The following is a 144,179-nucleotide window of genomic DNA, read 5'->3' on the forward strand; positions in this document are numbered from 1 at the left end:
GAACTGATGGACAAATTGTTACCTCCTGGAAAGCACCTTCAACATCCCCTGAAAACTCAAAGGAATTCTGTGAGGAATCTGAGCCCCTGTGTGGAATGACTAATATGCTTTTGCATCAGGGGCTGCCAGGCACAGCGCGGCCTCACGGGGCAGAAACACGGAGCTGTGCTCCTTGCCAACGAATGCCAGGGAGCTGCCTGTACTTGGGCTGAAGGTGTCCCCGCCGCACTTACAAGCTTGCCTTTGGCCTGCTTCAGCCTCGCCAGTCACGGGTTCAGTGTTCCAACACTAGGCGCTGATGGTGGAGGGCAAGGCGAGGGGCGGCAGCCGCCCCTCTCCCTCCCCGTGAGGGCCCGTCGAAGAGGGCGCCTGCTGCCGGCTCAGGGCCGGCACGGCTGCCTCGGACGAGGAGGCGGGAGGCGCGCACCAGCCCCTCAGGTAAGGGAGGGGGCAGCCGTGGCGGCTGGGAGGGCGTTGTGGCGCCACGGAGCCCCTGCCGCAGCCGTTGGGCGGCCGTTGGTCCGCGTGCCGAAGGGCCTAACGGCCGCTGAGCTCGCGCGCACGTCGGGGCTAACGGCTGCCCCGCCCGCCGCCGGCAGCTTCCTGGGGCTCCGGGCGCTTCCCGCCTGCGCCTTCCTGACCTCAAAACTCTTTTTTCTTTTCCTCCCCTTTCCTCCCCCAGCACGGCTACAAAATGGCCAGGGAACATCTGAAAAACTAAGTCGGCTTCCTGTGTAGGGATTTCCCAAATATTTTTCGGTAGGAGCATGTGTGAGGTAAGAAGTTTTGCGCTTCAGATTGTGTTTGCCTCAGCAGATCTTAGACTCCCTAGAATTTTCCCTACCCCATTTTGATGCTACAATTTTAATTAATTCGACCTACTCAAGACATTTAAGGCAATATTAAATAATTACCCTGGCTTCGTACATCTGTCAACTCACGGGGATATGAGAGGGATATGAGAGGGGGTGTGAGGAGGTTTGAGCAGATAGGCATATTTTACTTCTAGTAATTGCTGAGTGCAGCGTTTAATAATGAAAATTTAGTGCCTAAAAAGCTAAAATAACCATTTTAATTGCAGGTACCCTCTTTTCCTAATGGCCAGGATTTTGCCAGTTGCTGGGAATCTAAGCTGTCTCCTTCCTTCCCTCCCGACTTGGGACAATTGTGTCCGCAGTGTCAAACTACCTCTGATACAGCATGATAGGTACTTGGGGAGTTTTGCTGTGGAGTGTGGTAAAAGTTGCTAAAATAATCTAGTATGAACATTAGAAATTTAAGCTGCTTTTTTATTGTGTTAGCTCAGCGTAGTCCTACACAATTTTCTAAGGAAAAAAAGTGAAATAAATTAATGACTAACTCAAAATATTATAGTGGAAAATCTATTGTAAAAGTAACACTCCAATTTAAACAGACTCACACTTTGTGTGCTGTAAAAAAGGCAAAACGAACTATAAGCATTAGGTAGATACTTAAATGCTAAGACTATGCAAAACTGAATTAGCAGTATTCTGGTTCCTCGTACGAAGAGTTTTCTTCTGAAGGGTTCAGCATTCAAGACCATAGCTGTAATTTTGTCTTGTTTCATTTCACTTAATTGCTTCAGCTGTTACTATTCTCTAAATTGATTTTGTTGTATATTTTGTAAACATTGGTTGTATTTATATATTAACTGTAAACTAGTTTTCACTCTCTGTAGCATATCTGAACAGTATTATCCATCCCCTTTATCCCCTGTGTAGTATTAAACTTTTGCTTAAATTTAAGTATGTGCTTCAGCCTCTTAGCTGTTATCTAAATACCTTTGTGAAAAATATCTTTCAAACAAGTCTGATAATGACACTGCCTGTCATAAAACTCATAACATAGCAGGCCTATGATAAAACCAAGGGTTTTATAGCATCACATGGTATCTTTTTCTATGGTATATACTAAGAGTTTATCAATGTAGTTCAGTTAGAACTGTACTTCAGTTTCCATCTGGAAGATGATCTCCATCAGATTAATTTTAGCTGCAAGCCTATAGTGCATATTTTACATGTTTGCATTTGCAGCCAGTCATGTACTCAGATTCCTTTTTAACATGTGAAATGTGTTTGATCTGAGCAGGCACAGACAGTGCTAAAGTTCAATAGCAGACTACAACCTCTGTTTTTATGAAGGGATTAACTTTGAAAAGTGAATATGTCTTTTCAACAGACTGTGAAATGCTGATCTCTAGAGATCTCTTAGTTTTCCTTTTATGATAATATTGCTTTACATTATTTTACCTTTTAAACAGCTATTACATGCTATGTCTTTTGATTATGCCAAATGAATTCCTGTGGTCTGTAGAAAGGCTCTTCCTGCCACCTAAAAACGTAGCTAATGCAAGATAAGTGTAGACAGCTGTGTATTGATGCCAGAAGTCATAGTGCTAAACAAAGACAAATATGTAAGAATGTGATATGCATACGTCTGAAGAGAGGAATTAATACTGAAGGAGGAACGTTAAGAGCGGAAGTAATCAGCTCTTAACGCCAGAAGAACTAAATTAAAAAAAAAAAAAAAAAAAAAAGTAGAACACAGCTGGCAAGTTAGAATGAACTGCTGAGAGATTTGTCAGTCGCTATCTTCTATTAGGGAGACACTTAACTCAGGAGTATTTTTGGAAAGAGTTGCCATGGAGTTGGAGGGACTTCAGGCCTTTTGCTTTTTCCTGATTGGCCAACAGACAGGTGCTGAAAAAGGTGGTAGCAGAAATATCCCAGACCTAATGGGTATCACATAGACAAGCAATGGCAACTTAGTTTTTGTTTTATGGTAGGCTGCATCATGTCAAAATTTAATGGAATTTTTGCTTTCTCTCTTTCCGATAAGAAACAAAAAGTGTTTGAACTAACCACCAGATAACGTCCGCTGAAAATACTTTTCAGCGTATTTTTTTGTTTACAACTTGGGAGTGGTGTATTGCTCAGGAGCACTCACTTGGTAGCTTAAAACTAATACGATATGTTTTTCCCTTCCAGAGTGAAGCGTTCTACGTACTTCTGATTTGCAAATACATCAGCTTTATGTTCTAAAGGCCCATGTCCTTCAAACAGAAACTTATTATTCCATTAAAAATGAATTGAATCACTTGTTTTTAGAGGTAAGTCATGTGACAAGCAAATTATTAAAAAAATAGATGCTTTTAGAAGGAACATAAAGGAGGCCTCCAGAAAAGGGGAAGACAGGACGCTTTCAGAGGCGATGAAGGCTTGTGTCTGAGGGCATTAAGAATCCTTGTATTATTTTTGGAGCCAGTTTGGGGAGTTTAGGGAGTTTGGGCCCCCAGATTAGATCCACTGGATTTCTCAAAAGCAAGAGTTAGAATTTTGACAGGGCATTGATTTTATATGTATAATAAGTACATCCGTTTTCAGGCATTACAGCTTTAGAGTCAACAATTAAACATTATGAAGCATGAAGGTACAGTCTGGATATTGTGGCATTGATGGACTGGAGGAAAGAAGTCCAAGGTTTTTAAGTAACACAAGCTGTTAAATGTGTTTTTCGTTTAGGCAGGATCCAAAAATATAGCTTTATCCTTTTGCTAAACAGTGAAAAATCCTGAGGAAAATCCTAATAAATTGTCTAGACAAATTCTGTGTATATTTAGAAAGCAGTGATGAAAAGCTGGTTAAAAAAATATATTTCAGACATAACGTGGTGTGTTCGACTTGCCACCAAACACGAAAAATGCCTGATAAGGTACGCATGCCTTCCTGACCTGTTTGATAAACTAGTTAGAGTCAATATAAAGATATCAAGTATGCAGTTGCCTGTAGGTGTTTTTTATATGCTTTAAATTCTACAGCATCACACATGCATCTTTGTATTGGATGTTCTCTACCAAAGAAGGACAACTAATTCTATGTTCTTTTTTTTCGTAGTTGTTGAATGAGATTCATTTATTTTCAGTGATATTTTACACTGCAATATTCTGATACTTTTTGAAGCTGGTGGCATTAGCCTAGAAAAGGGAGCAGACTGATTAATGAGCTAATGAACTCTCTTTAGAAGAAGAAACATAACAGATAATCATGTAAAATACTCAGTCAGAGGAGGAATGTGGACCTGGAAGGAAGCAGGCCTGAAGAGCTAAGACAACCACCCTTTAATGAAGACTGTGATGCAGAAGACTGCAGTATATGGGTGGTGAAAGCTATCAATGAGACAAAGCTATGAGCGCGCTACGGAAACAGCAAATCATTCACCCAGATGTAATACTGGAAAGAACACTTTAAAACTGTTCTGAAGACAGTTTCTATCTTTGTTGTCAAAACTTGACAGACTTTAGAGATTTTTATGATGCTTTCACAAAAGGGTCTGAAATTCCAAAATACTCTAAGCAATCAGGTATATTATTTGCTTTAAAATTTGGGCAACAAGAGTAAAACCTGGCTGTAACCAGTAGAAGTTAGATAATAAATCTATTACTGAAATTTTTTTTGCGATAACTTTAATTGTCTTGTTGCAGAGTTACACAGTTGCATATAAAGGCAGGTTTGGCATGCAAAAAGCAGGATCCATCAGAGCCAATCAATCTAGACTTTACTGGTATAATGAGAGAGAGGGTGGGTGGTTCTGTAAACAAACCAAAACCAAACTTCTTTATTGCCTTTGCTGTGCCTTCCTTTTCCCTCCATCCTAAAGTAATCCAAACGATCTAGAGAATTGTTTGTGCTAACATGAACAGTTTCAGAGGAGGAATTAGCTATCCTTTAAACAGAATTAGGGTAATTATATATAATATGTCATTGAATAAATATATGTACACATACTACTACAATTTATAGATACACAGCATTAAGGAATTAGTTAAAATCCACAGAATTTTCATGTCAAAATAACTATTTACTATATGAGACTGTATTGTGCAGTTTTGTAATTGATGGGTGTACAGTTTCTACATAAATAAGCCATTATAGCACATTCTTATCTCTGTCACAACAGATTATTTTGGACTATACCTTCCAAGCAAAACGAAAGTAATCTTAGGAGTTTTTCTTAGGAATCGAAACTTAACTTCCATATCACAGAGTCAGCTCCCTCAGAAGCCTATAAAAGTTATCACCTCTTTCTTGCAAGCGTAATTAGATGGGTTGCTGGTCAACCAGAAACTCTCCTTTTATATTTATTCTGCAAGTTGAATGGTTGATGTTACAATGAAAGCAGTGAAGCAGATGGTTTCCTGTGTAGCCAGTTTTGATGCTCTTCACTTTCATGGGCATTTGTCCCAGAGTGAGAGTGAGTGCCCATTTTGAGGGGTTTGCACAGAAGAAGGAGTGGCAGAGACTGTGCTTAAGGGCACTGTGACTACTTAGTTAAAAGCAGATTCTTTAAGGGCTGATAACACGAAAATAAGGAAGGAAAGAAAGGGCTCATTGTAAAATGTCAGAGGATTTATATGGGTTCCAGCTAGCCTTTGTATGCTTGCTTCTGAAATTATTTTGATTGACAGTTGATTTCTGACAGAACAGAGGAATTGTTTCCAATATTTAATTTTTTCTTGTAACTCATATGATAGATACACATGTTCCATCCCACTTACTGTTTGCTAGATCCTGAAGCTAGTGAGTGGATTTGTTTTGAAAATCTACTCTTCAAAACTGCGAAATATGTGTTTTAATTTCATATCAGCTTTGATTCTTGGTAGTTAATACACAGATAATTAAATTGAAATTTGCTTGAAAAGAAATTCAGCTTATCTCAGATGCTGTCAGGGCCTGGAGTGCACTAATAGGCTTTAACTGCTCTGACCAGCCTCACCTGGTGCCTCTACCTGCAGTCCTGCCAAGGGTCCTGGGGCTCCATTTAAATTCAGACTTGTTATAGTTGACTGGTTTTGGCCTTCTTCCTGACCTACTGTTTTGATTTTCTTGGTTGACCTTGGATTTGGCTTACTGCTTTGCTTGATGATCCCTGTGCTATTGATTGGGCTGGTTGGTGTCACTGTCCTGCCCCACTCACCTGCCTTGGGCAGGGTAACTGCATCCCGTCAGTGAGGGCTTTGCCTGGCCTGGCCTGGCCTGGCCTGTGGCTGCCCTCAGCTCCTGGCTGGCCCTGACCCTAAGGGAGCACCCTGGCTCTTCCTGCCCCTTGGCAGTTGCAGTGATCTGTTGTAGCTGTGTTACAATAAATGTTAATTACAGCATTTAATTTTTCTTCATGTTTTCTTCTTGGCTTCTCAGAAAACTGAAAAGAAATGTAAATCACATTTTCCTTTAAGTAATTCTTCATGGTCTCCCAGAAGATTTTGCTGCTGCATTAAATGAATGCAACAACAAAATAAAGAATTTTAGCCCATTTCCACTGATTGCTTCCAAAATGGCTAATGTGAAACAAGAATGCAAACTTCTTTTGGAAACTGGTAAGTGAATATTCTGTTTTTACGAATAAATGTTTGGGACTGTTTCTCCCCGTTCAGCAGTTGCCGGTACTTTTCAGGGGCAGCAGGAGCAGCTCTTGGACTGAGTTCTGAGCCCTGGCACTGCTGCCAGGGCACCTTGTGAGAGCAGGCAAGAGCTTCCAAGTGTCGCCACCTCGCAAATGAAACTGACCCGCGTGAATCCGGCACACTGGGAACAGAAACCGAAAGCAAGTGGGAGAATGCTGGCTCAGGTGGCCTCGGGAGTGGCCTGGCAGCAGTGCCATAAAGGAGCTGTGGCGACAGGTCAGGCAGCACAGCAGGCAGCGGAGGCAGGTAGGGCCCAGGCCTGGGGCTTGGGTTGGGTTAAGGTTGGGGTTGGATTTTGAGTTGAATTGGGGATTTTGGATAGTAGTGACAGCTGTGTTGGGGTTATGGTTGGCCTGGGGCTTGGATTCAGGCTGGCACCTGGGTTAGGATTGGGGCTGAGGCTGTGGCTAGGACTGAGTTTAGGGTTGGGCTTTGACTGGGGTTAAGGTTAGGGGCTGGGATTAAGGTTAGGTTTGGTGCTGAGGGTGGGATTGGGGTCAAGTTTTGGATTGGGTTTATGTTTGAGACTGGTGTGGGGTTAGGTTTGGATCTGGCACTGGCATTGATGTTAGGGTTATAGTTCGGGTTGCAATTAGGGCTGGCAGAAGCATTGCAATTGCAGCAGGAGTTGAGGTTACAGCTGCACAAAGTGCCTATGGGCCCCTCTAGTGAGCCTGGGATGAGGTGGTCTGTGTGCGTGCAGTGGGTGGGCAGGGACACTGCTGGGGTGCGATGGCTGCTGGCGGGGTGTCCAGCTGCCCCTGTCTATTTCATGGCCCCGGAAATGTGCAGAAAAGCTTTAAGACTTTTTTAACTGGAAATACACATACATGAGTATGGGCAGGTGTAGTTCTGCTTTCTGTTTTGAGAGGACAGCTGTTTCCTACGTGAATGACAATTTTAGCATACAAATACACGCATTCATCTCAGAAAGAATCTCAAGCCTTTGATACAACTTTTTCAATTTAAATAAGAAAACAGAGAAAAGTTTCAAGTTTATTCCTGCCTTGACGTAAAATACATATGTGAATGCATAAAAAGTGAGCTTTATGTGGCTGTATGTATATAGACTGCTTACATTTAATGAAAATACGTATTACAGTTCAACTATAAAGTTATTTTAAGCACACCACTGTAATAGAGCATTCTATGTGTACAGTATTTTACAATGAGATAATACAAGTGTATTTTGTTTCCTTTTTTTACAATTTTGTTTCTTAGGAGTTTAATGCAAGGTGAAAATCAAAATGAGAATTTCAGCTTAGTTTTGGATTGAGTCAATGAAATCTGAAAAATAGAGGCTGTACTTTATTTTCTTTCTTTCCTTAAGAAAATGTGTAAGACTAAAAATTAATTCTAAGGACCTTGAAAAGACATGCAAGTAATTTTTTTTCAGGTTGTAAAGAGTTCTGTATCAATTCCTGTACAGTCTCATCTGAAGATGAAACAGTCCTTTCATGGTCTCCGGAAACTAAAGGATAGCAGTATTAAAGGCATATGAATATTGCAGTGGCAAATATTTCAATGATAAATGCTGCACGAGCCTATTACCTGAATGGAAACTGGAGAAAACAGGGTTCTAAGTCTAGAAGAACTGAGCTGAAGTGGTAGGGAAGAAGCAAGGTTATCCCAAGCTGTTTGTTGTTCTGCTCAAGAGAACACAAAACTATGACTTTGTAAAACAGAGAAGTAGCCTAACCTTTATTCACTCAAGATTTGAGAACCCCACCCTAAAAAAATGAAGATAAAAAACTAAAACTGAATTACAAAGTGGAACTGGTACCAAACCATGACCACATAGTGCTTAGAGTGGTAAGGATGTGGCCAGTCTGCTTGAGAGGTGACTAAAATGAACAGTGCTGATGCAAGTCGCTTGGCCCAGGAAACAGGCCATATTGATATAGCCAAAATAACAAATGATGTCTAAGCCCCCCCCAAGCACCCAACAAATATGTAATGGTCTTGTAAACTTCAACAAAGACAAAAGATGATGTGTTCCTTATACCTCATAAAAGTAATTACTGATTTGAAGATGAAAATATGTCTCGTATATATTCATAAAATGGTTTCTGACTTTTCTTAAAGTTTTATTCCAGTATAGCTGTGAGGTAGATAATCTAGTGGTTCAAGTCTAAGAGGATACCATATTTTCTCCAAATTAGCTTTTGATTACTTAGTTTTCTTTTTTAGATACCAGAAACGAGATCTGTGATGGACTCTGCAGAAGCTGATTTCTGGAAAGTTGATGATGATGATACCAGCAAGAGTGCTAGTAATGATGATGAAGACAACGAGTCTATGGACAGTGGGAAAATAGGTTTAACGCAACAGTTTAAAAGGGAAGACGTAGAGAGTGGGAGCACAAGTGACTACGATGATGAGAATGAGACCAGTGATAAAGAAGAAAAAACTTTTATGCAGATGCTTAAAGAAATGGCAGATAGAGAAAAAAAAACTGAAGACAGAGATTACAGTAACTTTTATAGTACCTCAAACAGTGAAGAAGTAACACAGCAGGCGTCACAAACTGAAGGCAAGGATTTTAGAGTTCTCCAGGATAGATGTGATTCCCAAAGTCCTGGTGAGGAGATACTTTTAGCTTATGCTCATGTCTCTGGCTTTTATTATAGTGTTATATCCTTTGGCTTTTTCATAATTAACTGATGAGTTATGGTTATAGGGTTCTGCAAAAAACTATAACTCATATTTAAAAATTATTCTAAATTATTCTAATTATTTTAGAAAGAGTAAAACATCTTGGATTTCTGGAGAGGTTGAATCTACACATTTGGACATCACTATCACAAGCTGAGTAAGTGTGCTGGGGTTCACTGAAGAAAATAGAAATATAATTTAAAAATTTTTTCTTTGAACTAAGTAGACATTGCAGGGTAGTACCTCTCAGAGCAGCTATATATTTGTCATTTAGGTTTGTTGAAAACCAGAACACATAGCCACATGAAGGAAGCCTTGTAATATCATAGAATGTCTACCCAAAGATTAAGGATTGTTTGCAGGTTTTAGGAGCTAATCTGCAATTTTAACTTCTACTATTTATTATTTTTCAGAATCTCTAGCATGCTTTATAGCATTTTGAGCATGTTTCCTCACCTATTTTAAGGCTACTTGTGTTATGGTATTTACTTCTTTTTTCACAGTTTTCCTTTTCATATGTAGATGCTATGTCCACATCTGTTCTCCTGTATGATCTTCTGTCTCTTCAGATTCTGGTTCCTTTCTGTGCTTGGTATGGAAAAAGATTAGCAGTACTGTCACTAAAAATAAAATGTCTTCTCTGCATTCTGGAGATGACATGCCAGATATTAGTACTAATAAATGGCAGATAATTTAAATGCCTAGAGAGATTTGCATAGTTTTGGTTAATATCAGATTGGGCCTGCTTAAAAAAAAAAAAAAAAAAAAAAAAAGAGAGAGAGAGAGAGAGAGAGAGAGACTGCTTATCCTAGTCAGGAAGAAAAGCTGAGTCTTTCCAGATGTGTATATAAGGTGGTGTGTATCAGACCCTTTTGACAGCCTTGAAGAAAATAAGCACATTCTTACCATTACTACATGGATGTTCGTTTGCTATGTAATAGTATTATTTTTACAGTGGGAGAAATGGCATTTCTTTCAAGCGCTGAATCTGCAGATAAAACTGAAGCAATACCCCACATAATTTTGAAGTCTGCCATGAGTGTGTCTTGGCAATTAGGAATGAGATACCATAGACAAACTAAAAAACAGAGAACCTTCACTGAAAGGACTTGTCTCTTCTTTATCTGGACCTGCTGAAGTTCTTCTCTCTCCTTGTTTTTTCCTGAGCACATCATGCCCCTGGACATTCACAGATATTTAGGCATCTAAAGAGTGTGGTTAATTCCTAGGATATACTCAAAACTACTGAGGGCTGCCTGTTTGTATCTGTCATTTTTCCACTGAAGAGGATTTGCTCCTAAGACTGGGGGGATATGGCCTAAGAGAAGCTTAATGGCAGAGTTTATTAACATTCATAAATAGTTTTCTTAAATGGGAAGGGGATGAAGAAGTCTTTTTATTCTTTGCTGTCTTGAAAAAATGCATCATGATTAGATTGCTTTTGCTGTTAAGGTACTTTTCATGGTAGGGACATTCCTTGGAGGAGGGGGGTAATTGTCACTGTTGTGACAGTTTTTGATATCCCAGTGGCTATATTTGTATGGAAACAGTCAGGAATGCTTTCAAAATCTGTTTTGTGGTTGTCTCCGGAACAGCACCTGTATAAGCAGACATGAGCAAGAGCTGCCACAAAAGTTGCAGAGGCCTCAGATGTTACAAAAGTATCCAAAATTGTAGAGGAGAGAATAGTAATATATTCAATAATTGAAAGGATTACAAGCTATTTATGACTAACTTTAAATACAAGAAAGATGGTTCACTATATATTTTACTTATGCATTTAATGACTTAATTAAGCAAAGCATTTACTTTAAAGTCTATTAGTGAGGAAATTTCTTCTGTCCTATATCCATAACTTTTTTTGGAGTAACACTATGTACTTGCTGTTTTTCTTTCAGTTATGTCAGTCTTTTAAAAGACTTTGTGGAGTCCGAATTTTTTGTGATAGATGGAGATTCCTTACTGCTTAAGTGCTTATGCAAGGAAACAGAATATCTAACCTTCTTTTACCGAGTTGAATGCTTTCTGCATGACTTCACTGAAAAAGGAGCAAAATATGTAATTGTTTTCTTTAAGGTACTGAAAAAGTAACATTATTTGTTTGCTATTTAAACCGCTGCACTTTTTTGAAAGGGATTGTCTGATTCTAATCAAGTTTAGGAAACAATCTGTTTGTTGTATCTGCAATAGAGAGAGATGTGTGACATTCAGTGGGAATAACATTTTCCTACCTCTTCCTTGCGTGAGACTTACTTTAAATTTTACAGTAGATTTTAAGAAATGCAGTAATGTATTATAATTCACATCAATTTTTGCTGCACAACTAACCATTAATGTCCAAATAATGACAGTTCCACATTGTCCTGTATGAGATTTTAATAATACTTTCATTGTATCATACATAGGTTGAATTCTATAAACATATTTAAGATTACTTGAAAATTAATAACTTTGTTGGTCCTGTCATGGAAAATTTATTAGGAAGAATGATAGCTCTATGGAAACAAAAAAGTAGATTAGAAATGATGTATGGGAGGATGCAACTAAAAGGATCTGGAATCACTGCTAGGGATGGCCAAGTATTGCAATTATTCTACAGTGCTTCCTCTTCTATATAATAGCTGTTGAAGTCTTTATTTGTTGATCATTCATTCCTTTCATATACCTTAAAGAGGAAAACAAACCAGAAGGCACAATAGTTTGTGTTTTTCAGAGACAGAAAATGTTTTTCTTGGTTCAGTCTATCTCATGGTTTAGCTACAGAGCTCAGGAGCCCATCTAGTATTGTGTTTGTCAGGCAGTGTTTGCAGGCTTGGGGCATGTGGGGAAGTGGGCAAAGGAGCATGCATCAGCACATAACTAATCTGTGAAAGTGGTTATTCCTTTTCTCTTTGGGCTGTTTTCAATCACAGGGGATACAGATCAAGACTAGTACAGTTGGCACCACTCATACCTGACACATCTCTTTCTTTTTGTTTGAAAATACAAACATATAAACATAGTCATGAAATGAAAATACTGCAGCAGGCATTTACCAAATAGGCTGATTAGATTTTCACAGGAAATCTTAATCTCTCATTTCTCAGCTTCTGAGATCTAATTTTACAACTTGACTGTTCTTTTGACATGGTTTTTGTATGTGTGTATTTATGTGTTTTTTTAATATATGTGTCTATTTATAAAATATGTATAAATATATATCTATATATAGACAGATCTATTTATTTTTCTTTCATTTGTATACCTTAAAAATATTTTTGGTTGAATTTGCTTGATATGAGTGGTGCAAAATTACTAGTAGCGTACAAGGGAACTTCAATGATATGTGAAATATAACAGCATTATGACACATGAACTGTAAATAGAATTTGAATATGAACTTATATACAGTACTTGCAAAAACTGAATTTGAATGTTGTTCACTGAAATATAGCTGAGTAATCACATTGACTTCATTTTCTACAGGATGCAGAACAAATGTACTTTGCATATCCCCATTTTCTTTTCCTGCGTACTGCGTTAATAGAACACCTGAAGCATAACACAGACATCAGTGTTCATACAGAGTTCTCGAATTGTTTATCATCAGAATGGGAGATTTTCCTGAAAAACAGCTATCCTTATTTCATCATTGTATCTGATGTAGGATTGACCTCTCTCCAAACAGACTATTTATGTATCTTTATTGCTCATTCCTTGTCCAAGAAAATCAATGTTGTGCTTACTTCAGGACAGGAATATGATACGCTTAGAGTTTATGGATATCATCTTCAGAGTTTGTGGAAACACAGATTATTCTTTCAAAAGGTAAATTACACAACTTCTTTGTGGTTTTGCAGTCACAGTGTTACAGTTATACAAACCTGATACATTGAAAAGATCTCAATATGGATATTAGATTTTACATATTAAAACTATATAGCAGTGATGCTTGGCTCATTTTATGTATCTTTCATCTAATACTCTTGAAATCTTTAACAGATAACTGTTATGACTTGTGACAAATTCCTGCCCCATTCTCCATAGTGTCATTCTAGCCTATACCGCTCAGCACTGCTGGATCTTAGGGAGAGCTCTCCTAGCAGAGGATGGAAAGTGATGTGACAGGCCCAAAGCATTATTCAATCTGCTTAATGCTAATGTAACTCCTCAGGCTGGACTGAGAATTTGACTATTACATTCAATAATGAGTAGTTCAGTCCTCCCTAAATTTCACTGTGTAATGCCAGTCCTGTAGACAGTCCGACTGAAAGCAGTGGGATCACTCTGTGTTAATGATAGCAGAATTAAACCATAGCATCCTCAAATTTCACATTGTTTTAAAATAGCTAGTACATTTATCTAAGTTTATATTACAAGTTCTTTGTAGGGTCAGAAGTAGGTCACTGACTTGGACTCACAATGTGTTTTGTGTTTTCCATAAACTGCTTTTGATTCTTCCTGAAAATAGTGTTAAATATACATGATAAAATCCTTTAATATTTCATGTTTTATCCACTGGAACATAAGTTACCATGTCTCCTTTTTCTTTTGATGTTCCCATTTGACATCCTTGTTGATAATCATGATATGATAAAAAGCCTGCTAGTCTCAAATACAACCTTTCCCGTAATTTCAGTAGCCCTTGTCTTAGTTGGCTTGCAATATGCCAGGCAAGACTAGAATTAGGCTAGGGATGTGATGCTTGATGAAACTTTATTTAGAGAAATGTTTCTTGTAGGCTGAGGTTTGATATATAGATACATATATTTAGATATATATGTGTATATATATATATATACATAAATTTGTTTTCCATCTGTGTATGGCTAATAGTCCTTCATGCATTTTGTCTGTTGACTTTCACATATAACTTTGACTTCTGCACTTCTTAGCATGAAAAAGATCTGCAATGTGCCTGTGAAACTATAGTCAGGTACACAGCAACATCCCTATGTCTGTATGGACATCTCAAGCTGAGCCTGAAAAGCATACAAAAAGAGGTATTTAATGTTTTGCTGCCCCCTTTCCTCCCCCCCTCCGCCCCCCCGGTGGCTATCTTTCTCCATTCCTATTCCTGAAATTGTCTTCTAGTCAGAATTGGGGGCTGTTTCCCTTATCCTAAAGTGACACCCTGAGGACACTAATGTCCTCTCGTTTTTCAATGTTTTTCACAGCTACTTGAGGTGGTCTGTTAAGTTTTGCTCTTTACGTTCACTGAAGCAGGATGGTTCAACTGGTTGGTGAGATCCATCTTGTGGGGTGCTTCTACCTTGCTGATTCCTTTTGTCTAATGGAAGATGGGGACCAGCCTGTTAGACAGAAAGCTGTATCTGTAGGTGCAGCGCCATATAAGGGGGTCAGAAGCTTGTCCATTGCCTCAGCCTCATGGCAGCAGCTGGCTCTTTGGTTAGGATGATGGAGGGTATGTTCAGCAGCTGCAGATGAAATTAGCAGCAATCTAATCTGTAGGGACATCTCAAAACCTAAATCTAGCTGCTTTAGCTGCCAAGGCTTGCACACACTGTTAGTTAAAGTATTCACAACAATATTGGGGATATTTTTTGAAGAGCTGGGTTATAGTTGCAAAGCTTACTTTAATCAACAATGATTAAAACAATGGATTATTTAATCTGATTTTACAATATTTTTAACTTAAAAATATGATACTTTTATGGTACCATAATCACATTTAGTGATTAACCTGCCCATTCTATTTTCTTAAATGTTATACTGCAATGTTGTGGATCTGCTTCTGCTCCTATTCAGAACAATAACAAGATTTCCTTTGACTTTAGTGGGAATGATACTGATCCATCAAGCTGAATATTTAGTCCAGAAACATTTGTTGTTACTCGCAAAGCGTTTTAAAGTCAGTAGAAACCTGACTGACTGGATGCTAATAATATTTAATTTTATTATGATTACCTTTCCCAAGGCAAGCTCAATAAGTAGGTAAACCACGAGCAGAAAAGCATCAGAGTGCTGCAAGGTTTGTCACTCCCGGAAGCTGGTAGCAGCGAGGATTCCTGGTGGCTGGCAGGGTAGGGCTTCAAAGCCCAGGCCTGCCCCACTGTCCAGTGTGGGAGCATGGCAGCTGGGGGCAATGAGGGGCAGCCCTGGGCATCAGGTAGTGGATGGAGGTGGGCTAAGCGAGCCAGGCCATCAGCCCGTAGCTGGGGTCTGGGTCAGGCCTGGTGGGTGTTACCAAGGTCAGACACAGCTCCATGATGGCCAGGCAGGGCCGTGAGGACAGGGGCGTAGTTTTTGTGTTCATTTTTCTTTTTCTAGTGGAATTATATACAGGACAAGATTGATGCAGCTTTTTGTAATTTTTATTGAAACAGTAATTTGTGCTATTAATACTATTTTGACTACAGATACACCAGACCATTCTTCTCTTGAAACAGCTATGGCCTGAAGGATCTGACATTAGACGTACGGTCTGTGTTCTTGCCTGTGCAGTGGTATTAAAACTGTACAGCAACATGTTGAAAAATGCGGACACTTCTGTGGGAGCAGAGGAAGAACCATCAGAAAGAGTAAATATTTTTAACTGTTCTCTCAGCACAGTCGTCATAACCGTTTTGCTAACAGAAGAGGTGGCTATCCTAGACCCTAGCTTGAAGAGGGGGCCTAGCTGCTTCTTTTGTGATCGCACTCCATAAGCGGTTTTATTCAGAGAGGTACTCTAGGTAACTTCTCCAAAGGAGCGTGGCCTATCTGTGCCTCCTATGGAAATGGCTGTTTCCAAGGAAATTATTTTACCCTAGGAGTGACTACCTCCTAGGGTAAGAAGGAAGGTTTTACCTTAGAAAGTAGTGGTGCTCATTATTTTTCCTTTCCTTACATACAGTAGCATAGTAGTTTTTACAGAAGAATACACTTTTTCTCAAGTCATGACATCATTTTTGTGACCATACTACAAACCTTATATTTTCATTAACATGTATAAGATGCTTTATGAGGAACATATGTGGACTACAGGACATAGATACTTCTTCAGTATGCCTGACCTACTTGTAATTAGCACAGCTTGTTTTCTGTACAGTTTTTTTGCTGTGCAGTTGAAAAAAGAGCATAGGTCTATATCTAAATATTAACTTTCTCTCTTAAAATAATACCATTTCTAGCCTGACATACTGACGGTTGTTTTTAAATTTATCTTGTTTTTAATGTTCTTATTCTGGAATTTCTTTTCTTTAAAAAAAAAAAAAAAAGAAAAAAAAGAAAAGATTTCCATTGTGACTGATCCTTAGCTGTCAGCACTAGAAAAATGAACATTTTGAACTAGGTACATCCAGAAGTAATTATAATGCACAAATCATACAAATAGATAAAAGTTACTAGTTGCTTTAACAAAGTGGGAATCACTGAATTAAATTAAGTAGAGGTGAACCTAAGTAAAGGTGGACGCAATTATTTTAATGAAGGATGTAATTAACTTTTTATCTGTCATCTCTCAACAGGGAGAGAGTAAACCACTATCTCCAGAAGAAGCAGCTGATCTCTGTAGAATGCAGTGTCTTACAGTGATTTTTCTTCTTCATATGCCGCTTTCACGGAGAGTTCAGATTAGGATCATTAAATCCCGCTGGACTGAGCGAGTTTTACCATTAATGAAAATGGTATGTGTAGCACTGACTTACTTTCACTGCCATCAGGTGCAATTGTCATTTCAGTTTTTACTTTTCTTGGTATGGTACTTTAGTCCTCTGATAAGATCAAAGAATGCAGTGTATCTGCTGGAAAGTCTCTTTCTGATCCAGGAAACCATAAATCTCTGAGGCTAGGAGAATGTGAGAATATCCCTGTATATTTTGACCTCTTCTTCTTAGGCATCTACTATTGGCTAGGGTTAGTGATGGGATGCTGGGCTAGATGACCTTTTGGTCTCACCCTTTACAGAAATGCTGATGGCAGGTCTTTGTGTTAAAGTTACTTATTGCAGTAAAGGAGAGCAGTGAAGGCTTTTAGCTAAAAGTATGCTATCGAGCTGTTTCCTAATCAAGAAGTTGCATAAGAGCATGCTGTTTTCCTTGTCTATAAAATCTGGGGTAGTTAACCTTACTTTACAGATACTTTGGTCCCTCCACATGAAAAAGTGCTCTATAAGGATGAATTTTTTGGTTTAACAGTACGAGTTCTGCACACATTTTGTTCTGACAAACCTAAGTGATACCAACGATTGGAAACTGGATTTAACTTATCTGCCTGACTTAAATGATGACTCATTACTCAGAAACCTGGCACATTACTATGAGATGGAATACTGTGAAGGTATTTACCTTTGTTGAACAAATTGCTTTCTTATTTCAAACTTTATTAAGCTGCAAAATGAAAATAAAAATGTTTGTGCAAGCATATATCAGCATAATTTTCTAATTACTGGGCATAATAACAGATCAATTCTATGGAATAATAGGGGAACTTTTTGTTCAGAAATGAGTGTAGAAAGTCACAAATTCAAGTGTGTCTCATCAGTATTTATGCAGGATACTTTCCCACGTCATATTTCTGATATGTCACTTATAGTTCTGCAAAGGCAGCGTGGTACAGCATAGGTGATAAGAGCTCTGTATCACTGTTACTAGGTAGTCTCAGCTTGTTCAGCTTGTTTGTTTGTTTGTTTTAGCCAGCTTCCCATCTATTTTATTTTATCTTAGTGCAGCACAGTCAGAGTGGGGACTAGATTCTATCCTTAATATAACTATGACATCAGATTTTGTTTTCTTAGTTTCAGATAAGACTGATTCAAAATTTGATATTATCTTGTAAATACATGAATTTGGGAGCTGGAGCTTTAAAAACACTCTCAGATGTCTTAAGACTACAAGAAAGTTACAGAAGCTGACGAAGTAACAGGATATGGATAAATATTCTTTCAGGCTAATTCTGTTTACTTGCCAGCCTGTGCTCCGAGCACAGGCAGTCTGTCTGAAAGTCAAATAGAATTTTCTCTTTATGAATCAAGTGACAAAATCTCCTGTATGTACCTCAATAAAGCAAGTGTAGAGGAATTTTTACGGGAAATATAAATCAGGAATATTGAAAACTTTGTGATAGTTTCTATCATTTTGGGGCTCTAAAAATAAATTTCTGATCCTACCTTGCAGAAGAGGAATGTGAGAGAAATACTTCTTTTTCATGAGGAGCTTGTGTACTTCCGTAGACAGTCCAAGTCTGGTGCTCTTTGCAAATTATGTTTTGCATATCTAGTTATATGTACTCTGGCCTATTAAAAGCTTTGAATGTGTGACATCCTGTCCTAGCTTGCTCTAATGCCCAAAGGCCTTAAATAGGTTTGACCTCTTCATGCCTGATGCTATACAGGTGAATAGGTAGGTTTTATCTGAGGAAAATTTATTTGTAGAGCTCCTAATTTTCTTTTTTTCTTTTCCTCTATGCAGGATTTAAGTTCCAAAAGGAGTTGGGGAAAGAAATGGAGAATGAATATCAATTTTTATGGGATACTATAACCAAGTTGGCTGTGAAATACGATTTCGGAGATGCTTTCCCAGTACGAAATACCTCCCAACTATTTCTTGAACAGAAACAGCCATTTTTTAGAGGTATTAACAACTCCACAAAATAGAGAGTTAGCAGCATGATCTTCATTATTATCACTAGAATTTTGGGAGTAGTGGTCTGATTTATCCTGATTCACAAATCTAATCTGTGCTTCATGGCTCCTCTCTTGCTTCCTTTAAATTCACTAGCAAAATTGGTAACTGATGCTAAAATAAGTCTGGCCAGGCCTTATGGGAGAAATCCTGACTCCGCTGTAGACAATACAAACATTGCCATTGCCTTGAATAGGAGCTGGGTTAAATTGCATGATTGCTAGCCCAGATCTATCGTGTGTATTGTAAAAAAAATACCGTGATTACTATAGTACATTTATTATTAAAAGACATAATAATGGTAATGAAAGTGGCACTTAATTGTTCTGCAGTAAGACTGTTTCCAGGGAACTTCTCTGAACACTTTAAGGTAAGATTTTGCAGATATTGGGCATGACAACAAAAAATCAAGTGAAACATGGAGCTAAGGCCCTCAGATGGTGGAGACTGGACACTTCACTGAAGCTCATGTTGCAATCCTCCGTTTGTAGCAATGTGACATGCCCACAAATGTTTTAAATTATACCATCATGCTCTTCAGTAGACCATAAGTGGAGAGGTGCATAGCTGGCTTAGAGATGATTTGTTTCCTTTCTTGACTTGCAGTACCTGTCCTCAGTATTTGAAAGGAATAGGCAGAGATTTTTACCTGATATTTGGCATTTCTTGAGAATCAGTTTTGGCTACACCCTTTGAATGTTTGTTTAAAACGTATCAGAATATATAAATCTTAAGAAGAGACAGTTTGCAAGAAATTCATTAGACTGGAATAAAATTCTATTGAAGTTTATGGGTGTTTTTTAGCTGGTTGCAGTGGATTTTAGGTGAAGCTCAAGTAGGCAAAAAGACAGTTTCTTCATTAGCTGTGGGCTATGAAGGCATCTTCTGGCAGAGCGTATGTGCTGCTTATTCCTGTAGGTCTTCTAGGAAGACTCCAAATTCTGAAGCTGTGACTAGACTCCAAATGTGGAAAAGATACACAATGTGACGTATCATCTCTTTTACCGTACCGCTTTTATCATATCACCTTTAGTCATCTAACATTAAGAGCAGTTGAAAGTGCATGTTTAAGGGACTACAGTGGAATCAGGGCAGGAAAACAAATGCCTTTGAGGTGAGGTGGGAGATTTTACATCTCCGCAGAAGTAAAAAATGTCTGGTTTTGTTATGCTCCCAAGCATGGCTGTGAGCCCATGTTGGGGGACTGGTGAGTCACCACTTACTCTTAGCATGTTTTACTTAATCGAATTTCATTTGAAATTTCACTTGACAGAAATTTCAAAATATGATACGCAATTATATATATTTTTAATTAAGCAGAATTAATGACTTTTTTTGTGGTGTAAAGGCTGTGAAGAAGAAATTCCTGACATAGGTCTAATTCCAATGAAGTCTGATCTTGTTGAAGCATATGCTGGAGATGTTTTGAAAGTTCTACCTGTTTTAGAAAGGTACATACATGTCTTCTATAATAATCGAATATGATTAAATTGACTTACTTTCTACTCTCCTGGATGTCTTTACATCCATATTATGCTCAATTTATAGATATGTGGAAGTCGTATTGTTATAGCTTGGTCAGATTTCACATTTATATGTACTGGTATAAATATTAACAGACAGTTCAGAACAAGAATAAGTAAGAGTCAATGTATCCGTATTTTCTAATATAGTTATTTGAATGCATCACAATCTGACCGTTCTTATTGTGCACACTGAAACTGTTGTTCTTACATACAGTTTGTATTTGAAAGGCCTAGTTTAAATGGACTTTGATAAAAGAAAAATAATAGATAAAAGTACTGAATAAAAATTACAAACAGATTAACCTTTACATTTTCCCTGCCCTGCTTCTTGTGGGGATGGATTCACTGCTGCATAATGAGTACTTTTTAGCCACTGAGGGAAAAGAGATGTGCATCTTTTAAAGGGTATTTATGTGAGTTATGTAGTTATATTACATTCTACAATTAAGTTGAATGACAGTAAATAAAAAAGTATAATTTTACTTTGTTAATGATTCTTTCTGAAAAACTGAAAATATCTTGACATATTGTATTTAGAGTAGAATTAAATCCTGTGTTGGCTTTTGGCTTTAGTAAAATTGTGTTTTGATAAGTACCTGGTTTGCAAAATGTTTTGGTTGTTTTGTTAGAGATGCCAGAACTTAATTTCTGGTGTATTTAATGTTTGTATTTTTCAGCAATGATCCTGCAGTTACTTCACTAATTAAATACAAAGAATTTGATGAGCTTTGTCACTGGCATTCTGGTAGACCTCTGACTGAGGAATATGAGAGAGCACAATGCAGTGCTGATGGTAAGAACTATCAAAGCACACATGTCTATGTTGGCTAGAGAATGTTGTCAACATAATCACAGTTTTGGAGAATGACTTGTCATTTCAGAAAATATTCACGTCTGCATAAATACTTGCCAAACTAGAGCATTTGCAATGGCTCATTTATACTTAAACTGATGAATCTATGCATTATGTGTATGCATTGTGTATTATCTAGAATAGCTCTGGCAAGTGTAACACAATGAGCACTTCTAGTCAGATATTCACAGTAAACTCCCTTGCACTTGCAAAAGGTTTCACAGGCCTCTTATATGTGTGCCTAAACAAGCTGTATGTGTATGTGCAATTTAATGTTCACAGATATGGTTTGGATAATTGCTTATTAAATTACTCAGATGTTTGCACACTGCATGCATAGCCAATCCTATCTTTTGAGAATAGCATTAAAATATGAAGTAAAAGAAGTAAGCAGAAGTTGGTTGTGCCATAGTTCTTGAGTGTTATACTTCATAGTTTCCTGAAAGTTTTTCCAATCTGAGACACTAAAGAAAACAAACCACGGACTTAGTTTTGATCTTTGATTTGCACATTTACATTAAATGAAATATGCAATTTGGTGTGTACCAGCATGTACACAAAACTTTTTCTCAAAGATATTACCATCATCTACTGCATCATACAGTCAATTAAGCTTAGAAAAACCTATCAGGTGATAGGAAGTCATAGATTACTTATTGCTACTTTGGTTCTGCTTATGATTTTCATTCAGTGATGAGAAATGTTGTTTTCTAGGTGGGCATTTGCATCACTTGACCTATGAAGTCAGGGTTCCTTCTAATAATTCTTCTGTCTGCACAGTTTTTTGCATTCTTCCCTGCACTGTGATTTCAGTGGGATATTTGGAGAGCAATTGCTTTCAACTTAATCTGCACACAAGTAGCTAGAGCACTTTTCTGTAATGTTGGAGTTAAAGGTTTATATCTACTCCAGGTGAAGAGTGGTGACTATGTCTACCACATTTGAGTACTCTGAATGTTGGTCTGCACCATCTCCTCGGTTTTCCTTGTTTAAAACAGGAAGGAGTGAGCTCTTCTCAGATGGATATTCACACTGAGGAAGGGACTCAGCATTTTGATTTCTGGGCAGAGAGAAATACCTAGGCTTGAGTACATAAGTATCTGTGTGCTCAATATTTTTCTGTGCTAACATTATGTGTTTTTTCAGCAGTATTATTTTTTTTTATTTTTTTATGTCCTGGTAACAGTCTTTTTGAGGCAAAGGTCTCTTTTTGATAATCCGAGTTGCTTTTTGAGAATATCTGTGTAGTTTGACTGGATAATTCACATTCATATTCAATATGTGGGAAACCCAGCTGTTTTGCTCAGATGCTTCAGTCTCTTTCCAGGGGTCTTGCTTATTAAGTTTTGCAATGCTTTTGGTGTGTGCTTAGGGTGGTGTGAATTTAAGCCTATGTTCCAGATAACAAGTACTGTTGAATTTCGGTGAATCTTCGTAGCCAGTCTCTTTAGAAAGATTTTGCCTTTAAGTGAGGAACTTTTGGGGAAATTTAGCTATTACCTAGGTATCTTTTCTTGGAAAAAGAATGGGCTGGAATTCTACCAGCCTATTTTCTATCAAACATACTTTTTTGCAGCAAAATCCAAAGATCCAAATGAAAGAAGACAAATACAAAAGCTACAGACTTTCTACCGTTTTTATGGAAGCACTTTGGAAGACGGCACTTCAAAGACTATTGTAAACCAAGGGGCTATGCCAGTGAATGCTAATACTGTTGTCAAAAAGACAAGAAAAACACATGTGAGTCTATTCAAGCTGCTCTCTTCAAATTTACTTTCTCTAATCCGGGAAAGAATTTCTACTGTATAATTCCCACAATGGAAATTTTATACTTTTAATGCATTAGTAGTTCTCAGTTGAAGAAATTAAATTAGCTTTATATTTCAAATGTAGTTGCTTAATTTGAAAAATATTTTTGTCACTGGTTTTATTGTTGAATGATTATATTTCAATAAGCACAAGTTAATCAAAAATATAATAGATGTGAAGTCCGTAAAGGCTAATAGGTTGGGCTCATAGCCAGTAATAAAATCTAGAATGAATGAGACTGGATTTAAGCAATTTTATTTTATCTTTACAGAGTACTGAGAAATACTGCAAAATTCACTTTTTTTCCCCCAATTATTTCCATGCAATATTTAGAAACATCAGCTGTGATTGTGAAGGAAAGCTCCTTTAAACATTACAATTAATTCTAGGTAGAATAGTATGTGAACATTTTGTGACTTCACAGGTATGTAACATGTACTTGCATATTAGTGGACAATATGGAGCAAAAATAATTTGAGTAATATTTTATAATAGTATTATTTTTATATTAATATGGATTATAGATTATGGCCTGTTTAACCGCCAGAAGTCTCTTCAGAGCAATTTTTAAACTTCAATTAAGATTGAACTCTTAATTGTCTTTAATTTGTTGAGAAACATCTCAATATATTTAGAATTTCTATTATCTATGGATAAAAATAAAAGCTTCATGTTTAACTTCTAGACATCTGCTATTTTATTTTTCAATCTTTGTGCACTTTTATATTATTTGAGAAGGGGATACTTTTTACTGACATTTGAAATGAGTCTTGGATAGGCTTGTTAAGCCTATCATTCAGAAGTTTTGTCTCCTTCAGAATCCAGAGATCTTAAACAATTTTCAAAACAAAACAACACACAGATGAATTGAAAACTGGAATGTACTTGCAGTGGTTGGATTTATGGACTAGGTGTTTTTTTTATATATATATATATGATGCTTGCAGATGTTGTTGGTTATCTCTGAATATCTTAATTTTTTGGATAGAAAAGTAAAGCAGAAATAATTGCAGAGGAAAACAAGAAGCGACTAAAGATTAAAGAAGAAAAGAAAGAGCAAGAGCAGTGGAAAGCCTTAAGAATGTCAACTGAGAAGGAAATAAAGCAGAATCTGACTGTTGGAATAAATAAATTAGAGAAGTTTCTCAAGACCCTTCAAAGCAGATCTGTAAAGTTCAGCGCAGAAATAGCAGGACTGTCGGCCTGTTCAGAAGTGTGGAAGGAACACTGCAAAAAGCAAGGTGTGATGGCCAAATTCTTGTCAGTATTTACTTTGCACCCCCTGAGCAGCTTTCTTCTTTAACCAAGGAAGTGAGTGATTTTGCACATTCTCAGCTAAAATAAAGGCACATAAATACACGCCTGCTTTGAGAGTACTGAAGGTACTTTTAAATGTTAGCAGACTTTGATCTTCAATTTGAAATCTTAGGTTCCTGTGAGTCAGATATAAACTATCCACTCAAAATTAGATTACCATGTACATCTCTGGCATATGCAAATCATTTATTGTGTATATCTTTAATGAATATGCCTCATGCACACTAAAATACATACATGTTGCAGTGGGGTGTTTAATTTCCTTAGGTGGTTAGCTGAGTCTGAAGAGTGCTGACTTGCATAGCAATGCATGCAAATCATAGTTAATGATGTCCAGTTTCATCAGAATTAATTCATTTATTCCTTACCCTGAGTAGGAAGATCCAGACTGGAGCTGTATGCAGCCTGCAACCTGCCAGGACAGGTTTTTGAATAGTCATCAGCAGTATGACTTCTTTTCTGTAGCTTTTCTTTCAGAGGCAGAATATTTGAGTGTTTGGTCTTTACAAGCACTCTTGTAAAGGTCACATGAATGTGAGTTGTCTTCCTCTAGTTGTCTTTAAATGCTTTTTAAAATTTTCATAAATATGGTTGGCTAGATAAGATCTCTTCTAAAATCACCTGATACTCCCCAGTGATACAGTCAGCTCTCAAATAACATTTTTTTTCCAAAGGTAACAATCCTAAAGATTTAAGCATAGCTGTCCAAGTGATGAGGAGAATTCATATCCTCCTTGAAAAATACCAAGATCTCTTGGAGAAATCACACTTACAAAAGCTGACCAGCTGTCTAAGACTTCTTGGATTTGAGAATTTGGCGTGCTCTCTGTCTGGGCAGGTAACTTCGTAGAATATAGTGATTCTACTGTAATGGCATATCAACTCTATTCTTAAGCATTGAATAGTGTGTGTAAGATCTATACTGAGCTTATTTTATTTGGTATTGTCCATAAGATTTGGAGCTGTCTATTCTTGGTTCGAAAATCAAAATGTAGTCTTTGCTTCCATGGATGTTTCTCTGCTTGATAAAGTGGCTAGCTGGCACAGAAAACCATTTCCGCTGGAGTAAATAAAACTGGCTACAAAGACGACCTTTTGAAACAAGAATAAAGAGTAGGTTGCTCTTACTTATATTTGTCTGAGTCCTTGGACATTTCTGGGAGGAACCTACTGTTCCACTTGTCACAGTCAGCTGAAATCTGCATGTTAAAAATAACTGTTAAAAGCTAAGCAGTGAGGAGCTGTTTTTTAACAGTCCAAATGTGCTACTTGAGAAAAGAAAATATTTTGAGACTGTTGAGGTGGATGGAAGCTATTTTGTTTGTTGTTTGAATATTACTGATCACCTCTGAAGGAAAGGTTTAGCTCAGTTGGTTAGAGCATGGTGCTGCTAATGCCAAGGTCTGTGAAATGGTTTCAGATACTCAATTGCTTGTACTTGCTAGCACAACCAAGACCATCAATTAGATATACTGAATTTGGCTCTGAAGCCAGAAACTGAGATGCACAGCTACTGTCAACATTTTTTTTAATGACTGACCTTATGCTTTTCTGCATGCTAGCAACCTTTCCACTGGCTGATTTAATGTTTAGAGCAGTCTGGTATCTTTGTGTGTGGATGGGATGTTAATGGGGAGAGGGGATGTTGAAATGCCTCTCAAGAAGAAGAGGAGATAACTTGCAGACTGCAGAATGTGAAGTCATTAGCAGAAGAAAGGAGGATTACAATGAACCGTAAAGCCAGTATGACTGGACTGTCTTATTTTTCATATTCAGTAGAGTTAGAAGTTTTTGGAAGTTCATTTTTGGAAAGTGTTTATTGTCCTTCCTTGCGGATCAAGAGTAAGAAATGAGAAAGGAAGTGATTGTTTTGTAAGAAATTTTATTCTGCTGGAGAGTGTAAGTTATTTTTCTCCTTTCTTTGTGTGAATTCTACTGGTGTACGATGGTTGTTTGCTCTTGACTACGTTGTTTTTATATGAGTGTTTTGTGCCCTGAATAAAATATATTACATCTCAGGAAGCAGAGTTGTACAGATCTCAGAAGGTCTATTGTAAAGGATTGTGGTGAAATAGGGTGTATTTTGGCAAGTTTAAAGCATCTTGCTCAGAAATATTCTAGCTCCACTGTACATTTTTGGCCTACGTTTTCTTTTGTAGCTGCTTGTTTCTGGTAATTATTTTTGAAAAGTTGAGGGATTTTTAGGAGAGAGAACTGAAAATATTTCTTTCAAAGTAGAATCAGAGAGGTCGCGGAATCTTCATCTTTGGAGATATTCAAAACTCCATTGGGTATGGTCTGAGTGACCTCATCTGATTGTACCTGGTACTAGCAGGTAGTTGGACCAGTTGGCTCCAGAGAGCCCTGTCAACCTAAGTTATTCTGTGATCTTTTGATGTAAATTTTAAGATGTAATACTTCTCTATATAGTTCTCAGGATTGAGTGGTGTGACTAGACATGACCAGGAACTTTACATTTGGCATGTCTTAGGGTATATAGGCATTGCTTGAAGATACCATGCTTTACAAAAACTTAGGCTTATGCTCTGCACTCAGTCTTTATATTGAGTTTCATTTTGCAACTGTGATTCATTGCACAAGGTTATGTGGCATGGATTTCTAGAAGAAATTATCTGAAAATTGTCAGGCCTTTTGTATTTTTTTTGAAGCTCACACAGAGTTCTAAAGAACAATAACTGTCTGCAGTTTTTTTTGAATCTGTTCCTAGTTGTCAAACTAGCTTGAATTTTAATTTGACCTTATAGGTAAGAGAAAGTGATGATCAGAGTATAAGCAACTATACTACTGAAGTGAGACCAGCTCGTTTTCAGCTACAATACATGGACTATTACTTGCTCAGAGAAGAGAGAAACGATCCAGATCCCAGAGTGCAACATTTCATACCAGACACATGGCAGGTGATTAAACACAAACTGTTTGTGTATAAAGTTATTGGAGATGATGTCTGAATTTTTTTCCCATTTAAAAACAGACATTTTTGCACTACTTGTGAAAAATACTAGTATTCTAAGTTTAATAAGTTTAGTAGATCATTTTGGACTGTGTTCCGCATTTTTGCTACAGTTTTTCCACTGAGACCTCAGCCCAAGGAATTCAATGTAAGAAATGCCAAATTTATGGGATTTCGCTATTCCTCACCATACTTGATGGTGGTAGCACCCCATTTGGGTAATCTCTTGACTCATCCTCTGTGCATGTGATTTTAAGGAATAGCTAGTAGCATGATTTGAGAAATAACTTTTCTTTCTAAAGTACAGTAAATCTAGCTCTAGTCTTTCTATTGCTGGATTGGGGTGACCAGCTGAATTTGCAGCTTTGCATGTGGACATCATATCTGCTTGCTTGACTAGCAACTTGTAAGTTGTCATATATGCTGACAGAGAAAGATAGTGTTAGTACTATTTCTACTTCCTCTTCTGTTTGCCCCATTCTTTCACAGACCTATATAAGGTGAGAGAGCTTGGAGGAAGACAGTAATAGGGAAGAAGACAAAATAATAAACAATGTATACTAGGAACAGAAGAGAGATTTGGGCTGTATTGATATAATATAATGCAAGAAAAAAGTACTGCATTGTGTAAAACAGTGATTTTTTTTTTCTAATACACTGCTCTATTAACTGGTTTTATTTTTTATTTTTAAAATGTCCGCTTTTGGGCTGAGAGGGTTCTGGTATCAGTATCTTGGATCAAATTATTGAAACAGGTAATTCATAATTTGTAGTATAATTTCTTCCACTCACAGTTCAACAAGAGAGAAGAATACAGTAGCGTATCTACTAAGTTACTATGAACTTCTGTAGTCTCAAATCTGTGTATAAAGTCTGTATGCAAACATAAGAGAGGTTTTCATAGAAAGAACTTGTTTACTCAGTGAGAACTTTTAATGAGACATTTCGATGTAAGTAACTCCTTTTCTCTCTTAGCGAGAACTGCTTGATGCTGTAGATAATAATGAGTCTGCAGTAATTGTTGCTCCCACTTCATCAGGAAAAACATACGCATCATACTATTGCATGGAAAAAGTTCTGAAAATGAGCAATGAAGGAGTAGTTGTATATGTTGCTCCCACAAAGGTAAGGCTGCATCTTAATACGTATTCTGCATGTATGACTATGATACTTTTTAGTATGATTCTGAAACCATTTTGAGTAATTTATTACACAAATTTAGATAATAATAGAAAATTTAGATAATATTTAGCTAATACTTTTTATTAGGTACATCTAATCAAGCACGTTTAGAAGTATCTTCTGAGCTCAAGCCCATGTAGAGGTTTTTGTGTGTTAATAACTAGGTAGCTGTTTTAAGGTCATAAACACAACATGTACAAAAGTGCTGGAAGTAATATGTTAGGCAAAAGGTAAGAATATCAGAAGCCTAGGATTATGATGAAAGTAATACTGGAGCAGAACAATAACCAAGCAGGGCTAGCTGTCTCTTTCCGATTGAGTTCACCGTTAGATGCTGCAAGAGAATGGTTAAGAAACTCTAGGCAATTGTGAGATATTTTTTAACGAAGGTTTGTCCTAATAGTTAAAAATTGACTTAGAAGTCATGAAACACAATGTTTTGATTTCTTCCAAAACTTTAACATCAAGTAATACAAGTTTTGGCTGACAGTCAAAGCCCGAGAATGAATATACAATTACATGTGCTGTTATTCAGTAATAATCTCTGTGGATTGTTTTCTATAAGTAAAATCATAATTTGCATGGATATACTCAGGTTGGGCATCAAATTGGTGTTTTAGTTTGAATATCAGAATATATTCAATATATTCAGTTGAATATCTGGGTGCAAAACTCATGTATTTACACCTGCAGTCCTAGGACTTTGAGATCATGAAAGTGTTCATAGATGCAGTAAAATGTTACTTGTTTTTAGCTGTTTTGAGAACAATTGAAATACAGAATTAATATTATATAATCTACCACTTCGCACTACACTAGATTTCTCTGAAAGTGTTTGAGTATGGTTGAAAATCAAGTACCGTGTCTTTTAAATGTTAACATTCTCAACAGGCTAGACTGCTGTAAATTAATATCAGTACCAAAACTGAATGCTTTTATATGTATCAGAATGTCGTATACCTTTAGATATACCCTTCCAGGTTTGTTAATGACCTGCTTTACTTAAGGCTCTTGTAAACCAAGTGGTGGGAATTATATACAGTCGATTCACTAAGAAACTTCCTGATGGATTGGTGGTGTGTGGAGTCTTCACGCGGGATTATCGCCATGATGTCATGAATTGTCAGGTATATGTTTGTGGATGTTTTAGTGCATAATAATGACAACCTTTTGTATTTCATCTGGCTTCTGAAAATTTTACTCATTCTGGCAACATTGCATTGATTACTTGCTCTAGTTAAAAGAAAATGTATTAAAATCCTTTGGACACCAATATACAGCAGATGTGAATCTAGACAAACAAAGATTCTGCAAACAAAGCTCTTTTCCTTCCCTTCTTATCCTAATTCTATGACATCTTTTCTTTCTAGACCTTCCTGACATCAGTCTTTCATTAGGTAGCCCTGCATTGATGCATTTTCTATTTGATCCCACCAGTCTGTTTTCACTGCTGCCATGGATCAAAATCACTTACAAGTTCTAGTGAAATGTTAGAGTTCAAACTCTGAAATGTAGGTAAAACTTAGAAACAAATTAGGTAGACTTTGGCTCAGAGCTGAAAAAGATTGAAAAGTACTGATGATTTGAACTGAAAACCGAGGCAAGGTCTTCATTTTAACCAAGGTGATAATTTGCTACTGCTGTTAGTGTGGAAAGCTTTCAGATGCTCGGTTGATATGGTATAAAATCCTGGGAGTAGACTTAATATGTATTATGGGTATAGTATGATACTTCTGTAGCCGTTAACCTTTTAAAAACTTGATAGTGAAAGATAGAATGCAACTCAACATTTGTTATTCTTTCAGACCTGAAGTTCACGTTTTTTTCTGTTTCGCAAGTTGTTTCTGAAGCCAGTATTCTTTCATTCTTAAATAGAAGTATTTAAAAAGAAAACGGATAAAACAAATACAGCTTTCTTGCTGATAGTAAGACTACTCTAGACACAGTCCTGCTGCCTCTATTAATGCCTAAAGTGAAAATCCATGAGCTATGGGGTACGCTTTGGCTCCTAGCAGCTACTTTTGCTCACTGTTGCAATTATAACCTTGGTTGGAAGGTGATTCTAGTCAGGTTAACCATTTATTCATTCTTGCTTATCTTGAAATCACATATATATATTTTAATTAAGAAGCAATCATCTTATGCTTTATTTGCCAGTTTACTTGAAAATAATGTTTTATGACCATTTTTTTATTAGATACTAGTCACTGTGCCTCAGTGTTTAGAAATTTTGATGCTGTCCCCTCGCTGCCAAGAGTGGACCAAGAGGATACAATATGTTATATTTGATGAGGTATATGTCTTTTAATACTAATCGATTTAACAAATATAAGAAAAATCTTTAGGAAAATTGCCGAAGACTTATCTTCCATTACGTATATTATTACTGGTAAAAGCCGATTTCCAGAAATATTATTTCAGACTTCTTACTTCTCAGATGTATGTATGTTTTACTTTTTCATGGTAGCTAATAGTGTTCATGTATTCTAGGAAAAGACTTTAAAAATGTGATAGTCCTCAGGAGGACGTACAGTTCAGTGAAAGCTACCAGGAACTTTCCTTATTTCTCTCAAGTCAGTGAACTAAAAAACGAAAGACATCCTCCATAGTCTCAGTGATACAAGTAGAATATTCCAGACCTTGATCCTACACATTTGACATCATAAGGTTAATTTTTCCAGGGCAGAAAGTCAGTGATGAACTCTGCTAAATTTCAAGTTCAGACTGCACTCTGTTTCTTCTGCATTAAATTAATTGCTAATGATGCCAGTGAGTATCTAGAGTACAAATAATTATAGAGTGTTTAAATTTAGACTGATTCACATTCCAGTGAAACCTAGGGATGGATTTACTGGACATTTGATTTGGCTTTCACAGATGTTTGATACAATGTAAGAATTATTCGGTAGTGATCTTGCAAAACTTTTTGTTATTGCAAAACACAAAACAGCTCCTGTTATGGGTACACTTTAACAAGAAACATTTCTCTTTTTCTTTTCACCATTTTTCTTTTTCCCAAATACAGGTCCATTGTCTTGGTGGTGAAATTGGAGCAGAAGTTTGGGAGCATCTTCTGGTAACAATTCGGTGTCCGTTTTTGGCGCTGTCTGCTACCATCAGTAATCCAGAACACCTAACTGCGTATGTTTGGAATTTTTTTGCTCGAGGGCATATTGGATGTGAACTTTTGGACAGAGAGGCCAATTACTGTATGGAGACAACATATACAGAGTTGGATTGTTACATATTTTAGGCTACCCTTACCTCCCCACTTGACCCCAAATAATACTGTAAATCTTAACTTTCTGTAGTGAGAACAGAAAGTTCATTCAGGCCCTTTAAGTTAGCAGGAAAAAACAATTTAGGAGGCCCATGCATCTGTTTGAACTGCCAAAGCCTGATATGTGTACTCGTCCCTCACTGATCAAGGAAGACACCCGCACTATATGTAGGTATGATGCAAACATTTTCACACTTAGGCTTACACCCTGAGATATGTTGGAGAAAATTGCACCAAGTACAATGAGCGAGGAGCGGAGGTAGAAATTCTATTGGTGAAATCAAGCAGATAGTAGTAATCCTATCTACTTTAGTTCTAGCAATTTTATTAAAATGTTTTCCATCAGTTTAGTTTCTAACAGTTAACTTTATTTTGATCTTGTACTATAGGTGGTTACAATCTGTGAAAAGGTATTGGCAGCATGCTGAGAATACAATAGAAGAAAGCTCTACAAATTCTACAGAGAATTTCACAAGAAAATATAAAGTGAAATCAAAAGTAAAAGAACAAAAAAAATCATATCGTGTTAGACTCGGTGTGTATCAGAATATTTTATAGCTAAAAATATTTTTTGGCATGATTTCTGAGAAAACTTTAATCACAGTGCATGAACTTAAGCATATATATTTTTCAAGGAAAAACAAATCTTTTCAGGATTAGGTACTTGCTTTTTAAAGCAAACGAGTTTATCATCACGGCATTTTTGTCTGTTCACAGTCCTGTATGAGGAGAGATACAACGATTTGGAAAAGTATGTGTGTTCTATAAAGGGCACTGATTTTGTTATTGAACATTGTCACCCCTGTGCTGCATTAACAGTCAATCATGTAAGCATAATACTGATGTCAAAATTGTTCATCACCTGTTGCAGTAAGCAATGTGATTTCCCTTAAAATGATTCCTTTATTTTTCTTTCATTTAACCTCCTTGCAGATTGAGAGCTATGGTATTCCTTCAGACCTTTCACTGTCTCCACGAGAGAGCCTCCAGCTGTATGACACAATGCTAAAAGTCTGGCCAGAGTGGCCAAGGGCACAGGTACATATGCACAGTTGTGTATGGAATGTATCAGCATAAATAGAAAACAAAGTACTATGTTTATTATTATTGGTATTTTCAAGGATTTAGATCCTGAGGAGTTTGTCCTTTTCAAGAATAAAGTGGTAATAAAAAAGGTGGATGTGAGGAAGTATGAACAGGAACTGAAGAAAGAACTAACCGAATGGATTGTGACTGGCCAACGACAGAAGGTAACAGTTATTACAGAAGAGCTTTTTCAAATATTATATACGGCTTTAATGTAACTATTATATAATAATTGTCTATAGTAATACAATTAAATAATTATGGGAATCTCTTCTCCTATAATTATTGATTCTTTTATTGGCTGTAAATGCTACTTTGCTGGAAAATAAGTGTAATTTCTGTGGCATTTCCATGGGCATTTTCAACGTGACGTTTTCACAAGCTTCTCTTGGAATTAGACTTCTAATAGTACTGTAAGATTTGAATTCCTGATTCTGTTAGGTACAGTTAAAACTTTAGTCTGCCTCATTTCTCCTGCTTATTTGAATCCTTCTCTGTAATCACAGATAGTAAGTGTATTTCTGTGTAAATGGTAGGAATTAAAGCAATGAGCAGAAAATTAAGTCCTTCAATAGAGGTGAAGTGTTCATATAAAAAGAAGTATGAAGCAGCAGTGGATCAATAACAAGAAAACAATTAAGAAATTCAGGAAATAACACCGCTTTTTTAGCATATGATACTTAAAAAGTACTGTAATCTGTATATTAGTGATGCTTTGTTATCTGTACAATGATGACAGCCATGAATGCGACAACAGTTTGCATTTTGAGTTCTCACTGAAGTCAGTTTATGTTCTGGAGACCTTTTGTCTGTAAACTATCCATGGTTATTGCAGTTTGGGATAATTTTAAAAATCTGAGCTAATAGAAGCTAATACAGAAAACTGGAGGGCTCATCTTTGTTAGCCTGCAGGCAGAACTTTGTGTCATTAAAATCTGCTCAATCATAACGTTTTGGTTAGGTGCATGAGCTACTGGAGTGCCTTAAGCCCCAACCTGTGGATTGCTCAAAAGAGGAAAAGTGGACCAAGTTTGCATGCTTTGTTGACAAATTACGAGAGATGGATAAATTGCCTGCCATATTTTTTATGTAAGTATTTACATTCCATATATTATATCTGTATTGCCTAGACTCAGAAAAGTGAGTATTAGCGATAAGCATTGACATAGCTTGGCGGCATTTATATGGTGAATGTTAGCCTTGTTTTAACAATGTATGATGTTAAGAGTGCTATCAATTCATTTATGTTTATGGGATGATAAAAAGTTCAGCTGAAAGAAGACCGAGAACATTACTTTCTGGGGAATGTTTCGAAGAAAATTATAAGAAACCCAGTCATGTTAAAATTAGAGTTAGATCCTCAGTTGTTTTGCCCCGGTGTAGTAAGTAAAACTTGTGCAAAGTGTATATTGTGTATTTAGGGATGGAAATGGTTTGCATAAGGGCTAGTTTGCTAGGGGAAATGGTGGAATGAGGGACTATTCCTGTCTGCTTTTGTCACAAGGTGGTGGTTCCACTGCGTAGACTCTTAACAAAATCGTATCATATCCATGAACCTGTTTTGCATATATGTGAGCTGTAATTTGGTAAAGCCTCAGATGAATGCAAAGCTTTGAGAACACTCATACCACCATTATTGCTCATGATACTGTTAGTAATATTAGTAAAGTAGGCACATACCTCAGTATTGCGCTTAGTAATGGAGAGAAGTTATGAATCAGTAAACAGAGGAGTCTGCTTGCATATTCTCATTGTAATAAGGCATATGAACAATCACTTAAAATATAAGATTTTCTTATCTAAGTGTCAAGGGCCTTGCTCTTTTCCTTATAGTGGACACCTTGATAGTTAGGGGAGCATGCTTACTGTCATTTCATTCTCACATGCTTCATGCTGATGAAATGGAATTTCTCAGAAGTTTCTAGAAAGGAAAACGTAAAAGTGAGTATACATGTAAATGACACATCTCAAAGGACTCTAACTGCTGATAAATTACATCTTTTCCATCTTTCAATGACAGTCCAGTTGAAAATTACTCCTATGGCTGATTTTAGGTTGCATCCAACAGTTTTCAGTACCACAGTTTGATATTTGTAATTCTTTCACATAAGGGGAAACTTCACTTCACTCCGTGAAGTGCAACATGATTTTGGGGCAATTAATGGAAGTTTCAAGGTGCTTCTCTTTTAGAAAGATGAAGTGCCTTCCCCTCATCTACCCTGAATAGCAAACTATTAGGAATTTCTAGTGGCTAGTGGCTCTTAGGGATTGAGTGTAGGATGTGAATCCTTCCTTTAGTAGACACAATTGATAAATGATCAAATGAGGGGATGAGGACATATGCTGGGCCAGTGAACAGTGCAACCTAGTGGTATCTGCTGCGGAGAGGAGATGCAGGAGTCTGTTATCTGATATATATAATTATTAAATAATAAATTAAATATAATTTATAAATAATATAAATTATAAAAGAAATAATATAAATTAATAAATTAAATAAATATAATTATCTATTATTTTCCTGCTTAACCAACCTGATAGCCTTCTATGATGAAATGACTGGCTGGGTAGATGAGGGGAGAGCAGTGGATGTTGTGTACCTTGACTTCAGCAAGGCTTTTGACACTGTCTCCCTTAATATCCTCCTACATAAGCTCAGGAAGTGTGGGTTAGACAAGTGGACAGCGAGGTGGATTGAGAACTGGCTGAAAGGCAGAGCTCAGAGGGTCGTCATCGGTGGCTGGAGGCCTGTGGCTAGTGGGCGTCCCCCAGGGCTCAGTACTGGGGCCCACCCTGTTCAATTTCTTCATCAACGACCTCGATGAGGGGACGGAGTGCCTCCTCGGCAAGTTTGCTGATGATACCAAGCTGGGAGGAGTGGCTGACACACCAGAGGGCTGTGCTGCCATTCAGAGAGACCTGGACAGGCTGGAGAGCTGGGCGGAGAGGAACCTCATGAGGTTCAGCAAGGGCAAGTGCAGGGTCCTGCACCTAGGGAAAACTAACCCTAGGCACCAGTACAAGCTGGAGACTGACCTGGAGAGCAGCTCTACAGAGAAGAACTTGGTAGTGCTGGTGGATGATAAGCTGACCATGAGCCAGCAAGGTGTCCTTGTGGCCAAGAAGGCCAATGGTCTCCTGGGGTGCATTAGGAAGAGTGTTGCCAGCAGGTGGAGGGAGGTGATCCTGCCCCTCTCCTCAGCCCTGGGGAGGCCTCATCTGGAGGACTGTGTCCAGTTCTGGGCTCCCCAATACAAGAGAGACATGGAGCTATGGGGGAGAGTCCAGTGTAGGGCTACAAAGATGGTCAGAGGGCTGGAGCACCTGCCCTACAAGGAAAGGCTGCGAGAGCTGGGCCTCTTCAGCCTGGGGAAGAGAAGACTGAGGGGGGATCTTATCCGTGTGTACAAGTACCTGAAGGGAGGGTGTCAAGGGGATGGGGTCAAACTCTTTCCAGTTGTCCCGTGTGACAGGACAAGAGGCAATGGGCAGAAATTGAAGCACAGGCAGTTCTGCCTGACCGTGAGGGGGAATTTCTTCCCTGTGAGAGTGACAGAGCACTGGAACAGGTTGCCCAGAGAGGTTGTGGAGTCTCCTTCTCTGGAGATCTTCAAGGCCCACCCGGATGGAACCCTGTCTACCATGCTCTAGGTGACCCTGCTGAGCAGGGAGGCTGGACTAGATGATCTCCAGAGGTCCCTTCCAACCTAACTGATTCTATGATTCTATCAGGTTCTTTTAAGGTGCAGGATCAGTATAGCAGTGCATGGTAGATCTTATAATCAGACAGAGGGTAAAAGTCAGACAGAACCTAAAAATATTCTCTCTAGCTAAATGTCCAAATTCTGAGAAATTCTGATAGAGATGAAAGGGTTGAGTAGCCACTGAAAGAAGTAGATATTGACTTGGAGTAGTAGATTGGTATTTATGGTTTGTTGGTGCTAGTAAGCTTTTTTTTCCCTAAGCCATTATATTGAGGAATGAGGTTGCAAAGCAGTCACCCTCCATAGTATTACATTAGCATGGAATTAATAGAGACGCTTGAGAGATCAAGTCTCAGACGTGTAAAAGCCAAATTGTTTATTGCAGTCATTAGTGGTAGGAAAAAAACAGTGCTTAGAGTTTGCTTTTGTTTTCCTTACGGGAGTAGAGCAAACAGGGAGAGGAGCAGGTTGGCACCAGGTTTGTAATTCTTATGACCAAGTGATGGAAAGAACTTAGATCACTCATTGTGAGTTTCAAAGTGATGCAGAAGTAAATGGAAATGATTTTTATTGAGCTCTTTCATCCATAAAGATGTGAACAGCTTAATTTAAGGAGAAATTATCGCCTCATATTGGGATCTCTATTTGGCCTTTCTGAGGATAAGGTCCTTCAATTTTTGCTTCTGGTAACTGCCAGAGCTGAAGGACTTTTGAATATCCTGATGGACTAGGATGCAACCTCACGATAGGTGATACCTTGTATGATGTTGGTTAAGAGGATATGCCTACTGCAACAAGAATAAAAAAAATTTTTTTGAGAGTGAAGCTGGAGAAGTCTTCATCACAGTTAAACTCCAAGACCAAGAAGGCAAGTACTCATTCTCAGCTAGCCAGCTGAGAATTAAAATGGCTTAAGGTACAGTCTCCTTTATACATCAAAGTGTATAGCTTAGGGAAAGGTAGGATTAAGCATGTTTTCTATGGAAAATTTACTATCAGAACCATTTTACATTTTATCACTCCATTTTGGAATAACAGCAGTATGAAGGTGAATGTGGATTGTGATTTGGAGATGGAATAGGGATATAATTCTGATGAATAAAATTAACTATTACCAGGTATCAGGGCTCACTGAATATTATCATAACAGCATACATAAATCTATAAATAAAAGTTCTGTTAAAATTCACTTAACTGATGTATATTATATATTATTTATCTTAAGTTTTGGCATACGTTCAGTGGAACGGGCAGCCCAGAATATCTACTCCAATTTGCTGAAAAAACAAAAAAATGAACAAGACCCTAATACTGAGAGGGAAAAAGAAAATTTAAGAGAGAAACTAAGAAAAGTGCATAGGAGGCTAAAGAAACTCCAGCCTTTGTAAGTATTATAATGATATACTATTAAAAAAAACTGACATACTGTGACCGAGCATAATTTTGTGGTAAGACATTCCTGGGGAATATACCTTACAGCAGCACATTCATCCAGCTACAGTGCAGTAGTCCCACCTCCTCTTTGTGCTCCAGCAACCCACACAGTAAGAATATCTCTGTCAGGTGTTGATCAGCAGTATCTTGCACATAGTCCAGCAGTAGAGAGACATCAGTGTCACTGACTTTGTGGAAGGTGCTGACGCTATAGCATGAATGTCAAAGACAGAAATGAGTATATGAGATAGTCAATCTGGAATAGTCTAGAACTGAGATAATATCAATATACCAGAACTGCTCTTTCTCCAGACTGTATTTTTTTTCATGCAATGGCTGAAAAACAGTGTAGCGTCTGAGCCTGGTCCTGGGGATAGCCACTGTGGGAGAACGTTTTCTTAGCCAGCTTCATGGTGGGTGGTTACAGTGGTGGATCTTTGAAGTGTTTGAAGTGTAGGTTCACCTGACCAGTGAGATGCTCTTTGAAAATGTCAGCCTTTGCCTTGATTTGTACCTTTGCTTAGATTTATTTCCCTTTTAACCTTGAACTTCCTTGGGTTTGTGATTACTCGGTGTAGATTTTTAAAGATTTTTGCCAATTAAAGACTATTTTAGTTACCAGGATTGTCAGGAACACCAAATTCCACATTTTTGCACTTTTAATCATGACAATTTACATTGCATTCTTTGGTCATAATATTACAACAGAATGAACTTAGCTAGCTTTAATAGTAGTAGGTTAGAACTCTGGAAAATCCAGTAGCAACTGAGACATATATTTAGACATTCAAGTATCTTCTTGAATCTGACTCTAAATAATTTCCCCTTTCCTCTCTTCTTCAAATCCTGGCCTAAATCCTTATAGTCCATGTCATTATTGGCAGTAAATCCATCACATTTCTCATTTCTCTCTCACGTTGAGTTCTTCTACTGTAGAATTACTGTTACCTTACTAATTTGCAAAATTAAGGTACTTCTACATGTTGTCTTTATCTTCCTTCATTTTTGTATATCATCATAAATCTTCGTCTCTAGGAGGAACTTCACCCAGTTATTTGCTGGAAGTGGTTAGCATTATAAAGAAATTTACATTTAACATATGTACCTCTTATGTTTGAGCCTAGAGTTTAAAAGAGAATGAATCTGCATCTTTTAGAACCAAAATAATATTTTAAAATTGAGAAATATATGTAAATTACAAAAATAATAATTTTAATTTTATATCGTATACAGTGATGCCAAAAAAGTGAGTGCCAGTAAAAGTGAGAGCATAGTGGTTGCTCTGTCTGAAAAAGAACACTTAGAGAAAAAACTTAAAAAGCTTACTGAGATCCCTTCTGCATGTACTTATGCTAATTCTAAGGCTGTGGATGAAAATGTAAGTAATTCACTGATAATTTTAACAAGTTTTTGTTTTTGTATGTCTGAAATGTATAAATTCATGCATAAATACATAAAATACACTAATGTGCAATTGTACTTCATAACAGTTTTTATCGACTTCATGAAACATTCCAAATATTTTTAACTAGATTTAACTCCAGGTATCAATCAATTCTAGATGACTTTATTTTTAAGATGTACCCAGAACATTTGACAGAATGAAAATTCTGCCCCCCAAAAAAATTGATTATTGTCCTTATGGTAGGAGTCATGGGATACATAAGGCAATGAGCTCACTTCCATTAACTGTCAGTGGTGCAGTTCTGTTCCCTGCTAATTTGGATGTCAGACTGATGCTTTTCTGAGTGAGTCATCAGATTTGGCTACATGACATCTTTGTGTACTTACCTGAAACTTTTCAAGCCCTTGATATCTTGAAAAATAACAAAAGATAAATTACTTCGGACTCTGAAACACCTGGTCATCACAGAGCAACGTTTTCCTTGCTCTTCAATATGTTTATGCTCCCCTGAGGAAAGAAAAGCTGAGAAAATACTTGGACTCTGAAAGTTTAGAAATGTCCATCAGCAAGGTCAAAGTATTTACTTGTATACAAATTGATAAGGAATAATCTGAAAGGTATTTATATGACATGATTGCCAGCAATAGTAGGTGACTGGGCCTTTCTAGGAGGTCCTCTCTAGTCCAGAGTTCCTGAAAAATGACTGTGGTTCATATAACTGTCTCTTACCTAACTTTTTTTTAATTCAAAAACAATTATGATATCATTAATTCAGAGATAAAAAATGCTCAAAATTTTGATGAAGTGTCTTGATAATGCTTTCTCACTGCTCATTGTGATTTATCTTCTAGAAGACAGGAAAATTCTGTGTATTGGATCTATACCTGAAAATTTCCATGATTCCTTTTCTGGGAACTTAGGATCCCAATGGCATTTTTTGACTGCCATCAATGAGCTTCAGAGAAACGTTGCTTTCCACAATTGTAAATCGATAAAGACAGTGGAAAAAAAAAAATTTGGATTTGGAATAGATGGCAGAAAGTCTTAAAGTAGCTTAGCCCTAAAGTGCTATTTCTGAGGTTAGGAAAGAGAAACTTACTGTGTAGTAAGATGAGGTGGTGGTACAGAGCAGAGATGACAACTGAGAGCAAAAGAATATCAGTTTCACGTAGGCTACTTAGGAATTTGTTCTGAGATAGTAACATGCAATATATACCATGAGGCCACAGTTGGCATAGGAAAGTCATGAACATGCACACTTGCTATTTCTAATTGCAAGCAGTTGAATGGTGGATTTGACAATTGGGACTGACATAATGGCATATGTGCCAGAGAACGTGGGAAAATACCTGATAGTAATAGAAGTGTATTGAAGAGCTAGGATTTGTGATCAAACTGAAGCTACTGTTGGGACCCATCCAATTATTTACTTTACTCTTCAAGTTCACTAAAATTCATAAACTGTATTTCTCTGTCATATTTGGAACTTTATCAGATAAGACATTTTCTATTTTCAATGGCAAAACTTGTTTGTGATTAATACTTAACAACTGTTTTTGTCTGTAGACTTTGGCGAAAATCTTCAATCGAGTTAGGTTTCAGAGAAAAGGTTATGAGCAGAAAATGCTGGCGCTGAGGGGCATTGGGTATCATCATGGTTCTATGGCCTTCAGGGAAAGACAAGTAGTGGAGATGCTCTTCAGATTGGGTTATATCAAGGTTGGTGAATGAAGATCAGTTTATGGACAGTTTGTTTGTTTTAAAAACATTTTAATTTTTCTACATACTTAATTACAAATTACAGTGTATCTTTCACCAGTGGTAAAATCTATCACATTTGGATTTGTCATGCTCGTTTTTTAAATGTTGACATGTAGGTTAATGAAATCAACTAAATGAATTGGTAGCTGTAAAGCTTATTTTCTATGTAGAAATTACTACGCTTCAGGTTAGCATATCACAACTAAATGCATTCTAGTGAAATGAACTCTATAGGATTATGCTATCTCCTTCTCTCTTCACTTAATATTATTTCCATTTGTGTTTCATAAAAGATAAGGTATAAACTTTTAAGATATGCAAGTTTGTAAATGTTTATATGCATATAATAATTACATTTAAACAGTGAAATTCAGGTATGTTCATAGCTCTGTTAAATTCATCAGATTAAAGGTTGTCTATGTGAAAAATAATAGTAAAATTCCTGTTGATCTGAGTGGGATGTTACAGATCATTTTTAATTGGATATTGTCACATCTAATAGGTGTACCAATGTTTGATATTTTTATAGGTAGTCACAGCTACTGGAACACTCGCTTTAGGAATCAACATGCCTTGTAAATCTGTTGTCTTTGCTGAAGATTCTATCTTTTTAGATGCCCTAAATTACAGACAGGTATGGAAATAGGATACCTACTGTTTGTGTTATAAATATAGTAGATATATACCTATCATCATACACAAATTTGGAGAATGCCTTTTATTTTACATATACTTCTGTGTATATTCTTGAGTTTTGGCTGTTCATTTCATTCAGAAAATAATTTTAGTTAAGGTATTTTGTACTAATGTTTCAGAAGTGGCAGCCCCCAAATAATGAGCAGAGTTAACAGATCTATTTCAGCTCATTGTAGTTGAATCAAAGGCATAGATTCTGTTTTCACTTATAGGGGTCAGTAGAGAGGGAAGTTCTTTGTTTCCACCAAGTTGTTACAAATGTATCAAAAATATGCTATAAGAACATACAGTGGGATATAATGAGGAAAAAGAAGCAGGTAAAGGGAGGTGATCCTACTCAGCCCTGGGGAGGCCTCATCTGGAGGACTGTGTCCAGTTCTGGGCTCCCCAGTACAAGAGAGACATGGAGCTACTGCAGAGAGTCCAGCATAGGGCTACAAAGATGATCAGAGGGCTGGAGCACCTGCCCTACGAGGAAAGGCTGCGAGAGCTGGGCCTCTTCAGCCTGGGGAAGAGAAGACTGAGGGGGGATCTTATCCGTGTGTACAAGTACCTGAAGGGAGGGTGTCAAGGGGATGGGGTCAAACTCTTTCCAGTTGTCCCGTGTGACAGGACAAGAGGCAATGGGCAGAAATTGAAGCACAGGCAGTTCTGCCTGACCGTGAGGGGGAATTTCTTCCCTGTGAGAGTGACAGAGCACTGGAACAGGTTGCCCAGAGAGGTTGTGGAGTCTCCTTCTCTGGAGATCTTCAAGGCCCACCCGGATGGAACCCTGTCTACCATGCTCTAGGTGACCCTGCTGAGCAGGGAGGCTGGACTAGATGATCTCCAGAGGTCCCTTCCAACCTTACTGGTTCTACGATTACTGACGGGATTAATAGGGATGCTTGAGCTAGTTCCCAATTAGAAACAGTGCTCTGTGCAGTGCAACACAGCACTGTCTGGATAAGGTTACAAGCAGAGTTGAGCAGAATGTCTCCAGTTATGGTGCAGTTATCCACATAGCCTGAGATTAGACTTCATTAGTCCCTGTTTCCCATTCATCTACATTTCAAACAACCTACATTTTCCTCAAATACTGCCAGTTTGCCTCTCGTTCCAGACCACATAGACCAGATGCAACTTATGCCACCAGTGTCTACCTGTCCTTCTTGTGATACATACATATGATATTTTCCAGCTTTGTCGCATCATAGGGTACAGGGGACAAGTCTCCCAAAATGGACCCGATCAAAAGAGGGTGACCTAGGCAAGGGAACACACCCTGAGGCATCTTCCCCCTACTGTTTATTCATGTTCTCTGCTTTCTATTCATATTGAGACTCCTTTTGCCCCAGGTCTACCCAGAAACAATTCAGAGCCAAATATAATTTGAAAACAAAGCTGATATGTAGGTAAAATTAAGTTATGATTTACCTTGCAGAAATATAAATGTTAAAAAGAGATGTGAGAGAACATATCCAGGCAAACGTTTAGGTCCTATACCAAATTTAGAAGATCATATTAAAAAAAATAAATAAAATCATCATAACTGTAAAACAGCTACATTTGCGGTACAGCACAATTTGTACACATTATTTTAAAACTGTTCATAAATGCATTATTAGGATTGTATAGATGGTAGCCGTATGTACAGTTTAGATATATTATATTTAAAATCTTAATAATTTAAACATTATTGATGCAAATGCCCTCTTCTTAGATGTCGGGACGTGCTGGAAGACGTGGACAAGATATGATCGGAAATGTGTTCTTTTATGACATCCCACTGCCCAAGGTTGAAAGACTTATCAAATCCAATGTACCTCAATTGAAAGGCCAGTTTCCTCTGACTATTTCTCTAGTACTGAGACTCATGCTGTTGGCTGCAAAGGCTGATGATAAAGCAGATGCCAGAGCAAAGGTATAGATTTCTTTTTTTTACAGCAATTTAATTAAATTATGGTATCTCTTTAGCTCAAGCAGAAGATTATGTATTTCAAAAGTAAATAGTTATTCTCCAAGTAAAATTGCATATCCTGCTGTACTACTCCTACGTGGTATTGTGCTGTGAATTTTCATGCACCTATTTTTTGCAATAAATATTATTATGAGAAAGGATGCTGTATCAGGAAGGCATTTTTTCTTTAACTCTTGTATATATTTATGCATTAGCTACACTTGGAGAATCAGAAACTCTTTCAGTATTTAGAATTTTAGCTTTACTTGACAAGCAGGTGTAAACGGAGGGCATCAGAAAGAGGGAGCAGTGAAATGCTACCTCAAATGAAATAATGAGAAAATTCTGCGTATTACTTGAAGTTGTTTAAATCAACATAAGTTCTGTGCAATCAAGAGATTTTTATTCTTGACACTGAATGCAGTGATTTAGATAAACAATCCACGGCCATGATTACAAATTGTTCAAGGAGCTCCTCCTGTATTCATTCAGCTACAACATATGGACATTTATTTTCAAGAAAGTAAGAGAGGATGAAACAAACATAAAAACTGGATCTTAAATTTCTTTGTTTATTACAATACAGACTTTCCTTTGTGTTTCTAATTTCTTGTCTTTTTATTTTTTGTTTGGCCAGGTATTGTCAATGTTGAAGCACTCACTGATGTCCTTCAAACAAGAAAGACATACTGAATTATTAAAAATCTATTTTATCTTTTCCTTGCAGTTTCTTATCCAAGAGGTATGTTTTATCTCATTCTGGTTAGCAGTTGTCTGTAAATAGTCTTCCTTTCCTACCAACTCTCAAAAAATGTTAACTTTTGTGTGCTAGTACTCTTTCACCTAAAATGTTTATGATCCATAGCAACAGGCAAGCTTCTGTAGAAATGTAAGGAAACAGATAAAATTAGAGGACGTTAAGCCGGAGGTTAATTTTAAGTTATATATTTTGTGGAAAAAATTCAATAGGGAAAGTCTCATGATATGGACTATGTAACTGTGATCACAAATTGATTTGGAAACTAAGAATTGTGTCTGTTATGTATGAAGAAGCATGCATGTGAAATGATTATAGTTTAAAACACTCTAAGAATCCTATAATTTCCAAAATGCTGGGAGAAAATTATACTGCTAACAAAAATTTAGGAAACAGCTATGTGAAAAGGCTGAAAATTAGCAGTGTATTTCTTCATAGCAGTAGTTTCAATTTGATGGATACTGTTATGGCAACTTTTTTTGCCAACTCTGGTTTTGGTTTACAGCCAGGACTGTAGGCAGTAAGAGGTAGAAGAGATGTGATTACACCAACTCGTCTGTGACCATGTCCTGGTCCTGCTCCCAACAAGAGCCCAGTTTGGGTCTCCCTCTGATGTCTCTTGCACATGAGACCAGGAATCTGATACTCCCATTGAACAGAAAAGTATGAAATCAATGGACAGTAGAGATTTGTAACATTTTTAGGAAGTAATAGTTAGTTAGCATGAGAACTGGCCAAAACCAAACCCATGTACCTAGTATCCTGTCTCTAATACTCTTTCAAGGGAAGAGTGTAAAAAAGGGGCAGTAATATAATGATGATTCTCTAGGTACTCCCTACTTACTAGAAAGGTGTGATGCAGACTGTTCTCTGCTAGGAGAGGTGTCTTAACATTTATAGTGTTCAGTAGATGAAATGAGCTTGCCCCATTGGTTTTTGAAAATACATAGGCTTTTATCATCCAAACATAGTTCAGCAACATATTTGACGGCTTATTATTTGCTGTGCATTTTAACCCATCAAACATCTAGGTTATTTTCTTTTTAATGAAAGTTGCATCAAATCTTACTCGGTGGCTTGTGCACTTTTCATATGGAACATGGTCTACATTGGCACTAAAACTGTGAAATCAAGACTTACACATTTTGCACAGGGAGATGCAATGAAGAGCTCCAGGAAAGTATGTGAATAGTTGGTGACTTTTTCTTCAGTAAGGAAAAATTTTGCCTGTCAGTGGAAATTGAAGTTGTCAGTTGCAGAGGTACCTATTCATTAGATTGAAAGACTGTTCCTCTGAATGCCACCATTTTATGTTTTTGTCAAATACAAGCTCATAAAAGACTTTAGATCTTTCACAGCTAAGCTCTTTTTTTATTATTATTATTTCTTTTTATTTTTAAATAACACAGGGCTACTTGGATCAAGCAGGTAACCCCATAGGATTTGCTGGACTTGTGACACACTTGCACTATTATGAACCTTCGAATTTTGTTCTGGTCAGTTTTCTTGTGAAAGGCTTATTCCACAAATTGTGCCAGCCAATTGAAGAAGGTAAAGTAATATTCCATGCACCTACATTGTAGTCTATGGCAGGCGCTGTAGTCTAACCTGTTCTGAGATTTCTAGGCATCTTGTTCCTGCTACTGCCTTTTTCTTGCCTAGCCTTCATCCCTATATCCTTGGCCTCTGCATCTCACCATTCTGTGTATGCTTATATTTCTGTTGGAGAAAACAAGGGCACACATATGGCAATGCTGATATCATGAACCTGAATTTGTTTGCAGAATATTTTGATGAAGTAAAAAGAATGCTGTCAAAAAAAACCATTTGCTCTGGAAAAATTAATAATTCCAGCTCCAGAGCAAGATTTGAATAAGGTGTAGTAAATAATAACGGGTGACCACTCTCTGAATATCAAAAAGTTAACAACCCCCCCCAACTGCTTACTACATGACTAAAGTCTGTTTTGTGACCTGAAACAAGAAAAGTAATAATATCTGATCATGTAATAAGACAGCATCAATTTGTACATAGTTGTTTGCACTAACGCTTCCTGAGTGCTTTGCTTAATTATCTAATTGGAAGATTTTTGTGAGTAATGACTTGATCTTTATACAACGTTATTTTTTGTAACCTCTCTCATGACAACAGCAGCTGGCAGGGAAACCCCTGAATGGGAATCACTTTAAGCAGTTGTTATTTTTTAAATTTTCTTATTTAATCTACGTACTTTCTGTTTTGAAATAGGCTCAACTGATTTTTCAGAAGATGTCATGGAAAAGCTGGTGCTCATTCTAGCAAACCTATTTGGGAGAAGATATCTTCCAGCCGGCACAGCGAAATTTAAAAACAAATTTTACCAGTCAAAGGTAGAGAAAGCATTTGATGTTTCCCATAATTTACGCTACATACCACCTCAGTGAATTTCTGGTTTCATTTTGTCAGTTAGGCTAGTGTTATAATGGATGTGCATCAGTTAAATAATGAAGAAGGTACATACTGGATTAAGATAAAGTAGCCATGATTTAAATACAGAATCAGCTGAGTCTCAGGTTAAATGAATAGTGTCATATTATTCAAGTATATTATGGAGATGACAAATTATTACATACTTACTATCAGAATATTTCAAAAATTATGGACTACCCAGTGTTTCCTTGTGCAATACAACTTATATATCTCTTCCCTAAATAGAAACTTTACTTCTTTTTCTCACTTGACTAGGATTTTGTCTAAAGAGCTGTAGCATTTTGTGACACATACCAATGACCTTATAAGGACTTGAGCATGCACTGTGGTACGTGAAACTTAGGCTTAGGGGTAGCTTTTTCAAAAAATGGGACACTATGACTAGGATGAGCATTAACACTAATTAACACTAAGTCCGATGTAGGACTGACACTCTTGGAGAAGTAATTTACCTAAATTAGGTAATAAACTGTTATATATGTTATTTCAGGTCTTTCTAGAAGATCTACCAGAAGACTTTGCAGAGGCTGTATATGAGTATAACAGCAAAGTAGAGAGAAATTTTGCTCATTTTCTTCTAACAGCTGCTAAGCTGGCTGATACGGAACAAGAATACAGACTTCCGCTATCAAAGACAGGTAGGCAGTGAAAAATTCATGGCTACTCATCATTTGTGGTACTGGTTATATTGAGAAAGTTCAATTAATTACTATTTTGTAAAGAAAAAATGGTGAATTCTGACATGCTAATAAGGAGATACAATTTCTAGTTCCCTTCTATTTTACAGTAAGCATGATAAATTATATTCTATATGGCAGGAATGTACAGGAAAAGGATCATTTTTAGTTGCTCTTATTTTGGCGATGAAAAAAAATAAAAATTTCTTTTTAAATGGAAAATAATTATGGTAAGTGTAACTTTTTTTAAAAAAAGTAGCCTTCTTTCTGATAATGACTGCATTTGCACCTTCTGAAATGGCTGTAATAATTGAATTGCGTTCAGAATTGCTTTTGAAGGTTTGACCAGCCCTTAAATAGAAGTAAGAATTAAAAAAGAACATTGCTCCAGCTGTTCAATCAACTAAGTTACTTTATGCCAATAAAAAATGTCTAATAACCAGTGCAATACGAAAAAGCATTACCAAGCGACCTGGATTTTCTTTGGATGAAAAGTGTTTGACTACTACATAATCTCATGCTATTTCCAGGAAGAAAAATATAAACTCATTGTAATATACCACAATCCCTTTACTTAGACCTTCTAAAAATATCATATCTTCAAAAATACTATTTTACAGTACGGAAGCACTCTCAAATATAGCAGATACTATGTTTGTTTCTTTTTTTTTTCTACATTAATACAGTGATTTTTCAGTCTCTATTGTGTACAAAATAAAATGGCCAAAACATCTTATGAGGTATTATATGATCTACTTTGAGGTTTGAGTAAGGGGACAGCTACTTAGGAAATGTCCTGTGAAGTGGATGCCCACTTACTGCATAGGTGATGCTATTTATCATGTTTATTGATCATGTTTATTATGAGATAAACAGATAAAGTGACATCAGAATGAGATTCCAAGTTTTGCATATGGCTTTGGATTGTAAATAGTAGCCTTTCAGTTCCACCAGGTAACTCATACTCTTTCAAATGCTAAGTTTCAATATCACTCATCAGAATTTCTAACAAATAATTAAAAAATACCTTAATTTTTCCCTCAGTCAAATTTAATATTAGCTTAGGCGAGACTAACCTACATGTGAGGTGTAGCTCGCATATTCAAAGACGTTCATTTTCAAAGTTCTTACATTGACATGAACATAACTTCTACTGTTACTTATGTCTATACTTTTTACTATTTCTTATTTTTGTAGTTTTAGCTAAGTTTGAAAGCATGATTTATTCATAACTGATCAGTGATGGTTGAATTGACAGGCAACCTTTATTTAATATGTAAGTAAAATCAAGTCAAATGGAGAAAAAAGCTACCTTATACATCTAGAGAAGTTGGGTTCTAGGATTACATGGCTTTGTTGAGGTGATTGTGGACCAATGGAATGAAGAACAGAAAGATACTTGTTAAAGGAAGACTCGGGTTTCTGCAAACAATTCCTCTCACCAAATATAAGTATGGAAAACTGGAAAGTGCTGCATAGCTGTAATCTTAGCAACTCTGAGGTGAAATTCTGGATTTTTCATATTCATTTTAAGATTCCATATTTTAATAAAATTGAGAGCTTGCACCTTGATACATTAAATGGAAAACTTGGGGGACTTGGGAAAAAGAGCTGTAAATCACAGGATGATGAATTCCAAATTAGGAGAGCAAGGTGTAGGCTGCTGTGCACTTTTGGGAAAGTCACACAAGAGAGTTTTTAACGTGCATGAAACACATGACAAGGGTATGAAACCACATGGACGGACTAGTTTAGTTCTGTGCACTAAATTCTGCAGGCTCGTGTTGCTTTAGCTCCCTTGTTAGTGTTGCAAATGTTACTTTTATCCAGGATGTGAGCAATGGACGTTGAAGCTCCTCTTCTGCTTGAGTGGAGAAGTTGCTGGTTTAAATAAATGGTGCAGTAGGCAGGCTTGGGGATATTCTCCCCATTTTGCTGAAACTGCTTCACTTTGAAAGAAATAAATACATTCTGATAGATTTAAAGGGGGGGTGGGGGAGCAAGATCAACCTCTATCCTGTAGTTCAAGAGGTAGAAAACACCTTTTATACTTACCACAACTTTCCAGCAAGGCTGGTGGGGGGAGGAGGGGAATTTGACACAATACTGCTTTTTTTTTCTTGTTTAAATCAATGGCATAAAGGATGCAAATACAGAATACTTAACCTAACACAAAGCAGAAAAGGTTTCAGCATAAGGATCAGAAGCATCCCATACATTCTAGAAAGAAATAGTTTAGTGAATACAAATTAAAGTACAAATAAACTTTTAGAAATAACAAGATGGCTCTTCTGATTGAGGTTATAGGCAGACCACAAACCAACTGAAACGCCATTCTGGTGTGAAAACACAAAAGTCATACTCAGTTGCATAAAGCAGAGTGCTTGTTACGTGCCAGACACTGCATGCTTAAGCCCTAACAAGGCCTCAACTAGAATACTGGTGTGTGCGTGTGCAGTGCTACACTTAACTAACTTCAAGAAAAACGTTGACTGAGACACCAGATGATAGCAAGAATTACTATTAGAAGTCTAGCTATTAAAGCCTATGACCACAGATTGAAAAAACTTTCTTTAACCTAGGACAGAATAAAAGATGAAGATAAAAAGTCTTCAAATAGTAAAATTTATTTTTGGAATAACTTTATACTGTTAGCTATTTTGGCTATGGATGAGGTAAGGAGAAGGAGGTTTAAATTACAGAGGAAGAGGTTTAGATGTAATTATCTTCACCACAACAAAGTCTTTTCTTTCATACTGGAATCAGTTGTTTAGAGATTCTTAGGAACAAATCTAGCAAGAATGATTTAAGTGCAGAAGATTAGTTACATTTTCTGATATTATCTAACCAAACTGAGAATTGCTCACTTTCAAAATTCTTTTATGAATGGGGTGCTTGTGTCTGTATAGCTTATTCTGTACTTCCTTTCTAGATTTTACATTTAAAAACTGGCATGGCTCTGAACTAGCATCTTATTTGATGGACAACACCAAAAACATATCTGCCATCTCACCTTTTGCATGTTTATCTGGAATGATTGATCATGATTTATTTCAAGCAGTGAACATTAATCAGGTAAGTTATTGGGGAAGGGGGGAAGAAGGGACGAAATTTATTGCCTTTTAGTAGAAGTGAAGTTTGTTACAGTTGTCTTGCTTCCGGCTGACACAAAGGCTATCAGTCTTAAGGAGACTGAATTGCATTTGAACAACCTCTTAAAAAAATAAAAGTAGCACTAAGTCTTACGTTACCACCATGAAAGAAACACAGAATAGATGGATATAGGAAAGAAAGAACAGACTGTAAATAGTTTGCTTTCTTGAAAAAGGCCCCTGTTCCTGGCTTCTGGGTCCTGTTTACTCAGAGAGGTAAATGAGTTAGAGATTACTATAACATTTCAAACCATATCCCCAATTTGTTTTTCTCCACTTCAGAAACTGGTTTTCATTCAGTCCTAAGGAGCCTGGAAGACAGCACATTCTATGCAATAATTATGTCAATAATTTTCTTCCCTACCTGGACTTCAGTGATTATATGGATATGAATTAGATTAGAATATATTAGAATGAATTAGACTATAATGAACATCAGTATGTTTACTGATACCCTTTCCTGTGATTTTTTTTTACCTAGGCTTTGTACCATTACAGAGTTACTATAAGACTCAATTCTGTAATAAGAAAATGGAATTCCTGAAACTGGGAATTTGAAATTCACCTTGAATTGTTCCATGCTTGTGGCTAATACTTATGCTTAGAACATTCAAGAGTTAGTTTGAATACATGATCTGTGCACGTGGAAAAAATATCTCCATCTATCTTAAACTCAAGAAATAGAGCGGCCCCATTAACCCTTATGTTATTCAGCAAACATCTTAGAGCTAGACTACATATAAATCAGTTTGTTAGTAAACTTGTCTTCACTCATCAGGAAGCCTACAACAACTTTTGTAGATTTTTAGAGTGGCACAAGATTGAAGATGTGGAACTTTTCAGCCACAGATCTGAAGTTGTAGGATTAACATGACAGAAGTATCAGCAGAAACATAGCTTTTTTCTTTCTTTCTTTCTTTCTTTTTTTTTTTTTTTTTAAACCCCCCCAGGCTGTCTTACATTCTCTTAAAATTAATGTCACAAATTGCCCTCTACTTCACCTGGAAAAGTATGATGATCAAGGAAGGAAGAGACCACTCAATGCATATGCACTTGACTTTTATAAGCATGGTTCCTTGACTGCATTGACAACTGATAACTGGTATGTACATCTTTAATATAGTTAAACAGGAACATTATTTTCAATACAGTACCTAGATTAGCTATCTTGGAGTTTTATTTTTAAACTGCTCTCCTCCAGAATTCTCAAGGATGATACCTGTTAAATAGGGTTAGATTAGCTGAACATTTTAATGAGAACAAAACACATACTATATTCATTTTTAAGTCTAGTGATTATAGCTAAAAGTGTTAGCTGCATATTCAAACAATACTGTAAATGCAAAATCTTGATTTTGATGATACTAGTTATTTTGACTAACTTGCAGCATGATCTCAAATTACTTCTTGCTATTTCGTACATCAAAAGCATGAACTCTCTTCTGGTAAAGATTGTGATCTGAGAAATCTAGCTTTCTCTGTAGCAAAGCAAAACTTGCCAGTAATTCTGTATTTTAATCAGTATTTCTTCCATAATTCCCCTTTCCTAATTGTTTCCTGGCATGTAGCAAAAAACAAAACAAAACAAAATAACACAAACAAAAACCCAAGCCCAAGATGTCTTATTGCCCCAAGCTGGTCAATCACTGCCTTATCTCATCATACTTTCATCATTAGGCCTATAGTACATGTGACTTTCCTCTCATGTTTCCTCCCAGGATCACTTATACTCTGACCTTTCCAAATTTAGGATTTTCAGTCTCTCCTGTCTATTACTTCCTTTACAATATATTTTTAATCTGTTCTTGTCTTTATTATTTTGCCCAGATTTCAACATCTGTTAAATCTTACAGTCTACTCTATTACTACATTTAGCTTCCAAATTTCTGGGACTTTCCTGATCTCTTTCATTGTGAAAAACCTTAATTAAATAAATAATTGAAAGAAAAAAATCAAAGAACCTGTTAAACTCTTGCACTTGCTGTAGCAGGTGCAGGTTTGACATACTTTTGCCTTCATATTGCGTCACTTATAAACTTCATCAGTCTTCTGCTTTTTTTTTTTTTTTTTCCAAAAACTAAATTAGAGGTAAATGCTCCCACCATTTACAACCCTATTATCCTCTTCAGGCCTTTAAAGACTGCCAGAAGTGTTGTCTTCTCATATTTATTATCACTTTCTCCTTTGATTCCCCTCACTGGGTTTCTCTAACTTTGTACATTAAATCTGCCTCAGTTTCTTTACACACCTTCCAGCCGGCCCTTCTTAACCAAGCCAGTCATGTACCTGTTTTATTCTCAACCTCACTTCAACCACACTGTCCCTACCTCAACTGCACTGTCAAATATTACTTTGCCTTCACGCTCCTAGCCAACCCAGGCAACTTTTATGTTCGGATAGAAAAAATACCACTTCACACTAATCACTGAAGGAGGAGGCAATATCATACCTGCTTTTTCTTCAAAGAAGGGTCTGATAAGAACCACTATCATACATGTTCTGTACAACATGTGAGAGTAACAGTTTAGCAGTGGTACCACATTAGCAAGGGAAAAGTATACTGATGGTAATTATTTTCTACACAATATTGACTGTAAACTTATTAAAATTTTGTAATATTCTTAATTCCTAGGAATTGAAATTTATGAAGCTATGTTTCAGTAATGAGGAGGATCCTCTCTGCAGAATACAGGATCTTAGTCATCTCTAGGTAGATAACATAGCTGATACTTTTCCACTGAATTTAGCCAGCAGATTAATCTAAAGTATAGTCTTCTGGTCTAGACTGGGATGCTTTAGTTATTCAAACAGTTGAAACTATGCTCCCAAAGTACTGTTAATAAATTAAATTGCTTTGACTTTTTCCAAATGTGACTTGCATCTTTTGGTAGGCTTAGTACAATTATGGAAACTTATCTCTGGAGCATTATTAATTAGACTTTAAGCTTACAGTTACTCTACAATAATCCTAATGAACTAGTATAACAATGTCTGATGCCACTGTATACACACACCTAGCCTAAGTGGCAGGGGTTATTAAAAGTGAAATAGTATGGTATAACACACTTCTATTTGGATTTTCTTTTTTAGGTTAAATGAAGGAGATGCTTACTACCACCTCAAGGATTTTTCACTCCTCATTAAGGCTATTGGGTATGAATAACTTATAATATACACTGAATATTAAAAAGTACATCTTCAAAACCACTTAAAATTCCTTTTTCTTTTCTTTTCTTTCTTTTTTTTTCTTTTTCTTTTTTTTTTTTTTTTAACAAACAGAACATCACTGAGTGAACTGTGTGACAATCCAAATGATAATGTTCTACTGGCATTTCAAAAACTGGCTGAGAACTATGAAAACAAACTGGCTGCAGTCTGACCCTTATGGGTAATCTGGATGATCAGGAGAGTGATTAACTGCAGGGAAAAAAATAGTAGTATATAATATTCTTTCCACATGGAAGTGCTTTTTACATTAACAGGTGACTAGGTCTGAGTTCTCAAATATGTTCAATAAATCTGTAGTAACAGCCAATACTAGTAATGCAAGGTTTGTCTTACAAAATTTTAACCTTTATACTATCAACATTTTAATATGTTTCATTATCAAGTAAATAATCAGTTTTTAATAAATTGCAGAATTAGGTAATTGCAGGTGTTTTTGAGTTTCAAAAGCTTTTTTCAAGCGGTGATATAGATGTTAAAACAGCTTTCAGAAATACACCAAACAAACCTCAGTTCTGAGGAGTTGTTCCCATCAATTGTCATTAGGATAATGTTGAAACCTTTCAGCTCATTTGTGTTCAGCAGTTACTCTGGTAATTATAATCAAATTAATTGTTCTAATTTTTCTTCAAGGTTTGTATTGTTATAGAGTTTGTACCATCACAAACTTTTAGGAAAGCTCTTAAATGACTACAAGTTTAGTCTACAAAAATTTTAAGTATAAAAAAAGGGTTTTACCAATATAATAAAGTTTGATGAAAGTATCAGCCATGTGTTGAATTGTCTTTTTACATACTGTACCTTTAAGAGTTAGAAAGATGAGCACACAGGGGACTCATACATTATTTGTCAAAAGGTTCCTTGTAATCCAAAAACTGTTCAGTTGAGTAAAGTACATTTCTTATTTCCTTAACAAAGGAAAAACAAACTTCCACCACTGTTTTCCTACATTCAGGAAAATGCTTTAGTTTATCCATACATTTTAGACCACCTGTAGTCTGACACATACATATGTATGTATATATACACACACACACACACACACACACACAACTAACCTTGGAAAAATCAGGCTTTTATAGCTGCCCTTATTGCAGCACAAATTTATAATGATAAGCAGTGATGGAAATCCTTTCTACTGATAATAAGCAGTGTTTCTTCACATACTGACCACTGATCTCTGACTTGAAGTCTCTTTAGACAGCATTATGCTATTAAGTGCAGCATGCACTGCTAGGTGATAAAAGAGAAAAAAAACGAAACAAAACTGATTTGTCAAGTAGTGTTGATGAACTTCCATTAACTGACTAAACTTTTTTCTTTCTACTGTTCAAACAAAATCACAGCAAAAATAGGGCAGGATTGCAAGAAGATACTGCTTTAACTCTTCTTGGAAAATAAAATTTATTTAAGTTTTTCTTTATGGCCTGGCAGTCATGGAACATGTAGGCACAAAGGCCCCTCAACTGGAGGTGAAGTGACCTAATTTAAACCCGTCTATGCTCACGTTTTGTGATGTAAATATTTTTAGCTAGTATCACATACACAATTCACTGACCTAGGAGTAAGGTCAGAAATGTAACTCTGTTATTTCACTAGTTAATTAGAACATTTTTTTTCAGTTTTCTAAATATAAAAATCTTTTGCAAGAGCCTGGCCCTGTCCTTCTTTTGGAAAAGGAAGGATAATAATACTCAAAAAGCTACTTTTAGTGTTCCATTTTATTTTTCACTGTCAAATCATCCCCACAATTACGCTGATCCATCATCTCATCACTTAAAATGTTACTTGTTGTATGCTTATACGCTTTGAGATTTATCCTCCTTAGCGTGAACTTCTCCACCTCCCAAACCAAAATTGGTTCTGTGCTCAGAATACAATAGGTACTTCCAGTTTTGTTACTGAGTTTTTTTCATATGAAAATATCTCAGGTAAAAATAATTAGTTAGGTATATGACAATACTGACTTTATATGCTGAAGAATATCATGTTTCTTAAACATTAATAAGAATATTTCACTTTTAATAACATATACAGAAAAAAAGTCCCTCACTCCATCACATCTACTAAGTCAATAGTTTAAATGAAATAGATTTTTTTTCAATTATTTAGTGATAGCTCAGCAGACTGTAATTTTACTATGTGTTTTAAATGCCCTGCTTATCATTTATTTTTTCCACTGAAAGCTTCATCTTGAGCTATATGATATCTGTCACCTAAGTGTACAAAGATTACAACTTACCAAACTTGAAAAGCAGTCCCAGGTCTATATTGAATGCACACACAAACAATTTCTACTGTTAAAAAAAAAAAAAAAAAGTCATCTATTTGTCTTACAATTTTATAAGCGTCTCCCCACTAAAAGGCAAAATACCTACTTTGAGGTTTAACATTATCAAACTCAGAAAACATCATAAATGGACCCAGTGACAAGAAGAGATATGAAAGATAGACAGTTTTGAGAACCCCATTAGGGTTTTAAAATAAACCATTCTGCATGGATCCCCCCCTCCCCTCCCCCCGCTGTGGAGAAAAACACAATACAGTTTTCTGATCTTTTTGTCACCAGTATAAAAGATCTTCTGAACTACAAAGTTTTACAGCAATTTTTGTAGGGGCCTCATCTGTCTCTAAAAACTGTTGTTTCTCCTGTTTTTGTTATAGTGAGATCAACTTCCTTCCGTGGTTATCTGCCTTTAGCATCATACTCAGCCTCCATCTTCTGCTAATTTAACTTTTTAAGACTTACCTCCTACACAATCAGAAAAACACAATAGGAATATTTAGAGATGGATGTAAAACAATTCTTAGGACAAAACTGAACTGCAGTAGGACTTTGGAGATGAATATAAAGAACTATAAAACTAACAATAATCAAGAGAATTCTTGCTATCTTTGTTCCTATAAGACACAAAGGGAAGATTACCAAGTTCCAGAAGCTGCTTTTTCAGCACATTTAATAATAATGGAATGTACTGCCACAGAGAAACTGAGGGCAAGAATTTAACTTAACTCAAATTAGAATTAATGTTTCCTAAACTAAAAGAATAGTAAAGTATTCTGTCACAGTAAGTATTAGTGCAAACCTTGCAGACTATTAAATTTGAAGTGGTATCTTACTGAGTTAAAAATAATTTGGATTTTTTTTTTTTTTTTTTTTTTTTTTAAGTATGTAAAGTATCTAGTTACCAGTGAAAAATTCTGAAGGGATGTTAGATATCATGCTTCAGGATTTATGGTCTAATACTTACTACCATGTTGACATACCTGCCTAATACAGGATTTATTTAAAACGTGACACTAGCTTTTACTGGAGACTGAACTAGTGTTCAGTGTAAGAAAGATTGAGCTTTAGTCCTGAAACAGTACTACCACCCGCCTCTTCTAATAGCTAAAGAGCAATCATCTTTTGGGTGCAACAAAACAGTTAAGTTAGTTAATAAATCAGAAAGAATGGTATTTTTATCCTCACGTATTTTACAAACTGGAGTTCTATAGCCTTAAAACTTAAAGAAGTATTATTCTGCTTTTTTCTTATTACATATGCTTTTTATGGAGATTTTATGTTAAAACCTACATTTACCTAATGCTTTCACCAAACAAGTGACCACTAGTTCCCCAATTGCTGCCAGAAGGGCACTGAAACGTCACTGCTTGACAGTAACTTTTCGTAAAGGTAGCATTTTAAGTACAGTCATGATGTAGAAACACAGCAGCATAGAAACAAAATACAGTCAATAGGAAATGAAGCAGATAACGTCCTTCACTGTCCTCCTTTGAACTATCTTACCCTGGATCTTCTCAACCCCTGCTTCCCAAGTGCAGGTCTATCCTCTCTTACTGACTTGACCCTAGCACAGGGCTGTCACACTACAACAGCAGGATACTGCCCTCTGGTGAAAAGGCTTCACTGAACCTGCCTTCTGGGACACCTCAATCCCCACACCACCCCAATGACACTTCCTGGAAAGTCTGCATTCCTAAGTACGGGGTATGTACTGTTAAATTTAGTCTTTAATAGCACATGGCATTTTTGGTTGTTTCTTCAGTCTGAGTTTGTATTACAGAACTACTCTATTGAATTGTAATTGGTGACACGCAGTTATGTTTCTAGCACAGATATATCTCAACTAACAAGAATCATGGAGAATACAGCTATAAAAACACAAAGCATCACCACTTTTTAATGTTACATAGCGTTTATTTAATTCTAGCTGATTTAAACATAGTTATTTTTCATTTCACTTTGTTCATGTCTCTGGTTTTCCTCTAGCAGCTGTTTTGTCTTCTGCAACAGAAAAATATTCTGATGCACTGCTGTTGTCACTAGAGGTCGATGTTTGACTTAGCTCTTCTGTGTCAGAATCAGTGTCACTTGGTATTCCTCCTGCCTCATTTACAGGAAGTTTAGAATCCCCTAAAAATGAATTGTTGCACGTGTCAGGAACAGAACAAGCTTCTTTCTGAAACATTACAGACTCAGGTTCATCTTCCTTCCTAGCACAGGAATAGCCATTTTCAGCAACAATTTTACCTTCTTCATCTTTTATTTCTTGTTTCGTTGGTGTAGTAAGTTGAGTGAAAGAGGCAGTCTCTTCTTTAACAGGAACGGCAGCTGAACACAAAGGCTGATTAGAAGTATCACTACTATTAGCAACTGCTTTTTCATTTTCAACCTTCTTAGTTGAGTTCACAGGAAAAGAATCTGCACATTTTGGATGACCATTTTTAGAAGCAGGCTCTGTACACCCCGCAGACACTGACTTTTCTAGATTTAAGCGTGTTTTGTCAGGAGATTCCGTTTTCTTTTTTTCATTTGTTTTAGTGCCACTTCTAGAGAAGAGCACTGATGAGGAAGTCAGTGAATCAGAGGTATTCTTGGCAGTGCTTCCAAATGAAAACACTGGTGAAGGCAGCTGAAGACACTTGCTTGCAAAGGAAAAAATGTAATTGCTGTGGTGAAGGGAGGTCTCAGAAACATCATTCAGCCCAGCTGCAGTGCTGGTTTCTGAAGTACTACAAGCTACAGTAGTGGTGGATTCTGAGGTATTAGTAGTTTGTTCTAGTGAGACAGATGGATTTAGCACACTGTGTTTTATGGCTTTGTTTGGAGAAGCCTTATTTTCTCCCATGTGATGTGTTGCATTTTGGTCGGATGGCTTCTCCGATTGGTCAGAAAATGAGGGTAATGGTAAAACCTTAAATGAATTGCTGGCTCCAGATACTGTGAAAGAATCTTTTTTTGAACTGCCAAAGGCAAACGAAAAACCAGGTTTCTTGTTTTCTGATGATTTTGGATTAGGACTGGTTGAAGCAGAGACAGTAGTTTTAGTTACAGAACTAAGTTTTGTAAGTTTTGTTTCATCCTGGTCATCTATTTTATTGTCAGGATCACATTTGCCTAGATAAAATGTAGGAAAAATAGATTTACTGTCTTTCTTTGTAAAGGAAACTGTAGCTGTGCCTTTAATAAATCTGGGTAACGAGCTGTTACATGCACCGAAAGCAAAAGGTGAAGCAGAAACTCCCTCTGCAAAAATATCCAAAAACGCTGAACCTGAGACAGTAACAGGTACTGATGCTGATGGTTTTGAACCAGCTGAAGTGCTGGAATTTGCATCCATTTCACTGGAAAGCGTAACTGCTGCTGACTGCATTGGTATTTTTTCTTTAATTACTGAGCTGTTAGAGTTCTCCGGTGAGGCCAGTGTGCTTACTTCCTGGGACCTTTTTTCCTGAAAAAATTTGAAGTCACCATTTGGTTCAGAAAAATTCAAGTTTGTAGATGGAATGCTGTGATTACTAGTACTGGAAAAGCTTATCTCATCAAAACCTGCTCTCTGCATACTTCCCATTTTCACTCTATTTGCATTATTTGCTTTAGTAGGGGAAGATACAAAAGGAACTCCTGAGGACTTATTCTTCAAAGCCTCAGTGGTTATCCATTTATACTTTTTATTTGCAGGCAGAGTTTGTCTCTTGAACTCTTGAGATACCTTCTGATGTTCCATGTAGTATTTGTAACGTAGTTCCTACAATTACAGAAATGAATCCTGTTAAGTAAAACGGAGCATTTGTGGATTCAGAAATTGTAAAACAGTTATGTAAAATGCTAAGATTAAAAAAGCTGTTTGCATATTTTATAGCATATATAACTTTTCCCCCTCTGTTGCTGCTAAAAGTCAACAGAAACCACATCATTATGAAAAAAGATCTTTAAAAAACAATTAAACAAGCTACACATGGGACCCTAATGACAAAATAGATATTGAAATAGGAAGTTATTAAAGAAATAAAAGTACTTTATGACTCTAAGTTACTACTCTTAAACATTTTTGGCTTTGGCAGTCATTTTAATGACAAATTCTTAAGCTCTGTCATGAATATTAACTACCTGAAAACAATACAGTATTTGGTTAGAGTCAAACATTTAAATCACATTCTCAGTGGGACTAGGAGTCAAATGTCTTCTACAAAAACAATAAAGAATAATTATTATATATTTAGAGTGCCTAAGCAACTTCTTAGTGTGTTTACCTGCCATTGCTGTTCCCAATACATTAAACAATTAATTCCCAGCCACACTCCACTAACTGCAACAAGATTCATCCCTACACAGAACAACACTCCACATTCAGCCAGCCACATGGGACTGAAATAAGTGTCGGGGGGGAGCGGGAAGAAGGAAGGGAGGCAGGAGAAGAGAGCAGGAAGAGGTTTCCTAACTAGACCATTGAAGATGACTAAAAAGAGACTGGTTTCAGCTCCATGTGAAAGTTGCAGGAATTTAGGCAGACTTAGAGTAAATTATCTTCCCTTTGCCGCCCCCCCCCCAAAAAAAAACAACAACAACAAAAACCAGAACACCAGTAAATTACTTTTGCTTCAAATAAAATAATAGACAATCCTATTTGGATAAGAAAGCCACAGATGTGTCCAAAAAAGCCATATTAAAATATATGTATTTTAAGTCACTAGGTACCATCGAATTCTAGCTTTCTGAAGAAAAAATTAAATCCTGGCAGCTTTAATAACCTTATCAGATTTACATTCTAGAATTAGAAGGGTACCTGTATCCAAATAAAATTAAAAAAGAGTATAAGAACATACTTATAAAGTTGTGTTGTAACAATTAATAACTTAACCATACTTACAACAGATGTTCAATCATACCTCATGACTCATATTTTGAAAAGCTGACATTTCTGATATTGACATTAAGCGAGTACAGATCCGACCACCATCTGCCAGTGCTTCCTCCTGTCCTGCAACTGGCTGAAAGATGTTTTGCATCAGACTTATAGCCCATATAAAAGAAAGACAAAAAAAACAAAAAAACAAAAAACCACTATATAGTGTTTTAACTTTATATGCAGCCAATTACTTACACGAAATATGTTGGGTGTATTCTTCTGGTCTTTCCATTGCTTAATGTTGTTTTTAAATACAGTATTGTTAGTTGAGTTCTCATTTCCTTGAAAAGGTAGATCTATTAGAAGGAAAAAAATAGATTCAGTAGCATCTAAGCATGAAAAATTATGCAAATATTTTTCTAGAAAAAATTGTGACAAGAGTATTCTGTTTTTATAAATGAAGTACTATTACAACACGAAGTTTACACTGATAAACTCAGCAGTTATTTCCAAAATCTACAGGACACCAGCCAATAAAATACGGACTGCAGGCAAGATACAGAAAGGCACCATGTCCCCTCTTATATACTTAATACTGGACATGCATTTAAAAACCTAAGCCGCCTCCCTCCCTCACAAAAAACAAACCCCTTGCTGCAGTGTTCAGAGGATCACAGGTGACTAAAGTCATTTTATTCCTGTATTTGCTCCCTTAAAGGTTCCTGTACATCTAACTATAGATTCCAGGTAAGAATAAACTTACCTTGCCTTAAGCAGTGAAGACCCTAGCACTTACCTAACTCCTCTGATGCAAAGCAAGATGCTTGTTTAAGAATTTTCCTAACTGCCCTGAAGCAGCACCCACCTTTTTAATCCTACAGGTTAAAACATTTATTTAATCAGGGATTGGACAAATTTGTTACTACACTACAAACATTCATCTAGCTCAGTATTATGTTTCTGACAATGGTCATACAGGTTTTATAGGAAAATTGTAATGAAATCTCTTCCACCTTCCAAAACACACAGCTTAGGGACTTTCTGGAGAAAACACATCCACAAAATTTGTTTAAAAGTCTTGATGAATTTGTCCTCTATTAATTTGTTCAGATGCTTTCTGAACTCATACATATTTTCGCCATCTGGAATGTTTATTAGCAATGAATTCCACAAACTGTGGTTACCTGAAGTGCCTTCCTCAATCTCTCCTGTATTAAATCCTCCTTACCTACCTTTAACTACACCTACATTAACCGGTATTAACTTCAAGGCCAAGATTTCGTTAACCACAGGTTTGATATCCATTTTCTTTTGGGTATACTCTGGTGGTTTCTCATAGCTGGAGGCAATATTCATCAGGTCAAGCTGAGTTTTCATTCTGAAAAAAGAAAAAAAAAAAAAAAAGAAAAAAAAGAATAAATCACACCTAAAAGAACCCCTTTTAATTACAGCTTAGATGCAAACAACAAAATTATATTGTTTATTAAACAAAGTTATTGAAAAAAAGTAAGTTAAAGGAAAAAAAATCTGAAGCCTTCAATAAGTTTCCTAAATCTCTTTTTTTAAACTTATTACTTGAAGATTCATTTGAATTAGGTTTTACAGGAAATGAAAATTGCAAAAAGAAGTGTCTGTAATTCAGCCAAAAGATTAAAACAAACCATTATTAATGGACTGTATCTGAATCAAAATTATGCTCTTTCAGGGGACATTGCTGATGTTAGTCTAAACCCCAAAATACTTTATAAAGGACTACATTTTCAATATACTTTCTTAAAAACCACTGGCCTTTAAATGACTACAGTCATGCAAATGGTAAGAAATTTAATTAAGAATCTTTTTCTGGCATTCAGGATAAGTGCACGGCAAACAATGAAAAGCAAAATACTTTGATCTTCAATATACTCTTACCTTTAAGGAGCCAAGCTGTAAATGCTGCTACTGTTAACCTCATTTACTTTATAACTGAACAAAAAGTACACACTCCAGTACTCCTGATTCCAGTTCAAATAAGGTATCTAAAAACGTGCAATAACTCTATATTTATGAATTCCTATATTACAGTTTGTCAGCAAGCTGATCCAAAGATTGATATACAATAGGCTGATTATCTGATACCAGATAATACATCACAAGTTATTGTGATGCCTAAAATTTGAGCATGCAGCATCCAAAAATCCACAAACATTAATAATGACTTAGTTACTAAACATTATTTTCATTAGGTGGATATCTGTATCCTAAAGTAATCTGAAATACTGTTTTAATCTTAAAAACTTACAAGGAAAGCAATAAATATGAAAAAATACATATATACCTTGTATTCAAGCCACAGGCCACCTATAAAAAAAACAAACAAACAAGAATTCATAAGATACAAATATGTTTTCCACCAACTTATGAGGGGAGACTATTGCTTTATAGAAATTCTTCTGAGGTTAAACTCCTTGACTTGATTTCACAGAGCTATAGATGAACCTTTTAACATTTTTTGTGGCACATACACATATACATCTATATGTAGCTATACACACACATATAAAACACGTGTGTGTACATCTAATAGTATACACACACACACAGTTAAAATAATATAAAAAAATCAAACAAGAAAAAGCAATTCTGGGAGAGAATGGCCTATCGCATAGTATTTTGTGCTTAGGACAGAGATTTCTTGAGAGCCAGAAAAAAGCATTCACAGTACAAGTCATGAACTATACAGTTATCCTATGCATTTCAGATATTTGAATATTCAAATAGAGGGCTATTTTGTATCCTTGGCGAGGGAGATATCTTGAGAGCAGTTAGCAGATATTATATTGAGATTTTAAAAAAGTCAACTTTTAGTTTTAAATCAGCCAAATCATAGCAGTATGAAATGCATTTTGCTGTAGTCCTTCAAGTGACAACTCATCAAAGAATAGGTAACAGCAAAGTAAGATCAACTTCTTCCCTATAAGACTATGATAACCTCACTACAAAGAATCTTAAAGAATACACCTCACTGAAATCAGCTGTGTACTGATACAGTGGGAAAAGCTGGTAAGCCTGAGGCATACTGACCACTGGATTCAGAACACTTTTTCCATAAATGGGGGTCACTTTCACCTGAAAATGAAATTTTCCCTAGGACAAATTGAGTCACCATAAACTTGGTCAAGTTCCAAGTAGTGTACACAGAAATATCCAAACCCAGCTGCAGGAAATAGCAGTCTGCTGCGGTTTCTTAGCAGATATATGTATACATGAATGCTGAAGTTAAAGGAAACAATCCAATTACTTCTTAGTGCAGACTTCAGAAATGGGTCTAAGTTCCAAACAGCAGCAGCTGCAGTGTTGGACTTACACACAACATAATCTAGCTGGTTTAGAGTCAGACAAAAGGTCTGCCCTAGCTGCAGCAACAGCGATGATTGAGCTTGTGTCTTTCATTCCTCCAGCACTTATCTAAAAATTAAATGACGTTTGTATCTCCAATTCCCCTAAAGACTATAAGGCAGACTTTCAGAGTATGATACAGAAGCATATAAACTACTTGATAAAGTGTTTGTCAGAAGTATTTATATTAGCTTATTCAAAGCTACCTTATCTCCACTGCAAAGATTACAGATTTTGAATCAGTGTATTCCAAGTTCTCGTACGATACTCCACTATGCAGCACAGAAAATAATCAATTCTGGCTCCAATCTTCCCCCTCAAAAGTTTTAGTATCTCTAAATTTAATGAAGCAATGAAAGTGCTCAATATACTGAATATTTGAAAATAAACATGAACAAGCGCATATATGCAAGACAATGTTGATAGCAGTACTAGGAAATAACTCCCTTACCCAGGATCAAGCCAGCTTACTTTCAGAGCTGGCAGAATAATATAGTAAGTTTTACAGCAAAAGCTATACAGTATATTTCATCAGTTTTTTTAATGTAAAAAAAGTAAAAATCATTAGAAAACCCATTAAATACCACCAAGTAACTGCAAGGAATGCTCTTTAAATTTTGCTAGAATAAAAAGCATGTTTTAACTAAGTATGAAGTGTCAAATTATTTTAGTCCAATTTTTATTTTTATTTTGTTAAATTTAGTTTTCCCTGATCCAGTCATTATTGTAGTCATAATCTGTAATGTGTCAGGCTCTACATGACATTTTGAGGATTATACAAATTATGTCAAGTAGCAATAGAAACGCTGTCACCTCCAGGAAACACTGAGGATCACATTCATGAACAAGCTTTTCACAATCCTTCAGAAAATTCTCAATGGTTTTCTTGTGAGTTTCCTTCATTTTCTTCCAAATTTGAAATTCTTTCTCTTTTTTACTTCTTTGGTTTTCAACATCTTCTAGAAGTTGCTTCTTCTTCATTTCCAGAGTTTTGAATATTTCTCCAAATTCCAGTGCAATTATCTCTGCTTCATTGGTCAACATTATCTAGAAGCAACAGAATGTAAATGCAGATTAAGTTGCAGTGGCAAAGTCTACATTGGAGTCACACCCCTAACTAAGCTTAGAATGTGTGTAAACTACAGAACACTAGCATGCTCCATATTGTAATTAACATACGAGTAAAGAATCAAGCTGTTGCTATCAAGCTACATTAAAAAAAAAAAAAAGAGTCCAGCATCTATAACTCACATCAGTATCATCTGGATGACTTGAGATTTCATTCAGCAGCTTCTCATTTATTATTCTCAGTTTTTTCAGACTACTGAAGAAGGTTAACTGTAAAGACAGCAATCGAAAAGCTTGTTACAGCTTTATCCTCTGCATAAAACAAATACATTTCTGTTGCTATCTTGAAATTTTCTTGGAATGTTCTGTACAATATATAAACAAAGGCAGAGATACAAAGCATTGCTTAATAACATTTCATGCTTTTTTGGAACAATAAACTTCCACTTGCTATTTCTCTAATTAATGTTTTTAGGCTCACCTATAAGACAACATTTTGCTACAGTTACTGTATAGCTACAACAGAAGTGTGTTTTCCCTATGTCTTTTTATCCTCTTCCCTCATGCACACCTATCTAAATGTAATACTGTTATATTACTCCAGTTTGATAAGCAAAGCTGAGATGCTCTTTTCAAAGTATTATGCCTCACACTGACAGAATAGCAAATTATCCATAACTGAGTTATTTTGTTTGTTTTTAAATGTACTCTACTACAAAGCCTTTTATCCCCTAGTTCTTTCAGGAGCAGGCAACTGGTGAGAGAAGAGAGAGAGAACAGAAATCAGTGCAAAAATAACTGCATCCTGCAGGGCTCAGTACTGGGTCCCACCCTGTTCAACTTCTTCATCAACGACCTCGATGAGGGGACGGAGTGCCTCCTCGGCAAGTTTGCTGATGATACCAAGCTGGGAGGAGTGGCTGACACACCAGAGGGCTGTGCTGCCATTCAGAGAGACCTGGACAGGCTGGAGAGCTGGGCAGAGAGGAACCTCATGAGGTTCAGCAAGGGCAAGTGCAGGGTCCTGCACCTAGGGAAAACTAACCCTAGGCACCAGGACAAGCTGGGGGCTGACCTGCTGGAGAGCAGCTCTGCAGAGAAGGACCTGGGAGTGCTGGTGGATGGCAAATTGACCATGAGCCAGCAAGATGTCCTTGTGGCCAAGAAAGCCAATGGTCTCCTGGGGTGCATTAGGAAGAGTGTTGCCAGCAGGTGGAGGGAGGTGATCCTGCCCCTCTCCTCAGCCCTGGGGAGGCCTCATCTGGAGGACTGTGTCCAGTTCTGGGCTCCCCAATACAAGAGAGACATGGAGCTACTGCAGAGAGTCCAGTGTAGGGCTATGAAGATGGTCAGAGGGCTGGAGCACCTGCCCTACAAGGAAAGGCTGCGAGAGCTGGGCCTCTTCAGCCTGGGGAAGAGAAGACTGAGGGGGGATCTTACCAATCTGGTAAGTACCTGAATGGAGGGTGTCAACTCTTTCCAGTTGTCCCGTGTGACAGGACAAGAGGCAATGGGCAGAAATTGAAGCACAGGAAGTTCTGCCTGACCGTGAGGGGGAATCTCTTCCCTGTGAGAGTGACAGAGCATTTGAACAGGTTGCCCAGAGAGGCTGTGGAGTCTCCTTCTCTGGAGATCTTCAAGGGCTGCCTGGCTGCAACCCTGTCTACCATGCTCTAGGTGACCCTGCTTGAGCAGGGGGGTTGGACTACATGATCTCCAGAGGTCCCTTCCAACCTTACTGATTCTATGATTCTGGCTTCAAAAACAGCCAATGCTGTATTTAAGCCTTTAATGATCAAGTCATCCACCGCAAAAGATGTAGACTCCATGAAGACATCTGCCTTATAAAAACTATTAAAAATAGTATGACACACGAGGTCAACCATCATCTACAGCTAATGGAAAAGTCTACCTCATTACCACCTGAAGCCTCTACATAGTACACGATAAATTCTACATCATCTTCAAAATTGTGTTTAATTAGTTTGTTATCGGCATATGAAATAAAGCCTGAAAAAAAAAACCAAACATTAACCGTCTTCCTACTACGTTCTCCAATTCTAGCCCTGGTCAATAGAGAATTATGTTTAGGGTAGAATATTAAAGCAGTGGCTCTAAACTAATTTATCATCATCACTGGCTTATTTTTTTATTATTATTATTATTTTATTTTATTTTTTATTATTATTTTATTTTTTTTTTTTTTTAGCTACGATAGCCACTATACCTATCCTCTTTAGCACTGTTTCTATATTGTGCATCAGAACTGTTTTTATGACAGGCTATCTAGCACCCAGGTTAAGTAGAGTGTAAAAAGTTCACTTTAACAGAATGCTAGCTGTTTTGACAAGTCTCTTCTACTACTACAAGAACACCCCAAACAAAATCCCTAGCAGGCCTGCCAGTTCCTGTAATATATTTCTGTTATACATTAAGTAGTTATTCATCTAAGCTATTTCTAAACAGGTAACTATCTATCACCCAAATTACCTAAATCAACTTAGAGAACGCATAAACAAACTGCGTGCTTCTGGTTAGCAAAACTAGTACCTTTCTGGACTCAGAAAAATCAGATCAAAGCATGGACTTGAATGGCTGCTGGCATCCGTGTGTTACTATGGCAGAAGTACAAGCCTTCATACACAGGAAATGTTAACTTTTGAACTGCTTTGATCAGCTCTGTTCACATCGGATGATACTGTAAGATAGCCTGGTGCCCTGCATGCCAAGTCTGGCAGCAGCACGCAAAGGTACACGCCGCTGGTCCACACAGGAGTGCCGGCATGCTCAAAGCAATGCAATCCCTCACTGCCTTTTGCCTACCCACGAAGCTGCGTTTTTTGTTTGTTCTTAAATGTAATCTACCACAAAGACTATTATCCCCTAGTTCTTTCAGGAGCAGGCAACCGGTGAAAGGAGAGCGACAACAGAGAAATCAGTGCAAGATTAACTTCTGGCTTCAAAAAAAATTGCCTTTCTCAACGAAAGCAACCCACACGGGGTCGGAGACCCCGAGACAGCCCTACCTCCCAGCCGAAGCCCTGTCGCAAGTAGGAAGCGCCGCGCTTACCTTTTCCTCTTGATACACAGTGTCTATGAGGTTGACGGAGTGGAAAATGCCTTGGTGCTCCTCAGACACGCACTGCCCACAGCCCGCCTGGCGGCACATCCGGCAGTAGAGCTGCATCAGCCGGCTCGGATGCTTCTGGCAGGTTCCCCCGAGAGGCAGCGGGGAGAGCAGGCCGGGCCCCGGCCCCGGCTCTGCCTCCGCCGCCTTGGAGGCCCCCGCCGTGCCGGAGCGGTAGAGCTTCACCACCTCTGCCAACGTGGTGTTGACGGGCAGCGCGGCGGCGCCACCGCGGGGCAGCGGGCAGAGCTTCCTGCACAGCGGGCACGACACGCGGGTGCTGGCCGTGGAGCCGCCAGCGCCCTGCCCCGGGCTTCCCCGCAACAGGCGGGTCTGCCCCTGGCCCCGCTGCTGCAGGCGGGCGGCTTCGGCTGAGGCCAGGCACTCCAACACGCACTCCCGGCAGAAGTTGTGCGAGCACAGCGGCAGCGTGACCGGCTCCTCGAAGAGCGACAGGCAGACGGCGCACGTCAGGCTGGCCTCCATCTGCGGCAGGCAGCTGGGCGGCCGAGGCCGCGGCTCCTCCCCGCCTCGGCCCGGCACGCAGGCGACCCGGCTGGGCGGCCCCGGCCCGCCACACGGCCCCGCTCCCTCCAGCTCTGTGCAGGGAGGCTGCCGGCCTCGCCGCGGGGCCGACGGCCCCGCAGCCGCGGGGCTGCAGGTCCCGTCAGGGAGCGGACAGGCCGCCCCGCTGCCAACGGCGCCGCCAGCTTCGAACTCCAACGGCCGCTTCCCTCCACCAACTTCGCAGGAAGTAGAACCCGGCCGCGGAGGGCGGGGCAAGGAGGAGCCGCGGCGGCGATTTGGGGAAGGTGCGAGATTGACACTGTTCTCCTCCAGTAAGAACGCAGGGGCGCGCGGCAGCGTCACAGACCGGGCGGAGCGGTGTGTGACCGCTGGCGGCAGCGGCGCCGCTGGCGCGCGCTAGGACCTGCCGGCGCCGGCGCTGCCGGCGGTTACGGCCGTTAGACGCGCGGCTGCCGGGTGCGCGCCTCGGCCCGGCTGGTTTCGGGAAACGCCCCCGGGAGCCGGGAGCTTCCGGGCTGCCTTCTGCCGAGAGCGCGTTATTTGTTTATAGCTTTTGTTGCCGTATGCAAATATGCAGCGTAAATAGGAAGCAACTCCGTACGGCTGCGGTTAGCTACGTGTAACTGCAGGTGCGAAACTGTGATAAAGCTTGAATAAGCTTCAGGTTTTGTTAATGATAACAATTTTTTTTTTTTTTTTTTGGAGGGGGGGGGGAATTGTGTCACTTGTACTCTAGTTCTGTATTTTCCTTCCTTCCAAAGTTTGGGCTTAAGTTCCAGCTCTCAATGAAAATTTCAAGCTTATTGTAAACCAATGCTTTTGAAACATAACCAAAATCAGTGTTTGTAAAAACTGGTACACTGAAAATACATAACTCTCACAGACCTATGGAAAAGACAGATGCAAACTGCATAAAACCAGCTGTGTTATTTGTATGCTTTGATAGCAATACTCTGCTCAGTCAGACTACTGGAAGCCATAGTGCTTGTTTTAAAAAGTCAAATGTTAACTTGGAAACTTGTAGCTACAGGAAAAAGCAGAGGGTAGTTGCTTTAAAGCAAAAATTAGTACTTGTGACCCTAGTTACACAAGAGACCGACAGAAGATACAAACGGGCTGGGAAACTGCATGCGTAGGCTGCACGCACTGGACATTTAAGAGATGTATTGTGGAGTGTCTTCTTTTGGGAGGAGGCCTTGATCAGGTTCTGCCACCTTTACTCATGCTGATTAGTAGGAAGCTACACTTAATTAAAGCATGTGTTGTTAAAATCAATTTTTGCTACTGTTCTGTGAAGTATTATTATTTAAGGGTAAAGTGTTACCTATTCTTAGTTAGACTTTAACTCATGAATTATAATCAGGGGCATCTTAGAGGTATCTGGACATTCTATATGTCAGTATTCAATAAAAGTTTTAAATTTTGAAGATGCAATAGTATTTTAAAGTTTGATCTTTTAGAATGCTGAATTAATTTCTTTAAGCCACATAATGTTTTATCTTCAAGTAATTTTCAGGGCATGACACTAAATCAAGAATGATTTGTGATACATGATTCTAATTTTTCCTTTAGTTTAAAACAGAACAAGATAAATGCATTAGGTACGTGTGCTAAATGGAAAAGAATACAAAACCTGTTAATGGACAGGGGCAGATGCTTATGATGGTAGACTAAAATGATGCTGTTCAAGAGCATAAAAGATGAGGTACGAGAAGTGGGAAAAAAGCAAAAATGTCATTTAAGGAAGAAATCATGCTACTAACATTAAACGAAGTAAATTCTGTTTTCTCTCTGTTGGAGAAGTGTATAGGTTCTTCAAGAGGTCATCTTTACTATCTAATGTATGGGAGGTTAAAAGACAATAATAAACATATTTGGATAAAGTTATTTTACTAATTGTTTTACTAATTTACATCAACCACAGAAACAGATATGATTTGATCAGAAGTAGGAATAAAACCATGTTTCTGACAGGAAATGTTCGTGTACCTTTTTTTCCTGCTTCAAGAAAGATTTAAAATTAGGAAATGTATAGGACTAATTTTTCTGGTAGTATAGGGATAGCTAACAGTTAATAGATTATTGTGGATAGCTTCAATTTCTACTTAAAATGGATTGACACAGACTTCAGAATTCATCATCATCTTGCTTAATATTCTTCAGCATCACCAGCACAGATGGCAAGTAAGGCACTCTCATAATGCCCGGAAGCAAAGTGCTGCAAGAAAAAAAAATTTTTTTGAGAGTGTAATTTTTCCTCATTTTCCTCATTTATGTATGACAAGGACTGGGGTACTGTTGTAAGATTTTGTAAAATATCTATAGTATTTTCACAATGATTTTAGGCCAAGACTATTCAATTTCATGTATCTCAGTTATTGGCTGCTCAGGCACCTAAATAAAAATGATCTAGCTTTTAAAGGTTGGACAAAATCTGTTGAATGCTTCTGAAGTTCAATCCCCCAAAATCATTAGCTGTTTCTGGAAGTCTTAGAGTTGGAATATGGCAACATAAAAAATTTGCAGAGTGTCCTATCAAGAACTGTTATACAACTCAGCAGTGTCAAGAGTTTTGACTTAAGACGCACAGCAAGAATACAAGAGAAATTGTTTTTCTGAAGGTTGCTACATAAGCCTAAGAACTGACCACTGACAGGATCTCAGTTTCACACTTAAGTGATACTAGACTAACCTTGCAAGCTTGTGTGAAAGATAATGGTATCAATTACTGTAGAAACTACTCATGCAAAATACTCCCCTGCATACTCTGTCCTGCCTTGTTTATGTTCCTCCTTATGCTATGGAGGAGGGGAAAAATCACATGGGATTAGAGTGAATTGAGAATTCACTTACCAAAGTCAGCCTGCCGCACAGAGTAAGATACAAGTTACGGATTCTATACATTACTATTTTTCCTTCTTTTTTTTTTTTTGACCAAGTGACTGAATAGATATTAACCTTAAGTATTTTTCTGATAGGGGTCTACACACTCTATATGGTATCTATGCTGAATATACGCCAATGTGTGAAAAAACTTACTTTAATATCATGAAAAAGTGTTTTTCCATATCTCTCTTTGTATCGTTGTCTTATGGTCATCAAGTCAATTTCACTTCTAGCAATGAGAATCCTTATAACTGTTTTATTATGAAACCCAAAATCCTAAAAAGAAAAAAAGTTGTGAAGAAACTTGACAGTATGACAGTCTGTGCTCATCTATCTAAACATGCTTATATTAATTTTTACTAAACAGCCAATTATTGAGACCACCCATAAGGATATTCTGGATCTGAAAAGAATCTAAGGATTCAAAGCTATTATTCTACAGAGTTTTCACATGCTTGGATAATAGAATTCATACTACTGAATAACAGATATCCACCATGCATCAGTGAACCAACCCATGCTTTGAAACTTTAAAAAGAAAAAATGGATGTTCTCCTGTCAATAGTCATAGGTATTCAGTTTTCCAGTTAGCTGTTGTGACTTTTCTTGTGAGTAATGTATCCACTCCAGCTATACTGAAGCCAACAATCTGTTTCCTAGTGGCTGCTGCCCAGTGTGGATTCAGAGAGATTTTTAACCATTTTCTTAGAACTGACATAGTCTGTATTCAACTATTATTTATTTAAAGCTTCTAAATGAATCCCTTTTTGTATTGTTACTGCATGGAGAGTGGTGACACCTAGTGGGGAAAAGAATTGATCGAAACAGATTTTGGGGGGGACTGATTATAAATTCATACTATTTAAAGCCAAATGAGTGATTTCATCAACTAGCCAGTTATACTGAAATGCAGATCTCCAAAAAGCAAGTAGTAAGAGATTTTTAAAAAAGATAATTTTAGATAATTTGATATGTTTGATAGCTAGATTAAAATCTATTTTACAAGCCATTATGGACTCTTATAAGCCATGTGGATTATGATTTCAAGCATTAAAATCCCGAGTGGACATCATTATATTGTATTATATTGAAGTACAAAAAAAAAGATTTGTATACTCTGTACAAAACTTGATTGCAAAAATAGAAACAATTTAAAATTCCTGTCTTCCATTGAAAGACTATCTACATTTACTAAAACATTTTGTGAAAATAGTAAAAAATTAAAGTAAAATGCAAATGGTCACTCTGAAGCCTTTGAGAGTTTTTTTTTTCCTGCACCCCATATAACATCAGAATGTAATACAGAAGAAAACTATATGATTTTTTTTTAATTAAAAGTGAGGTTTTAACATGAAAGCTGGAATTGATACAGGACCTTTGAGAAACATCTCTTTTCCTAATAGCTGGTATTTCTTGTGGTAGTTTTGGCAAAGCTTTTCCATGTCATGTTCTGCCAGAATCCAGTTTTGACCACTCAGAAAAAAAGCACTGCCTTTTCCTGTCTGCCAAGAGGGTCTTCCTTGGTTGTTTGTTGCCACTGTTGCTGGTTGTTGCTGACTACGTTTATGGGATGATTCTGGCTTGAACCCTACCTTTGCCATTCTGGCCCTAAAATGGTGCTTCTCATTTCACCCATGGTTGATTTTATGTCTGTCTTCTATCTTGAGGCTTAAAAGATTACATTTTTTATATAACAATGTCTCATTATTTTCACTAATGAATGAAAAACAAAAGGAAATGTCTATAGTGGGAAGTATCTGTAGCATTCTTTGCATTTACCCACATTTCTTCTCGACATTCATCTGGTTTACTCTGTGAGCAGTTAAGCACCAAAATATAAGACTTTACATACATACATTGAGCCCCCAGGAAAATCTGACAATTTGTCTTCATATAAGACTAATCTATCATTTAATTAATAATGATACTTATTAAATCTCTAGTGACAAAACTGCATAATAAAAATAAACTGTTGTAAGGTGCACATTGAGTTCTGCACAGCAGGGGGAGATACAATCCATAGAAAATAAAGTTCAAATTTAAGAAAAAAAATGATAAAGTTACCAGACAGGTATTTCTAAAGAAACCTAAATATTTAAACTTTTAACTTTTACACAGTTAAATCCCAACTGTTGCAAACACACTACTACTATTACATTTATTTAGGTACCAAACGCATTAAAACAAACAATACCTTAAAAAACGGAATGGACTGATTCATATGTATTTGTTTAAAAATAAACAAAAAATAGAAAAGCTACTTTTTATGATATATGAAGAAGAAAGACTACTTACATGGATTGCACTGTAAAGCCTATAAGCAAAATAGGATGGCTTGTCCCGAACACAGAGAACTAGGAGGAAGAAGTTACAAAAGGAAAACACAAGATTATTGTAAAAACACTTCTGACTTTGGGCTCTTTGAAATATAAAGCTGGTAGTACCACCTGTGATTCAGCTTAAAGTTAAGCTACCAGTTTTCACAAACATGACTATATTTGTTAGGTAAAAGCAGAGTAACTACAAATGGTTGACTGTATTTGTCAGCTACTTTGTGGGTAGTCACAGATGTTGCATAGAAGAGCTTGTTCAATGTTAAGGAATACGCTCACATGATATCTCTGAAGAAATATTACCAGTTTTTATAAATTGGAAACCAAGGCACATAAAGCTTAGAACTTTTTTATGTACCACTGAAGTCCTGAAAATTTTGCCAATGATATAAATGTATGTGGGATCAGTTACTAATGCACTTATCATCGATTACATAGGAAGGCTGTTATCAGATAACCAATGTTAGCCCTTTTCACTCATGATTTAGTGCTGCATATATACGTTTCCAGATTTACACAAACATGGAACAATATTTCTATACAAATACCCTTTTCTACACCCATTAATTACCTCCCAAATTTTTAACCACATAACATAGGAAAGTGGAGAAAAATATCAGAAAAAAAATACATTTTTAATGCATCATAGATACTACTCCAGATATTTATTACAAGATTACTGCTAGTATAAAATAATATTTTTATGTTACCTATCGCAACCAGTAATTCTTGGAAGTATCCATCATAACATTCATTAATGGCATCTACTATGTCTTGCCCAGAGATATTTTGGAACTCCTGAAAAACTTGAAAGAAAAAAAACCCTTTCTTTATTCTAGTTCAGTGAGAGTCACCAATCTCCCTGGCTCCCGTCTCCTCCAGAACTGTAACTATTGAGGATATTTTTAGTGTTTCACTGCATTACTATCCCCCAGGTACCACACCCACAGGTATGTAATCTCTGGTAGAAAGAAGGAGCATAACCAGGTCTCTCATGCTATGTCAATCTCATCATTACTAATCTCACAGAAGTCACAATAGAGTAATTATTTGTTGATTTGTGACAGCAAAGTAGTTCTAAAGTACTGCCATAAAGCGGTATAAGAGATACAGTTGGCTGCAGAATGATAAATTTGTCACCATACAGACTTTTTTTCTCACTGCAGAGCAAAAGACATCTCAAACTTGTCAGCAAACAGGTATGAGATATTTTCTGTTCTACAGCGGAAGGAAAGACATACTTTTTTTGCAATCTGTAATTATGTCTGACTATATAGCTTTAAATTGAAACAATCCGGTTACGTTTCTGTGTTTGTATGTGTTAATTAAGAGAGAGCAGATGGGGACCTCAGAAAACTTCCCATCAAAAACTACTCTGAAATGTCCATGGAAAACTATCCACACAGCAATGTGTTTAACATACTAACATTTCCTGAATATGCACCTACTGCCTCTCCCAAGCAGTTTTCACCCATAGTAAAGAGCAATTTAGGATAAATGAATAAAATAGTTTAGAAATATCTATCTGCCTCATCCTGTTGCTTGCATTGTGTGTAAACTCAGTACAGCCATAGCCCATGTCTTTGGTCACGGTCTTCTCTCTTTCATTAGGGATTGTGGTGTCTATCTGTTCTATCTACAGCTGTCTGTAGTCATCAGGCAGAGTTCAATTTTGTATTACTTCCAAACTCCCCTCACATCAGTGGGAGTTGAGAGCTCAAAGAATTCAAACTTAGGTTCCTGGATACTTAAAGTTTCAGACTAATATTTTGCATGCTTAGCTTGCTGGTACATAAACCATGTTTTCATTAGCAAGTCAGATTCTTCCTCTCTACTGTATGTTTAAACAGCTGAACTGTTGGATTACCCATCCACAACTGCTGGTAACTCCTGTTGCAGAGGATCATTTGGAGCATGTTTTTGTGTTCCCCTGTTTTCTGCTGACATGCTTCCCACAGGACCTAATACACCAGAAAAAGGAAAAAAAAAAAATGCAGAAGATTGTAAGTCCTAAATCACTTCTCGGCATTTGTATTTGTTCTTATTTTTTATATTTGAGAAGCTGACATCTGATTACATTTACCATTGCATCCTGAGCAGCTGTAGAAGGATCTGCATATCCTTCCATTCTTGTTCCCTGGAAAAAAAGATACATTTTTTTTTCAAGTTTAGAAGATGAAGTTTTCTCTGTATAACGATATTTCTCATTTCATGAGATATCACACACATATTTTTGCTTTGGATCATTGAACTAAACAGTTGAATGTGCAACTGTAAAAAATATCTCAAAGTTGTCATGTTATACCCTCATTTCCCCTAAACAGAGCAATCCTGGAATGACAAGGGGTTTTATGAGAGGAAGTGGATAAATTGGTCATATAAGCCAATTCCCTTTTCAATCCCATTTTAAATTTTTTTTTACTTTACTAACACCCCCCTGAGTGGGTCATTCTGCCTGCATATAACCATCATCTAAAATTAAGATTCAAGACTGAGAAATATTTGGCAAATTCAATACATAAACCACAGAAGAATAATTCTCGTTTTGCCATACATTTAAAAGCCTTTCAGCTACACAAATTAAGCTGATATGATTTAGTAAACATACTATAATCTGAACTATGTGTATGTTAGAAAAAGATAAAAAGCACCCAACTTTTACAGTTGTTTTTTTAACTATAATCATCTTGTAAGACACAAATGCAAAACTATCATTCTCAAGCAGCACCTAATCGATAGATGTTTGATGCAATTGCTTTAGAACTTACAATCATTTTACCATAAAAGTGAAAGTGAGGATAAAAAAAAAAGTATTGTCTATCAACTCTGGGAATAACAGCTCTTTCCTGGTAAATATGTTAATTTATATTTTAATTAAATTGTAAGAATTTCACAAGAAAAAAATAGAATTCCTAGTAAAAAGATAAATTACTTCAAGAAAATTATGCAGGAATGACTGCATAAAGTTACGTACATGAGACAAACGGCAGACAAGTGAACAATAAAATAAGTTAAATAGTGCTTTACATGATTCAGAAACCCACTTCCTCCAGTAACATTTAACAGCAAGTACTCTTGGCATAATTTCACTGGATAATCCCACAATATGTATACTTATTCTTTTAAACGGCGGAGAATTATAATATTTTAGTTAATATCCATATAAGAAGAATTATCTTCCTCTGCTTTTTTCCCTTTCTTCTTTACCTCTAAAACTTAAGACTCCTTGAACAATATCGAAAGTTGTTCTGAGTTTCTTAGAAATTTAAGTCATATTATTTCACAGTACCTGAGCAAGGTTCATAAGTGTATCTCGGAAGTGACCTGAAGTCTCAGAATCAATATCTTGCTGAAGGTCATTATTATATTCTAAGTAAAAACAAAAATTGATCACCCATATACAAATGCTCTGAATGAACATTAACAAAGAGAAAACAATTGGGATGCAATAATTGCATTATTTTGACATTTGTCCATTTTCTGATGTCATTATTCTGCAGTAACCTGTGTAGGTTCTGCATGGACCTAATCATGCGGATCATATCCCAGCCACTGCAGCCAGTCCCGAACTGGGTGCCCCGTTTGGGTCCTATGGGGCTGCAGCCATGTTGGGATCCTGCCTTGCAGCCCTGCCTTCCCTGCGCCCCCGCCAGCTCCCCTTGCTTTTGCAGAGCAGCCCTGCTGCTCTCTGGCACCGAGTGCTCAGAAATGCCTCATCAAGCTAGGTGAGTTGAGTGTCCAACTTGCATTAAGCACTTGCTTGAAAAATGGCCTATGTGCTTTTCTTGCAAAAAAAAATGCAGAAAAAATTTTGAAAATCCCAACACGTGGCTTCCAGGTATTTCAAACATCACAGGCTGCACTACTTCTTTAGATTATAATAGATAATATTACGTATTTTTCAAACTTCAAATTTTGGTTCAGCCTTCTATATATTGAAGGAGTCAGGGAGGAAAGAGTTAGTTTTGAGAAGTCCTCTTTTGTAGCCCCCTCTTTTCACTCATGCTAATACAGCCACAGCACAAGTAATATATAACTGTTACTGTACAGTTGTAAAAATAAATAAATAAATGAAACTACGCATTAAGTAGGCTTCTTTAATCTGGAAGATCTCCATATTCGACCTTGAGGACAATATATCAATTAGACATTTTTCTTCCATGTCTACTCCCTGCATAAAAAAAGTAAATAAGTAAAGATGTTACTAGTAGAAATCATGACTTTCAGAAGAACACAGTGTTATTTATCAGAAGTAACAAAAGAATACCAGTCTCCATTGGAGATTCTATGTATGGTATACTTTTTTAAATTAGCTTTAGAACCCTATATTGCAACTAAACTTTTGCTTAATCTGAATTTCAGTGTGCACATTAGTAAGGGGGGAATGAAGTAAGTCTAATGTTGACAGAAACAGGATTTGAATTCATATTATGAGTTGAGATAAGATATGCTGCTTTTGATATGTACATGTATATTCTTGATGAGTACTCTACTTTTGGGTAATGGGAGAATGTGGCATTGAGCTCAAGCTTGTAAGTCCTGATACATGCTCTTCACTTTAGCCATATGAACATAAATCAAAATAGAATACCCTAAGAAAGTTTGAATTTGAGCCACATGCAGAAAAAATATGATTTTGCCAATCCAATCGGTAATGTTAATGAAAGTCATACTTCTGATCCTAGTAATGACATTTCACTATCTTTTTATTGTTGACTATAATTTAAAAATATATCAGTAATTCTAGAAAAAGCTGCATCAGTTTCAGTATCTAAAAGACATGAAAAAGCAGGAATCAGCAATTCAAGTATTTCCTGAGAAGAAATTTGTGAAGGATTATTATTTTTGATAACAGTGAACCTGTTTTCTACGAATTTGCTAAAGTTCTTTACAAACTGATTTATGCCTTTGGCCTTCACAATGTCCCACTGCTGGAACAATGCATACCATGGGAATGAATTTCAACATTTAATTACATGACATTTTAAAAAGTATTTACTTGTGTTTGTTTCAAAACTTTAGCTGCTTAAACACTGCAGGCTCGGATCCAGAGAAGAATTTTTTTTTCTTGAAATTGAGAAATCAGTTTGGTTTAACTGGAATGATCACTGCTTTGTCACAGAGTAATTTTTAATGTTTATGCAAGGACATGTTCTTCTGAAGAAGTATCAGTGCCTTCAGAGGCAAAGCCATAGAGTATAGGGCCAGGAAGTATGAAAAAATGCGAGTTGCTGCTCCCTCATCATCTCCTAATGACCCACCCACATGAAAGAAAGGAACCTCTAGGCAGAAGACTGAGTAATTGTGTGGAATAGAAGTCATAGTCTCTAAAACCAAGCCAGAAGTTTGCAATTCCTGGAGAGGAGGCAGGAGCAGTATAAAGAAACACTGCTCAGCTTGTTTTTCCCTAAGTGGTCTCACAGAAAAGGATCACAGTAAAACACTGTTTATGCTCACAGGTGATTTCCTCGCCATTATTTAACGTAGCTGTTCAAATGAACTTTGTTAGTAACTATGCAAAAAGGCTTGCAGGATCAGGGCCTTGTACTTCCCTGTGTAAATTTTTCTTCAGATACTCAGTTTACTAAAGGTGCAAAATCACCTGTATTTTTTACATGATCGAGATATTACCTATACTGTTTTTAACATACTAATGAATAAACCTCAAATAGGTCTGTATTTGTTATATCCTGGTATACATGAAATACATTTACAGCAGTATATCAACCACTTCAATGTCAAAAAACTCCATTTAATGTATGTTAGGTAATATGTCAGTCACTCTTAAGTAATTTGGAATTAGACAGGTACCTTCAAGGCATGCCAGAGCTCATGAGCATCATAGAAAGCAGGTGCATACATCAGGCCAACCATGACTTCTTTGAAGTGATGAGAGAGATTCTCTTTTAGGTCTGTTATCAAATCCTTAAAAAAAAGGGGGCAGGATGACAATAAAAAAGAAAAGAATAGTCAGGATTATTTCAACAGTTACACTTCTGGCTAAAATTAAGCAACAAAAATCTCTTCTTTAATTGTAGGAATAGTAGCAATAGTAGTGCCTATTCTTTCTAATAACATGAGTGAAATGACAGCAGACACACAAGCAAATAAACCATGTAGCCTTTCTAGGTTTTGGTTCATTAGAATACAAAGTACAATTCAGGGGTTTGTTAAGAGCAAACACTATCTATTCAAGGCTTTAAACCAGAGTATCAGGGCACAGCATCTGTAACTTCTCTTGACATATTCCCTATGTGACTCTGTGGGAACTAAGTATATTTGAAAATCAAATGACATAGAGCACAGGAGATTTCTTGTGCTTTTTCTCATTGTTCACTATGTGATTTTTTTTAAAAAATTATCCATATTGTTCCCAGTACCTAAAAATATTACTGGAAGGTTATGTGCTTCAATTTATGCATTATATTTAAATTGAATTCATTACTTTTGACAAATTAATAAAAAGCATCTCCCCTCACCCATGCATGTGCTTCAGTACTCAACTTTCCTATAGTTGTCTAAAGGATGAGCATTTCCTCGCCCACTCTCCTCTTACCCATTAGAATCCTTCAAAACATTAAGAATGCTAAAAGCGTTTTTCTGATTTCTGATTCTGTTTCTGATTAAGAGGATACTTGTATGCTGTTTTTTTTTTGGTTCACCACTGAGCGCCTGGTCTGAATTTAAAGGAATCCTAGGAACAGTTCCCATCATATAAACTCTAAGGTGCATCTTTACAGGCCTATACTTCAGCTTTGAATACATATCGGAGTATAATTAAACTAGTAGCTGGAGCAGCAAGGAGGGAGGAGACATGTACATTAAAAAAATAAATTTATGATGAAGAAGCAATATGTAATTTTCACTGGATGCACATTAGATGCATTTGACAACCACTAAATCAGACATGGAATACAAATTAATTCATTAAGACATTTCACTTCTGACAACATGCCTGTGGGATAATGGATTAATAATACAAATGGATACTAATTAAAAATTACCCTGCAATCAGAACTAGGAAAAGTGAAGTACTGAAAAAATAAGAAAAGACAACTCTAAGTTGTCATTATTAATATTTCCTAATTGTTTCTGCTATGAGAAATCCCTGAAGGCTAATTGTTAAAAGGAATCTTAAAACTTGTATGTATGTCTGAATCATCCAGCCAATTCATGGTCTTCTTTTCAATCTATTTCTCCTTCTAATGTTTTCTACTTTACATTTGACAAAATGAACAAGCACAGTGGCTACCATAATGAATGTACTGAACTGACATTAAGAGGGTGGAGTATGGGACTGATTGGCTTCCCATATATTAAAGTGGGAAGGCTAAAATTGTATCTGCCTAGCTGTCCACTTTTTTTTTTTTTCTGCAGAGTTTACCAGTCATAAGCAGGGACTGCTGAATGGTGTATCTGTCCAATAGTGTATTAATATACTATAGGACAGATAACTGGACAGATTACAAGTGATGAAGTTTTATCACTGGTAGGTTATGAAGTATCTTCTGAGATATAAGCTGCAGTAACTCAGAAGAAGACACATCAGCATATCAGAAGTTCAGAAGGTGGCACATCAGAACACACGTTCATTACAACATTTTGCTGTTGCTGCTACAACATTTTGAGGGATACTACTTCTGAGGGTTAAATCAAGCAGACTGCAGGGAACAATAACTAAGTTGGCCATTACAGCATATCTGCTGTCACAGGTGAGTCCAAAAATTCAGCATTTCTGATTCATCCTTGAACTAGATGAAAACTAATTCGTACAGAACCACATTTTCATGTGATCATAGGTAAGATTTAGGTAAGATTGGTTGTATTCTTTTCTAGGAGAAAGCTATCAAGAATATTTGCCAAGAGTACTTGGTACTCTATGGATTCATTTAAATAAAAATTGTGGGTGTATATGCAAGAGTGGGTCCATGAGTTTGAAAATTTTCAGATTTTCTCCAGGTGATTGTTGGAATATAGAACAGTTTGCTTGCCTTTCCCGTCTGTTATTATTCATTATTATAGGGATAAAAAGCATTAAAAACTCGTGAAAAAGTATTACCAGTCAACTAGGAGAAGTCTCTCTGCTCTGGTCCAGGTATGCTCAAAAAGAGGATTCTAGCATCAACTAGCTTTTTCTTTTTTTTTTTTTTTTTAACCTAAAGATGGCAACTCCTCTATTTTTATGCCTTATTCTTCCCCCCGTAAATATTTTAACTTATTTTTAAACATAACTGGTACCAAAGAAATCATTAAAAACAAATTTGTTATCTGTTTTTTGACTATAGCGTTTGAGTCTTGCAAGGTATCTTGTGCAGTTGAAAAAAAGGTTATCTGTTTGATATTGCTTGTTTAAAAAAAATGCCAGCTGCTAAGGACATGATATGAAGAAGTACAGTTCAATAGTTAAGGAGATAAATTAAGACTTGAAAAGGTTGGTATCAAGTGTTTTACTATCGTAGGCAGCTTTGGTAACTTCACATGCTTTAGTGTTCTACAAGTAAACCCCAAACTTCGTGAGGAATGTTGTAAGGATTCATATGGAAATTGTGTGGTTTGCATGTGTAATGGTAATGAGAACCTAATAAGTACTTCATTATAGAAAAACACTTTTAATCATTCAGATCCGGTGGTTTCAATTATTGTTACAGTCTTTTGAAGGTAAGAATACCTATGATTGTTACTGTTTAAGTTTTAAATAAAACATACACATCTATTTAAGGCTGCATCTTAAAACATCACAAATACTGTATCTTTTAATTTTTTTAACAGTTCAAATAAAGCTAATGACTCCTTATCTCCTAGAGATCAGTAACAATACAAAATCAACTCACTGTACGGATTAAATCCAGCTCCTCTCCTCCAATTCTAAGTGAGCAAGGCAGTGTTCCAGTGGCCCAAAAGTGGCCCAAAGACTGCCTCTGAAAAACTATTCAGCTACCCAAAAAAGAATATACATATTTCTACTGATAGCGTAAAAGATCACCACATCAGCAGTTAATGTAGAGTTTTTAAATTAATAGTTCCTAGCTAACTCTAATTAAGGTTGATGGCTGTGTAGTAGGATTTTTGCAAATTCACTGTCCTCATTCACACTGATAGATTCAATAGCAAGCATGCACTGACCTTCAAGGCATTTTTCCAGTGAGCTGCTAGTTTTTCTGGCACCTGATGAATCAATAGCTGAAGAGGAACAGAGTGATCCAGAGTCCAAGAAAACTGGATTTTATTTAAGATGCCTGGCTAATTTTATTATAATTATGGGCACACCTGATCAGTTTAATCGTATGTTTTTCTTTAGCTTTTCATCATTAGATTTCAAAGGATGTTACTATTATTTTACTATTTACTATTATTTTCACTCTTACATGGCTGGGATAACTGAAGCAAATTCAGGGACAGCAACTTTTCCAAGCTCATTTAGTTAGCAGCAGTAGTTCTGGAAACAGAATCAAGACATCTGTCTCTGTTCATATGTTTAAGAACTTATATTGTTCTTCTGATAGGCTTTTCGTATGTTTGAATGATATAGACTTAACTGTCCAGTAGTCCCAACAAAACAAAACTCACCTTCTGTTATACGTAAAAAAGATGAATAACATACATATTTGGAAAAAATAAAGAAAGCTTATAAATTTTGAAACACCTTTCAAAGAATCATAAATTTAACATTAAGTGGTTCAGACAAGTATTACATTTAGGGTATGGTTAGGATTACATGCTTTGAGGTCTGAGAATGTCAGTGCTTGAGATGAAAACATAAATCAGTGAGGGAATAAAATTTCAAATATCTACCCTTGACAGGACAATATTTTTGTTTGGTATTTTAAATAATATAAAATATTCTTTTATGACATATTCCAAAGACTTTAAGAAAGTAATACAGAACATCCAAAAAACATATGCAAGAAGAAATATGTATTTCCAAAGATTCTTGCTAGGTCAACAGACGAGCAGAGTGAACACTACAAAAGAAGAAAATGTGCCTTTTTCTTCCTTTTTCTGTTTGTGTAGCAGATGTAGTTAAATGCTACTGCTATATAAATGACAGTTGAAACTTTCAGAGGTATTGATATGAGCAAAGTTATGTGAGCAAAGTTGGTTGCCAAACAGCTGTCTGCCAGGCTTTTGCTTCCAGTGACTGACCTGAGAGTCAGTCCAACCACAAGAAAGACAGCAGAGAGAAAAGCTGGGGAAGTACCAAATGGTTCTAACATACCCTGCCATACATGTCTCTGTATGCCTCTGCAATCATAATTCGCTGTGAATTGCAGCGCTGTGTTAGGATATCAATCAACACATCTTTTTCACAACCTGAAAAGGAAACATGACACTGTCTCAATTAATGAAGCATTGTTGTTTATTTATTTGTGGTTTTTCATGTTTTGTTCAAAACATTAACCACATTTCTTGGGGGAAAAAAAATCAACAGAGTCCCACTGGTATTTACCAACATCAATTAGATCTACCATGCTTATTTACCTTTCACTTGCTGTGTAATACCAGCAAATAGACAAGCAATCTGTATTATTATTATCAGACGCATTACAATATCTCTGAAGGGAAATGGATTTGAAAGTATCAATAAAATAGATAGTGTCTTTCATCAAATCAGAACTAGACATACTAGCAGAATTTGTGGCTGAGCCTAGAAAGTCATATGCCAGTCATATGACTGGCAGTCCCAGTCATATGCCCTGTTGAGGTTGATTATATTATCATTTCAGAATTGGGGATCTCTTCTAAGGGAATGACCATTTACAGTCAGAGCATTTGTTGAAAAACTGAACAACATGTTTTCAGAGGAACTGTACAAGTTAAATTATTAATTAAAATATTATTTTAAAAACAATTTCTGAGCCTATTTTATTGGAAATTACCCACGATCTTTTGTTTAATGGCCAGAGCTCCCTGCTATGCTTCTATACTCACTGTGACTGCTTATCAAAAAAAAAAAAAAAAATCTGACTTTTTTTTACTCATTTTGTTATTTTTTCCTTTGCAAAAGATGGCTCTTGGTAATTTCAGACGGCTCAGCTTCTTAATGATATTACCGCAAAAATGTATCCCCAGTGTAAATCAATTGATTTTGTCAGACTTGCAACAGACATGAGTTAGACTAGAAAGTATGGGGTTCAGGTAGCATCTCAATGGAGTAGTTAAAATGTTTAATTCAATTACTGATTTTTACATATTAAAATCATAATAGCTGTGTATCTCTCTCTCTCATATATATAACTATGTATGTAGATTTTGTTATATGATCCTTTAACTCATAGGCTCCATTTTGACACAAATTTAATTTGACACTGGATACAAAAAGAATTATAGTCTCTATTATTTAATTGGCAGGGGCTGATGAAGGTAACTAAATATCTGCTACAAAATCAACAAGAACTCCAAAGAGAATTTCATCAATTAGTTATGCAGTAAATTATCTTTTTTTCCATGTTGGCAGAGGAAGTCTTTTATTTGCTTATTACATAGCAGGTTTAGCTCTCTTTTTTCTGGATGATGTAGCCACCACTATATCAGCTTTTCAGCTCTGTGCTGATTTCACATCAATTTGATTAATTTCCAAACTCACAAAATTGGTATATTTCTGAAACTCTGTGTATAAGGATTTCTTTTAACTCTTTGGAAAATAATTATTACTAGGAATCTGTACAGCTTATATAGTCCATACAGTAAAAACTAAGTAGGATTCTGTAAATTATTTAAACACCTAAACTTCTTTAATTTCTGTAATACCATTGGAATCAGCATGATAACTTAGATGACTGAATCTTACAAGGGTAATTGTTGTGTGCAAGATTTGTAGGAGGAGGAGGCATGTCAGTGCTTTTAAGTACTATGGAGACTTACAGTCCTCTGAAGCTGAACTTTGCATTTTGCAGATTGTCTTGAAACTAAAATTTTGTTCTATGTATGTTCTATTTCATACTTAATTAAAAGTGAGGTTACGCACTTCTATTTACAGCCTTAAGTGAAGAGAATCATCTCTGTATTGAAATTTTAATAACATCGTATTAGAAGTACTGTTTGAAGTCTAATGAAATGTTTAAGTAGAACTTTTTTATCTTTAGCCAACTTAAAAAAAAAATCATAATGTTCCTGATCAATAATACCCTCTATGATGTTTCATTTGACATTAAGTCTGAATCTTCACGTTTCCATTAAAGAAACTGAATGAACAGAAAGCAAGATTTGGTGCTGTAAGGCAATGTGAATAGCCCAAGAGGTATAAAAATTCCAGTACAGACAACAATCCTAACATGATGAAAGTGTTTCAGATGATCAAAATTAATCAATAATCTGACCCTCAGCAATACCAAAAACGTTCAGTAGGAAAACACAAAAATCTGAAGAGAGAAGAATGCTTTGGTGAACAAATACATTTTTGGTCTATAGCCTGATAGCAAGAGTTGCTTCTAAGGGAAAGACAATCAAAACCTTAAAATTTCTACTCCATTTATTTCTAGTTCTTGATGATTGATACTTTAAAAGTCATACTAGTCTCTGGTAATAGCTAACCGTTGAAGTCACAATTAAAAACATGCCTTTTTTGTCTTCACAGTACTGATATAACAGAATTCTATCCTCTTCTTATTTTATAAGGGAAAATTTTCACTGCTATAAGCATTGGCCTAAGCTTTAGATTAATCTTAATCATCCCTGAGTTCCTGTAAATGCAAATGCATAATTTATTTGGAATTATCAGTTAGTCTTTCTGTGATGCCTTGAAGAATCAACAGACATATGGTGATATTTTTAATAATATGAGTTTTTATTTGTTTAATGCTTGCTATTGTAGGAGAGTTTTCTGTAAGAAAAGATGTATTGGAAGAATCAGTAAAGATACTCACTAATTCCTTGTAGGGCTCCTCCTAGCAACTGGGCATCCATAACAGGGTTAAAATTTGGAGCAGGAAAAATTGTTCCCTGGCTCTGCTAAAGGAAAAAGAAGCCTTCAGTATAGGTGTTTACATCTTTAATGCTGCATATACAGCTGCTGAAAACCAACAATATTAAGATTAAAGTCTCTACTTCATAAAGAAAAGGCTGCAGTTCTTAATTTATGAAACAGAAATGAAACTGTCAGTAAACCCTAACAAGGTAGAGTATATTTGAGAAAGTTGCCCCTAGTATGAGTTGGACCTGGAAAAAAAATCAATTTTAATACTAATTAATATATTTTTCTAATAAAAATGCAGCCACAGCTTCATTGTTCCTGATCTTTTCCTAAAGATATTCTTTTATCTTTTAAGGTTAATCTCAAGATATCCCTGACAGTCCTCAACATCTACTTCTTTTTATATATCTAAGTTCAAAGGACATAATTTCTTAATATGCTTGCTGATTATTTTAGACCTACCAAGCAAATGTAGGGGCAAACACTGGTTAAGAATTGGGGCAAAGAATATATGGTTAGAAATCTGAGATTTTTAAAAATGTTACTTAAAAAACCTCCTAATATGGCAGTATGCTTTTATACACAAATGGGAAAGTACTCATTGAATATTGTTCCAGAGTTTGTTGACCATTTTAAAAATAAGGTCTTACTTTTCAAACTTAGCATAAAATACAAAGTGCCGTATTACTCATGAAAAATAATCAGGAAAAGAGCGAGAAAAAAACCCCGCTGGGAATACAGAAAGAAATCTTGGCCCTTGAGAAAACAATGGGATCATGCCAAATTTCACAGGGTGATATATGATGTTATACCTAATATGAATTGCAGACTTATGTTTTTAAGACATCCAATATCTTCAGGGCCTTATTACTCATTAACCTTTATTCCATTTGTTTTCATTGAATTTTTGAAATACGTACACAAACAGGTCTGAGTTAAACTTTTAGAGCTGAACTTCGGTTATTTTGTGTCTGAGTTCAGTATGATTATCTACATATATCCACAGCTTCCCACTTGCTGTACATTATAACCATGCATTTTCTATCCAGTATCAAAGAATTCCAGAGCTGTGAAATATTTACTGTTGAAGGCAAAGCAAAGGAAGCTTTTTGGTAGACAGTAAACAGAGACAGGGAACGATGCTCAGATGCTGCATTGTAGTCTCTCTCAAATAAATCGTGCATGAACAATCTATACAGCTATCACAGAGGATCAGGCCTTAATGCCATGCTGGCAGGTGATAGCACTGTCCTGGGCTGACAAGATACTACACAGCAGGCGAGGAGGAAAAAACTTGCTTAAAAAGCAACGCACAAATCCAGGAGACTGCTTTTCCAAGCAAGCAATTGTTCTAATGTCTTTTTCTGTAATTTTATGGGGAGTGTGAAAGCATAAAAAAAGATGGTATAGTTTTAGTTTGTCGCCCAAGACTAAACACTTGCAAAAAAGTCCTGTACTGAGATAAGCCAGAAGGCTGTAGCAGGCATTTTGTTTTGTAAAGACCAATTACAATCTTGTAACCTTTTTAAATTGCTTGTGGTTACAATCATCATTTTTTACTCAGCTGATGTGCTCAAGAAAATGAGTAACTACATCAAAGCAGTAGTTAGCCTGCAGTAGCTCTGCTTCCAGACTGTAGATCCCAAGGTGCAAAATCCTATTCCAAACAAAAAGGTGCTACACAGGGTTTGCTTGTCTAAGTGTGCCTAGGAGATGCAAAGCTAGCAACAGTGTTAATCTGCACAGAGAGGCCAGAACAGTAGGATTTTAGTTGCACATTCTGCTATTTCACTTCACTCATTTTCAGTGAAGACAGCAGAGTCAATTTTGAGTCTATGGCCAATTCTGTTTTGCTTGCACAGTATTTTTGTTCCTCCAGGTTCTGAAAAGCAGAGGGAAATTAATAATATGATCTCATGACTTTTCTTCTGTATACCTTAAGATGGTCACTATACAGGGACATTAAGTCATTCCTCCATTGAATTTTTTTTGAATATTTATTTTTAAAAATTCATTTTATTGTTTTCCAAATATCCATCAGTGTTCATGATCATGAACACTCAAGTGAAATTTATCTGAAAGAAAAAAATCTCCCTATGTAGAGGAGAAATAAACCTTTAAACACCCTCCAGTGAATGAAATATCCAACAGAGTTCTGAATAATTCAAGTAACAACTCCCTATTGATCACGATGAATTATTAGAAAAGGCGTAACACTGGCACCATCATCAAATTCCAACAGCTCTGATACAGAAATCATATTACAATAACTCCTTCTGAGGAATAGTCTAAAATATTTTCCAGGACCAGAGAGCACATCATAAATCACTGTGAATAAAATCTGCAGAATCACTACAGCTTCCTCTGCAAAATAGAAAACACAAAGTGGTAACTGCTGAGAGACGGAGTCTCAAGAATTACTGTGGATCATCTGCTAAAAAAAAAGTAAGAGGAAAAAGAAATCAGTCCTTTTATTAGAAGCCATCCTCAACAGGAATAAGGTAAAGAACTACTGAGGAGCCCAACCAGGGTGGTGCTAGCCCTTGACAAAAATCAGCCCAGTGCAAAGTTCCTAGCCTGCTACAGAATAAAGACAAAAAAAAATCATGAGAGCAGGATCAACTAAACAGTGGATTAAGAAAAAAAAAGCAAAAAAAGCTAAGATTGCACCGATAATCTTTCCCTTTCTTAAGAACTGAACATTTGACATTTGAAATTGTTACTATTTAATCATAATTCAGCACCTGTAGGTTATCACTTACAATACTAAAAATTAAATTCCAGCCTTTGATCTACTGACTAAGTTTTTGATCTGCATAAAAAGACTCTCTTAAGCTAAACTTTTCTGGTAATTACCATGAATTCACCTCTAGTCTGATGAAATTGGCTTTATGAGTAAAATTTTGGAACAGAAAATTCACTACAACACCTGAATAATCTTGTACATCCTCAGTGCACTAAGCTATTTTAAGACCTCCACCAGGTTATATTAAAGAATGAAGGACTATTTTCTTCTCTCAGAGGACAGCAGGCCTGGCCCCTAGTTCTTCCTCTGACCCTGGCTTTAACATATATGAAAGCTTTTCTCTGTAGTAAAGTTCCATTCTAAGTTTTTAGTTATCATCAGCTACTGTACGCTCATTCCTGTAGTTTAAAGTAGTAGTATCTCTCTGGACTAAAACGGAGTATGCCGTGTCTGCTTTCCTCAAATAGAAGCGATTTGGAGGTTTGCTGGAATCCAAAAATAACTGACATAGGTACTGAAATACAAAACTGTTAAAATAGGAAAGACGGTTAAACATGGGAACAAAAATCAAAAATTTAACACATGCCCACAGCAACATTATGTTGCTATTTGCCCTATGCAAAAGCTACATTTCAGGGTAAAACGAAAACTGCAACAGTGAAAGTTGTGGTTGTCTTGGTGATGACAAAGGAAAATTCAGGGATACTTTCACTAAATCTGAATGGAATCAGTGGAATGAATTGCCCAAAGAGGCGTGGAATCTCCATGCTGGGTTTTCAAGGCTAGACTGGACAAACCTCCGACTGACTTAATCCGAATTCAGTGTTTACCTCATTTTGATCAGGAGGCTGGGTTAGATGACGTCCCAGTATCCCTTCCAATCTGAGTGATTTCATGGCAATTTTTCTCCAAAGCCAAAAATTAACCGAATTTATTCCAATTCTATCTAAAAACTCAGTAAGCAAATCAAGCACCCATTGACTCAATGACATGGGATAGAGTAATACAGAAACTTTCTAACATTACACAGTACATATATACCATTTTTCTGAAGCACTCTTCAGGGAACAGGGGAGCAAAGTTCTGGTTATTTCTGAAATCAATTTGGTCATTTTATGGGTTACTTTAGACCAGATGCTATACAAGAACATGGAGAAATGTTTTTCATACATTTTCTGACCTTTTCTGCAGTATCTTAAAGAAGCGCATATGCGTTATCCAAAAGGAGGAAAATCAATGATATCTTGCTTTTTCACATAAAATATCGAAGTATCTAAAGCAAACACGTCCTCAGAGTGGATTCTGTGATTTTTGACACTCATTAATCCTCCTTCTGATGTCAAGATACCCTCATCTACAAAAAACACAGATCTATTTCCACAGAGGTGGTCCACTTGGGTACTTTATATGTATATATATACATAACCTCATTCGCTTGCACATGTGCATTTAACTCCTTTAAAAGACACTGGTTCTAAAGTAGACGTGAAAACTGAACATGTTTGCACAGTGTTAGCTGAATGAAACAAAAGACAGACAGATATTGGAAAGTGACTGCAGAATTTATAGTAAATCTGAAAAATAATACTTGCACTGTACTTCCCTTCTTCACAAGGGTAAGGAAGTTGCAGCTTTTCCTCTCACTGACCAAAACTGCAAGCACTTCACAAAAGTATCAGTAAAAGCTTAGGCTGCTTTTATCAAATAATGATGTGTAAAGTTCAGACAATTCAGTCTTGTGATGGAAAAAGCAATCTAAAGTGTGAACAACCTTCTAATAATATTTGTTCAGTAAGTCATTCTGCTGATAACAAGCAATCAAAACCAGATTCCTTAGTCACAACGTTTCCAAGAGGGAATAGCTACTAAAATAAAACGCCTGCTTTAAAAGCTGACTGTGCTATGAGTTAGCTGCGCTTTTTACAGAGATACTTTTTGAGTGCAGCTTTATTATTAAATAGAAAACGTCACAATTAGTTTCGACTTACTGCAATAGCTATATATTGTACATTTCACTGAAAAATACACAATACAGTAATGGAAGGGATACTTTTAAACATAGCACATTCATTCTTTTTTTTCCCCCAAACTTCCATCTTTCTCTGAATGCACATTTTAGAAGGGGCATGGATATCATCTATTTCTGCTAGTTTTACCTCTGTATGTACTGCAGGGAGCCATTTTCTATATGCAATCTCTAACAGTAAAGCCACACTATGTTGCCGAATTTGGCAGAACTGCTGCTGCGAACAGCATGTGTTTCTACATCTCATTCCTAATCTTTGTGGATTCCAGTCAAGGTAACCTCCCGTCCAGTCATTTATATGTGGTCTACACAAACACTAGTATGCATAATATAAACTATAAAGGTATAAAGAAGATAATCTTAAAGAAGCAATTAATGATTTTGAAAGCAGCATTTCTATTTCCTTTCATTATGTTTCTTGTGCTTCTAAACCAAGGCAATATGAATATATTGTGATTTCCTGAAAATGTATTTGGAGCTAAACTGTGTTTTTAAGCTCAGTTCTCAATCTATGGTTGCGTGTAAGGAGAGAAGACAAGATGTCAGTGTGACTTACTCTCACCACTCTATGAGTCCTGCTTTTTTTTGCTCATAATTTGCTAAAGCTCAAGATCAGTGATTTCCAGCTGTTTGGTTGCCAAGTCTCATCTGAGAAAATACCGTTGTTCCATGACCTATTTAATCTTGAGGAACCTGCAGACACCTGGGGGTCCCTGCATATTTACAAGCGCAGGGAATGGCTAAATTTACTTTGTTGCAGTTCAGAGGATCAAAGTTAGTAACTCCAGTTCCTTCTCTGCTAAAGGGATCCTTAGCGCTGACCAATACAGAATTATTATATTAAAACAAGCCTAAAATAATAATGTAAATATCTCCCACAGTTAAGAATTAACATGCAATGTATCAGATTTTTTCACAATACTATCAAAATATCATAATATTATTGTCTTAGAAATAGATCTACCAAATTCAATGACATTAAAGTTACCTCTACAAGCTATGTTATAACGTAGTAACATTAATACCAGGCAATATATCATATACAGAGGCAGCGTCAATTATTTATATACAAATGGTCTTGATAAATCAGTAAAAGAAATGAAACTCATCTTCCCGAGTTCTCCAAATGAAATGAATCTACTAGGTTTATCCGATGGACTTCCTGCTTTGCTTCAGTAACTGAATTACTTTAATAATTAATAACATAGAAAATAAAATATATTCACTAATGACATAGTAATTAAAGTCTACCAGCTTTATCAGCTGGACTAATTCTTCCTGCCTTGCTTTAGTTATCAGAAGTACATCAATAACATAGCAATTAAATGATAAAAAGAAAAAAAAAAAGAAAAAAAGAATCCCTTTTCAATTCTTAACTGTAACCAGGTCTAGTAAAGAATGAAAGATCCCAAGTCTATATCAACACCAAACACAACATTAAAATCCATTCAATACATATTTCTCCAGAAAAAATAAATATATGCAATATAGTTTTCTATGAACAAACACTTTACCAGTGAGACTGGAATAATTAGTGCAATTATGCTTTCAAATAAAGTAAATGAAAAATTGCTCATTCTTCAGAAAATTCTGCATTGATCTGTAAATTAATTGTGAATGCACATACAAAAAGCCTTTGAAAAGACTCACTTATTACTCCTATTAATAATAATTACAAGAAAACAAATGACCTTAATAATTACAATTGCTTTCTGCACCTGGCATAAGATAATTTCATATCTTTGTTGTCTCAAAATAATAACAGTAGTAGCTTTCAGAATAAAGAGTTAAAATTGTAGTATGCATGTTTATATTCATGAAGAAAGCTGACGGAACCATTCAATCAATTGCTATAAATTATTTGTTAGGAACAACCATTGATAGCTTTTCCTGTGATATGGCCCTTACAGATGTAGTCTTCTTTTATTTTTTGCTTTAAATTATTTGTCACTTTTAGAATGCAATGCACTGCCAGCAAAAAAAATGCTTATGAATGATGAAATTATATAGTTACTTATGTAATTACACAAAATGTGCATTGTAAAAATATATACCCACCCAAACAGTAGCATGTATCAATATAATATGAACAACACACATTTTTATTTTTAGTATCATTTGGTGATAGTACATGGTTTTGCATCTGTGCTACAGCTAGGTGGACATATAGGAAACTCTAAAACAGATAAAAAACCTTTTTCTGTCTTAAAAGGTCTAAAATTATGACACTAGAAATGTTAATTCTGTGTATTTTAATCTTCATTCCAGATAATTTGTATATACTGCAATAATCCCAGAAACAGACATAAATCAGAAGTAAATTAACTTCACCTGACTAATTTCTACCAGTAGAGTAGAATGGCTCCCAACATATGTGGCAACTCAAGAACAAAAAAGAATTTTGAAAGATTTCATAGAATAGCTTATTATACTTACATAGTTTCCACAATACATTTTGATATATCTTCAAGTTCCGTTGAGACCAAAATAGAAGCTTTCCTAGAATAAAGCTATCAATTCAGCAAACTAGTATTGTTATAATTAACTTCTATTCTATTTTAAAGAACTGAGAGAAACAATCCAATCAAGCTAATACCAAGTACGCTAGGCTACACGGTAACAGTGAGGCAGGAACGGTGCCTGGTACTGCACGTCCTCAGGTTTTATAGATGCACTGTATATTTAGTCATTAATCATATGTGAATAAGTAGGATTATTATATAAGCAAACAGAGTCATTAGCACAACACCCTCTGTTCTACTGTGTTGATTTTAAGAATCAGAATTCAGCCAGTCACAGAATGAAATGTTAATCTACAGAAACTACTCGCGTTAATGATTTACTTTCAGCGTTAGATCTGGTCTAGCTCCTTTTTTCCTTCTGCTGAATCACTTAGGTCATCACTTACTCTATAAAGTATTTCCACTTGGCATAGATAGAAATATGCTGTATACCCCTCATATGCTACCTGGAGTAATGAGGACAGATCCTTGCAGCCTCAGTGGAACTGTGTGGATGAGGCTTTCCCTTGGTGTTTTCACAAAAGTTAGAGTTTACAAGATTTTGCAAAGAGATGAACAAAAATCCTGTAACATTGTTGTTAGAACTATGCAGAATCTTAACTGTTCTACATACTAACAGCAAAACACATTTTTTATAGCTGCTACTTTGTTTTTTTTTCCATTAATGATAACCATTATTGTATTATAGTACTGAGGAAATACAAAGTTTCCTCAAAAAAGATGAATTTAAAATACACGTACAGAGACAATCTGTATATTCTCTAGTACAACTGAACGGAAGGCACAGGTTACTGGTAGTACCCTGATGGGGTGTCAGTATTGACAGTTTATTGTATTGAAATAGTTGGACAGGAGTTTTAGACTTCTAATTTTCTTGCTTTTGTTGCTCTATCTGTTACATGCTTTGTAGCACTTATTAAAAGTTGGAGACTTCTTATTACACTTTAGGAAGACTTTGGAAAAAAGGAAAAAAAAATCATTTATTTCATAGCCTCAATATCTTAGCAACTCTTCTAACCATTAAGAACCATCTCTGGGTTCGTAGGAGCTCTGCAGTGTTGATTTCAATACAGGTTTTTGCATGTCAGTGTGTATTATCCATAGGGATTACATGTCAATCCTTACAGATAGTTGGAAGAGTTTCACAGAGGGTATGCCTGTGAAACATGAAAGTCTTAATCGGCTTCACACTGCTGTATCTTTGTTTTAAACTTTTCCTTAGAGCTATGGTTTATCTTCTTTTTCTTTATAATCATACCAAGTACTTGCTTTACACTCTGTGTCTCAAGTGAGGATGACTAGGAAACATAGCCCATTTTACAGTTAAGCAAAACTGTAAGAATCTGTAAGATCTGTAAGAATCTGACCTGGCCAGTTGGAAGAATGCACACACAAGGTGCTGAAGATGGTGACAGAATCTAGAGTTGGATCTAATCTGCCAATAATGAATGATTTTAAATAGTGTTAAGAATATGAGAACATTTTAAGCCTCTCTTTTGCAGACTCTCATTTTACATATATTTCTTTCTGTGATAAGCAATTAAAATGCAATATAGTTAATCTTCAGTACAACATAAAATGGATTAAACTTACAGGATTACAATGTTTTAGTCTGCTCATGTCAAAACCTTTAGTGTTCAGGGACCACAGGGCTTAAGTTAGAAGAGAAAAATTCATGACTCTGAAATACTAATTCCTGGCCATATAAAGTGAGGAAAGCTTTTAGCTGATTACTGAACTAAATTCTGGTTTTAATGAATCTTTCTGGAAGAAACCATGACAGAGTCTTGAGATATGTTCAACAGAAGTGGAAGTTTCAGCTCCCTGTTTCTTATGAATGTCCATTGATTGTCCTTTCTTTCTACCTCCCTTCAAAGGCAAGAGGCAAGGTTTTTAACAACGAAATACAACATACATTTCTCTGCGTAATGCTTAGCAAAACTAATCCAATGTTTGCGTTCCAGAGCAAACATGCTGAACCTAATCTCACCTTTTTATTTTTTTTCAAGACCCAGTAGCTCAGAGGTGTGAATCACTTCTAGGGCAGTAGCTTATTCTGCCTTTTTGGGGAAGGCCAGAGAAGCTGCAGTACAAGTGGTTTTGGCCTTACAAAGATGCTGATTAGAGAGTGTGGAAAAGAGAAGAAATTATAATTTAGAAAGATAGAAAGAACTGGTTTGCTTTGACTAAAGACAGAAAAGTCAGTCACACACGTGAACAGTTCAAGTAGCTAAAAGCTGTTGCAAGAGGAAGTAAAAAAAAAAAGTCTGCCCTCACATTCATGGTGGACTGGACAAAAAGGAGAGGCTCTGTGCTCCCTTTTTCTGTTTCTCTCTCTGTTTAATCCCTGCAATTCTCACTCAATTACAGAATGAGAATTTTATTACTAACTTGGATACCTGCTTGTTTTTTTTCTTTTTCTTGCTTAGAAGTTTTCATTTCTGTTCCTGCTTAATTTTCTCCTCTCTCACTTTGTTACTTGTTTTACCTCTTTGGAGGGACGTGCTTCTTTTCTCTAAGAGTAAAGAGGGGGTTGGTTCCTCTTCTTCAATCATTTCTGCTGGTGAGATTTCTCACCAGTGTTAAAGGTTCTTTTTCAAACTTCTCCCTACTCTGCTCCTTGAGGTATTTAGGCTTAGGTATCACAATTGATAATTTCAGTGTTGTACTAATGGAAACCTTGAATAAAAATAACTAGCTGTAATTAATTTCTAATTAGAGATCCATATACTTATAAAAAAGAATGATTTAATTAAAGTGAGAAATAAAAATGATTTAGTATCAAATTAGTCTATTCATTTTCCTGAAAATGAGAATCTAGCACATCAGTCGCATATTAATTAAAAATAAAATTCACATTATTGGTATAATAAGCTTCAGGTATCGCTCTGGAGACTCTTCAGATAATTGAAATGTGGAAGGTAGGAAAAACACATTTGTACTGTGTTTTTGTCCAAAATTACTCTTATGGTAAACATTAACATGCTAAAGGAATTGAACTTTTTACTCTGTGTCTTTTACCATACAGTTTATGTAGTTGAAAGAGAATCTGAATCTTTCTAACATTTCTTCTTTGCTTGTGTCATGTGTTTATACATTCTGTGCTCTGGTGATGGACTAGTAATTCCACCAGCTCAGGTTATATTCAGATTCTGTTTCCATATACCCAAATAATCTCTAACTCCAGTATAATAGCACCCTTTGGTGTTTTAAAAATGAGACTATGCATGCAATAGGTCTTACACTCACTGTAGGAGCTTATAAGCATGTGTAGAAAATTATTCATCAAGATAACAGGAAAGACATGGTGCTAAGAACCTTAACACAATGAATCACTGGAGAATATATGAGTCAAACTTACTTTCACAACTCCCAAGTCTATATTTATATTCCAAAAGAAACTTTGGACACTTTTTTGTTTTAGGGTTGCCAGGACTAGGTTCTGCCCTATTTCTGAGAAGAGTTCTGAGCACAGTATGTGTACACAAGAGGCAATAGCAAAAGATGACTTTGAAACTGGCAAACTGTGCCTTAGAAGGACTACAGCCAGCTGCTATTTGCCCTTCTGAATGAGCATGTAGGAGCATAAGGATTGACAGCTTACCATCTTGCAGAAATTATGACAAAAAAATCTTTTGCAAAACTTGGAGTATCTTTTATAGCAGTAACCCTTGTTTTGATTTCAAGTTGCTAATTAAAGAATAAGAAGGAAAAGGAAAACAAAGTGTGGTAGCAGACTGGAAAGAACAAGAACATCACACTGCAAGATTCTATTACATAATCTACTGATGTATGCTTGCTGTTTGCTGGTTTTTTTGATTATGCTAAATATATAATCAGATAGTAAAAAGAAAAGCTTTGAAGTGGTAAAATGCAGTCAGTGACAGAAGGCTAACCAAATGAAACAACGCTAGAAGAGGCATTTAAAGAACAGAACAGGGTTTGCACAGGACACTTAATATTGATCGCGGGCATCGTTTCTAGACACAGCAATGTTCTATTTAGTGAGTGCGAAATTCTGCAGCAAAGACTTTTTTTGCTGTCCCGTCAATGTACTTCAGATCTGCACTTTCTGGTGATGCGTCTACAGAGGAAAATGGAAAACCTTGGACCTGGAGAGCAGCAGCTTTCAGTCCTATAAGTCACCAGTAAATTATGCTAGGCTTGTATTAACGATTTTATGTTTCTGGAACTGTCCCAGCACTTTCAGAGTCCTAGAGGCTTCAGTACTCTTAGGTAACGTGTCACAATGATTCTTGTGACACAGCAATTGCCCAGGATGCTACTTCCACAAAAAACAATAGATTAGGAGAACCCGCACGCTGGCTGCCCCAAGCAGAACACCGCTGCTCCTGTGACATTTTCAGCAAGCTCTAATCCTCAAAACTACCAGCTGCACCATTACCAGAGGCGCTTGCCTCCCCAAGAACGAGGCGGCACGTTACTTACCGCTGGGGTAGAGGCCGAGCTCGCCCCTCTAGCACTCCCCGGCGCTTACTGTCCGCCTCCGGAGCCGCGAAGCCGCAGCACGCGCCGCCCGCCGCCATGACGCGTCGCGCGGGGCGGGCTGCTGCTCTCGCGAGATGGCGCCCGGGGGGCGGGGCTGGGCGGCACGTGAGGCGGCGGGCGCCTGCGCGGCGCTGCCGCGAGGGCGGAGGCGCTTACGGTGGCGTCGCGCCGGCGGTGACGGGCTGGCGCGTGGCGGCCTCGGGGGTTACGTGAGGCGGGAGCGAGGCGGAGGCGGAGGCGAGGCGAGGCGAGGCGAGGCGAGGCGAGGCGAGGCGAGGCGGAGGCTCTGCCTGGGGCGATGCGCAAGGCCAGCACCTCGGTATCACTCTTGTTGGCAATATTTGCGGGAAATAAAAAGGTAAAAATCTTGAGAGATTTTTGGACCGAGCTATGTTTAGGGAGCATATGAGAAGAACTTAAAAACTGTCAGTATCACGTAGGTGTATCTGCCTAAAATGGTAACCAGGTAGCTAAGCTCCTTTGTGGTCTGAGCTCTAAAGTTTATGGCCTAATTTACAAGTTAGAGTTCAGAAAACTAAATGATTTTCATTTTAAATGGATGTTTTCATCAGCTGCTGATCTTCTGCAGTTACCTAAGGCACGTGTGACAGGAATAGCCATGCAAACAGAGGGAAAATTAACAAGTTGAAAACAGATCTTAAAATTTTATGCTCTTGTAAAACAAGATAGAATCTAATTTACTTTTCTTGGGATAAACTATCTAAAAAAGAGCAATATTTCAGCATATCAAAAAAACACATTTCTGATTTAGGAAAAATATTAATGGAGAAGAGCGATTTAAAAAAAAATTCACACACTTCAAAAATAGTTTGTGTATGAAAAGCAATTTAAAAAGCTTTCAAAAGTAATGTTGAATACAGCTCAAAGTCACTAAGCTTGGGCTGGCTTACATTTGCAACAATGTTAGGAAATGACACTGTAGCCAATGATTCTTACCTTTGTTGGGAAAACTTTTCAAGTATAATGTCTTCTGGCAGTCTCTTGTGTATTGGATTGCAATTCTGATACGAGATTCCCCCCTAGCTCTTAACCTCACAAAAAGAAACAGTTGCTCTCGCAAATATTTTCTTTCTACTTCTCTCGAATCTGCAAACCTTACTGAATCTAGTGTTATACAAGAGGGAGCGAGCACAGATACATATATATGTGTGTGTGTGTATTGCAATTTTAAATTCTTTGGTGATTTTTTGAATTGGATGAATATGGGGTTTCTTTTTGTGATTTTTGTCTTGCACTGTAGAATCTTTTTGCTACTGTAAGTGCATAAATTTACAGATTTTTTTATAGCTTTTCAATTTTTAACCTATTTAGGTTTTAGCTAAACACTGTGATAGATATGTGTCCTTGGACTTTCTGAGCTTCTGATCACTTGATACAGGGAGCAGGCTGGAGTATGGTCTTCCAGCAAACAAGTCTTGGCTTCTTACCATGGAAGAATATATCATTCTAGGGTGTTAGTTAGATATATTGTTTCTGCGTTTTTTTTAATTTGATACTGGGTTCTCTTTCCCTATTGTAGGGCTGTTCTTGTTCCGTGGCACAGTTTCAGTGTTTGTGGGTGAGGAACTTGCATGCATTAAGACCATTAAAACTAATTCTACTGGTTTGTGTGTGAGAATGCAAGGAGTTCTTGTGAATTCATTTATAAGAAGGATTTCTTGCTCCTTGAACCTCACTTCTGCTGACAAGTCTATCTATTTGTAAAATTCCTGTAACTGGTTTCTGCATTTTGAGGAAGCATTAGGATAAAAATTTATTTCACAAAAATCATATTTTTAACAACTGTGTTATGAATGGCACTACATTTACATGCTCAAAGGTTTGTAGTTAAATGGAAAATGTTCCCTACATTTCCAGCCAAGAAAAGCTTGTCGTTAAAAACTTATTAAAGCTGTATAAGAGTGTTTCAGCAGAACCTATGACAATTTTGGAATGGTAGTGTTTGAGTTGTCAGTGGGTGCTTTTTAATGTTTCACATTTTAAATATAAATTTGAGATGAATACAATAAAAATATTTTGACAGTGTCAGTGCTAAACTAGTACTACAAGGAAAATCACGTTATTTCAAAAAATGTCCATATGACCAGCATGGAAGGAATTTTTTATTACAATAGTATTTTCCAATTATTTGCTTTAAGAGAAGGATAAAGAGGCAACGAAGCATAATTAAGTGTTAACATGCAACTTTAATGACAATGTAAATGCCAGTGGGATGAATATCTGACCTTAGTATTGTCATCCTACAGATGTTTAACTTTCTCTGCTGTGCCTCTATCTGGGAAGCATATTGGCTATGCCAAACAAGCAAAATGCATACCTCCTGAATCTCAGTTATTGCTGTGGCAACTGATAATTGGTATTAGGGATTATTTGACTTATAAACTGAACTGATTTTTATTCTTCACAGAAGATTTATTAATAAAAGTTAATTTAAAATATTTAATCATGAATGGCACAGTAAACTGCAATACAAATGGAGAGAAATGTCATTGTAATTGTTTTTATGACTTTAAATACAATACACATTTGTCAGACAAATGTGTAACACTTGGATTTCTTCAAAGGTTGAGTATACAGTAAAACCATTCTACTTTGTCTAATTTTTTATTCCTTTATTTTGGAGTCTTTTGTTCTGTTTCTTTTTTGCATTTGATGGTTTGTCTAATCCTGTTTCCCTTGTTTATCTTTGAATTATTTTATTTCCCAAGATTACACTAAAACTCAACAAAAGATTAAGGAGTGAAATGAATAGATATTCAAATGAGGGAGATTAAAGATGAATTGTGTCTCATGCTGAGCTGTGCTCTGCATATTTTACTGCTGCTTAGTTAAGTTAGGCTGATGAGGCCTGAAACTTGGGAAAGTTTTATCAACTTTAGACTCTGACTGTCAAGCTTAAAGGATTTTTTGCTTGAGTAAAAACTGTGCAATCAACTCCATAATTTCCCTTCCTCATCAATATCAGAGAAATAATGTCTACTAATAGTTTACATCTGTGGCACCTTATACTCGATGATTATTTTAAATATTTTGGTTTATTGTACGCTCTCTTCGGAGTGAATACTGTTTTGTTTATTTTCCAAGTAAAGGAAATAGTGATTAAGTGATTGGTACAATGCCACTCAGGAAGCCTATAGCAAAGCTGGTGGTACTTTTCAGGCTTGTAGGCCTTCTTTTGGTAAGAAAGCTCTCCTATGTTTAGCACAAATTCCTATTTACAGTAAGAGTGTAAAATATTAGTATTATTATTAGTAAAAGTATTAGTGGTCCTTAAATGATTGTGAAGCTTTGCCTTTCCTTTCTTTCTAAATTTATACGTTTAAGTGAAATGTAATGTGGATTTTTTGGTTTTTAAAGCAATAAGTGGATTGTTCTAAATTCACTTAAACCATTTGAATGCAGTGCAAAGCTTCTAACGTAGCAACTTGCAAGTTCTTACAGAGAAGGGAAAGCATCCCAAGCATGGTTATTTTCTCCCTGATTTCTCGAATAGTTTTTTGGCATTTGATCCTATGGTCCTTAGCAGGAAAAGGACAGAAAGGAAAGAAGGAAAAGAAAGGAAAAGCAGAATGACAGATGGTAGATGTATTTTCAAGATTTCAAAGATTTTCTTGATCTTGATGCTATTCATTGATAATGTTGTCAGGTCCTTTTTTTTCCTGTTTTCTTCTCTACCCCTGTATCCAATCAGTTGTTCTTTATAAGCTCTTAGATGCTCTGCAGATCTAATTTAATGCTGTCCAGACAAAGCCTTTATCGTACCTGACACAGGTAGTCAGTCTTCACTTTTCATTCCCTCCTACTTGTGGATTCAGACCGTCTCAATCTAGTTTGTTATTGCCAACTTAGAGTCAAGTGACACGTTCCTTGTAATGAGGTCAGGTTTCTCTCGGTTCCTCCCAGGGCAGCCTGTCTGACCAAGCTGTTTTGGAGACTTGCAGAGCTCTGTGAGTAACTGTGATTATGTGAAGAGTGTTTGTAACTTAGCATAGGCCTCAAAAAGCTTTTGGGAATCTCTGTCTACAGTGTCAGCATGTACTTCTTCATTGATGCTATTCTGTAACTCACAAATCTTAAATGTCTACCAGAATCTGATTTCCTTAGATGATGATGTAAGTACTTTTTTGACATTGCTTTTTGCCAGACTACTGAATTTGGAATAATTAGTGATTATTGAGAGGATAGATGATACTGTGCTAGTAAACTGTCCAGTAAACTCTCTCATTTTCAGACATTGAGAGGTATGCTATGTCTAGTGAAAATAATCTTGTATATTGATGGGTTGGCTGAAGTATACCCTGTTAAGGCTGCCTTGGGGGAGTGAAACTAAAGATCAAGCCTAACTACCACATAATCTAGCCGGTATAAACTAGACTAGTCTTAATTTGCTTCTGACTGGGAGTGTTTACTAGCTTAGGCTGAACACATGCTAATAGGTCTGTGTTGCTTTTGGGATGTATGAATATACATGTAGCCCATACTGCTTGGGTAAGTGCTGTGTTGAGGATAGCTGTGGTTGCTTTGTGTGATGTAAAAATACGCCCAGCTTTCTTATCTTTTTCTTTTCTATAGGTGGTCAGAATGATTATCTACTTCCCAGCTGAGTATGTATGAACATGTCTACGCTTAGGTCCTATATTTGCATCTCTGAATTATACTTGTGTACTAATGTAAACAGAAGGATATATGTTGAGTTGTCAAAAATACTATTGTCATGTAAATTGAAACAACCTGTATCATAAGAAAGTAGATGAAAACTTGTGTAGGAATTCAAAGAGGAGTTTAGTGAGTAGAGCTGTACTTGGAGGCCTAAGAAGGGCTTGGAAGGGTACATACAGAAAAAGGCCTGACACTTGCTTCTTTCTCCCTTAAAATGTAGGAAAATGCTTTTGAAAATGCTTTTTTTTTTTTTTTTTTTTTTTTTTTTTTTTTTTAAAAAAAAATCTTTGCCCTAGGAGTTCCTGTAGCAATTTTCCTGTAGTCATTTTTCTTTGATAACTCAGAAGGCTAAAGAAGGCATTTATAAGAAAAATCTAAGCTCACCACGAGGAGGAAGTATCCATGAAAACAGATCTCTGCTGACCTAGAAAAACTGGCTGTAGTCCAGCTCACTGTGTGAGCTGTATTTTGACATTTGTTTTATGAATATTAAGCTGTTCAAAAGATGGTTTGTGGAGGGCAAAGTTATAGAGTGTGCTGAATCTATGATTCAGGCAGTTGCAAAGTAGTAAGGTAGTGGAAATACTGTGCAAATGAGCCCTCCTGGGCATTGTTCTCCTTTCTGCTTAAGCAAAATTGTTCTGAATACTACTTAAAACATTCTCCAGGATGCTTTGCATAGTGTTCAAAAATGCCTTGATTAACTACACAAAAATCCACTTTTGCTAGACAGCCCTAAGAAAGAAGAGTATTCCTTTGAGGAAAATAGGAAGGTGCCATAAACCACACTTATCCCAAGAGCAAGTTTTGTGCTGCTGCTGCCTGAAATGTTATTTCAAACTGAATTAAAAGAAAACAGTCACCAAATTTCTTCAGTGATAGTCTTTGTGTAGATGGTAGCTGTGTTTTATAGTGTTCTTGCTCAAACAGTGTTTCAGTTTAAAAATAATAAACCAGTCATTTATGATTCTCTGGAAATGTAATTATATAAGGATGAACTCTTAGTTCTGATTAACACAGGATTTTATTATTAACTTTCAGTTTTATGGCAGACAAATTGTACTGACATTTAATTTATATGATAACAGGTCCAAAAATCAGGTAGTTATGCATAGAATTTACTGCAAACACTTAACTGGTTTAATTTTATGTAACTATTTAAAGAATATCATTTTATTATTTATATAATGAAACGTCACTAAGCTCACATACGTAGCACTTTACTTTTTTGTGAAATTAAATGTATATAAATAAAATATGAAATATGGTGAATTTAAACAAAACAGAATCCATAAAACCCATCTCAGTTAAGAAGGTGTAGCTGTAACTTTCCACATTGATGTCTGGTTTAAATATCATAAAGCTTGTCAGGTGTTGTAAGCTCTACTGAGACCAGAATGCACCACGAATTGGTGGTTATAAATCAGTGATTTACACAGATGTCCATAGAAAATCTAACGAAAATATGATTTCTTGTAATGCTAAGCTGTCAAAGTACAATGTCATTGCTATTTTGTAAACACTTGATTTTGGAGAGACTGGAGCATTTCTCTGCTGCGTGCCTGTACTGATAATGGATGTTGTTCACTTCAGACACTGGCTCTCAGAAAGAAACAGAATGGCTGTGGGTGGGTATGTGAGGCAAGGACAATTTATCTGGAGAGTGTAGCTTATTTGTGAGCTTTGAACAATTGCTTCTTGTGAAGAACTTTTCTGTTGTAATGACTTTCTTAAACGCATTAGCACGTCTCTCACCTTGAAGACTGAAAAATATAATTAGCAAGTTGTTTACAGCAGAGATGTAACTGCTGTGACTAAAATGTCACTGATGAGTGAATCAACTTCTATATTAAACTAATCTTTGGAAAACAATTCTTAAAGGTTTGAGATGATCCTATAACTTAGGGTTGATAGGTACAATGTAAGGCTCAATATTACTGTTTCATGGTCAAATTACAGTCCATGTAACAGGCATTATATTTGTCCTACGTAGTCCATTTGTCATAGATAGTTTAGGCCTATTCTGCTATAATACTTTTAATACCTTGTAGTTCCACTGGCCTTAGAGACCAGTAGCAGCTTGACTAGTAGCAATTGCATTTATTTGGATGCCTGAATCTCAAGGAAGGAATGATAATAATCTCCACACTTAAGGTGGAAAAGCTTTCTGTTGGGAGTGATCTCAAAAGGACATAAGTGAAATGTGTTGAAAAATGGTGGATGCAGCAGAAAGAAGAGCAAAATTATTGCTGCCTTTTTCAAGAACAGACTGGAGTAGGTTATTAAAATCATTGCCAGTGCTGATAGTCAAAACTTATGCACAAACTGAAGTTATTTTTAGCTGACTTGTATAGTTTGTGGGAGTGTTTGTGTTGTCCTTGTTGCCCTAGTAACTGGAATCAGGTTAGTACTAGCATGTGTGCTTTTGTCTGAAAAAATAATGGTGTTGTTTATGTTTATTATGCCTAAAGAGAAAAGCTTATAACTATAACCACTGACGTAAGTATAACTTTCAAAGTTGGAGACAAAGTAAGAGTAGTAAAATTAGTATCTGAAAGTACCCCAGCGCTGAGACTGTGACTTGTTGTTGTTTGAGGTTAGAATTTTTGTATTTTGGTCATCATTTTTGTTGTTGGGAGAAAGAATGAATAAAACACTGAAATGGGCTTTGGGAACACCTGGACTGTATTCTCAGATCTGCAGTTAATGGACTGAGGCTGCGTGAGAAAGTTAGCTTATATCTCTGTGCCTCCATCTCCCTCCTCTAAGTGAGGATAATGATACCTTTTTATGAAGTTACTTAGACACTTTTCATGGGAAGCATTATATAAGAACTGATATGGACTGTATTTTTATGTGATATACTGTCATATGAATATAAATAACTTTTAAAGCAGGAGGAAGGAAAGACTACATTAGGCTGGGAATAAGTAATATGAGCACTATTTCCAGTATCTCCATAGCAAAGATGAGTGTTCTGTTTCTGTTATTGTTAAAAAGCAAATGAAAACTCCATTTATGAAAGATCTGATCTCTATATTTCCTGATCTGATCACCATTAATTTCAACTCACATTATAAGATAAAGCATCCTACAGTTTGCAAAATTTCTGTGTATCCAAACATGCTTTTTGTAGTCCTCTGTGAATGTAATCTTATTTTTGAGCCTATGGATGTATGCAGTCCTACAAAATTTTAATTAGATAGAGACTTGCACAACTTTGCTTACACTTCCTTTTCCTTCTTTCCAACTTCATTACATTTATTAGAATGGGCCGTATGTTCCTGTAACATTTAGGAATTCAAATGATCTCTCTCTACTGGAGTAGCCATTATTGCATGATGCAGGGAAGTCGGATCTTTTAGATTTCTTGTGTATTTTGTAGTTATTCCTTTATACTTACTCTCTTCCATCCCTTTAAAGTTTTTTAAAAATGTATGTATCCTTTTGTTTGCCTATATAAAGAAGCCTATTCAGTAAGTAACACTGTTTTTTTATCTTTTGGTTATATTTTAGAAAATCTCTAATCGATGTTCCCATCAGTAAATCAACAGCATTCAATTCAAGTTCTGTAAAACCTCTGTCACAAAAATTGTATTTAGGGCATCTTTTTCTTTTCCATTTTTTCTCTTTTCTATTGCTTACTGCTTTAAAATGTTCTGCAAATGACTCCTGTAAACATTTCAGCCTGTTTTTTGCTCTTTGCCTTGAATGATTCCTACTATAGTCATTTTTTTTTAATTTTTACTCATGCTGTGATTTTTTTTTTTTAATCACTGCCTGGATGATAAGCTTTCACAGAGAAGACTATAATTTGAATACAGCTTTGTGTGTACACATATTGATAGCTGTTTGTCTTTTTTTCAGGGAATATCCTTACGAACCTTAACTACCCAAAACTGATTACAGATGTTTCCATGTTTCTCTGGCCCTGGTATATGTAAGAGTTGTGCATTTCGTTCCTTGACAAACAAAACCATGCAAGACACAAAGGAAGGGGCCATATCTTTATGCTTTACTTATTTTCTTTTTCTTATTTTCTTTTTCCTTATGCCATATCCTCCTGCTTTTCACTATGCAGTGGGATTAGTCTTTTCAGTCGATGATGAAGTGAAACGGTGAGAAGACTGAAGGCCTCTGTACCAATGTACAAGTGATTGAATATGTGGTTGGTGGTGACTATAGGAGTGTGCAGAAAGGAATATTAACTGGCTGAAAAAATCTGCTGCAGTATGACCAAACAGAAGCATGCAGAAACAGGCAGCTGGTGTAAAAATCATCAAATATAAAATTAAAACATCAAAACTGACACTGCATTAGTTTTTGGCTGTTCCTCTAACATACATAGCTCAAGACCTCATTAGTCCGCACAAGGACTTTGAATGAGTAACATTGGTGTCAGGGTGCTTGCCTAGCCAATTATAGTTAGGGAAACACAACAGATACAATGTCAATGAAAATCACTTGAGAAGAAGGCTTTGCTGACAGAAAATACAATATAGGCAATTAAATTTAAATTCATACTTACATGGTAGGTGAAAAAGACCTACATGGTGAATCCCACCAAAATGTGGTGCATTTAAAAACATGCACTAATTTTTGTCTTGCTTAGAACCAGTGCTGCAGTCATTATTTCATGTAATGACATATCTGAAATTTTAGGTGAATCCTGCAAATTAAGTCCAGCAAAGAATGACTTGACAACATTACAAACATGTTAATAATCTAAGGAGTAAACCATTAGAAAAATGGTGATGATCTTAATATTACAGATTTACGTTTGATCTTTAGCTGACAGCATAACAGATTTGATCTTCCTAAGGCATTAGATACCCTGGCTCCTAATCACTCCACACTTAATATATTGCTGGCTATAATAAGAAAAAATTTCTGAAAATGCTAGGAATTCTATAAAACAAGTTACTGATTCAAAATCAGTTCTGTTAAAGTCCTTCTGTCATAGAGGATCCATTAACTTTCCTCTAAGTCAGATTTAAAATTTGATGATTCTTCTGCTGATAGCTATTCTTTTGATTCTAGCTTCTGAATTGGTATTTCCTGCCAGTAAGTTCTGGTTTCTCATTTGCTAAAGAAAGAATCATTGCTTCTGTTTCCTCTTAAGGGAGGAAGACAGGAATTAGAGATGGTAGTCTTGTTTCAATGTAGAGCTAAAGCCAGGGCATTAGGGAAGGTGGAAAAAAGGTAATGTGTGAGCAAATCTTATTTTGATAATGATTCACAGGGTTTTCAAGAAATGTTGCTGGTAGACATCTTTATTGTATCAGAACTTTAAAAGAAAGTAAATACACTTCAGTAGTAGAGAGAAGAGTTTAAACCAATACTGCTGATGCTCGCCTGTAGCTGAAGGTGTAATTTGTGCTAAGGTTTCTTTGCACCATTGAAATGAGCTGTGTCTGCCAGGTACAGTTCTTAAGCTACCTTAATTGGAGAACCACCTCTGTCCTAGAAGATGCCTGCTTGTAAGTGAAATCTAAGGTAACATCAACTAATGTTCATAAGAGCCTCATCCACCATAGCTTTGCACAATTCTGTTTACCTGAGTTTTCTCTAAATCTATTCTAAGATTCGGTTGATTGTCTGAATGCTGACTGCACCTAAGTCACACATGCTTCCTTAAAAAAAAAACAAGGATCTCTCTACTGACATATGTCTAACTTGCTAGATCCAGCAAACGCTTGTGAGGAGAGAATTTGTTCAAAAATCTAAAGCCAGGGTTACCTGCTTTAAGCCTTTGCTCAACCTTTTGGCTTGTGCGTTTGGGCATTTTTAGCTGATGCAGAAACTCTGTGAGCAGGATATACACAGCTTAAAACTATAGAGTAGTCTGTCAGAGCTGAGTCTTGAATGTGATACATAGGCAACTAAACACCTGGTTGGGAGGCTGGCAGTAAGTTTACAGCAGGGGTTATAGAGGGAGGGTTGCAGCATAGACCCTCGGTAACCTCTCAGCCTGATGTGGATGCAGTTTACTCCAACAGTAATCCAGTGTGTTTGATACTATTTGAGCAGTAGTGCACATTATGTTGATCATATCATTGAGAGTAAATTATGTTATTAGACAAGACTTAAACATGAAAGAATAATTTCATCTTGTTCATGTAAGGATGAGAACAGATTTATTTCTCAGATGGAAATGAGTACAGAGGAAGGTCATCATAGAAGATGACAATCATACTTCAGAATATGTTTTTCGAAAAGATATTCTTTAGTTGCTTCAGTGTTCGCTCCTCAGGAGAACTGCAACTTTAACATACTGTTGTACCTCAAGACTGACATAACCTGTGGAATTCTTTTCATCCTACCTGCTTCTACTGCCAAAACATTTTCTGCCTGTCTTCTCCTCCCTTCAAATGGCAGTAGGTGAGAAATGTGGAGCAAACAGAGCATTCTTTGTCAGTCTTGAAAACATGAGTTTCCTTTTCATCCCTTGTAAAGGCTTTTCCCATAGTGATTAAGAAGTGGGAAATAGATATCAGGCAGGGTAACAGAAATTACTGTTCAGTCATTCATTCCTCCTCTTACCCTGAAATTTTCTTAATTAAATCTTCTGTTGTGACTTCCAGATTGTCTGTCTTTTGTTATAATTCTCTGAAGATAAGATGATAAAATGTCACGATCACCTTATTAGATTTGGTTTTTCTTTTGTTAGTGTCTTACAGACAAATATATAATGGATGAATAAACTGGGAAAGATGATGTTTACACCCAGGTAAAATGAATTTAGTGGGGTCCTTTCTGAGGATCCCACTGTAGTAATAAATATATATTACTGGAAGTCTAGCAATGGTTTCTGCCTTTTGCCTATCACGCACAGACAGAGGAGAAACGAAGACTGAAGAAATCTTTAAGAATCATGAGAATATTTAAAAAGAATGGCTGAGCAAGATTAGACTAGGTCCAGTTCAAGTAAGTTGTTTAGTGCCTTGTCTGGTTGAGGACAGCCACCATCCAGCTAGCAAACTAGCTAGCTACTGAATGCTAGGAGTTCGAAGAGTTAATAGCTCATGCTTTCTGACATTTCTGGATCTCTCAGCTGCTGTAGTGTGAGCTTCCAGCAGATCTCCCTTATCATCCTAAAATTTTTCCGCCGCTACTGATCATCCCAGGAGTACAGCAGAAGCCCAGCCCCTAATCAGCATTGTTTCATGAATGACACTGCACACTGTGAAATTAAAGTTCTTCCACGAAGGACTGTCCTTTTCATCTTCCTTACCTACCGATGCTGCCGTTCGTGTCAGGCTCTGTGCTACTGACAAAACAGCTCTGAACGCTCCTTATGAGGCCTAATATACAGTGATGGACTTGGAAATTGAACCCAGCCTGCAGCAACTGTCAAATCGTATCTATGTATTTGTGATAAATAGGATGACAACTGAACATTATTTAAGTTATTCTGGCTAGTAACATCTTGAAACTGCTGAGCAGGCTATAGAATAGCAGAATAATAATTGTGCATTATCTGTTAAACTTCATAATTGTTGAAATTGGGCTGCTTCTGTGGTGTAACACAGGAAGAATTCTTATAGTTTATGGGACTAGCAGCAGGAAGAAGGCCTGGGCACAAAATAATGATTTGATCTTCAGTAGCAGACTTCTGATTGTAGGCGTGCTAACACCATAACCATTTAAAAACAGAGTTCAATGTGTCACAATTCAAGGGAATTTGATATATTGTAAAGTCAGAGCTTAGGAAAATATATCACTTTGTAATATGGCTAAAAGATTTCCATGAAAGCGAGCTTGCCTGGTGCAAGAATTTCCTTTTAAGTTTTACTAAGTACAATAGTGGTCAGAAAAGTTATGTGACTAATACAGCCATCCTACAGTTTTGCTTCTATTTTTGAACTGTTTTAAATAATTACTTTCAACTATTACTAATCCTTGTTCCAATAAATATGGATTAGCTGAAATTTGTTTAGCTGTGTGAAGGATAAAACTTTACTGGCTTTCTGAGCAGAACTGTTTGGAAAAATAAGTGCCTAAATAGCACATACTTGCAGAGTAGCTGCTTCCAAACTAGCATAGCTATGCAGCTGGGTCGAAACAACACATGCTTTTACTCTTTCAGTTGAACAGATTGCTAAAAATGCAGGGATTGGACTTGCTGTTAATACTGCTAATTGCTGTTAATCTGCCTACATTTTTAGTGTTATATACTGTATATGAAATTAAACTGCTTTTGTAAGTTGTTGCATTTTGTGATGATCTGGACAGTGCTTTAGAAGAAAATGCTCTATCAATCTGTTTATTAGATAATTGCACACATTCTACTAGTTGATGCAGAATAGCACTTTGGGGGTTTTCTGGCAATGCTTGTACATTCAAAAAGGGTAAATGGAAGCCACTGAATTCTTGAAGGACCAAGCACAGTATGTGACTGCTACTGTCTCAGTCCTCCCACAGCTATGTAATTATGAACACTATGTACTGGAGAGGAGGATAAAGCTACTTTACTATTCAGTTAACATCCCACTTTTTAGCACAGGAAGAGAGAAAAGTGTAGGCAACTGAACGGAATGATTAACTATTTATCTTTAGGGGAAAAGAGACTAGAGTAGAGGCTTGTAGGTAATTTCCATGATCGAGTCCTTGGTTACAGAAGTAGACTCTGTGGATTTCCAGTACTGAGAGGAAGAGAGAAGACTGCTCTTAAGGGCTGGCAGATAATCTTCCTTTTTTTCTTTTCTTTTATTTCTTTTCTTTTTTTTCCTCTTTAATTGATGGTATTTCCAGCCATTATTTCTTTAGTTGTATAGCTGTAATTGGAAGGAAGGTAAGGAAGAGAAACATCCAGCAGAGCAAATGATTTGCCTTGATGTAAGGTGGAGCAGCTGTAGGATTTCTTATAAAAGCTACCAAAATCAAATAATAAACCAAGATGCAAGAAGAGACAAACCCACAGTGCAGATCATCGTTCTCTGTCTCTTTGCTATGTTTTTCTTACGCTCCTGTACTTACTGGTTTGGCTGGGGCTAAAATCCAATGGGCCAAAATAGTGTCCTGACTGCATATATACTTCCAAGGGTGTGTGTTGTGTTTGAAGAAATAGCAATATATTCAGCATCTGCTGTATCTATGATTGCCTGCCATATAGTGATATGCAACTTATCCATATAGAGATTTGGAGTTAGAGCCATAGTTCAAAAAGCTCTCACTTTGAAGCTTTAGGTCATGATTATCTAGAATTCTGTCTTAGTTTATTATGCAAGTTTTCAACTGCATCTTTAGAATTCTGAGCTCTATCCTCATTGTTCTTATTTATAGTTTCCAAGCAAATAATCCTAGAAATCTCATAAGAACCATGTTCTCTTATGAGAGCAGAGCCTTGATGTCAAGTTAATTTAATGATACACCAGTGAATTTAGTTCCCAGGATTTCAGAACTGAAATGCATGAAATGTAGTTCCCAAGTTTCAATTTCACACCTAATTATGTGTCCTGATTTTCAAAGTTGCTCTGCTTCTAGCATCTGCCTTCAAAATCTGGACAATGGTATCTGTACAAATCTGCGTTTGTACATCTCTTCTCTCTCTCTTTTTTTTTTTTTTTTTTTTTTTGAGACACACTTCTTTTAGACACTTGGTTATCAGCTCTTAATTATTCATTTAAAAACACTTAAAGCTGAAAATAACTGCAATTTTGAGGCTATAGTTAGCAGTGTTTGAAGCTTAAAATGTATAGGCACAAGAATAAAGTGGCAAGTGGTCACTTTCAATGGACAGGCTTTTGTTTTCTATCACAAGTACAGAATTTGAGCTGAATTTTGTAGGATAGAAGTATTTTATGAGTATAATGAGACGCCATTGAGCTGAGAATGTAGTAAAGAATAAAATTAAGTAGCTAAAATGTTAAATGGTGTTACTGTAAAGATAGGTAGAATCCTGATTAGTGCCTTTTCTGGGCAACAATGAAGAGGTGACACAATCTTCTGATGACTCTAGCTGATCAGGAGTTTGAAGAAAAAGAGGTCAATAAATACAGAACCAGAAGGATATAGAGGGATGCAGTAGCTATTCATGAGCTGCACCTAAAACTGAGTTGAGTGATGAGGTATAAATTCCTACAGGTAAGTAGAAAAGTGGCTGCCCTTGCAGTGTTTCAGTTTGAAATTTGTCCATGTGAGGTATTTTCTGCATTTGGGTAGAAGAATCCCACATAATAATGGGAACTCTCAAACTGGTGGAAAGTCTTCCAAGAAAATGTAATCTAGAGAATTGAGATCTTTTCTTGTGGGTTTATTAAATCTGTAGATGGTTGCTGGTTTTGTCTAGGTTCAAACAGAATAAGACAAAGCTCAAAGCCACCTGTTTCAAGTGACCACTGTCAGAAATGTATGTATCAGTTGTTCAAGATTAATTTTAGGTACATTTTCAATTCTTTCAATTTTGGTTTACATATATAGCATATACATTTACAATTCCTAAACAAATTCCTAAATTCTGTATACACACTTATACACATAAGTGTCGTGCCCCAAATTTTAGGCTTGACCATTCTTTTTGTGGTGTTGAGGCATTCAGGAATTATAGGCTATTGCTAAAAATTATTAATGTTTAAAGTCTCCAGTATGTAGTTGTACCCTTAGTTAAATTAATACATAACCCTTTAGGGATTTTTGCTCCTTGGGTTGCTCCTCTTAAATGCAGGTTAGCATCAACTTCCTGTGCTCAATATAAAAACACTAGCAACCCAAAGGACGAACTAGTGGTATAGTTGCACCTATTCTGTGACCTTATTGTCTAGTGTTAGTATTAATTTGGAGAAGAGAACCTACTGCTGAGGAGGTGAAGCTAAAAGTTCTTTAATGCCTCTTGGCAAAGAAAATGCAAGTTAAAGCACTTATATATGTATTTTTTTCCTCCCTCTTGAAACTTCCAGACAACAAGCAGTAGAGTTTTGGTTTTGTTTTGTTTTGTTTTTTCCCCAAACCAGAACTCTTGGGTTTTTAAGAGCTGAGATTTAGACCTGATGTCAAAGAAACCCTGATGTAACTTCATAAAATTCGGCTCTATGCAAACATTGAAACAAGGGGTGCCATTTAGAAAGAAGTGGATGAGAACTAGTCTTGCTAAATACTTCAGTTAACTTTACTCAAATACTTTACTGAAGGAAGCAGTTTTAAAAGAAGTTTTGTACCAGAAACTGAGTATTGGAATCATAAATCCATTTTTCTCTTATTTCTTTCATCACTTACAAATTCTTAATTGATTAATACTGAGACTACTGATTTCTCACTGCAATTCTGGAATATGGGTCAGATTAGTTTAGGGCCATTTTATTTACCACAGCAACACTTCTGAAATATTCACAACCATTAATCTTTGCTTATTGCCAGTATAATGCCAAGCTGGTATTAACATCATTACTATAAAATATTTGGAGGGAGGGAGGATGTGTTCTTAGCCCAGATAAATTTAGCATCAGTGGAGCTATGATGGCTTATGCTGGCTGGTGATCTAACTCTTACTGTCTGTCATTGAGTGAAACGTGACTGTCTAGCTCAAAATAGAATTTAGCATTTCTCTTTCAAACAAGGCCTCTTTTTTTTTCTTTCCCTATATTTTCTTAGTGGGAAATCACACGTACAGTTTACAAGATTATCTTCATTTCCATGACAACTATATTGGAAGTCAGATGTACATGATTATTAAATTCTTACAATGTCAAGTAAAGGAAGAACAACCAGACTTTCTTTATTATTATTATTTATTTAGAGAAAGATGAGTGACTTAAAAAAGACCAAAGATCTATTTAACACAGTTTCCTGACTCTGACAGCAGCAAGAAGCAGGTGCTTAGAAAAGAGTGTAAGAATAGGGTGAGAATGTAGCTGTTCTTTCTGCTGGCAAATTCTAATAATTTGCAGCTCAGGAAATTCCGAATTAAGAACTGTTGTCTTTGTTTTTAAAGCTCTTAATAGATTTTATTTATTTTTGTTCCATAATATTCTTCTGCTATTTTTTGAATCCAAGCATTAAGATTCATTTAAAAAAATATATTTATTTGTTTGCAGTTTGTGCATCTAATTCTCTGTGAAAATGTGCAACATTTCAGTGGATGTTTGGGAAGTGAGGTGTGGCAGGAGTCAGTGCTGGTTCCAGGAAGGCTACCTGTGGAGTTGGGGATCAGAGGAAGTTTTGGGAGGCGGGCATTGAGGACTATGAAGAGATTTCTACAAGTTCAGAGGGACTAAAGGAAGGATATGAGGGAACCGTTGAATTTTAGAGGTAATGCTAGAAAAGGCCAGTGGGACATAAGGAATTGCTGGAGATTGTGGATGGGAATCAGCAATCAGCAATTCAACTTTGGTAAAGAAGGGGAGCTGGAAATGGTCACTGGATCTTCCAAGACTAAGGAAGGGTATCCATCTTTTTAGGAGTGCCTCTTCCTCTCCCAGTCCCCAGTGATACAAGCTGTACCCGCATTTTGAACTACTCCACTGATGTTCAGGAAGATGCTCACATCTCCCCACAGCAGCTGTCAGGCTGCTGCTCAGGAATGGAGTTGCCTTCTGTAAGGAAGGGGCCAGGAGCAGGAAGGGGTCTGGGGAAGATGTCCTTTTGATACTACAGGGTGGGTAGGTTGCAGCTGGGGCAGCAGCTCCTGTTGCTGTGGGAGGCTGTTTGCCAGAACAGCACCTGCTACTACTCGGAAGTATAAAACTCTCAGACTCTCCCACTGCAGATGCTGGGGGGGCTGCAGAAGGAAGGAGGCCCTTTCAGTAATACGAGTGTACATGGTACTCTTAGCAGCTGATCCCTATATAAAAGGTGAACAGCTAGTCAGCTGCGTCTGGTGTGATATTCCTCTGGACTGTTTTAACCGATACCTTGAGACAGCCCTGAAAGCCCAAGTTTTTTCAGCAAACTTAAATCTCTATTGCTTAATCTAATTTATATTAGTAAGAACTAATAATAGAGTATCTATAACTGCCTTTATGTATCATTATTTACTGAAGATTAAAAAAAGAATTGTATAGTGAAACAGATTTGGTTATCAATATACTGTCTAGAATAAAGCAGTAGTACAGATGGATAAAAATATGTTGCAACTAGTTATGCAGTTTAATTTTTTTCCTGCAGTTTTTTGTATAGCTCCGTGTTGCTATGCATTAGTCAGTGCAAAATATTAGTTTAATAAAAGAATCTGTATACACTGATAAATTTTTAACAAACTATATGATGTACCCAAGATTTAAATATCTAAGTAAAAATGTCTGAATGAGTTTAATGTTAAGGATAAAATGGTCCTTACCCATCTGCTGTATTATTCATCTGAGACAAAAATGTAAATGAGGATAAAAACACCCTATCTACTATATTCCGTGGCAGACACAATCTATGGTGCTCATAAAAGGTAGCAAGAGCTGCTTTATGCAATATGGATTAAGTGTGATACCTGGGGCATTTCTTTTGTGCTTCCTGAACTGTTATATTACATTGGAAACCATGGAAGCCTGATATCTCCAATAAAAAGCACATATGCATTAGAAAAAATGATGAAACTTTTCATTTAGTGTTTAGTTACATAATAGCAGTAGCCAGCAGAGATCTATTTATGTAAATGTAGTGAGTTATTGGTATTGCACTTACACTGCTGTTGAGCTGATTCTGACCGCTAAGCCTCGTTAGCCCTAGGCTGGTCCTGCGTATGCTCGTGTATTAATTCCCCAGAAACTGAAGGAAGATGGTGTTACTGGTAGAACCCCAGCTGGCTTTGTGGAAGATTCACCTTTGCCGAAGTAGTCATCTACCGGCCGGTTATAGGCAGCGGGGTATGCCACACAAGAAGACAAACTAAGCTAAAGGAAGCTCTAGAGCAAAGCTCTCGTCTTCTGATTAGGAGAGTTGATTGTAAGCACTTACTGGTAACAGTAATGACTCTGTGTTCTGCAGGCTGGGGGAACAAAATGAAGAAGTGGAAGGAAACAACAAATTTTAGAAGGAAAGATGCCTATAATTCATAATATTAAGGAGTGTTATGCTTTCTTGGGAGAGGAGGGAGAACTCGGACAAAATCCATCAAAACTGTTTCTCCTTACAAGGTCTAGGAAGTAATTTTTCCAGTATCTGCAGAAGCCTGTGACAGATTATAATTGAAATGCATTGTCTCCCCCAGGATAACTAAAAATATCTTGCAACTATAATTTGTTTTTAGTGTTCTGATGTTACAGGCACTTTTTATGTCCTGACCCTTTGCCAGAAATGAGATTTCAGAGCATTAAGCATCTGACCTAGAGCCCACTGAAGTCAGAAGTAACCTCCCTGCACTTCTTGCCTTATCCCCAATAACCTCAGAAGACCTTTGATCAAATCTCTATATCTCTTGAACAAGGTATATTCTGATTCAGACCTATTATATACTTCTCAGAATTTGATTTAATTTTCACTGAATTCTTTTTCCTGATACTGACCTTCATTTGTTCTGTTTGTTCAAAACCTAATTTAGTGTGTTTAAGTAATGATTTGAGGCCTTAGGCAATTTCTGGGGATTAATGTCTGACTGGGAGAGCTGATGGCTTGAGGCAAGACTTAGGGCCATTAGCTTCATCCAGAGAAAATTTCTCAGGAAATATTTTAAGCTGAAGTTGTTGTTGCTTGGCACTCAGCAGCCATGCCTGAATTGAGGGAGGGTCACTCTCTGGGGGAAGTGAATTACCTATCAAGTTGGAATTGATTTATTAAAAGCTGTAACTACGATTTATTTTATAGCAGCTCTCAAAGGCCAGAACTAAGATGAGGGTAAGGTAGGAGAATAGAAAGGTTTGTTCTACCTTGTTTTTGCACATCACATTGCAGACAGTTCCTCCTGTAAAGCTTTTATTATTTTTACTTTAAGAAGTGTTGCAGAGTTCCCTAAAGCAAATGATTCCAGTTTTCTGTGTAGTCTTGGCTATTCTACAATTCAAAAGTATTGTAAAATGGATCTTTAAAAGAGAATTTCCTTCCAGAAATATTTGATACATAGAACTTCCAAAAATTACCTTCCCTGACCTTTAAATATTAGCAGAGAGCTATTAAAAAGCCTGTGAATTAGGGACATTCCTTACGTACATATGTAGATCTATTAATATAGGTATGCATCCGAGGTATGGAATCTACTCACATACTAGCGTTTCAAGGAAGGTTGTATCTTCATCCCAATTTACAGATGGGAGGCAGATTATTTGAATGACATGGTAAAGGTGCAACAAGTTACCTGGAGAGGCTGTGAATTATTCATCCTTGAGCTTTCCAAAACTTGACTGGACAAGGCCCTAAGCAACCCACTCTGACTTCAAAAGTGGCTCTGCTTTGAGCAGCGGATGGGACAGGATTTTTCCAAAGATACCTTCCAACCTATGTTATTTGGTGATTCTGTGATTCTAGATACATCACAGAGCCAAGAGCTGAAATTTTTTTTTGCTACATTTATTTTTGCTACAGAACCTTAAATATGATAAACACTGTATTAATAGTATAATAACTAAATAACCTGCTTTAAAATCTGTGACTTCTGATGGGATGCTACGTTCTAAATTCTTTCTTAGATCTTGAAATCCTTCCTGAAAGTAGTATCTTTTTATTTAAGCTAAAGAGATGTAGGCAAAACTCTGCTTAGTGATTAGTGTTTGTTTTTCCTTTGTTTTTCATAGTTAAAAGTAAAATGGCAACACTATTTTAGAAACTTGTCTTCACTGTGTGTTCTCTTTTGGGACAAATGCCTGTGCTTCATAATTGGTAATGGAAACAAATGTGAAAGATGTTTAAGTGAGGCGCTCAAAAGTGCATTGGAAAATATTTCTGTGTTCAAGCAGGGAGTTTGTACAGTATTTCCTCTGCAAATTACTGTTTCAGGTGTGCAGCCCCAAGCTGGTCTTCTCTTCTAGAATATACACTCTAAACACTGCAAACCCTGCAAAACTTTTTTTGCTATTCTTACACTGCCTATTCCCATTTCACTCTTTTAATACATTTTAACATGCTAGGTTTTCTGTCTGTGATGCCTGTTACTTGTGGACTGGGCACAAGGATTTGCTTAAAACCTGAACTGAGCTTTTTTTGAACTTCTGATTTGATTTTCTGTTTTGCCCTTCATTCTACTTCCATTTTTGACTTGATTTTAAAATGAACATGATGAAACATTAAGAACAGATCTGTCATATGGAAGCTCTATTAGTATTCACCAGCTGAGGAATTTTATGTCTGAATTTTCAACCAGAGTGTAATATCTGCAAGATTTGGGTGAGTCTCAGGTATCTCACCTGTTTGATTCTCATCTGATTAAAGCTGCATCTGTCAGTTTTTTCCAGATGTTGCGAGCCATCAGTGCTCAAATTACTGTGTTTTCCCCTTGTTAAGTTAATGCATGCTTAGGGGAATAGAGATATGTATTACATCAATATTTTGAGTTTGCTGCTCTTTGAATTTTTAGCATTCCTGAAATCTCATCATTTAGGACTTTGAAATGCAGCATCAGCACTTTTTGTGACACTTTACTGCACTGCAAAAGAAAAGACAATTTATTGAACATCAAGCTTATGAAAGGCTTTTCCCCCTGACAGCACAGAGCTCATTCTAAGAATTATAGGTACTCTTTCCTATATTATTTTAAGACTAAGCTTCTAAATGATAGACATGAGTGGCGGACAAGATAAAGCTGTTCCACATACCAGTCGAGTATTTTTTGGAGCTCAGGTCACTGCAGTGAATTGAAAATGTGGATACAAAATTTCTGGAAAGTGAATCAGAGCTGCAGGATTCATCTTTATTTTTGACTCAATGTTTCGAGGTGCCTGCGCAAGTAGGAAGCCCTTATTAAGTTCCCAGTGTAATATTTTTACAATATTCACTGAATCGGACTATTTTTTAATATCTATGCAAGGGAGGATGAAGACATCATGATCTTTCTGTTGTTTTCCTTTGTTGGTTTCAACTGTAGTAATGTCTCTCCCATCAACATGCAAAATATTTTTTCATGCTTGCCACTGAAAGGATCAGCTCCCAGCCTACTAGGTTATAGAATTAGTGAGTGTAAAAATATAGTCAAAGTTGAACTCATGCCCGGATTTACCTGGTACCCAAATGGCAAGTCTTCCCTTTAGAACTGTGGAACTTCCAGGCAAGTCCTGCCTTTTTCAGCTGGCACTGCCTCTTTCTGTAGGCCCAGGATATAGCAAGGGTTCTGCTTGCTATGAGAACCTGCCAATGCTTTGCCTGACAGTGAAAGTACCTTCGTTGTAGTGCCTTGGTAGAATTGCCAGCCAAAATCTGATATGGTCTATAAGCAAATAAACTCATTACATGTGTGCTTGAAGCTCTGTGTGTAACATGGAACTTGGATAACAGTTGGTGTACTAAGATTCATGCTACCCGAGGCAGTTTTAGTTTTAACTTCATTGCTTGAGGAGGAATTTCCGTTTGCTGGTTTCGTTTATTCCAGGTGATGGCAGTAAAGGACCTTTTTTTGTTTCAGCATGTGGTAAGTATGAAAAGCTTTCAGACTCCTACCCCACCTGGAGAGAAAAGGACTCCCTTCTTTCATTCCTGTTTCTTCCTTGCAGCTCCTTATGACATCCATCGTGAGATGGAAAACCAGCATGACCTGGACTGTAGGTTGATTTTTTTCATTCTCAATAACTAATAAATACAGTGTATATTTTTCACCTGCCTCTTCCTGCATGGGCCTCTCACACTGTGCATTCTAATAAAACTTTTCATTATATTCTGTACTGTGTCATAGTGTTTGGTTTTGGTCTTAAAATATTTTAAACTGCTCCTGGAAGTTTAGCATAGCTTGTGTGTTAAGGGACAGAGGGTGTCCCAATAAAGCTGATTTATCTGATATTTGTCACTCAGGCAGACAGTAACATAGCAATGTTATGTCAAAGACAGTTGCAAAATGAAAAGCTGTGTAGTTAGCTGGAGTATACCTGCTGGAACTGGAACAGATTGGCCATTCACAACTAATGCTTTATTGATGGCCTAAAGGAAAGGGCGTGGGGGGAGTCTAGGCCAGAAAACACCTACAAATGAATTCAGCACAGCCTTGAAACTTCCGTTCTGGAGCCTATATTTAATGAGTACAGGGCAGGATGGAAAAATGTCTAGCTTCCCCCTTCTCAAATAAGACACAGTGATTCCTGTTAACAGAGAATGTGCTTCATCTGTGGATTTGATTAGACTGAATAGTGCTCTCTTACCATCATTGAGAGGGAATGAGCCGAATGTTTTCCTCATGGTGAAAAGAAGGATGGGAACATCTGCTTACATCATTGCTGCTGTACGTTAAGCTCACAGAGGATGGCTAGGTTTGGGGAAAGATTTAAGTTTGTCCATCTCAAACTATGTGTAGCTTAAGGACTGGCAATGCTATGATGACAACAGTCTCATGCTACACAGTATCAGAATGTCAGTGGGTGTGAAAATCTTACTATTCAGATCAAGAATGAGCTTTTGATGCAAATCTGATTGTTCCTTCTTACTGTGCTTTGGTTTGCATCAGGGAACAGTTTCCCAGAACATGAACTGGATTCATTTCAGATGAAGCTAACCTGGAAAATGCATTCCAGAATCACATCTGATGCACTCAAGTTACAAAATAGTCAGACCAGAGTTAGCACAGGGGGAAAAACTTCTGAAACATTTTCTGTGTGGCTGTCAGGTCCTCAGCACCAAATGTATTTTGCCCAGTAGATCTCCTTCTGTTGGTGTGAACTACTTGCTAATGGAGACCTAGCTGGTCTGGCCTTCTGGCAATGTGAACGTTGTCACAACGTAATGCTGTCACTGGTTGTTCTTTCTGTGTGCATCTCCACTATAGCTCAGAGGGAAAGTTAACTCTTAATATTTATCAATATTAACCCCTGAACTTTGACTGTACAGGTATGCCCCTGTGAAGTTGCATAGTTCTAACTGTGCCATATCTGTATGCTTGTTTGGATCTGGGAGAAGGCAAAGAACTGCTCCCTCTTTCCATGATTAGGCTTGGTCTTGCTGCTGGTTGCCTTTCTTGCAGAATGAGAGAAAGTGTGCAAACAGGAGCTGTGGCCTTGATGCATTAGTGCATAAAGCAGGCTACCAGAGGGGATCTCTGAGTCATTGAAGCTATTTCCCACTAGTATACACGATCACATCCTATAAGCCTTTCATAAACTAATTCTATCTTGAAAAGACTTGTTTTACTCCTTTGATTCTAATGCAGAGAATGTGCAGAATCTTACTCTCTGGAAACCTTCCTTCTGTTTATGCACAGCCTGTTTGTTTGTCCTTCATTTAAAAAACAAACACCCACCCCCGCACACACACACTCCATGCCTTTTTGATATTTGTTCATGCCTTCCATGTTTATGAAAATCAAACAGTAGTCACCCTCAGCCAGCTTTTTCCTGGGCTAAATAAGCCAAGCTATTTTAATATCCCCTAGTGAAACAGGCTTTGCATTCCTGCAGTCCCGTTCTCTGTGTATCTCCCATTACTTTCAATACATTTGCAATATATTTTTGGAAGTTGTGTGACATTAAAATCTATTCTTCATTGAGAGAAAAGTTACCAATGCACACTTAATTGCTAGTCAGGCTTCCTCTTAAATAAAAATGTGAGAAAAAACATTACAAACTGCAAGGTGACCTTTCTGTGGAAGTTTGTTGGATCGTATGGTTACAGATGAGAAAAACATTTGGAGTTGTTTTCCAGCTAGAACTTTCTGTGGCAAATAAAACAATTCTTCCTAGCACAGTCTCGTCAGTCACTATCCACTTTAAGGATGAGGAGAGGAAGAGATAAGGTAGTGCGGACTGCTTTTTTGTTCTGTATATCCTTGACTATGTTGAAGGAATCTCTTTATTTTTTTTTAATCTTGCACTGTAACATTTCTTCAATAGCTATATGCATATGCTGTACTTAGAAAATGAAACATGCCCAGGGATGTTTCCAAGCACTGAACCCAGATATTTTGCATAGAATAGCCTGCATTGTTCCTTTTAAATTCTCTTAGCTTTCAAAGTTGGGAGCTACTAACTACTGGAAAACTGCAGATTTCATAGTGGTCCCTGCCTGTACTAACACCTAAACTGTGCCCAGGAATTGTTTGCAAGATTGCTAGTTAATGCCTGGGACTGCCCTAGTCATCTAATAGTTTAGAAGATCACTGGGAATAGTTCTGGCTACTTTTATTTTTACCTGGATAGACATAGGCTTTCAGTACCTCTCAACTCTCCCAGGTCATGGACAGGATAGGAGAATATAAATGGAGAAGGCAAATCAGTTAGTCATGCAAGAAACTCGAGTGCTTGGAAAATCATCTACATTCTTGGGAAAATGCTCAATTTCTTCACCTGAAATTTTGAAAGTATACATTAATGATGCAAGTTAGTAATAAAAAGTGAGATGAGATGAATGTCAGCCCGCTGAAATGACAACTAGATCAACAGACAGACCCTTTTCCAGTGTAGAAGTTGTTAATGGAAATTGCTATTAAATAACTGCTTAGCTTATGTTTTCTCTTCTTCTAAGTGTTGGTTAAAGCTCCCTGAGTTTGAAGGGCTGCACATAGAACTGAACAGATTTGAGATTTGTTAAGACAATTGTATAGATCTTCACTCGCAGTTGCCAACATACAAGCTGTGATCACTTTTCTGTTCAGCAAGTAACAATATAAGAAACAAGTCAAATCTTGGTTTTTGAAATTGTTTTGAGGCTGGTGGGATGCATGAGCCTCTGTGAAAGGAAGTTAATTCTTTTGAATTGATGGAAAAAGCAGGAAGACAGGGTAACATGAGAAATCCAACCTTGAGTTTTGTCTGACCTGTGTAGGTTTCAGTGAAGCCTTTGAAATGTTGCCATATGGGAGAGTAGTTGGCAGATTAAGCCTGGCATAAAGTATATGTTATGTATGAAACAGGTTAAGGAGAAAGTGTGTTATACTAACACGAGTTATCAAGGTAAAAGGAGGTTTCAGGTAGTGTTCCTCTGAGCTCAGGGTTGAGACTAATTCTATTTAATAACTTTGTAAGTGATTGAGGCATGGAGAACATACTTTGCAAATGTACATCAAACAGTAAATTTTAAATATGCTGATGACAGGCTCACCATGAAAACAAAAGGGACAGGATGGTGTTGAGAACAGAAGTAACTGAAGTGTGATGCAATTTAACAGTAAATTTTATAGTGCAAAGGACAAGGCAACACTTCATCTTACTACTAATCCTTACTATTGATCCTTAATAGATGCAGTTATTCATGTTCAGGAGAGATGGTTTCTAACTGGAATAAGCATAAAGAAGGGTTAAAGGGATTAGAGGAAAATCAGCATTTAGCAATGGGACACTAAAATTTACTAGCTTGGCAAAATAAAGACTGAGAAGTAGTACAGTAACAATCACTGACTTGTAGAAAGGTAAAAATTGTAGACATTGAAGATCATTTTTAGGTAAAGGATAGCGTTAACACAGGAACAAATAAATATAAACAAGACATAAATATTTTTAGTTTTTTTTTTCTTTTTCTGGAACAACTACTTAATTGTAGTAGCAATAGTAATAGGTGTTCTGACATACCACTGACTGAAATTTTGGCCTTGGAGGACCTTTCTAATCTTATGTTCATATGAACTTACTCGAAAATAAAATGTCATAAAGGAGTATGGAATACAGTGCTTTCAAAGTTAGAGATACTGTGACACTTGCAGACAACAACATTACAAAAGTATTTTGGACAGTAAGCAAAATACTGGAATGATCCCTTTTCCTTCTTTATTAATTACGGTTGAATAATAAAGTTATATACAGAAATACGACTGCTCTGCGGAAGATGACCTTTCCTTAGCAAACCTGAAGTTTCATTTTTTGAAATTCTGTGAGTCAGAGCTGCCAACTACAGTTACATTCAAAATCTTGTTTATGGGCACTCAGCTATAAAGCCAAGAATTTATTGTTAGTATAATTGAAATCTTCGTGTAATTCAGGAATCGTTGCTAGTCCAGATGTAACTATTACAAAAATAAAGAATGTGCCTGTACAGGAAAAATTCATTAATAATATGGTAAAAATTACCATACTCACTTTTTGATGCTGTGATCACCTTTCCCCTGCTCCTCTGGGTCTTAAGTTTCATGGTAGTGGTAAGGTCTTACAGCAGATTGTCAGCATCTGCAGTCCTTTGCAGGAAGGAATATGAGATTCATAGTAGCTTCTTTTCTAGCCCTCAAGGATCTGCTGAGGGTCATTTTTATGCTTGCTAACATGCTTTTCCCCCTTACTTTCTTTATTTGCCTTCATTCTTCGTTGGTCTGTGGTTCCACATTGCATCCAAGTCTGCTGTATATGGCTCCTTTTACGTGCTCAGGACACTATTCCTCTGTTCTCTTTGTTACCCTTAAAACCGATTTTGGCCAGTTCCAAGTCTACATTTCTTGAACTGACCATTGGTGAGTTGTTCACAGCTGTGGGGTCTGTGGTGCTGTGCACATGCCCCGTTTCTTAGCGTCCCATGCCTCAACTCCTCTATGTGGCATATTGTGTTTGCGTTTCTTGCTATTATATTATTATGTTAGTCATAAATATCTCGTTCTACGTAGAATAACTCCTTGTTATTGCTCTTCATATAAAACTGTGATTGTATCATAGAAAGATATAAATATATAAAAACATATAAATAAAACACATTAGCCATAAACACCTGATCAATTAGAAAAATTTACTGTTAAATCTAAACCAGATTAAAACATAAAAGGGGCAGGCAGGCAGAGCAAGCCAGACAAGCCTCAGTCCTGAGGCCTTGCAAACTCGATATGAAATTTATGGCCTGTTACTAGCAATGGCAATATGGTATTACAGGGCTGCACAGTTGCACCATTTTTATCCTGCATGTATGAAGTCATGTTTAGCTTTGTTACAACAAGAGCTTTGTCCAGGTTGTGATTAGTTTAGAAGCGCTCTCTTTTTTTTTTTTTTTTTTTTTTTTTTTAAGAAAAAAAAGTTATAATCACCAAAATCAAATTAATGGAACTTTTTTGCTATATGGAAACAGTACCTTAATGCACTATCATTCCTGCCACTTGAATAATATAATTCTCACACACTGAGGACACCTTTATGGGAGCTGATTTGTTTCAGTCTGCCCTTGCTATCCCACTGAGACAGTTTCAACCTGTCAAATTCAGTAGCACATCTATACAACATTCTTTTACTGCATGTATTTTGAATTTGACTGTTGTTCTCTGGGGAACTGAGTGCAACTGCCAAAAGTCATTTTACTTGTCATCTTTAACAACCATCAGAAAAATGGAACTGTGTCAATATACGTTGAGCTAGAAGGCACTTAGTCACCCATAAGCTATTTATTACTAAATCTACCTAGACCTCCATTGTACTGTTCTCTAAATGACAGCAACAGCTCATACAGTAACTGACAATATATATATGAGTTTAAGTACATGCCATTACTTTTCTGTGTTAATTTGGCTTTAGATAAGGAGTAATCAAAAAGGTGAAACCTCATAGTTGAAATGCAATAGAGCTTTTTTGGAAACCTTTCAATGCTTCACGTGCCATTCTCATTTGTAAGTACCTTGCTAGTGCTCCTGAGTGCGCTTAATAAGCATTGGTCAAAATGTGTGACGGGGATACAGCGACCTGAACAGTGGTACGGTCGCACAGTGATACGCTGAAACACTTGTGACTGGTGAGTTCATTTCCGCAGTATAACAACCTTCCTTAGAAATTCAGGAAAGCCCTCACCCGAATGCTTGCGGCAGGATTAATATAACCAGAGCAATCACACTGTCTGTCTCTTCCTGCTCACCAAGGTTTTTTCAATCAACGATTTGAACAATTGAATTAAAAATATGGCATTTTCTGCCTTCAGTGAACAATTTACAGAAGCCTTAGTTACAAGTCTTTTCTCTTCTGTGCCACCCCCCTCCCCCAAAAAAGGAAGTGCTAGCAAAGTGGCAGAGAACTCCTTTATTTTCTTTAAAACAGTTTCTCTTTGTCTGTGGGGAGTCACTGTATTCTCATGCAAGTCTAAAATGTTATTGCTATGTAACTCTTGCCCCAGTTATTAAAAATAATTAAAAAATGCCATCTGTTGTGAATGGAAAGACTTTCCTGGAATCAGAAATGGCTCATGATCACTTTTCTAAAATTTTTTTTATTGAAACTCACAGGATCTTACTTAGTTACTAATTACTGTATTCCCAGTCACTTGGGTAGCAGCATATAAATCTTAGTTTTCCATAGGTTCAGTGATGTTATTGCATGGTAATAATAATAAGCTTTCATTTTCAGCCTGGAATGAAATACAGGTTTACTGAATAGTGGCCAAGATTTCTGGAACTTTTTAAGTGAACATGGAATAAAAGGTATATCTTAATATTTCATGGGTAATAATTAATTAGTACTGAGCTGTTATTTTCCTAAAATTGATTTCACTTGCTTTAATGATAAATTACTTACGCTGTGAGCATTATTATCCGTTACGGGTATTAATTGCCTTTATTGTTCTTAATGCAAAAATATCCTGAAAATGGTTAGGGTCTATCATTCTAGTTAATTACTTTTATTTATTGTGGGAGTAAATAAGAATCAGTCAGTATTACTCAGGAACAGCTCTGCTAAATTGCTGTGATGGTCTTTTAACTGTTTTATTGTTTGGTTACTTGATCCATTTCTTAGTTTTTTTTTTTTGTTTTTTTTTTTTTTTTTATCTCCATCAATCTTTGGAAAGAAGAAATTCACCTCTTGTTAAACTCTCCAGAGCAGTAGTAGAGGGAGGGAGATACACTCAGTGGACCCTGGCATCTGTGAAAGTACCGTTTTCTGTTAGCAGAGTACAGAACGACAGGCCTTCCCTTTCTGTTCTTCAAACAGATTTAAAAAGTGCAACTCTGTATTTCCATCTGAAGAATTGACAGTATGGGGTGTTCCAGAGGAATTCATAGACATACAGGACATCACACGTTTTCTTCAGAGCCAAATGCTTGATTCTTAAGAAGGGCTCACATCAATGATCTCTTGAAGAGACTATTGATGAGAAAATCTGGTTCAAGCCAGTGCTTCTGGGTTAGCTGAACTGCTGCACAGGACAAATGATCACATCTGTGTTTCTAAGTTGATGCCAGCAAGCAAGGTGAGACTCGAGAGTAGAAAGAGGACGTTCTGGGAGTTCAGAAACGGGATAGAAATGTGGCCTGCACTGTAACAAAATGCATGTAGCAAAATGGCAGTTGTCAGGAAGGATTTGTACTAGGATATAAGCAAGTCTTTTGACAGTATAGCCTCTGACTGGGAGAGATAGGGGAGCTTGTTCTGCACTTACAGCAAGCAGCAATAGTACACTCTGGATTTTTTGAGAGCAGGTCTAAATTTAACTGCAAACAGTATGAACTACTTGGGGGGTTGAAATGCTTAGGCCTACTGTATACAAGAAGTCAGTGTTGCATTATTTTTAGAGAGTATGAAAAACACCTATATATCAAGTGAGATTGCTCACACTGGTAATTTTATGTGATTACAGTTAGGGCAGTGGGAACTTTGTGGCTTATTACTATTTCAATTTCCTCTGCAGAATCTTTACTTCAAATGTAGATATTGGCAGAATTGGGGACCACTGGAAGCTACCCATGCATGTGCACATTCACATTACATTCTCAGTTAGGATATGATTAATAAAACTTAATCATATTTAAGTTTTGATTTTTTGATAAGCTCTGTGAGTGTCAGTGTCTGCCTATTACCAGATGTTTGCTCACAAGCTCTGTTTCAGCTGCTGAAGCAGTAGTTTCTTGTATTCTAGTGATGTCAAGGTAATCTGCAAAAACACTGAATGTGCACAACAGCTAGCGCTGCTGAAGAGCAGCGCAATGGTTGGAGTGGGCCAGAAGAAAAACTGAGGCAAAACAGATGGGGCTCTGAGGAGTATGATCTTGGGAGAGTGGGTGCTGGGCACTGCCCTCCCCAAAGGAGGAAGCACAGCTGAAGATGTGAAGAGCTGACAGCGTGCGGCAGCTGCGCTCCTGGGAGGAGTGGAAAGTGTGGGTGCCAAGTACCAGCCACACCTAAATAGAGCATACATATATGTATATTAAATGATGCAGTTCCTGGATAGCATAGTTTAGAAAATTATACAGGAAATACATGTTGTCTTTATAGTTTGATTTTCCACAAACTGACTGAAGATAAAGGAGAAGATCTCAAGTCAGCTACAGGTGGAATGTAAACTGGGGGACAAGTCACTTCTGTTTCATCTGTTACAGGAAGGATTTAATCTTGGCAGGAAAACATGAAAAAGTCTGCACCCTAACTTGATTCAGAGTGCAAACTGAAGCTGCCTTTTACTTCTTGACTGTTTGTTTCCCTCATGGTGAGTCCTGCTGACACATCATCAAAAGATGGCAGGCAGATTTAAATAAGCAAGTAAAGTAAAAGTCAGCAGGAAGCAAACTTGGAGCTGCAAAGCAAAACAATTTAAAAGACTCTTTCATACCAAGAAAAAAGGTAATTGAATTTGTGAATAGTAGGCGAACCTCCTCAGTTTAAAAAAAAAAAAAAAAAAGTGCTGACACCTGATATTTCTTCTTATAGGAATATGGAATAAGTCATCTGTGTTAAACTTCTAGCAGTGGAAATGTTGTAAGATATCTTTGAGGGAGGTTGTTGCTACACAGAAAAGGTAACTGTGCTCAAGCAAATATCAATGAAATTACTGAACAGATAAGGAATCATGTATAAAGTAGTTGTCACTGTTCGCTTAGTTTGTCCTTCAAAAGGATCTTGATGTTAAACAGAAAAAAGCGACCAAGAAAAAGTATATATCGTTCTTTTTTTCTTTCCAAATTGACTGTTGAAAGGGAAATCTAGATCAGAAAGAGTACTTAACCCAAAGTTGCAAAAAATGAGAAAATGACCTCATAGTATTGCACTACTATTTTATCACATATAACTATATATAAAACAACTATATGTATGGTTTATCACAGAAAGCTTTTTAAGTGATGTGAAGAATTTTAACAGTGGCACCATATACAATGTTATAATGAACCTGGACTATGAATTACTGACCTAAATATATAGCAGTAATACAGTAGCACATTGTTTTATTTGTAACATATATACTAGAAAATAACTGTCATTATTTAGATGGAGGATAACTGCCATTATTTGACTGAGATTTTTCTCCCTGTTTTAAAAATTTGCCTGGTATTTTTAGCACTTGCAGTAAAATACTCTTGCAAAAAAAAAAAAAAAAAAAAGCTCACCATCTAGTCTAATGTGATTAAAAACGTGTTTCTGCATCAAAAGAGGTTCATAAATTATTTTCCTTTGATAATCAACTATGTGTCAATAGACTTGCATGTAGTTATTTTTAAAATAAATCAGTATTTGAAAAGAACTACCACAAGATGCTGTGGTACCAACTATTTCCATCGTATTTCTATTAGAAATTAACTGCTGCCTGAAAAAGGGTCAGTTTACTGTCCTGACAGCGTTTACTGTCCCTTAAGTGGCAGAAAGATGAAATTTAGCTGAACAATTTAGTTTCCCAGCAAACCACCATGAAGCTGTTCATTAGTGAAGCCCGGTCTCGCTTTCAGGAGCACTGGACGTGGCAAGGGAGTGTGAGGAGCACTGATGGGAAGCAATGTCAGGGGGATACAGCTAAAGGGATAAAAGAAAAAAAAAAAAACCTCACATTTTGCATTACCGTGTTAGTTGCAATTAAATGCGATGGAATAGCTGGTTAAAAAATATATTTGTTTATGATTCTTGCCTCCTCTTTTCTTTATGTTAGCAGTACACCAAGTTATTAGCAACACTACTTCTGTAACCGTTTCTAGATTTTTAACTCTCTGTGGAGAGTTTGTCCAAGTACTTCAAACTGAAGCAGCTCGGATGAACTACGTAATTCTTAGGTATTGTAGTTTCTGTTAGAAATATGGATATGAGCCTTCTATCTTTGAGTATTTTGGCAGTATGGATACCTGTTCTGTGTGAATATACAGTCATGTTTCAATTTTGAAGAACGATCTTCCATACATTGTCAGTTAGTACACTTCACATGTGCGTGCGCAGGAGGAAGGGGATGGCAGTGAAAGGCTGGAGCAGCCTTGTCAATAGGTTAATTGTGTTATTAATCACTTGTGGGGAATATACAACTGGTCTCATGACTAATACAGTAAACAAATTGCATTAATAGATTTTATGTTCATGCCACATTATATTATGGCACTTTTCCCAGTCTTCTTGAGGCCCTAAAGGTTGTGACATTAGACAGTAGTCTGTCACAGCAGAGAGATGTAATAGTCTCCCTCTTGGTAAGTGGCTGAAAATAGATTCCTGATGCACTTCTCATGAGCAACATCTTCCCCAGATTTGACTGTAGAATGTACACTACTTTTAATACATTTTTACTTATTCATAATTGTTCTACAAGCAGTTTGCAGAACTAAACAGACATCTGGGCAGATGCACAAGTTCACACTGTTGGATCTGCACCACCACACAGCTGCTCTTGTCTGACTGAGTGCACTCAGAGGGGAGAGTCTCAAGGAACCGGTATTTACGTGCTTGTGAAAGGGCTAAGGCTCACTTTTACCATGAGTGATGAGCAAAATTTCACGTGCTTCTATTGCTTGTGTTGCCGTCTGTGTAGTTTTGTTGTAGCCCTCTCCCTGCTCGGTGGTACTTGTTTGCCATAGGTATATGTTGGAGTTTGTGAGAACCGGCGTTATCGCTGATGACAATCAACTGCTCTGCCAATAGCTGCGCTATTCTGCCCTGGTAAGTAGCTATATATGCAAGTGTGCGCGTGCTCAGACATACTTGTCATGAACAAAGGTTCTGTGGGAAACTTGCTAAAATCGTATTATTTTTCTGAATCACAATTCAGTCACATTACGAATATGTTACTTTACTTTCTGAACATCAAAAGTTAACCTCAGGGCTTTGAGGTTTCTACAGCCTGAGCATCCTACCTCCTGTCTCTTCTCTTACAGTCACTCATTAACACAGGAGAAAACAGTGATACTCTAATTGCCCCAGTCTCTTCTGCTTCCTGCTGGGTTGATTTCTAAACTCAAAGTTAAATCACTTCTGAGTTGACTGCAGTTAGGGGCTTGGGTCTAAACTCCTTTGAGCAGTTGCCCTTCCCTCCAGGCTAATTGACGGAGTAGTTCAAATGCTCTTTTTGTTTAGTGATTGACAAATCAATAGAGGCCTTCGGTCAATAACATGAAACCACACAGTTCAGATGAACGGAGGCAATGGCATGTAATTAAATAGTTTTCTAGGGGATGGATAAAAGGAACAGAAGTTGAGTTCAGGGTGTAGGGGGTAAAGCTCTGTGAAAGCGTGCGGTAAAGAAGCAGGAGCTGAAAGCAGGATTTTGACCAGAAGCACAGCCCAAGAACCTGGTCCTGAGTAAAGCTAAGGGGGGCTTTTGGTGAAGGGTGGCCTAAACGATGTGTGTTTGAGAAACCATTTTGTTCAGGAAGTCACAATGTTTCATTTGAAAGAACACTGGTATTTAAGAGAGTAAAGTCTTATTTTTTCTTCATTTGTTCCTGCCTTTTTAGAGAGAAGGCCTTTACTAAGGTGAGGCAAAGGCAATGACTAAATTTGCATAATGAGTTTGGGTTTGTTGTCTTGCAACTTTTTTAGTTGCTTGGAAGAATGTATTGATCTTATCTGTGTGCTCTCATAGCTACAAAAGCGTTTAGCTATTGGCTAGTTAAACTTAGAGGAGAATGAATGTTTTTTCTTCCGCTCTGCTTAATATTGACTGTTGTGTGATCTTGAGCTACAAGGTATCTGAAAACTAAATAAACTACAGAAGGTAAATGAATCTGAGATGGTAATTAAACATACAAGTCATTCTTGGGGTAGCATACTTGATAGGTTCAACATACAGCTGTAAAATGTTTTCTTAAGGAGTTGTAGATAGCTTTATTTTAGCATATACAGCTTTTTCCTCAAAAAAAAAAAAAAAAAAAAGGAAAAAAGAAAAAAGGAAAAGGAAAACAGCCTGGCAGCCACATGTTCCTAGTGACTCTGACTAAAAATAACTAGATGGATGTGTAAGTTATTGTATGATGAAAAGATGAATTAGGTTTCCTACCCATAATTTTTCTTCTTGGGAAGTGGGCTTCTGTTGCTCTGTGATACTTTTATGACTAGAGTCTTTAGGGGAAGCAGTCTGGAGGGAATGCATGGAATGGGACTACCAGCTGTGAAAGGGAATAAGTACAGGACCTAACTTCTCTCCACAAACTCACAAGTTTTTGGAATAAAAAGAAGAAAAATTGCAGTGCCTTTAGCAGCCTTTTTGGCTATTTCCTGTGCTTCTGTTATGCACTTTAGAAATATCTGGAAGTCCTGCTTGCTGTCAGTGTTCAGTGGCTCACAGTGTCTAAAATTTCTTTTTCTTTTTTTTAAATTCATTTTTGATGCTGTTAACTTTTGCCTTTGGCAGCTTTAGGGTCTTTAATGCATTCAGAGCCACATAAGGAATGATGCTAAAAAAGAATCCTGTTGGTAAGCACTGAATTAAAATAACTGTGGAAACATCGACCTGAGGTCTGAAAACAGCATTTGGAATAGTTTAAAACAATCCTCTGGATTATTCCTCACAGGCCTTCTATCTTGCTAAACAGAAATGTCTTAATACGGAGAAGCAACATGTTATGAATGACAACATGTAAAAACAAATTCACAAAAAAACCCCAAAACTTCAGGGGGAAGAGGGAGAGCTCTTAAAAGTAGGGGAGATAGAAACAATGGTTGTCCTTCAGACAAGACTCCTTGAAACTGTTTGTTGTATTGTCAAGTTAAAAAAAATTCTTGGATGCAGATAACTAACATACAGCTTTCTTTTTATCTTGTTCTGTTTGGTGTGTGGATATGCTGCCTGCATTCCTTCTCTATTTCTTACGGCTCTGGGAATGTATATCAAGAAATATGCTGCTGTTTAAAATCATGTTGACAGATCACAAAAGCTTTAAACATTCTTTATTTAAAAATACATTTTTTCAATAAATTGTTAAGAGATTTCTTAGAATCTGACACATGAAATTTATTTGATCAATAGATATAATTTTGCTACTTTGCGTGATTCAAAATGTGAGCTTAGAAGCACTTTGATCAATGATGTGAAAAGTCATCTAGCTTCATTGCACAGCAGTTCATTCAAAAGCATCCATATCCCTGAAATATTTAGAGCAATACAACCCAACCACAACAAATCTACCTGTGCTTTTTATTTCAGCTCTTTTCAAGGCAGAATGACAAAGTTAGAGACAAAAAGTCCTTCTAGGCTAGCTTCATATAGGCCTTACCTAATATCACTAAAGTGTAATCACGAAAGCATTCAGTATAGGCTGCAAAACTCACTAAGAGAATGAAAAAATAAATATTTGAGTTATTAGGCTGTGGTGAGCTTTAAGCTGATGCAGATACTTTGCAAGCTGTGCCTGAACTAGTTTCAGGCTCTGAGTATGTCTGCATATACTATTTTAAATCTGATTTTAAGTTACTGTATATTGTATGGTAATATTCTAAGCACATTTATTTTTGTTTAACTAGTACAAAATAATGATACATGCTGGAAATGCTGGAAATTATATTTTTGTCCTACTCTTAAAAGTCATTAAAGGGTGTTCCTAATGAATGCTATTTGAAATAGATTATATTCTGTTTGGGATCAGTTTTCTCCTGATTCATTGCAGTGAAACAGCATGATACTCGGACATTACTAAAACTGCTAAAACAAAGCTTTAAAGTGAAAATCTTTTAAAGCTGATACATGAATGGAAAAAAAAAGTGTGTGTGTGTTTGTGTGTGTGATTTCCCCTGTCAGGGATAATCTTGATAATACATTTCATAAATCAGAGCAAAAATGAATCTGAGAACATCAAGATTTACCGGCTGCCAGTGTCAGTAACTGTTAGCTTCAGCCAGCTCAGCTTCAGGGCTAAGCAAAGCCATGTGGAACAGTTGTGGCTTCTCGGCACTCCACGGTAGGCAGGGCTGTGCAAACCAGTCTCCTGAAAAAATAAGCTTCTTTTAAGTGTGCCCTTTCCCTCTGTGAACCACCTGTGCTCATATATACAGCCTAATTTGAACATCTGGTCCTAAATCTCCTATCAGAGAAACCTCTCTTGTTTTTCTTTCAGAGCTTTAATAACATTTTAGTTTTCTTTTCTGCTTCTGATCAAAGATTTCTACTAGAGGTTGACAAGGAAGGAAAACAGGTTTTGATCTGCAGGCCGTACAGCATATTGATCTGTCGTGAGTGTTGCTCAATTTAGTTAGTGTGCTTGTTCTACTTAACACTGGTGCAATACTTCCCAGGCAATTTAGCCCTCAGCTCAGTTGAGGTTTTATAACTTCCATGCTTGCAGTTTCTAGAGACACTGTTTGACAAGGTGATCTGATTCCTTCCTGACTTCGTGCTGCTTTTTCACCATACCTGTCCTTCATGGCTTTTCTTTCCTCTTTAAAAAGCTAGCTATTCTGCCTTGCCTGGCTAACAAAGGGAAACTATTTCTCAAAACTGCTTTTACTTTTTGCTGGTGAAACTGCTAACTTTGCCAAGTTTTAGGGTTTTCACAATAAGATTAATATCTCCACAGAAGAACTGGTAGATATTTCACAGACCAGACACTTCTCTGCAGAACTATGGTGTGAAATTTATGCTACTGTTATTTCATCCCTGACCTTCCCAGGCTAGAGTTTGTCTGTACTGTAGAGAATAAAGTTCATCTGAAGTGAGATTGACTTCTGGAAACGTACTGTCTACATCAGCATGCAGTTGTGAAAGGTACATATTTATTCATATATGAGCATAGAGACCAGTTCCTGCCAGTTACCTCCATAAAGATGTGCACAAATTTAGCTCTGTGTGAACCAGAAAAATACACAGTGCTATTAAAGTGAAGGCTTGACTGTAAAAAGCAGTTTCAGGTGAGAAAAGAAATATGACAATATTCACAGTCGTCTGGGAAAGGAAGAGAGTTGGAGCTTGATTCACATCAATGCTGTTGAGTTTATGCAGATCTCTGCTATTCACCAGGAAGACTTGTTTTCTAAGTGGCATTTTAATAGCACTATCCCCTTGCAAGCACTGGTTTTAATGACAAGTGATGATGTGCATACTGGAGTCAGGACAAAGATCTTGTCTAAACTCCCTGAGATAGAAACAACTATTTGTATGATACAAAAAGATTTTGACTTCTTTTTTAGTACCTGTAGTTCCTGCAGAGGTCTGGGGAACACATTACCATCTCCTGCTCTTGCCTGTGACCTGTCAGTTCTGAGGAACAATCCCCCAAACAGCATGGAAATTAGTTACAGTTTTTCTCTTCCTGAAAACTGCCTAGTCCCTCAGCATGAACTAGCCAAGTGAAAGGAGTTGTCTGTGAATGATCTGAGCAAGCCTGGCTGTAGAGAGATATTTTGCCCCTAACAAAGCTGTTGCTCTATAAAGGGAAACTACATCTCTGAGGAAAAGTGTTTTTCTATCTCTGCTCTGACTCCTAAGTGGCTGGGAGATTATCCCACTGATAGGTCTTCTGATCTTGAAATGCTCTAGTGGCTGTTCTGCACCGGCATGGGGAGAACCCATGGGGCACAGGGTTTATTTTGGAGCTGACAGAGATCCAATTCCCAGGTATGGTATTCTTCAGGCTTATTTTTACTCTCAGATTACATTGGGATAAAGATACGGCCTTACGGAGCTATTTAAGTCAAGACAATGCTGACAAACTGAAGAGCTGGCATTGTGTCAGTTGGTCACAGGTAAAAGCTTACAAAGAGATGAACAAACTACTATATAAGGACATTTAACTGTATAAACAATAGCATAAAATAGTTTTGAGAAGAGTAGGGATCAGTAAAGACCATCTCTCCATCAGGATGGGTTATCTGGTAGGTAATAATTGATATGCAGACAAACTCAAAAGATTAAAGAGCCTGTGGCTGCCACCCACCTTTGGTATCTTTGCCTGTCAATTCTTGGTAGAGAATCTTTTCTATGAAGATGTGTAAGATATATCACATTAGCATATGCTTTTATTTTGCTAAGCCACATGATTGAATGTTACATGATAGACATTGCATGATGTTTGTGTAATTTGTTGTTATTATGTATAAATGAACTCTGTTCTTAAGAAAAGAGCAACCAGCACAGATGATATATTTTAATTAGTTTTTAGAAGAGGTAAGAGGTAAAGAAATTCCTAGGCAAATATAAGGGGGCAAAAAGCAACAACAAACAACACTTGTTGCAATCTTTAGACAGGCTGTTGTCATTTGTAATGTATAAATACTGCCAATTGTGTTTCATTTGACTATAAATTCTGTTGACTGCCATTTCATATTTTATTTTTATTACATTTCCTGTAAGATGTACAGAATCTTCTCCGAGGGCCATGTAATATGAGTTGTATTATTTTCAGTATTTTTAGTAAAAGAAATATATTTTAGTTAGCAAACATACATCTTTCTATTGGAAGCCTTCATTTTTCCACAAATAATTTTCTTTGCTACCAGCCAATCACACTGATGTTCTCCAGTACCTTTCCTTTAAAAAGTGGACAAAGATTTTTTTTTAAAAAAAAAAAAAGGGGGTGGGGGGAAGAGTTAATCTCCAAGACAGGTTCAAGACATATTAGATGTTCCCGAGAACTTCAAAGGGAGCAGGTGAAGCTATTGTAATGTAGAAGGCAGTGATAGTAGGAATAATTATCCTGGTTGACTAACAGGTGGTTTGTCTTGTTTTCTGAAATACATAAAAAGGGCAGGGGGAAGAACAGGATGTGCTCTTCTGGAGTTCTGTTTACCTGAGTGAAGTAGAGAAGGAACCTGACAGATTTCCATGTATTTCAGCAACTGTGTGTATTTTAGGAGAAAAGGAGTAGAGATTTCCTTTTCCTCATGGTTACTTTTGCAGCCATGTTAACTGGTATTCCATATGTTCCATATATTCAATTTATGATGATGCCCATGATTCAAAGGACCTACTTGGGTAAGGATTCTAGTTTTATTTCACTTACTACATTTTGTGGCAGAGATTTCCCACATTATGCATTCTTTTCTTGCTATAACCTTCACTTTGAGCTTTGCAACACCATTCCATTTCTATAAACTAACAACTCGGACTAAGTTGCTGAAAGATGTTCCTATGGATCTTACAAGTCTTGTAAGATGTTCCAGTTGAGCAGCTAAATATGAACTTAGGGAACTTTTTCCTGTGTGTTTGCTCTTTAGTTTTAGTTGCTTCTCTCTTCAGTTTTAAGTAATGTGTGTCAAAAAAAAAAAAAAAAAAAAAAAAAAAAAAGCACTGGAAGACAAATTACAGTCGGTAAGTTTTGTTGCAACATTCTAAGAAATGAGCCCTGAATAAGACAAAATACTGAAAATTGTTTTTCTTTATAGAATACAAGGATTTACACTGGAAAAAGTAACCTCTAAAATGAAAAGCAGGGCTGTCAGTCAGCACTTGAATCTACCCCAGCCATGGGTAAGTTGCACTTTGTTGATGTGGGATGCGATATAGCAGGAGCAGATTGGAGAACCTGATGACGTTCTCCATTCGTTTACTATCGCACTGGGTGGCTAGGGTAAAAGAGCAATTGCTTATATGGCTGAGGAATATTAGGAAAGTAGTGAATGAGTTTGAGCTATCTTCCCCTGCAATTTAGCTGCTGGAAATTACTGCGAGCTAGAATCATAAGATCAGTCAGTATGAAGAACCGTCATCTGAGAACATCTGTGTTTAAATGATTGAGCAGAGTTATAAAGATTGCTTAATCCATATAATATATCCCATATATTTACGTGTGACTAACCATAAGTAGTAACAGCGTAGCAGATGTCATTTATTTTTGACAAATTAAAATAGTGGCCTAGACATGGGGCTTTTCAGCGTAGGAGGTGATACAGTCATAAAAAGCAGAGGGTGGTATGATGCTGGCATATCTGAAAGGCTGGAAAAGTCAGTATACCACTTTAATGTCTGGAAGGGTTCCAGGTTTTATGTGCATTTAAGTGCTTTTCCACTGTGAGGACTGCATAATGAATGCTGACAAGCCTGGAGTCCATGTTGGCTGCTGCAGCTGTCCTCAAGATCCATGTGCTTTAATAGTTGCCCTTCCCTGTGCTCTTCACTGTTTGGGAGAAATGTGCTGGTCTCAGACTCAGAGGCCTGCCTGCCTGACAATAGAAGAAAGCCTAAATCTTGGAAAATTGCTTTTTCACTGCTTCTGGAAGTGATAAGTAGTAGTATTATCTTTAAAAAAGTTGCACTTTAGTGTGCTGTAAACAACTGTTGATCTTTGTTGTACTCTTCTGTATATGTATATTTGGTGAAGACTGGACATAAGTTCAGAACATTAACATAACTGAATAATTGTACAGTAAGCCTTGGGGCAGCGACTGCTTTGGAGGGCAAGGGTTATCTGTTCTTGTAGTTTTTTTAGAAAGAACTTGATTTAAAAGACTGCAGCTGAAATAAGGGCTCTAAGTACTGTTGTATCCACCTTTTGTAGGTAAGCTGCTGACAAATTTTCTTTTTTTGTTTTAGAATCTGTGATGATAGATCACGCTTAATTTAGACTGGAAGGGACCTCTGGGGTCATCTAGTCTAATCCCAGATCAACTTAATTATTTTCCATATAGAGGGAGAAAAAGTTTGTAGCATTTTAGTTCTGGCTAAAAACATTCTCATTAGAATATACGCAGCTCTAGATAGATTTGTGCCCAGCTCAGTCTAATAAGTAGAGATGATATGACTAGTACATTAAGAATACCTAAATTTCATGTTTGCTTTCAACTTCCAGTACTACTAGATGACAAGCAAGGAAGTTAGAGGTGTGAAACACTAACTTTTGGGCTTTGTGCAAGTACCCCACTACCCCCCATTCCAAAGTACCTGTGTTAGCGGTTTGGTCTGAATTGGCTTACATGTTCTCTTCACTCCTGTTGGTGGTGTCTTTTGTATTCAGAATAATAACTCTTACAGGAGAAATCCAGTTTATTCATACATACATTGTTCTCAAATATAAAACCTACAGAGTTAAATTTATCTTGAATACGTCTGTGTTTCTCCTGTTCAAGCACGTTAGGGCTTGCTAATCAAAAATGCTTATCAAATTGAGCTAAATTAGTGTGCTGCAAATTTGGGATGCTCAATTTAGCATTACTGTGAAAAATCCATTTGGGATAATAGACTTTGCCCTGGGGATTTAGAAGAGCCCCAAAAATGTAAGACTTCAGTCCTAGATTGCTAATTAAAAATTAGTAGCATTGGGAAATGTTTAATGCTTCATTCTAATTTTTGACAAATACAACAGATACTGCAGATAGTGTGAAAGCTAATGTGGAGAGATGCTTAGGAAGTCTAGGGGGGTCTGAAAATGGTCTCTGTTCTGCCTGGCTTTCCTCATACATTGATTTGGAGTCTGGTCTGCTTTTATCTGTGATCTGCACCCCAAAATGCGTACTGTGAGGGTGTCAGTCTTCAATACTTTTAGAGAAGTATCTGCCTTGGTAGAGCCAGATGGAATTTAATAGTACGGTGTGCAAGGTTGTGCTCTTAGAAATAATACTGATTTTTTTTTTTTATGAGATGTGGCTGGTCACCTTGTTGCATTGGTAGATCATAGGAGAAGCATGTGTTACTAGTGTTGTAGTAATTGTGGAAAAGGCAGCTATGATCCTAAAATGTGTCAGGTGTGAAATTTGATAGTAGTGTCTGAAATTAATGCCAGCAAAAGGATAGTGTCTTCACGATAACATGTATACTGATGAAATGGCGAATTTGAAGCTGTTTTCCACTACCCATCTCTGGGGTAGTGGCTTTGGCTTTACCTTACCAGATATCTTAGACCAAAAAAGAGGTTTTGGATTTTGTTTCGCCTGACAAAATTGGGGCATGTGAGGGCGTGCAATTGCTTCATGGTAATACCCTGCAGAAGGAGAAGAAAGGGATGGGGGCAGACAATGAGACCAAATCTGTGTAAGCAGGCAAGGGACTGTGAATTAGGAAATGGATTCTAGCTGTAAGAGGAAAAGGTATGTTAGATAAATCTTAGCAGGAGTGGAAGGAGAACATCTTAACCGGTTTCCAAATATCCTTGATAAATCTATAGAGCATATTATAGATTTCTGCAGCAGACAAATTGCATTCATGAAGTAGGAGGTCTCTTCTAGTTCTGTGTTCATTAGTAAGATTTGGAATTATGTGATTTTATTTGGTTTTAGCTTTATACAAGAAGAACAACACTATTTAAAGGAGCATTTGGAAATTCTTGGCTAACTAGTTTTACATACCCCAGTTTTCTTAAGTAAGCTTTGTACTATGCACCATGGGAAAATTAAATTAATCTTAGTATTTCCTGTACCAGAAAACATTTTGAATGAAAAGTATATTTATTGACTTTCTTGCGGTAGCTATAGCATCACTATTCTGATATATCTGTGATTTTAGTCACTGTATTATAGCCAATTGCCATGGAATGGAGGAGAAAGTCAAGTATAATATTGGATTACTGGATGATGACAGTTACTGAAAAATGCCCCCCCCCTTTTTTTTTGTGAGATTGTATACATCTTACTAGCTACGTATTTGTAGGAAACAATATACTGTGCAATGCAGATTTTGTAAAATTCCGTTAATTTCTCACTGAAGTTGCATCCCTCCTGCTGAGAGTGCTTCTTTTGAGTATAGCAGAGGCTGACATTAGAGTTTAATTACCCAGAAGATCTTATTGCTACAACTTCCAATGCTAGTTAAGCTGCTGCTTCCATATTCCCTGCTGCTGGAGACTTTGCATCCTACTGAGAAATCAGGGGCAATCTGGAATTTATATATGTTTAAATATAGAAAACTAAAGGTCACTGTCAAAAAAAAAAAAAAAAAAACCTGAAGTATTGTGACTCCAGACACTTTTCTGATCTGGATCCTTGAGGCTGATTTCTATAACTGAGATACTGTAAAATCATTTATCACAGAATTCAGATGCCTTTGTGAAAAACATTCTTTGCTTGAATAAGCTAGAGTAGATGAGAGCTTATATGCTCCTGCTAATTAGCAAAAATAGTTCAAAGATATATACATTAATTTTCAGTATAAAGTGTAAAGACAAATGTGCTAAAAGCATGTATCATCTTCAATATAAAAAATGCTTTTTAATACTATCTAAGGCACTAAGAAGTACTGTTTTAGTGAAAGCAGTATTGCTTTTCTTAAATACACTCGAGTTCATTAAATCTGTATTCTGAACTAATGTCTGACATATACCCGTATTCCTCACGCTTGAGGTATGCACTTTTCCCCAGCTCACAGTACATTCAACCCCATGTAAACATCTTGGTGATCAAGTATTGATTTTTATGGGAGTGCTGCATTTGCTACATTTCGGCTTAGGTTATGGGAAGATTGGACTCCTGTTTAGATGCAAGTGCTCTCAGAGGAAAACCCTGTTTTATAAAGAAGGACAAATGGTATAGAGTGAGCTATAAAACCAGTGACAGACTTTATCATTTTGGAGGAAGATTTAGGTACTGATGCATTTCAGGGTTTTCAGCATAAAAAGAGTTCAAAAAATTGGCTGTCAGTATCCTGTACTGCATAGGGACAGAAGTGGTTCTTCAAGTAGTGTTGTCCCACTGTCCAGCCTGTCTCTCAGTGCTCGGAGTACACCAGCAGTGACTGCAAGTAAAATTGGTTAGGAATTTCACAGACAAAATTGAAAGTAGTGGGTTGGCTTTTTGTGGGGTATTTGTCTTTATTGACTTTAAAGACCTAGACCAATTTAAATCAGCTCAAGACTTTGCATTTTGTTTCTATTTTTTGATGTGTTAGAGGAAAGTGCTGCAACAAAGCAAAATGATCTAGTAGAGGTGCAAAGCCTATGATTTGCAAGGAACACAGTTTAAATTTGATGTGAGGGCATCTTTGCTTCCAGTAGGTTTTCAGGAAACAATCTCCCTTTGTCGTGAAGAAAAGCTGTATTCATAAAACACACTTACATGTTTTAATGTGTATTGTTTTTAAACTAAGATTTCATTATCTAACTTAACTCTTGAAGAATAGCTTATACAAAGTCTTAATTCTGTAATAATTTAATATATGAGAATAAGCTTTATTCAAAACAGCACAATTGTGTTTTCTTCATGTTTTATAAAAACTGCTTTAGAGAACTGCATGCCTTTGGATTTTGTTTCATACCAGACAGATTCACTGTGTCGGTTCTGGTCGTGACGATGAAAGCCAGTGTACCAGGCTAGAGAAACTCCACTGTTGCACTTTGTGCTCTTAGTCTATTCTGGTGTTAATTCTTGTTGAGGAAAGAAGGGAGA

General features: G+C 36.8%; 3 protein-coding genes across 14 annotated transcripts; 1 reads left to right on the plus strand and 2 right to left on the minus strand.

Moving 5' to 3' along the window:
• Window positions 1-219: 219 nt before the first annotated feature.
• Window positions 220-54,667, plus strand: DDX60 (DExD/H-box helicase 60). Of its 10 annotated transcripts, XR_009958143.1 has the most exons (43): window positions 220-438; window positions 683-776; window positions 1,082-1,207; window positions 3,009-3,130; window positions 6,216-6,394; window positions 8,672-9,062; window positions 9,224-9,293; window positions 11,035-11,212; window positions 12,602-12,943; window positions 14,011-14,118; window positions 15,496-15,657; window positions 16,585-16,743; window positions 17,254-17,395; window positions 18,526-18,687; window positions 20,087-20,189; window positions 20,942-21,057; window positions 22,694-22,857; window positions 23,915-24,167; window positions 24,918-25,081; window positions 27,009-27,161; window positions 28,190-28,339; window positions 29,404-29,523; window positions 30,594-30,689; window positions 31,422-31,537; window positions 32,066-32,211; window positions 32,394-32,503; window positions 32,610-32,714; window positions 32,798-32,926; window positions 33,724-33,851; window positions 37,692-37,850; window positions 39,134-39,278; window positions 40,872-41,024; window positions 41,596-41,700; window positions 43,465-43,665; window positions 44,339-44,443; window positions 45,868-46,009; window positions 46,706-46,827; window positions 47,418-47,565; window positions 50,537-50,679; window positions 51,707-51,858; window positions 53,389-53,466; window positions 53,847-53,909; window positions 54,036-54,059. XR_009958143.1 is itself a non-coding variant. In XM_062573792.1 (42 exons), the coding sequence occupies exons 6-42, from the start codon at window positions 8,693-8,695 to the stop codon at window positions 54,133-54,135; spliced, it is 5,394 nt and encodes a 1,797-aa protein (XP_062429776.1). In that variant the 5' UTR covers window positions 222-438; window positions 683-776; window positions 1,082-1,207; window positions 3,009-3,130; window positions 6,216-6,394; window positions 8,672-8,692; the 3' UTR covers window positions 54,136-54,667. The 10 variants fall into 10 exon arrangements, 9 of the variants coding, with proteins under 9 accessions (XP_062429776.1, XP_062429770.1, XP_062429772.1 ...); XM_062573792.1 differs by lacking the exon at window positions 53,389-53,466 and having other exon boundaries at window positions 222-438; window positions 44,429-44,443; window positions 54,036-54,667; XM_062573786.1 differs by lacking the exon at window positions 53,389-53,466 and having other exon boundaries at window positions 223-438; window positions 54,036-54,667.
• A 3,494-nt stretch (window positions 54,668-58,161) lies between these two features.
• LOC134139426 (uncharacterized) lies at window positions 58,162-69,425 on the minus strand. Its single transcript, XM_062573803.1, has 8 exons — window positions 68,631-69,425; window positions 65,744-65,830; window positions 65,306-65,539; window positions 63,432-63,454; window positions 62,347-62,492; window positions 61,370-61,470; window positions 61,155-61,256; window positions 58,162-60,013 (listed from the first exon to the last, which is right to left on the minus strand). The coding sequence occupies exons 1-8, from the start codon at window positions 69,171-69,173 to the stop codon at window positions 58,232-58,234; spliced, it is 3,018 nt and encodes a 1,005-aa protein (XP_062429787.1). The 5' UTR covers window positions 69,174-69,425; the 3' UTR covers window positions 58,162-58,231.
• A 1,390-nt stretch (window positions 69,426-70,815) lies between these two features.
• ANXA10 (annexin A10) lies at window positions 70,816-99,154 on the minus strand. 3 transcript variants are annotated; one of them, XM_062574701.1, is made up of 12 exons: window positions 99,088-99,154; window positions 87,298-87,379; window positions 84,651-84,745; window positions 80,246-80,359; window positions 78,515-78,605; window positions 77,724-77,803; window positions 76,518-76,571; window positions 76,302-76,395; window positions 75,145-75,240; window positions 74,397-74,455; window positions 72,255-72,377; window positions 70,816-71,433 (listed from the first exon to the last, which is right to left on the minus strand). In XM_062574701.1, the coding sequence occupies exons 2-12, from the start codon at window positions 87,335-87,337 to the stop codon at window positions 71,365-71,367; spliced, it is 915 nt and encodes a 304-aa protein (XP_062430685.1). In that variant the 5' UTR covers window positions 87,338-87,379; window positions 99,088-99,154; the 3' UTR covers window positions 70,816-71,364. The 3 variants fall into 3 exon arrangements, with proteins under 3 accessions (XP_062430685.1, XP_062430684.1, XP_062430683.1); XM_062574700.1 differs by lacking the exon at window positions 99,088-99,154 and adding an exon at window positions 94,553-94,699; XM_062574699.1 differs by lacking the exon at window positions 99,088-99,154 and adding an exon at window positions 94,553-94,699 and having other exon boundaries at window positions 87,298-87,382.
• Window positions 99,155-144,179: the final 45,025 nt, after the last annotated feature.

The sequence above is a fragment of the Rhea pennata genome, chromosome 4 (assembly GCF_028389875.1).
Source record: "Rhea pennata isolate bPtePen1 chromosome 4, bPtePen1.pri, whole genome shotgun sequence".
NCBI classification, from domain to species: Eukaryota; Metazoa; Chordata; class Aves; order Rheiformes; family Rheidae; genus Rhea; species Rhea pennata.

Bases quoted from the DNA above. Each gene is read 5' to 3' on its own strand.
- DDX60 (XM_062573786.1), top strand. From the start codon at position 8,693: ATGGACTCTGCAGAAGCTGATTTCTGGAAAGTTGATGATGATGATACC. The intron at 39,279-40,871 runs GTAAGTAATTCA...TTTTGTCTGTAG, and splicing joins CTAAGGCTGTGGATGAAAAT to ACTTTGGCGAAAATCTTCAA. The intron at 53,910-54,035 runs GTATGAATAACT...TTTAACAAACAG, and splicing joins CTCCTCATTAAGGCTATTGG to AACATCACTGAGTGAACTGT.
- LOC134139426 (XM_062573803.1), bottom strand. From the start codon at position 69,173: ATGGAGGCCAGCCTGACGTGCGCCGTCTGCCTGTCGCTCTTCGAGGAG. The intron at 65,540-65,743 runs GTGAGTTATAGA...TGTTGCTTCTAG, and splicing joins GTCATCCAGATGATACTGAT to ATAATGTTGACCAATGAAGC. The intron at 61,257-61,369 runs GTAAGTAATTGG...AACATCTTTCAG, and splicing joins ATACACCCAACATATTTCGT to CCAGTTGCAGGACAGGAGGA.
- ANXA10 (XM_062574699.1), bottom strand. The intron at 80,360-84,650 runs GTATGTTAGAAC...CTTTTTTTTAAG, and splicing joins ACAGAGACATGTATGGCAGG to GATTTGATAACAGACCTAAA. The intron at 76,572-77,723 runs GTACTGTGAAAT...CTTTTTTTCCAG, and splicing joins CACTTATGAACCTTGCTCAG to GGAACAAGAATGGAAGGATA.